The sequence below is a fragment of the Enhydra lutris genome, unplaced genomic scaffold (assembly GCF_002288905.1).
Source record: "Enhydra lutris kenyoni isolate GAN:26980312 unplaced genomic scaffold, ASM228890v2 scaffoldscaffold3, whole genome shotgun sequence".
Classification (NCBI taxonomy): Eukaryota; Metazoa; Chordata; class Mammalia; order Carnivora; family Mustelidae; genus Enhydra; species Enhydra lutris.
The window spans coordinates 22,922,760-23,060,476 of record NW_019154087.1 but is presented as its reverse complement, the minus strand read 5'-3'; the positions used below and the strand labels follow the sequence as shown (position 1 = coordinate 23,060,476).

Sequence of the window (137,717 nt, the reverse complement as noted above, 5' to 3'; positions counted from 1 at the left end):
GAACATTGCCAAAGGCAAGGGAAGCAAGGGCAAAAATGAACTATTGGGATTTCATCAAGATCCAAAGCTTTTGCACAGCAAAGGAAACAGTTAACAAAACCAAAAGACAACTTACAGAATGGGAGAAGATATTTGCAAACAACATATCAGATAAAGAGCTAGTGTCCAAAATCTATAAAGAACTTAGCAAACTCAACACCCAAAGAACAAATAATCCAATCAAGAAATGGGCAGAGGACATGAGGAGACATTTCTGCAAGGACATCCAGATGGCCAACAGACACATGAAAAAGTGCTCCACATCTCTTGGCATCAGGAAATACAAATCAAAACCACAGTGAGATACCACCTTACACCAGTCAGAATGGCTAAAGTTAACAAGTCAGGAAATGACAGATGCTGGAGAGGATTCAGAGAGAGGGGAACCCTCCTACACTGTTGGTGGGAATGCAAGCTGGTGCAACCACTCTGGAAAACAGCATGGAGGTTCCTCAAAATGTTGAAAATAGAGCTACCCTAGGACCCAGCAATTGCACTACTGGGTATTTACCCTAAAGATACAAACATAGTGATCCGAAGGGGCACGTGCACCCGAATGTTTATAGCAGCAATGTCCACAATAGCCAAACTATGGAAAGAACCTTGATGTCCATCAACAGATGAATGGATAAAGAAGTGGTATATATACACAATGGAATACTATGCAGCCATCAAAAGAAATGAAATCTTGCCATTTGCGACGACGTGGATGGAACTAGAGGGTATCATGCTTAGCGAAATAAGTCAATCGGAGAAAGACAACTATCATATGATCTCCCTGATATGAGGAAGTGGAGATGCAACATGGGGGGTTAAGGAGGTAGGAGAAGAATAAATGAAACAAGATGGGATTGGGAGGGAGACAAACCATAAGTGACTCGTAATCTCACAAAACAAACTGAGGGTTGCTAGGGGGAGGGGGTTTGGGAGAGGGGGGTGGGGTTATGGACATTGGGGAGGGTATGTGCTAAGGTGAGTGCTGTGAAGTGTGTAAACCTGGCAATTCACAGACCTGTACCCCTGGGGATAAAAATATATTAATGTTTATAAAAAATAAAAATTAAAAAAATTTAACATCAATATTAATTATTTTAGTGAACACACATGATTAAATGGAACTTGTTATGTTTTTTAACTGCAGCTGAACATTTTATGATGTTGCTATCATCTGAAAAAAAAGCTCCTTATGTAGATATTTTGATCCACAGGGTGAAACTATATAATTGCTTATAATTCTGGGTGTTTAATTTTCAATGTTTTTCTGTTAAAATACCTCTAGTAAATTTTCATCTTTCTGATATCAGTCTGTTTCTTTGTAAATGAACCAGAAACTATTGCGTTTTCTTACTATTACCAAATTGTTTCAAAACTCATTCACACTCTCCATCTGAAGGGTATTTTTAAAGAGAAAATTTAGATTCGAATTTTTTAAGTTTGAGAGAGGAAAATTTGTACATGACACATTTACATTGTTTTTGACAATAAAATCACATAACAGCAGGAACATTTCCAAACATCCAATTTAAAAATGCTTTGTTCATAGCAGGAGTTTCTTTTGAAAAGCAATTACTTTCTTTTTCGTTGTTAAAACATCGCTTTAAACTTGGAGGATAGAATAAATGTGTTTATGTTTTCAAGAAATGTCTGTTGGGTGGCATACTACTAACAACCCTTTGTCTGCACAGAAAAGGACAGCAAATTCAGAACACTTGTCTTTGTGTTTAAAAAAATGTAAAATACATCTTGAAGTTAAACAACGCTTTAGTACTTTGCCATGAAAAATGTAGTGTAATTGTTAAGGTACAAAAGGATTTCCAGGGACGCCTGGGTGGCTCAGTTGGTTAAGCAGCTGCCTTCGGCTCAGGTCATGATCCCAGCGTCCTGGGATCGAGTCCCACATCGGGCTCCTTGCTCGTCAGGGAGCCTGCTTCTCCCTCTGCCTCTGCCTGCCATTCTGTCTGCCTGTGCTCGCTCTCTCTCCCTCTCTCTCTCTGACAAATAAATAAATAAAATCTTTAAAAAAAAAAAAAAAAAGGATTTCCAGGGCTCCTGGATGGCTCAGTTGGTTAAGCAACTACCTTCATCTCTGGTCACCCTGGGATCGAGTCCCGCATCAGGCTCCCACCTCCACAGGGAGTCTGCTTCTCCCTCTGACCTTCTCCTCTCTCATGCTCTCTTTCACTTCTCTCTTTCAAATAAAGAAGTAAAATCTTAAAAAAAAAAAAGCAAACAAACAAAAACAAAACAAAACAAAAGGATTTCCACAGTCTCTTCCCATCTCATTATAAAATCCACCATTTTATTTTGTTTCAGTAAAACTAAGCATCCCAGTATTCTCTGTATCATGGGAAAGGCAATACTTTGGGACAAGATTGTAGGAAATGAAAGAGAGCGTGGGCAACGTCAAGCCCACTGCTTTGTGGGATTCCTAAAAAAATAAAGTGCAAAAAATGACCACAGAATATCTCCCCACTAGTGTTTGCAATGTGACCTCGCAATCTGACTTTGCAGCTCCTTCCATCAAGAGATAGAGACTACAGTGGACGCTAGAACAACATTGGAGGTTAGGGGTGGCCAGCCCTGCACAGCCAAAAATCCACCTACAACTTTGGACTTGCCCAGAACTGCTGTTGACTGGAAGCCTTTCTAATAACATAAATAGTTAACATATGTTGGGGGAAAGTCTGGGTGGCTCAGTTAGTTAAACAACCAACTGTTGATTTCGGCTCAGGTCATGAGCTCAGGGTCCTGAGATCGAGCCCCACCGCATCGGGCTCCGTGCTCCCAGGGAGTCTGCCTAAGGATTCTCTCTCCCTCTCCTTTGCCCCTCCCCCCACTTGCATGCTCACTCTTTCTCTCTTTCTCAAAAGAAATAAACCTTTAAAAAAACATATTTTTATGTTCTATGTATTATATAATGTATTCTTACAACAAAGTAAACTAGAGAAAAGATAACGTTATTTTTAAAAATCATAAGAAAAAAATAAAAATTAAGTTAAAAATCATAAGGAAGAGAAAATACATTGATGGTACTGTGTTGTATTTGTCAAAAACAAAACAAAACAAAAAGCCCTGCACAGTTTAAAACCATGTCGTTCAAGGATCAACTGTATTTCCCCACCCCTTGAATCTGGGCAGCCCTGTGACTTGTTTCGGCCAACAGACCATGGCAGGAGCACTAGCATGCAAGTTTTCGGTCTAGACCCCTAGACATGGAATGCTGCTGCTTTTGCTCCTGGAACTCTGCCAGCTTCTCAGAAACACCAATCTCTCCACACCTTCCTTAGAGATTCTGCTTCAGTGGGTCTAGGGATGCACACTTTTATCAAGCATCAGAAGCAACTCTGATCGGGAGGGCTTCAGAAAAACTTGGGAGTCTAGATTAAGGAATAGCCTCAACTCTAAGCATCCTATAAGAATCAGAAAACACCTATCAACAAGCGTTCTCTCATAGCCCCAAATGCGTGCCATCTTTGCAAAATTCCTGAGTTCGAATCTAGAACTGACTTTGAATTTTACTAGCTCCCTGATCTTGAATAATTTCCCTAACCTCTCTAAGCTTCAGTTTTCCTACTTACAAAATGAGAATTTTATTTAGCTCTTCAGTTTGTTTCAAGAATGAAACTAGGGGCACCTGGGTGGCTCAGTGGGTTAAAGCCTCTGCCTTCGGCTCAGGTCATGGTCTCAGGGTCCTGGGATCAAGCCCTGCATTGGGCTCCCTGCTCAGCGGGAAGCCTGCTTCCTCCTCTCTCTCTGCCTCCATCTCCGAATACTTGTAATGTCTGCCTATCAAATAAATAAATAAAATCTTTAAGAAAAAAAAAAGAATGCAACGAGATAAGCACTCAACACAGAACCTGGTGCACCATAGATGTTCAATTATTTATTATTCTTATCTCAGTCTTATATTGTTACCTTTAAGTACCTACACCTCTCAAAGGGTTTCTGGACACCTCCTAACCCCTCAATAGAAACCATGTTTCACACAAAGCTAGGCTCTGGAATCAATCACACTCCGGTTCCTGTTCCAAAGCCCACACCTATTGGCATGTGATCTTAAGACTTAACCCAAATGTCAGTTTTTGCATCTGTGAAACAGGGACAATGGTGTTAACTCAAACCACCAGGCTGTGAAGATTAGAAGAATTAATGTACACATTGTACAATGCCCATTATACAATGGGCACATTGGAACCCACAGCAAATGCCGCCTGTTAGTGTTATTTCCTCAGAGCTCATCCTCATACACCCGGAAATTCCAACCAAGAAAAGACACCTGCTGGGGCACTTGGGTGGTTCAGTTAGTTAACTGTTTGCCATCAGCTCAGGTCATGATCCTGGGATCCAGGGATCCTGGGATCAAATCCCACATTGGGCTCCCTTCTCTGTGGGGAATATGCTTCTCCATCTGCCTTTCAACGCCTGTCGTGGGCTCTTTTTCTCTCTCTTAAATAAATAAATAAAATCTTCTAAAAAGGAAGGAAGGGAGGGAGGGAGCGAGGGAAGAAGGGGGGAGGAAAGAAGGATGGAAAGAAAGGACACCTGCAGTTCTCCTAGAAACTCAATGCTAAGGCTGCAGCACAGGTGTTCATAGAATCTGGTGGGAGTATCCTAGAATGTGGCAGTGTTAGTAGACCAACTAGAGGCAGGACCCCCCAGGGAAGAAGAAAAAGAGGGACCCCCCCCAGAGGTTTTGCTGAGGCACCAACTCTAAAAGCAGACACATCTAGTATTTGGAGCCACAACAAAAGGAACAGACTTGGTCTTACTGGACTTTGATTGTTCAAAGCTCACCTGTGAGAACAATGAAGGTAAAGCATGTGTGGCCACCAAAAACAGGTCACATCTGCAAGGCCCAGGGAGTCATTTGGGTCAATGGTAAAGGCATCCTCCCTTTTCCATTACTGCTCTCTACACCTAAGCCAGGACCCCCAAGCCCACTATTGGAAAAAGCACAGCTCTTCACCAGGTCCTTCTGTCCCTAGCTCTTCGGTTCTTCCTCTCCACTCAGCACTTCATGGCCAGAGTTATTTACCAAACCCTGTTTGCTCCTTTTACACTCGTGGGTAAAAACCTATATTGGCTGCTCCTATTGGGTCCGATGTAAATGTTTCCTTCTTACTGCGGTAGGCTTTGCCCCTCCATGTGTATTAAATGTCAGCAGGGGCACGTGGGTGGCTCAGTAGGTTAAGAGTCTGCCTTCAGCTCAGGTCATGATCCCAGGGTTCTGGGATCAAGCCCCGCATCAGGCTGCATGCTCCACGGGAAGCCTACTTCTCCCTCTCCCACTCCTCCTGTTTGTGTTCCCTCTCTTGCTATGTGTCTCTCTCTGTCAAATAAGTAAATAAAGTCTTTTAAAAATTTTTAAAACCTCAGCAATTCCCCAACTGCCAGAGGCAGGCGAAGGTGATACTCTCCTGAGCATTCAGGTAGCCCAAGTTAGACAGTTTGGAGTCCAGCAAAATGTGCCCATACTCCGACACCTTATGTCTAATCTCACTGCATTCTAGCCAGAGTAAAACAAGATCTTTAGGGTGTTTTAATATGCATTAATAATAAATCTGGTGTAGCCAATCATCTTCCAATATTTGGGGTTTTTTTTTCACTAGTTTGTAACCAGCGACTTTTTGTGACAAGATTTTCTCTAACACTTTTAAATCGATTTCATTTTTTAAGTAAGTTCCCCAAACCGGAAGCCTTGGTTATCATCAAAAGTCTCTTGCTTGGGGAGAGATTCTCCATAATCATATCCCAGGTCTTACTTCAGGATTGGTGGGTGGGAATCTTCCACAAGTGATTCCTGGCAGCCAAAGAGGCAGTGAGCTGTCTCTCATGGTAAAGAGAGCCCAGACTCCATGAAGTATGACAAAGTTGCCTTGCATTTTCCCAGAGCCTGAGGAAAACTCAACACAACAGCAACGACAAGAAACCCAAAAGACAAAATGAAGCCTACCTGCCTCTGGTGTGAGCATTTTTTGAGACTTTAAGTATTCCTTCTTCTCTTATTTTATAACATTTCCATTGTAGTAGAACTGCCATGGAGAAAGAGAGCTAGAAATACTGAGAGAATGGGAGAATGACCTGGGTCTGAGGAGAAAAATGCCTGGGTTTTGTCCCTGACACCTCAGCTGAAGGGGCAACGGAAACATGACACTATGTGGGGCCACATGGCCTGTTTCCCTAGCGTTGCAGGGTCCTCTATGGCAGGACCAACTTTGGGGGCGTCTGGAGATGTCTACAGATACCTCATAATGCCTGTTAACATTTCCTTTTTAATCTCATTTAATTGATTACGAAGCTTTCAACTAAGACAGACGAGGCCACCTGGAGCGTCTTGTCAATTCCCCAGATGGAGTCTTGTACCAAGCAAACTGCAAACACCTGAAGAGGCAATGTAGGATCCAAAAGAAAAAAGGTGGGGGGGGGCTTAAAAAAACATTCTTATTGTTAGTGGTGGTCATGTTCTGTTCCTTAAAAAGATTACATGGGCCTTAGTATTTCAGGAATCCCTGAGAATTATTTATGGGAAAGCAAATATGTTTGAACCTTTTAGCAAAGGAGAGAAACGTATCAAAGCCCTGGTTCAGGAGAGGATCGTCCTTGCTCCACCTCTGCCTGTAGTGGAAAATATGGCAGTTACTTTCAACTTAAATATTTCTCAAAAATGTCTAAAGGATCAGGGCTTTATTCAGTGATGCTAAACAATAACTTCTCCATAAACCACACTTCCGGAGTTTATAATTAATTCCAAAGCTTATTAAAGTCTTTCATTGGAATGCATATCCAAATCAATTTTCAATTCAAAAAAATTCAATTCAAAAGAACTTTCCACCTCAACTTTTATGGCACCAGATATCAGACCGGAGGGTACATAAGAAGGACACAAAGCACATATTTTTAAAATGCATATCCCTGGCTTCAACCCAGAGATACCAACCCAAGTGACTTTAATACAGATGGGTCAAGGCTCCAGGCTGAAAAACATTTCTTTAGACTTTAGACAACTGAACAGAAATTGCTAAATGCCATCCATCCCTTCTTGTTATAGAGCTTCTTGAGGAAACATTCCTGTCTGCCTACTGGTCAGAAAGAAAGGAAATTTTGTGTGGTTAGCTGTGTCCTTTCTCTCTCATGAGGAAAGCAAAGCCCCTAGCCCAAAAGAACTCCTCTTAGGTCTTCTTGGCCCAAATTGGTCCTCATGGCTGGTGAATGCTGCAGGGGAAGCTGGGACACCGGACCACAAGACTGTCATGATCCGTCTAAGTGCTTCATGACCCGTCCCCTTGGGGCTTGGCCCATTGCCACCCTCAACACAATCAGGACCCCATCTGTAAAGAAGGTGGAATAAAGGCCGGACAACTCCTAGTTCCACCTCAAAACGGAAGGAAGCAAACGTATGTTGAATACCTATTATATGGAAAGTTCTGGAACAAGTACTTAAACATTTTTTGAAATTTCATTTAACATCATACCCCAAACTCCCCTATAAACAGAGCTCCTTACTTTCACCATATCACCTCTGCCATCTTTCAGAGTTATTACAGTGATAAGTCCTTATTCTAGACCCCTTTTCCAAAAGATTGCCTTTTGAAAGTTTCCATTTAATGCAATTTTAATCACTCAAAACTGAATTTACAAGTTCATCTCTAAGCTATATTATCTTTTCTTTATTGAGGTTCTTCATTCTCTTTTATTTCTGGCAGTAACAGAAAACTTTTTGTGAAAACCTTGAGCCCAGTAATTTTAATCCATTAGAGATATAAGAGGAACCAAATCCTTTCCCTATTGTTCTAAAGATTTAAAAATATAAAGAACTTAAGATTCCCAGCACAGCTATTATTCAGTATATGGTGATTGCCTTGAGAGAATGCGGCATTAAAATTTTTCTTTTGTTCTCATTTTTTAAAAGGAAACTAAATGCAAATAAAAATGTTAATACAATGTGCAGGCTACAAATTTAAACATGGAAGTCAGGAAACGCAAAGGTGAATGATCTCATAGGATACTCAGCTCAGGTACACTTGATGAGGGAGCAGGAGGCTGGCTGAAGACAAAGCAAAAGCTGGCACCTTGCACCTCCTCTCCACCCGCTCCCCTCAGTAATATGTGTCACATTCCTCAGGCACCCCTGACTGCCATAAACGAGAAACAAATAGTTAACTTGCAGAGATCACAAGACAAGACAGAGTCTCCCTTGGTTTACAAATGTCCTTGAAATTTACAACAAAGAAGTTACCTTATCAATAGCCCAATTTCCAGAGGCACTTAACTCAGTTCCTCAAGCCCTAATGTCACCCTCCCCTCCATAAAAACTGAAGGAGGCTGAATTAGAAGGAAAGGTAAATAAAGTTAACTTTCTTTTAAACCTAAATCTCACTAACAAGGACGCTTGATAGCAGGAATGTAACATTCCACCAGGAGACTCCCAATTGTCTTTATGTTAGTGCCTCATTAGAGGGAAAGCGGCCTTGGCTTGATAGTAACCAGGCCTCCGATATCCTGACAGTCTTCTTTATCCTGATAGCCCTTCTGAACACCCCTTTGTCCTCACCTACCCAACTCCTGTGTATGTAACTAGCCACTCCTCACATGCCCGGCGCAGCATCTCCGTCTGCCCACGGGTCCTGTCCCCGTGCTCTAATAAACCACATTTTTGCACCAAAGACGTCTTAAGAATTCTTTCTTAGCTGTCGGCTCCAAACCTCACCCCACCGAACCTCACCTAGGTTCAAGAACTTCATCACACTGACCCCACGCATAGTGATCGGTCAGCACGACACACTTGGTGTTTCTGCCAATAAATCTGACACTCTGGCCACCAACCTTTGTTAATCTGTAATTGCCTGGATAGTCACTCTAAGTGCAGAAGCAAACAAACTACTATTGGAATTATTGCTTTTCTAATTTGTATTTATTTTTATTCTCTGCATTTTATCTACTTTATATTTGTATTTGCAAATTTTTAGTTGCTATGACCAGAAGAAATGTCGCTGAGTCGACATGACACTAAAAAATCAGGTCTGTTCGGTGAACGGTTCAGTCCACCCAGCCCTGAATTGCGTCTGACTGAATGTCTGACAGTTAAATTATTTGGACAAGGGTTGTCGTAAACAACCCATCTCACTCCCATAATCGGAGGCAACTGAGCATACGTCACCCTGATTTCTTTGACTTTGTGGGGTTAAATCTGGGATGTGGGATGGTAGGGGGACATGGCTAAGGGAAGGGTCTGGGTCTCGGGTCTCCTTCCCTTAGCCACGTCCCCTTACCATCCCACTCCCCTCCAAGTCAGAGAAGGGAAGGGAGTGGGAGGCTGAGAGGTACAGACGAAGGATGGTGTGGACTGCTCCATTCCCAGAGCCTTTCCCCTCCTCTAGTAGCTCTGCTGTCAGAACCCCATGCTGGAGAAGTAGTGGTCAGTCCAGAGCAGGGATTGGCAAATCTTCCTTAAAGGACCAGCAAATATTTTTAGCTTTTCAAGCTGAAAGTCCCAGACTCAACTGCTCAGCTCTGCTTTGGGGCACAGACGTAGCCACAGACAATACTTAAACAAATGCCCAGAGCCGTGTTCCGACACAACTGGGTTACAAAGACAGGAGGCGAGCCAGGTCATCCTTGGCCAGTCCCTGATCCGGGGAACTCAGTTTATCTTTTTTGTATTTTATCGAGAACATCATCCATTTTGTAGCTCAGGAACTCAACACTGTTTTCTTTTTTCAATATACACTGTCCCCTAATTCTACTTTCTACCTTGTCACCACTATCTAGCTGATTCTATAATTTATCCTTCTAATCGTAAGCTTCTAGTCCCTACTTCAAATTCCTTTATTTCTCTTTAACTTCAATCACAACCCCAATTTCCCCAGCCATGTTCCATGGGGGAGTACAACTGAGTCAGCCTATATGAGCTATAATACCCATATTAATTAGTGATTGCTATATAACAAAGCACCCCAAAGCTCTGTGGCTTAAAACAACCACTTGCTATCTTTCATAAATCTTTGGGTCCGTTGATGAGTTAAGTCTCCCCTCACTTTAATTTTCTTGTTATTTTTGGTATTTATTATTCCAAGTGAACTAATAAAATTATTTCATCTAAAACTCAAAAATTCATTGAGGTTTTTAATTGCCTCGAACACTTATTAATCTTAGGAAGACTGACATTCCTGTGGTATTCAGCCTTTTCACCTAGTACCATAGCAAACTGCTTCAGTTTTTTAGATCTTGCTTTATATCTTTTCATAACATTTTACAGTTTTATTCAACTAGACCCGGTTCTTTTCTTCTTAATTTGTTGCTAAGTACTTCATAGGTGGTGTGGCTATCATCACCGGGACATTTGGGTTCAGGCACATGGGAACTTCTGGAGAACTCAGAACCCAGACCCCATAAAGGGAGGGCAAGGAGAGACGGAATAAAGAAGCAGCCTGCTCCAGAGGGGCAGCGGCAAGTCTACTGAGCCAGGGAACTTAACCTCGGAGGCTTGACTTTGCAGCCTGAAGGAGAGTAGCTCTCGCTTCAGCCCACCGAAATCTTAAAAGATTATACAGAGGCGTAAACAGGATTCACTCATATACACTGTCCAGATAGTCCCCCAAACACCGCTCTCTCAAGTCCATATCCTTGAAACAGGCTCCCACTCTGGGAAGGGCAAGCCACAAAAGGTACCTTTCAAAGCAGAGAGGAGAGGTGAGGAGCCTCCAGGTGCCCGGGGTCAGTTCCTGGGTGAGGAAGTCACAGTCTTCCTACCACCTCCTCCAACAGTTTCATTTGTACTCAATTATTATTAACACAGAGATTTTTGTTTTAGACCATTTATCCTACACCCAACCTCTTTATTAAGGTTATTTTATCATCTCTCTTCTAGCACAATGATGTTACACTCTATTTTCATTTCAATTCTCATTTTTTAAACTTTGGTTTTTCCCTTCTCCTTTCTTAATATTCCTTGCTATGCCACTTATTGTTACAAGCCCTAAACAAAATAATACATGTAAAGCACTTAGCACAGTGTCTAGCAAATAAAATAGTAAGCACTCAGGAAACATTTACTGTTAAGATTTCGATGATGTTTATTAAGATAAATTTAAATTTTATGCTATATTCTTTACTCATCATCTTACTCTTAGCTATGAGATCTGTTTTGTAAAGATTTTATTTATTTATTTGAGAGAGAGAGCACAGAGGGGAGAGTGACAGGGAGAAGCAGACTGCCCACTGAGAAGAGCAGAGCCTGGATTGGGGGCTTGATCCCAGGACCCCGACTGAGATCATGACCTAAGCTGAAGGCAGCTGCTTAACTAACTGAGCCACCCAAGCGCCCCTTGAGATCTTTTGACTATATGAACTGGAAAAGAATCCCTACATGCATAACTCTGGGAAACAGTATACAATTTTGAACTTCATATTCCTAATACATTATATCCCTAGAAGATGAAAATAATTAGCTAATCCATGATGCACCATTTGTAAGGCAATTCTATAAGTCAAATATATTTAAGACTTTGTGTTTGATCTGAGGTGTCAAACAAGCTGAACTCAGCTTTTACATGAAAAGTGTAATGATTATAAAATGCAGCTTTAATATAACGAATGAGCATATTAATTAAAGCAGACCTTCCTCATTAAACTTAATGTTGAGAATAAACTCCTTTCTAATCCCAACTTCCACTCATTACATTTTTTTTTCAAGATTTTATTTATTTATTTGTCAGAGAGAGATGGAGTACAAGCAGGGAGAGCAGCAGGCAGAGGGAGAGGGAGAAGCAGGCTCCTGACTGAGCAGGGAGCCTAATGAGGGGCTCGATTCCAGGACCCTGGGATCACGACCTAAGCTGAAGGCCCACGCTTACCCAACTGAGACACCAGGCATCTCCCACTCATTAAGACATCTTTTGATGGTTTTCCAAAGTGCTATTTTTTCAATGATTTTCTTTTGCATTGAATTAGTCGATGCTTGTTTTAGACAAATGTGTGTATTTTTCTTTTTTCTCTTTGCAAAAATGTACTTGTTTTCTTAATCTAGGAAACACAGGAGAAATTGGACACAAGGAGAAAGGGGAAAAAGTATGGCTGAACCACGTACACTGTTCTGACTGGCTTAGATTTGTCTGTGACATTAATGTGTAGTCACTTTGTTCAGTAGGCTAGAGAATGGTATTATGAAGCAAAGATTACAAGGTCTCCTCTCAGATACTGGTATCACTGTTTATTGGCCAAAAGATTACATCTTTACATATGATAATAATAATAATAAAGGAGCAGTGCTTTTCACACATTGCCTCATAGAATTCCTGACTATAACCTTCACTCCATAGGTAAGAAAATTGAGGCCTATAAAGCTGCAGGTCACAAAACCAACAAGGAATTGGTCAAACTTTATTCCCAAGCCTGAATTCTTTTTTTTTTTAAATCATCAATTTATATATATATATATTTTTTTTTACTTTAATCCCAGCAGAGTAAATATACACTATTTTTATACCTCCCACCCTTATACATTTTTTTTATTTATTTTCAGCCTAACAGTATTGTTTTTGCACCACACCCAGTGCTCCATGCAATCCGTGCCCTCTCCAATACCCACCAACTGGTTCCCCCAACCTCCCACCCCCCGCCCCTCCAAAACCCTCAGATTCTTTTTCAGAGTCCATAGTCTCTCATGGTTCACCTCCCCTTCCAATTTCCCCCAGCTGCCTTCTCCTAATTCCCCATGTCCTCTATGCTATTTGTTATGCTCCACAAATAAGTGAAACCATATGATAATTGGCTCTCTCTGCTTGACTTATTTCACTCAGCATAATCTCTTCCAGTCCCGTCCATGTTGCTACAAAAGTTGGGTATTCATTCCTTCTGATGGAGGCATAATACTCCATAGTGTATATGGACCACATCTTCCTTATCCATTCGTCTGTTGAAGGGCATCTTGGTTCTTTCCACAGTTTGGCGACCATGGCCATTGCTGCTATAAACATTGGGGTACAGATGGCCCTTCTTTTCACTACATCTCTATCTTTGGGGTAAATACCCAGTAGTACAATTGCAGGGTCATAGGGAAGTTCTATTTTTAATTTCTTGAGGAATCTCCACACTGTTCTCCAAAGAGGCTGCACCAACTTGCATTCCCACCAACAGTGTAAGAGGGTTCCCCTTTCTCCACATCCCCTCCAACACATGTTGTTTCCTGTCTTGCTAATTTTGGCCATTCTAACTGGTGTAAGGTGATATCTCAATGTGGTTTTAATTTGAATCTCCCTGATGGCTAGTGATGATGAACATTTTTTCATGTGTCTGATAGCCATTTGTATGTCTGCTTTGGAGAAGTGTCTGTTCATATCTTCTGCCCATTTTTTAATATGATTGTCTGTTTTGTGTGTGTTCAGTTTGAGGAGTTCTTTATAGATCCTGGATATCAACCTTTTGTCTGTACTGTCATTTGCAAATATCTTCTCCCATTCCGTGGGTTGCCTCTTTGTTTTGTTGACTGTTTCCTTTGCTGTGCAGAAGCTTTTGATTTTGATGAAGTCCCAAAAGTTTATTTTGGCTTTTGTTTCCTTTGGCTTTGGAGACATATCTTGAAAGAAGTTGCTGTGGCTATCGAAGAGATTACTGCCTATGTTCTCCTCTAGGATTCTGATGGATTCCTGTCTCACATTGAGGTCTTTTATCCATTTTGACTTTATCTTTGTGTATGGTGTAAGAGAATGGTCAAGTGCCAAGCCTGAATTCTTAATCACAAAGCTGTACTCTCCCTTAAGCTTGTTCTTTGGCTTCAGCCAAAACATCTAGATATCTAAGCTTTTAACTTTTTCTCTCTCAAAGTTCTTTAACGGGTGCATTTGAGAAGCCCATTGGAATTAGCTCACAACATATGAACAGTTAAATCCCTCCATTTGCGTTGATGCAGTACATAAATATCACACAAAATAGCACTAGTCAACTCTGAGGCTGAAAGTCTTTTAGGACAAGTTTTGGGAACCCAGGCCATGAAACCAGGTGTCAGACATAACTTCTTTTTCTTTCTTTTTTTTTTAATTACTGAACTCAGTTGTTTTTCCTTGGAGCTGATTGGGCAGCAAGGCCCCAGTGTGTTTACTTTTAGAGATACCTATGTTCTTTTGGGCAACTGGAGTGGTTGCGCTCTTGGAGAACACTTTTCAAAGAGGATAAGCCAGAGCTGTTGTGAGAAATGCAGAGAGGGAGCCCATGTTCTAGCTCCTTTCGGGGAGATGTCTTCCTTTTCTTGACAAAGGCAGATCATTTTAGATGCTTCACTGTTGGTGCAGGTCTGGGAGATGAAGATCCCTGGTGAAATTTTTCATGTTTCCTATTTTGCTTCCTCAAATCTAGGCCCTAAATTCCCTGGGAATCCGGGGAAGCAGGACGTCAGGACAAGGAGGGGGCTTGGATCTTCACACACCCTGCTTAATCAGCCCTCAGGTATGTATCTTTAGGGAGGCTTTTACTTCAGTCCAGAGAAGACTGACTGGGAGCTAAGTGGGCAGGATGTTCTTTGTGCAATTTAAATATAATTATATTCAAGAAAAGAATGTGTGGAACAGGGAATGGAATCCAGCCGAAACATAACCAAAGCGGTTTGTATATTTCTAAGAAATATACCACACACATAAAAGAGGCCCAGTGGCCAAATACTTCCTTACTTTGTGAGCCAACTCACCCCTGGTTACATCTGTGCTAATAAAAATAGACCATATGTGGGGAGCATGACTTCCGAATTTTTCTTGATAAAGTATCTGAATGCTGACTTCCAAGAGATAGACATAATTGCTCTCCTCTTGGATGAAAATGAAACTCAAATATGTGGTCTTGATTACCAGAGCAGAACAGAGAATTGACAGATTTAAAACATTATATTTCTGCCAAGATGATTGCACTTCCTTTTCCTCCTTTCTTTAAAAAAAGAATCTTTTTCCATTCCCTTTTCCAGCTGATAGATAGATAAAAATGGCACTGAGATTTCCAAGACCACTTGGCAAGAGAAGTTTGGTAAAAGGGTTGAATGTTTTAAAAATTGGTTTGTACTTTTTATGAAACAGGAAGAGGAAAAATTAAATGTCTGTGTGTATCAGAGTTGTAAAGACACTCGTACCAACCTGTGGACTAGCATGACTGGGTGCTATTTTCTTCCCATCTCTCTGGAACACACAAGTGTGTGGCCAATCCCAACAGCCCAGGGGCCTAGAATCACATTTTCATCATATCCCTCTTTGGTGGGCTGGAGGCCAAGGGGCACAGTGGGGACGAGATTCAGAAAGGACAATTACATGATAGGACAGAAAGTTCCTCTTTAGACCACATTTCACCCTAATGCTGTTAACTTCTCTTCATGTTTTCATCTTGATTTTATGAGTACATTTTTGTAGTTTTGAAAGGACAAGTTTCCGAAGTGCCAAATATTTTTTTTAAATGTTTTCTTCTATATTTTAACTCTTAAAATATGCTGCTGAAATTTTAACTATCAAGATTTTTACATGAAATACACATTTTCCTCACAGCTTATATTATAATCAGGGTTTTTGGTGGCAAATAATAGAAATTCCAGATAGTTTTGGTAGCAAAGGAATTTATAGGAAGGCTATTGGGTATCCTATAGAATTGATGGAAAATGCCTAAGAATGAGGCTTAGGAAATGATCAGGAATGAAAGGAGGCTGGTATGGAGGACTCATCCAAGGTCACACCACTAGAATATTTGTAGATGGGATACTACTTCTGCACAGGAGACCCCATCCCCAGGGATTCCCCATCCACTTGACACTAGCAGCCCCCAGAATCTCAGCTCTACCACTGCCACCATGAAACTGTGACTCGTATGGTGTTTATTATCTAGTCATCACTCCCTGTACATTCAACACTTTAGGTAGAGTTTCTAAATTAGCCAAGGTGCTGTTATACCTTAGCTGTTTGTGGTTGGAGAGGGAATATCTATGGGACCCTTCAACCTTTGTAGACTTACATAAAGGAGTTCTCCCTAAATAAAGAGACCTAGATAATGTGGCACCAAAAACCCATCAACTGTCACCTCTAATTGTTCCCATAAACATATCTATCCATATACTATAAATCACCCACTAGTGAATATTTTTATTCAGTATCCACTAGTGAATAAACCTAGCCACTAGAAAGTATCTACTCATAGTCTCCATTCTATTTATCAACTTTCTCACTAACTGAATCCTTCTGTAATCCATTTTTACTTTTTTTTTTTGCATTTTTCCTTCTATTTCTCTGCCCAGTGGCATTTTATTCTCATTCACCTTAATATACTATCTCCACATATACTCTGTCATCTTTTTAATTTCTTTTTAGATTTTATTTATTTGACAGCGAGAGAGAGAGCACAAGTAGGGGAAACAGTAGGCACAGGGAAAGGGAGAAACAAGCTCCCTGCTGAGCAGGGAGCCCTATGCGGGGCTCAATCCCAGGACCCCAGGATCATGACCTGAGCCGAAGGTAGCTGCCTAATGACTGAGACACCCAGGCGCCCCTGCCATTTCTTTTTTTTTTTTTTTTTTTTTAAAGATTTTATTTATTTATTTGACAGAGATCACAAGTAGGCAGAGAGGCAGGCAGAGAGAGAGGAGGAAGCAGGCTCCCTGCTGAGCAGAGAGCCCGATGCGGGGCTCAATCCCAGGACCCTGAGATCATGACCTGAGCCGAAGACAGAGGCTTAACCCACTGAGCCACCCAGGCGCCCCCTGCCATTTCTTTTTAATGCTAAATTTTTAAGACCAGATCATGATTATTTCATATAAAGTATGATTACAAATCAAAAATGCTGGCATCCCCAGGATGCCTAGGTGGTTAGTGCCTACGTGGCAAATCAGTTAAATGTCCAACTCTTGATCTCAGCCCAGGTCTTATTCTGAGGATCATGAGTTCAAGCTCTGCACTGGGCTCAAAACTACTTTAAAAAAAAAATGCTGGCATCCCAACCAAAATTGTATATTCAGCTTCTAACTAACCATCTCTACTTGAATAGTCGACTTGAGGATATTCTACAAAAGCAAACTTGATACACTGCCCCCTCCCCGAATGGACCAACTGTCATCCCCCCAACTCCTTCTATCAGGTCTCTATCACTGGTACCACCACCTCAGGTGTTTAAGAATATGAGAGGTATCTGGGGAAACTGGTGGAGTTTTTGGATAGACTGAGAATGCATTATTCTCCCACTTAAAAATTCACTATGAAACACAGTGCAGGAACTAATTATTAGACTCCAGAAATGAAAGATGCCTGCAATTTCCCTCTTCCATCAGAAATGTCTCTCAAGAAGGAAAGGTTTCATGTAAACAAAACAAAAAACATCACATAAATAAGAAGCCAAAAAGTTTAATGTTATTGAATAACGAAAGTTCATTCAGGGCTTACACAGATCATAAGAATAGATTATAACAGCTAGCTGAGAGATCAATAGCTTATTAGAAGGAAAGGAGAAAGCAGTTTATTTTTTCAATGTAGAAAAAGAAAATCTAATTGCTACAGATGTTTTGTAAAATTCCCAAAACAAAGTCTAGCCAAGTTTATTGTTTAGTGGATTTTTTCTTTTTTCAAGGGATGAAAAATGAGATTCAATGTGTATACTATTGGTTACAACTAATACAACAGCTTGAAAAAATCATAAGACAGAAGCATAAATATAATATAAAAAGACAAGATTTTAAAATTGTACTGTAGGAATATTAACTATAATAAGTGGAAGAGATACATTAAAACCAGCAGTGTATTACACTAGTTCAAAACAAAACTCATAAGGCAGACCAAAACTGATGCTAGTTAAGGAAAGTGGTCTGTTTTTAGGAAGTGTATCCAGACAGACACCACCACAAAGAAATGCCAACAGTAATTATGTGGTCCCCTCTTGTTACTCAGTGAAGTGTCAAAGGTGGAGTGACTAGGTCAACAGCCTAAGCTTTCTCCAAGGATTTGTAGTATTCCATCAGCACAGTCCAGGCTTTGGGAGCCATGAAACCTTCTGGAGGCTTCTGGCCTTCTCGAGCAAGTTTGCGCATTCGTGTGCCTGAAATAAATTCATAGTCTTCATGGCTGAAAGAAAAAAAAGAAAGAAAGAAAAGAAAATGATTTCCCACTTTTAGAATCTTAGTGACAGTGAAACTTTAAAAAGTTTTTGTTCTTCTGTTCACGGTAGGTAAGTTTAATGGGAAAAAAGTCTGGATAAAACATAGTACTTGTAAAATGAATGACTGATCCGATTTCAGATTTGCCATTGAACAAAAAACACCACGCTATTAAACATTACCCATTTTTGGAACTAGGAAACAAATTTTAATTGAAATTTTTACTAAGATCATTGTATATTCACGTGCAATCCTAAGAAATAATACAGTGAGCGCTCATGTACCCTTTACCCAGTTTCCCCAATGGCAGCATCTTGCAAAACTGTAGCCTAGTATCACAATCAGATTATCAGTATGGACGCAACCTACCAACCTGATTCAGATTTCCCTAGTTCTACCCGTGCTCTGTGTATTTAGTTCTATACAATTTTATCACCTATGTAGGTTCATGTATCCACCATAGTCAAGACACATTAACAGTTCCAAAACGATGACCATCCCTTGGCTTGCCCCTTTACAGCCATATGCACCTGTCCCCCTTACTTCCTCCTCCCCAGCCCATGCCAACTACTAATTTAGAAGTAGAAATTTACAAAAACAAGAAAGTATTAAATCCAATTTAACTACCACAGATTGAAAACTTTTTAGGAAGTCTGAATCTGAAAGGTCAAATGCATAACAGGGCATTAAGAGAAAAACTGTCATCGTTTTATAGCAAAAGCAAGTTAAGTAACAGAGTAATTGATACTATCCCACTGATAAGATACCATAAAAATGATGTTCGTTTTTTCATCGTCTTATATTCAAAAACACACAAAGGCCCTTAAACCCCTAAGTACTGAGCACCTATGGCTACAGTCTACTACGTAGTCTACTAGGAATTTCACCCTCTTCCCTCAAACAAGGAGAACCAACCTACATAGCAGACCAGGACCCATCAAGAGCTCTAGATCACTTAGGGCACCAGATCACAGGCTGTGTTTACTCCCAGTTAGGAGCTGTATGCTCCCTCGCCACTTCATTATTTGTGGCATTAACCTGGGGATCATAGATCATAAACTGCCACATGCTTCTAGAGGGTCGCCAAGTATGTATTTTTAACTAATAATCACACTGCCAGGAATCTACACTAAGGAATTAACCACATGCACACAAATGTTATGCATAAAGGTAGCTAGCTGAACATTGTTTTGGGATGGTAAAATATTGTAAATGACCTTAAGGCTGAAGGTTCTAAATAAATTATGGTACAGCACTGAGTAAAATAATCAGGACACAAAGCTGTATGTGTAATACAAATGCGATTTTGTTAAAATACAGAGCGTGTGGAAAGAAGACTATAAAGAAATATACCCAAATATTAATAATGGTTATTTCTATACAGTATTATCACAAATGCTTTTAATTTTGCTCATGTTTTCTGTGCCTTTCTACAATGATTTTTATCAATTATCAATATTAAAATCAAATAAAATATCAAATATCAATCATTTTTATAAGTAAAAGTTTATTTGAAAAAATATCTACCCAAAGTGAGTTTAAATAATTTTCAGAAATTTAACCTTAACTTGAAACCTCAATTATTTGGCATACTGCCCTGAGGAGCAAATAAATAAGATGCTGCTACAGTATTACGCTTCCTATTCTGGTCTCAAGGTAGTTATAATGGCTATTAATTCATACTTACACAGCAGCATTATTTAACAGTCAAGAGTATATCTGAGGGCACCTGGGTGGCTCAGTGAGTTAAAGCCTCTGCCTTTGGCTCAGGTCATGATCTCAGGGTCCTGGGATCGAGCCCCACATTGGGCTCTCTACTTGGCAGGGAGCCTGCTTCCTCCCCTCTCTCTCTGCCTGCCTCTCTGCCTACTTGTGATCTCTGTCAAATAAATAAATAAAATCTTCAAAAAAAAAAAAAGTATATCTGAATGGTGCTAGAGACACAGAAATATTTATGAACCAGTGATCGGGTACTTTATTAACTTTCCTATCAGGAACTCAGTAAATATTTGGTAAAATATAAAAGAATGAAAAGGTATTTGTACGGACAAATTCTACTAGTTCAATGTAGAACCACATATAGTCTTAATGAGTCACTACTCTTCATCTTCTGGCAATAAAGGGGGAATACAGGGTTTTTTATTGCTATGGTGAATTCAAGCTACTTGTACATTCCCTTTTATCTAAATCTAGATTACTCACACTAGAGATTTCTACGTGACCTTTATAATGATCTCTTCCATAATCATCTTCAGATGTCTTCTGATCTTGCTTACTTCTACTTTAGGCAGGGGAACCCACATACCACCTTCCTAACCTCGTTCATTTAATCTACTTAGGAGCCCTCAGACAGTGGCCTCCAGACCAAGAAAGACCAATTTTTGTGACTTCCTCATGATCCAAACCAGGAACCGGTTTCTGGTTTCTCTTTCTGCTTTTCTGATTTTGTCTGTGTGCTTAATGACCCCATTGCTCATGTGGCTTCTAAACCTTGCAACTGGTGGTATGACCACCAGGCTCTGTGTACCTCTTTCACCTGGTCTGGCCCTATGCCTGACCTCAACTGTTAGTTCCTAAGATCAACATGACTCTTTCCTGAATCAAGTTCTTCCTCTTCGACTAGCTGTTGGCCCCACTCCGCAGGGAGATACCCACCGTTAGTGAATGCCCCAACCCACTTTGAAACATATCTAAAAATTTTATTCTGGAATACTATACATGGAGGATAGCAATACAAAATGGTGTGACTCATTTCATCAGTCACAGGAAAATCACTTCTTACTGTTAAGCAGAAAAGTACTACTCAAATTCAGGCATGCAACATCTTCCCCTCATCACCCTGCCTGCTTCCTATTCCCTCAACTACCAAAAAGACAGGAAGATATACATACGCATTCAGCTCAACATTTCAACAGCTCTCATCTGCTTAGGTAAAACCTCTTTTAAATGTCTATAAATTCTCAGTGATGAACAATTAAAGTGAAAGGTTAACAGATATTCCTTAAAAGATGAATCCAAATAGTTTCAATCTAGGGGCTATCTCTCATCTGTTCTCTCATCTGTTCAAGGTGCAAGACAAGTCAGATCTTCTAGAACACAGGGCCCATGCAGATGGCTGATTACCACAGTTGACACAGGAAATAAGCCAACATCTTTCTCTTACACAAATGACAACCTAAAGGAAGAAAAAGAAATTGACTGTATGTGAGATGGGCCTAGAAAAGAAGCAAGACTGTGAGAGGAGATTTCAAAACATTCAGTAAGGTTGGGCTTAGAAACAATCTGTAAATTTATCAACACTAAAATGAAAACTGAGTTGGAGAAACCAGGTAAGCTCTCCAAAGAAAAGCGACTTAATAAAAGGAAAAGCATTTGTCAAAGGAGTAGAAGGAAAACCAAGACGATATGGAGGTCACAGAAGAAGAGAAATTCTAAAGTGTTAAGGCCACAGAGAGGCTAAGAAAAATGACCATGAGGAAAGAAACCCCACTGGACTAACAAATCAGAATTTTTTTCTTAACTGAGGAGTTTTAGTAGATGGTGAAGAAAAGAGACAGAGTAGTAAACTGGCAGAGAGACAGAGTGGAAAAAAGATGAGATTTTTTTAAAGGAAAAGGAAGGTCTTAGCAAGCACTAACTCCATAGGTGGAAAAAAATAAATGGCAAGACTGAGAAAAGGGAGGAGGATGAAAGAGAGGATGAAAGGCAGGAGAGAAATGAAAGATGGAGAAGGAAGTCTGGCATGAAGGACATAGGAAGGGGGGCTTGGACAAGGAGGAGCATCGGGGAAATAAGAAACAGTGACGATATGGGGTTAGAAAAAGACGAGGCAAGTTAATGCAGGATGGTCTCAACCTTTTCAATAAAGATGTGAAGCCTGTCTTCGAGAGTAAGAAGAAGCTATGTGGGAATGGATATTCGTAATAGGATCCATTAACACTGCCGATTTTGTCTCCAAGCCAGCCAGGTTACTGCTGAGGGCAGAGCCAGAGAGGAAGCCAAGAAGGTAGAGCGGTTCAGAGAGCTATCCAACTGTATCTAAACATCCTCACTCCAACCCAATGTAAAATCAGTTCATTTAGCTCCGGAGGTTCACTGATCGGCACCCTAAATAATCTTCGCTCAGGAAAATTAGGACCCTAGAGCTTTATGGCCACATTAATTTTAAAGTCTGATTTCAACAAAGGAAACCTTGTGTCCCATGCACCAAGTGCTGGTTCTTGAAGGCAAAGAGAAAGATGTGAGAGCATGGCTGTGGGATGACTCTGTCCTGACTATCTGATGAAAGGAAAAAAGCCAGACCAATTACAGCCCTTTCTCTTCCCCATGATGCCAAACTGTCTGGAATCCAGAAGTTTGCTTGCATTCCTTCTGAAACTGCATTTTAAAACCAAGGTCCCTGGGTACCTCTTTTCCTGTCGCTATTTCACACTCCATCTGCCCTGCATGCCACAAACATTTCTTCATCACATGAAAAGGGAGTTTCTGTTCCCACATGGTGGCGGTTCCACTCCACCCTGGCTAGAGAAAACACATTTATTTTCCTCTGCCTCATACTTGTACTGTCACAGAAGGATTTTACTTTTTATCAGAAGTCAGGTGCAAGGACCTGGCACAAGAGTCACATTACCTATAATCGAATTTTTCACAGTTCATCTTTAATTGGGCATCACCTTACAGAAATAATTAAAACAAGTGAAAATTCAGACATGTGGGGAATAGTCTAAAATTAGCTCTCCACTTTACCTGTGAGTAATCAGCAATCTGCCAGAAGCAGAGAAGGCTACTAAATAAATGACCCCGGGGCTTTCACTACAAAGCAATTCTAATAAGCCATCTAATTACACTAGTTAACCAATCTCCCATGGCACCTGAAAAAAGAAAACACAAATATGTTGGATTTTTTTTCCTTCTCAAAACCACTTGGTCACAGATTCTTACAATCCACAGCTCTTCAAGAAAGAAAGGGGCTCAAGTGGCAGGGAGGGGGGAAAGCACGCCATCGAGCAAGCTACAAGGGACCCTGTGGGATGCACCCGCATCTTGTCCCATGTGGGATGTACTGACTACATGTGGCCAGCATCTTGACTAACTCCAAAGTACAATGACTCTTGGCCACTTGTTGAGGATCTTAAATCTTTACAAGCATCTGCTGTCTCTTAGTCCACATCTGCGGCCATCAGAGCCACCAGCACGAGCTGCTCAAATGGACAAGAGCTGGGGTCAGCAGATGGCCCATCAGTGTATCTTTTGAAGGTTCATATTCAATTAGATCAGCTCGTTAAAAAATGCTAACTGGACAATAAGCAATCAGAGAAACAAAGGTGAATTTCTTCTCTGATAGAAAAATTATAGTAGTAACTTGTAAGTGAATCTAAGAACTATTTTGGTTCTAATTAACTCTTTGTCCAACTTGAAAGCAGCTCATATATAATACTGTGTAGATCAAAACACTAAGAATTCTTAGGCATGAAGTCAAGAGTCATCTCTTCAAAACCAGATAAAAAGTTACTTACGGCTTTCTTTCTAGGAACTAAAAAGCACCAGCTAGCATAATACATGAAAAATTTAACAATTTTTAGTTTCAAACCAAAAACCAACTGAAATACACCAAAAAAACATAATTATCTGGAACCTACTTACCAAAATCCTTAATTCATCATGTTTTCCTCCCAGCATCCCAATCTTAAAAGTAAAAGCTAGAGAACAGCTCCTGTTAGACATTTAGTCAAATAACGAATTTCCAGGACTGTCCTAAAGAGCGTATTGAAGTCAACTCAATTTTCGTCACCAAAGAGGGACATGAACCCTCTAATATACCACAGTGTAGATGAACGGAAGTCTTTAACTGAGTGCCAACGGACAGGTTTCAAAAGGACCCCAAAATACCTTAATGGACAAAATGGGGCTTCTGTGCTTTCAACCAAGAATAAGAGCATCACCATTTTCAACTGCTTCTGAAAGAAGTCTCTGATTACTCAATAGTGGATTCCAATTCTCAAAAAGCTAAACTCACACACCCTCAGATGGCCATCATCCACATCAAACTGCCTGGTGTGAGGTCCATGGCTGAACTCTGGCAGTAGGAAAACTTCCTCTCAGCACAATGCCCTCCCCTCTTCTGAACAGCACACTGATGTTCCTGGATCCTTCCAGTATACAGCCTACTCAGTTGTAGGGTATAGATAGAGAATATATTTTCAAAGGGTTTTTCAAAATTAATGACCCAAACATCTTATGCATGCATGAGTTAACCAGAAAACTAGGTAAACCCAGGACACTGCTAGGTAACAAGGACATTGCTTTGACCGTATTAAATAATTTCCTTCATATTTGTCACCGGGCTCTCTTTGTCTTGTGATTTGTTTTCTACTTTTGAGACACATGTGACTATCCCCATTTATTTAGAAGCCAGGACTTCTATTACTCTCAAAACATGCAGATCAGCTCCAAATATGAAAGTAGGAAGTCTGGAGAGATTTTTAAAAAAGGGGAAAAAAAGAGCATATTTTGGACTTGTCACTAATGATGAAATAATTAAAAAGAACATAAGTATCCAAATACGCCAATATTGTTACAAATCTGAGTCTCAACAGAGATGATTCTGCAACCTCAGCTCCCCCTCCCCAAGGTAAGCATCCTATAACGCACTGGACCCCTCACTCAACCAACAAATTATCTGGCCCCAAATGTCAATAATGCCAAGATTAAGAAAGCTTGCTAGGTGGTGTGTTGTTAAGAAAGAAACTGATTTGATATTGCTCTAATAAGGAAATCCCAGTCCTACCTCGAAAGGGGCAGAAAACATAAGAAAAGTGAGAAGATCCCAAAGTCACAGGAAAAAGAAAAGCAGATTGGGGGGAAAAAAAAAATCACAACACCAAACATAACACTGGTGGCTCCTCCTGGAGTTGTGTGCAGGTAAGTGAGCTCAGGGACGACACAGCACCACCCTACACTCTGAGGGGAGATCACAGCCAGGTCTCAACCATGCAGCATTGGAAAATCCTGCTGTAAAAACACTGTACCCCGTGTGTGCTGGACAACGGGCACAAGAGGTGGGACCAGATATGACAGGCAGATTCTACCTAAGGACACGTGTGAGCTGTGAGGAAGCCTGTGGGCCAGTCTTGCTCTGCAGCATGGAGTGGCCTCCAGGCCCCCCCACTCAGCCCTGCCCTGTGCACACAGCCACTGCAACGCGTGGCACAGTCTGGCACCAGAATGAACAAGGAGCCACCGCAATGTGTGCAGAGAGCTTCGAATTGCGTGAAAAGATGCTCATGAAAAGTAACTAAAAGCAGGATAAAAAAATTCAACTGTGTTATAAACTCAACTATGTTAAATGCATGTACAGAAAAAGAATAAAATCAAAGCACAAAAAAAAAAATCAAAGTACAAAGGCATGAGTGTTATTTTTAAATTGTTAATATTGGTTTTTTTGCCTTTTAAATGCTTTTAAAATTTTTTTTAAAACATGTGTTTGTTTTCTTAGTTGGCTGACCACTGAGGGGACGCATCCTATTCATTTGTTACCACCCAAAAATGCATCATAGGCAGAGTACCCCACTCACCCAGAAAGAAGCAACCTTCCAGGAACAAAGGTTTGAAAGAGCGAGCACACATGACCAAGGCCCATTTTCCTTCCACCAGGCTGCTTTCCTAAGCACTAAGGGAAGTATTTTCCTGAGAATTGTCCCATTTGCTCTTTCTACTTATTCTCTAGCACTTACAGTTATGTCCCTTTATCTCGTAAGAGCAGTCAAAGCTGGTCAGGGCTTTGGGGTAGAAAGAAGGAGCAGATCTTCGGCCTTTGGTTCAAGGTAACTTTGGTGTCCCTGGCATTAAAAATAATAAATCTTCCTCCCATATAGTTTATTCTAGTACAGCAGAGTTCTAATTGGGACCCTTATATTGTTGGTTACCTTTCAATGCATGGCTCCCTTCCCTTGTCCCCACTTCTTCTTTCCGACGTTACAACTGATTAAAAAGCCAGAACATGAGTACTACTGGGTTTTATAATGAAAATACCACACATTTCCTTAGGATATTCTACCTATTATTTTTAATATTAACTGTGAGAGAAAAAAGTTACTTTTATTTTACTTCTAGAAAACACAAGCTTCTCACTTCTCCAGAATGTTTTCCAAGGAGGGGTCTATGAAAGAATGAAGACAAATAATGTTACTACCACTATAAGTCAGTTGCAATGAGCTACACTAATCAAATGATCTAAAATCGTGAAATTATCTGAGTGGGTCTAACCTAATTACTAGAACCTTTTGAAAGCAAAGCTGGTAACAGAAGGGAAAGTCAGGGAGATCTGAAGTATAAGAAGGATTCACCATGAAGAAGGTTCTATTGCTGGGATGGAGGTATCCACAGGAAAGAACATAGAATGGCTTCTAGGAGCAGAGAGCAATCCTTAGCCAATAGCCAGTAAGACGATGGGGAATCTCAGCCCCACAGCTGCAAGGAACTGAATTCTGCCAACAAGGGTCATCTTGGAAGTGGATTCTTTCCAGAACTTTCAGATCAGGTAAGAGCCCAGCCCAGCTAGAAAACCCAATGTAGTCCACCCAGACTTCTGACCTAAAGAACTGTATGATAATAAGTAGTACCGTTGGAAGCCAATAACTTTGTGGTCATGTGCTATGCAGCGTTAGAAAGCTAACACAATTAGCAACTTGGAAACACCGAAGTGTAGCTTTAAGAGTCATCACATAGAAACCACTAGAGATGATGAGCTTTCCTGTGGAAAGTATAGAAAAGGGAAGGCTATATCAAAAAGCCTTGAGAGACACCTACAATTAGAGTATTTTTTTAAATGACAGCAATAATATATGAATTAAGATCTACACCAGCATTAAAACTATGAAAATACTCTATTGATAATGTGAAAATAACCAGATCACAAACACTTTCATCCACCTGTCCCTTCATTCACCCACTTCCATAAGGCCACTTTCACTCATGTAGTGCTTTTTATTGAGTCACTACTGCAATAATCTGAACCATAATTTTGCATTTTTCTACCCAAATACAGAGATCTATTGCATAAAGGAAAAAACTTTACAAATAACTGAATTCTCTGTAAAAGTTTGTTTGTAATGTCTGAAAGAATGGGGTTGAATCGTGTAGTCCTAAAACTAAATTTCCTTGAATCACTATTACAGCAAATATAAACTTACTTAACTTCCTAAGTAAAAACAGATGATTTTTATCATAATTCCTATCAATATCTTGCTTGAAATCTTCATAAAGTTTGTGTTTTTTCCTCCCTAAGCGTTGTCTTACACTAGTATTTAATTAAATCAAAACCTACAAAATCATTAATTACATAAAAACTGGCATTGAGAAACGTCCATTAATCAAACATAAGACAACCTCATATGTGCATAATTAATAACTGTGTTTTCTCACTACATCAAAGACTATCGCCTTTCCATAAAATTTTAATCACTTTCCAACATAGTCCCATCAACTTAATTATATTTGAACACAAATATAAAAAACTAGAAAACTAAGGCAGTTTTAAGGCTTCCCAAGTTACAATTTATTAAGATTTGGTAACTCAAAAAAATTCCAAGAAAATGATCCACTCATGCAACTAATTCATCACTGGAAAATCTTATGAGAACTGATGTAATTATTTAGCTTTTGAATGATTAAGAGAAAGACTTAAAGCAATACTACACAGATTTAACAAAACATGAAAGTTATCAAGGGCTTCCCACCCCATCAGTCAACTACACACAGATGGGTTCTGGATCCCTTGGGTGACAAGAGTCACCTGACCATGCACTCGAAGAAACCTCAGTAATGAGACAGCAGAACAAGAAAGGTAAAAGAACAGCTCAGCTCTAGTTAGTTTTGTTTCCTTAACTCATCAGCATGGAAACTCACCTAAGTTTTAACTACTTAGCCACTGGCAGGATGATTCTATTTCTCTCTCCTCACTCTGTAACTAATCAATACTTTCGGGAATGTTAACATCTTGTACACAAACTAATCTTCTATAAGCTGGATGAGAAGTAAAAGGTTTCCCAGCCCAGCCAACCTCTGACACTCTATGTGTTACAAATTCGTAGAAAGCGGGGCACCTGGGTGGCTCAGCTGGTGAAGCAGGTGCCTTGGGCTCAGGTCCTGATCCCAGGGTCCTGGGATTGAGCCCATATCAGGCTCCCTGCTCAGCGGAGAGCCTGCTTCTCCCTCTGCCTCGACCTGCTGTTCTGCCTACTTGTGCGCTCTCTCTCTCTCTACCCAATTAATTAATTAATTTTTTAAAAAAATCTTCAAATTTGTAGAAAGCAATGCTACCCTCCATCAAGGGTTCTCGGCTGGGGAGCTTTCTAAAGAACTGCTGGTGTGTAGTCCTCTCCTCAGAATCAGTAAATTAGAATCCCTGATGGTGGCCCTACATAATTTTAATCACAAAAGGGCAGGACTGTTTTAGAAACTTATTTTTTTTTTCACTCTCCTTAATATTTAATTTATAGTTTCAGTTTCAATCACCTATGGTGGAAATATAGTTCAAGGTTTTACTAAAATTGCTTTTATTTTTCTTAAAATTCTCTTGTTAAAGCTTCCAAAGCATCCCTTTAGAAGAAAAGGCCCATTTGCAACTCTCAGTACACCCCTCTTATAGTTGCATTGTTTTTAAGACAGTGAAATTGCACCATGTGTGTGCACTAAGTGTATATACACACACATACATACATATACACAAATGACATACCCAGACATATATGTTCTTAGAACAAAACAAAACACAACATGCCATGATTCAGAACTATTTCTACGTGTTGGCGAACGCTGGTCTTTTAAAAAAGTAAAAATGGTCTGCATTATTGCAAATTCTTCTCTTGGTGTGGTTCAGAAGTATGCTGGAATGTGGGCCACATTGCAGATCTTCAGAAAGTAAGAGCTTTTGTCTTCAAGCCCCCACCTAGGCCACAGGTACAGTTAGGAGTTGCCTGTATCAGTTATATAAGCCTCTCCTGTTCACTGACTCCTAATCTGAGCTATAGTTCATCACTGTGAAAAGCCTGCTATCACCTAGCATTGTGCATTTGTTTTTCTCCAGAATTATTTAGACCATTAAATGGGAAGCCAATAAATCCCTTAAACGCCACTGTAAATGGTAGTATTTCTTTACCCAATTTATCATATATCACAAAGAAATTCAATGACACCGAACTTTATATTGCTTTTAGAAACAAGAAAATGTTTTAATTTATGAAAGGTTTCTTTTTCTTTCTTGTCCCCATCAACAAAATGGGCCACACCAAATGAGGACACGAGGTCAGGGTCAGCATTAGCCCTGAATACAGAATTAATTGTGAAGTATCACAGAGAAAGGATGAGGGTTCTCAGATTAAAGGGCTTTAGACCACAGCCAACTTTCAGTTCGCACCTGTCAGTAGAAGTAAATGTAAGAAAACATATATAAAAAATACCCGTTCTACTTGAACATGAATTGTAATTTGTGCTAAAAAAGTATGTATACTATATAAGGAAATGTAATGTGTACTAAATAAGCATTAATCAATAAAACAAGTATCTGCTAAAGTGTAAAAATAATTAGGTGCTACAGATCATGGAAAGAAGTAAAGATTTTAGGCTAAGATGGAATCAGCTCCTCCACTGCCATCACTTTAGAGAAGAACCCAGGCCAGAGAGGCCCAGGACTCTCAAGTCACCAAGCAAGGACAGGGCTAGAACCCCCGACTTCCTATTCTAGGGCCTTCTACCACCACTCTAAATTTAGACTGATACTGTCTATAAAGATCAATACAGAAGGGCCATAAATACATGTTCAACACTACCAATAATCTGTACTAAGAGTTTGTTCATTTTTTGCCCCTCCTCTAAGATTTTTGAAGAAAGAAGTTGCACTCTTGGCGGTCAAGAGCACAGGCTTGGGAGACACGCTGCTTCAGTTCAACTGCCGGGTGCCATTTACTACTCTGTGGCCTTAGGCAAGTTATATGAACCCTGTATTCCTCAGCTTACTACTGATCTATAAAGCAGGGGTAACAATACCATAGGATATTGTGGGGAATAATTAATTTAATACTCACAGAGCAATCAGGACAGTGCCTGTCCCATAGGGATTGTACAAATATTAAATTCTCTCTCACTGAATAGATTTTCTGGGCTTACCAGACTAATCATCACTAAGTCCCTCGACTCTTTCTACATGCTCTACACCATACAGTAGATATGGCAAAGAAATGTCGATACTGCCCTTAGGAACTATAAAACAAAATTCCTGAAATCATGGACTCAAGTTTTCTTTATAAAAGAGTTTATTGATTTTTTTGACAGAGAGAGAGAGCAAGAGAGGGAACACAAGCAGGGGGAGTGGGAGAGGGAGAAGCAGGCTCCCTGTTAAGCAAGGAGCCCAAGGAGGGGCTCGATCCCAGGCCCTTGGGATCATGACCTGAGCCTAAGGCAGACACTCAATGACTGAGCCACCCAGGCGCCCCCAGATTCAATTTCTATCTCTGCTTCTAACTGCTAGTATATTGAGAAGTTAGTTTCCTAGGTTTGGGCTTTCTCTGAAATGCGTACAACGAAGTCTGCCATCAGTCAAGTTATTGTAAAGCTGAGACAACATGCCCTGGGAGCAGCTTAGAACACAGGGCGTTCCCTAGATCTGTGAATATAAAACTTACTGTTCAGAGTCATAGTAGTCCATACGCTTCTTTTTCTTGTTGTAAGCTGCGACTCGAAAGGGAACTATTTCCAAGGTGATCAGGCCAGGGGCCATTGTCAGCACTTTGGCACCATGAGTTGGCTCATACAGATCCTTCCCTGTTTCTGGATGAGGCATGCCAGCAGGGTCCCGTCCAACAATGTAAAAATTGGCTCCTGCAACCATCCGTGCTCTGCAATGCCATTGGACCTGGAATAAAAGTTTTCATATTTGGTAACTCTGCTTTTAGGCCAGTACTTAGAAGTTGTAAATGGATAATAAATCACGGATACAGATGGCCCCAAACTTATAGTCCCCAGCTTTATGATGGTGCGAAAGTAATATACACATTCGGGAGAAACCATACCTCTACCTTGGAATTCTGGAGTTAGCTAGCAATATGCAGTAGAATCCTCTCTCATGATGCTGGGCAGGGGCAGTGAGCCACAGCTCCCAATCAGCCACACGATCACAAAGGTAAACAACCCACACACTGACAACCATTCTGACCATTCTGTTTTTCATGTTCAGTATAGCAGTCAATGAATTATATGAAGTATTCGACATTTCATTATAAAACAGGCTCTTTGTTAGGTGATTTTTCCCAACTGTGCTAACATGAGTGTTCTGAGCACATTTAAGGTAGGCTAGGCTAAGCTGTGATGTGTGGTATGTTAGGTGTATTAATTGCATTTTGACTTAACAGTATTTTCAACTTATGATGGGTTTATCAGGACATAACACCATCAAACATTGAGAAGGACCTGGAGTATTTATATAATGAATATCAGTAGGAAATCTCAACAAATTTAAATATGTCATCTTGGAAAGCCAGGAACAAAATTGGCAAGCCCTTCCCACTAAAATCTAAAACCATAAATGTATATAGATGTTTATGCATATGTATTTATACATATTTCTGCCTCTTAAGAGATATGTAAATGTACATGTGTCTATATGTACGCTTGTACACAACCACAATATGTCCTTTATATATAGTTCAAAATCTAATCTCTTAGAAGTCAGGCTAGCAGTTTATCCTTTGAGGAAAGCAACTGGAAGGGGCTTCTGGGTTAATGGTAATGCTCTTTATTTCCCCCTAGCTTTACTGAGAATAACTGACAAATAAAACAGTATATATCTAAAGCATACATGATGTGATAGTCATATATATTGTTAAATATTGACCACAATCAAGTTAATTAACACATCTATCACCTCACAGTTACCTTTGTGTGTATGTGTGAGCTGAGAACAATTAAGATCTACTCTCAGCAAATTTCAAGTACATAATATAGTATTATTAACTATAATCACTAAGCAGAACCTTCAATCCTCAGAACTTACTCATCTTATAATTAAAAATTACCAACTTGGGAAATAAGAGCTTGTATCTAATCCATTTTGATGTTAGCTCTAGGAGTCCCTGGTAAGGTTCTGTCTCACGACCCAGGATCCTGGTTGCTGATAATTAGAGTACGTTCGCTATAAGAAGTCCTTGAACCATACAAAAACCTGTAAGGTATACACTCTTCTCTGTTATATTAGAACAGGTTTAAAAAAAAAAAAAAAGCTACTGGATGACAAAGATTTCAATTATATGAATCCTTACATACACACACTGGCGCTGAGAAAACCTGATAGCTAAGTGACTCATACCCCAGATACCAGGTAAGAGTAAAACCAGGTGTTGGCTGTGACTCCACAGCTACACAGCATCCAAAACGAGCTCGGAAGCAGAGACAGCCACACTCGCAAGTGTGGAAAAATAAAAAATAATTCATTTAACACCCGCAACTGTAGAACTTTAGAAGTTAAAGTGGCTGTAAGAGAGCATCATTCTCCTTAACATATGAAGAAAATGATCACCCAAAGGTTAAGTGACTTGGCCAAGAAAATGCAGAAGAAACCCGGGTCTAGAAGTCTGGCCTCGGCTCCCTCTCAGCAGTAAGCTCCGCCACTCAAGTGACTTACACAACCATTCTGGTCTAGGTGAAAATAAGATATAAAGGATGACCACCCACACAAATGTTGTCATTTGTTCTCTCTTGGTAGTTCATCTTAGACCAAGATATATTTTTATTGACGTGGTTTAGAAAGTGCAATAACATAAGGACAATCCCAAACCCAACACTCAAACTGATCACCCTGAGGAGTTTCAGCTTTTTCAGTCGTTTCTACTGATTTTTACCTGTGTTTCTTTCTTTTTTTAAGATTTTATTTTGAAGTGTCTCTACACCCAGCATGGGGCTGTGATCGAGAGTTCTGTGCTCCACTGACTGAGCCAGTCAGGCACTCCCGTGTTTCTAAATGGCATTTGTATACTGCTGATTTGACTATTTATATTTCCTACTATGATGATGCTTGACTCTTACTCCATCTTCCTCATTCCCTATCCTATTTATCCAATAAATACAGTGATATCACCACTGTTGGTGAAATCAACATTTGTCTGTAAAATTGGAAGTACAATTGTATTTATCTCATAAATTTTTTAAGAAAATTAATATATGAAACATAAAGACTTAGAATAGTACTTGGTATAAAGTACACAATAAATGTTAGCCATTACCATCTTTATTTTATTCCCCTCCTTATACAACTGTTTGTTTTTCCTAGAGTTAATAATTGTCTTGACTTTTTTTTTTCACTCACCTATTTTTCCATATACCCATATTTCTAAGGACCTTATACTACCTTTCTTACTGAGAACACAGTTTAATACAATCCCAGTATTCCTTGCAGTGTAGTCATGTGGCAGAGATTTGGCCGAAAAAAATGAGAGACCAAATGGTATGTGGCCAGTTCCAAACTTGGAACATTCAAAAACCTCCTGAGCAATATCCTAGTTCTCTTTCCCCATATGCTAGCTAAATAAAGAGGACCCCAAGGTCCTATCACTATGTGTTTTCCACTATGCAGCATTACTACTGTTTGCAACGAGCTGTAATAGTCCTATATGAACAAGATGGCAAAATACGATAATAAAAGACTTTTGTTCCTCATATATGACCCATCTTCCTCCAACCATTCTTAGATTCAGCACTTCATGAAAATTCTGGTCATTCCCCTCTGCCCCTTCACTGTAGACACACACAAGACCTTTGCTAGTTCCGACTCAGAATTTTTATCAAAGGGTCAAAATCAATCAATTAACTACTTGGCAATTTCACTTAGGTGGAAAATCATTTCAGCCTCATGCAAATTAGCCACTGCTTACAGATTAAATTAAAAAGGCAATCGAAGTTCTCTGATTTCAGGTGAACTTACTTTGTTCACTAAATATTTATATCTAGATAAGTAAATCATTCAAGTACCAAATGGTCAATGAACCAAGGATGTATGGCTTAATTTTAACATGTAAGGAAGCTCAGAACATTTAATCCAACCCTCTCTGCCCTTTTACAAGAAGAGGAAACCGAAGCCAGAAAAATTAGTACCTTACAGGATCACAAAGCAACTGGCAGTGGCCAGTTCTGATTCTGGCTTATAAAATATCCAGAAATTTAATTGCCTCTTTAATTTCTCCTAGATGTTAAATGAGTAAATTAAAGGTAAACATAACAAACACGGACAGAGTCAACATTCTCCTGCAAGTGACCAGATAATTTCAATTTGTATTTTAGGGACTGATTTCCCTGTGAGAATACTTTTAAAACTGTTAACAACCAGGAATAAACAAATCACATGTAACTTTTCCAAGAATGCCTGGTATGAATCAATTTACAACCCACTGAAAAGGTAATATGCTTTAATCGAAAGAATGCAAGTCAGCCCATAGCCATCCTGTATCTGGTTTAGGAAGACAGATCTAAAGCCTGCTTTTGCCCCTTCATGACAGAATGCCCTTAGTAAAGTTTGGACTTGAAACTGAAACCTCAGTTTCCAAAATTATAAAAATGAAAAAGATAATGTTTAACATATCAGATTGGTGGAAGGCTTGAAAACACTCAAGATACTCTTTGGCCCTCAACAAAGGACAGTCACAAACATTGCCACTGTTACTACTACTCTGTGAAATAGTCCATGACAATTTCAGTTGCATTTAATTACTTCCTAGCCAGTGTTTCCAAAGAAAATTCACTTGCTCTATGAAAAAGATGACACCCGGCCTAGAAGGTGGTCACTGAAACCCTGTGAGAGCTGCCTGTTTATCCCTCTAGCACAACTGACGTCAAGATGTATTATCTTTTTATGTGGCAAGCAGGTTTGGAATACTGAATGCACAGGAAGAAGGAATACAAGTGATGTCTATGGCTTTCCTATAAAGTCTTCTAAGAATCCATAAATGGCCAACCTAACATGTGACTTATTTTCTCCTTTACCTGCATCTGTGTGCCAAATAACAGATTGGCTTTTTTTCTGATTACAAAAGTAATTTAACTCCTACGTGGCGAACAGTGCTGGTTGCCTATACAACTGACTTTCCTTCGCCCCAATCTCTTTCTTGATGACAGAAACCTCAGTCTAGAGGGTGAAAGTGCCAGGTCCTTGTTTTTGCAGCCTTCCCTGCTGTACAGCCATACGGCCAGCCATACACTGTGGGCCTCTGAGCAAACAATAGGACCTCTGAGGAAATCTGCCAGAAGATTTCTGAAAAACTTTTCCCTAATAGAATTCTCAACTCTCATTTATCTGAAAATGTCTTTACTTCACCTTTATTTTGCTTGAATATAAATTCTAGATTAACAGGCATTTCTTTTTGTTAACGATATAACTCCATTGTTTCTTGTTCATATTGCTCCTGAGAAGTCAGCCATCGTTCCTACTATTTCCATACTGTTCCCTCTTCCTCCCTCCCTCATCGTTTGGTTTTATCTTTTTCTTTTTTTTTTTTTTTTTTTTGGAAGATTGTGTTTATTTATTTGAGAGAGAGAGAGAAAGTGTGCAAGAGGGGGTGGGAAGCAGACTCCCCAATGAGCGTGGAGCCAGACAAGGTGCTCAATCTCATGACCCTGAGATCATGACCAGAGCTGAAACCAAGAGTCGGACGCTTAACCACTTAACTCACTGAGCCACCCAGAAGCTTCCTTTTCAGGATCATTTTTATATCATGAAATCTCAGCAGACTGCTTGTGCCTAAGTGTGGTTATCTTTGGATTTATTCTAAGATTTATTAGGCTTCTTGAATTTGTAGGTTGACATTTTCCACCAATTTTAGAAAAATTTAACCATCATTTTTTCAAAAACCTTTTTTGGCACATTTCTTTTTCGCTCTCCTCCTTTCATTACTCCAATTATACATATGTTAGGTAGCTTGATACTGCCCACAGCTCACTGAGGCTCTGCTCATTTCTCCCATCTATTTTCCTTTTCTTTTCAAGTAACTTTGATTGATCTGACTTCTCTTTCACTGACCTTTTCTTCTACCAACTCCAGTCTGCATTTACATCCATCCAACAGATGTTTTCATTTCAGATCTACTTTTTTAGTCCTTGACTTTCCATTTGATTCTTTTTTAAATAGTTTCCATATTTTTGAGATTCTACATCCATAAGACCATATTTGCTTTTAAGAAGCTTTAATGCTATTAATTGCTAATTCCTACAACAGCATCATCTCGAGGCATGTGTCTAGGGACAGTTTTTATTCTGGATTATAGATCGCACCCTCCTGCTTCTTCATATTTGTAATTATTCGTTACTACATGCTGGACCTGTGCATGATTTCTTTTAAGCAGTCTGAATTGCATTATTTTCCTTTAGAGTGTCGATAGCTTCATTCTAGCTGGCAGCTAATTTACTGGCACCTCTCATTTTCTTTCATGATCTCAAGGTCAAGAGATCAAATCCCATGTTGGGGCTGCATGGAGCCTGCTTAGGATTCTCTCTTTCCCTCTGCCTCTCCCTCCTCCCCTAACCCTTTACACACTCTCTGAAAGAAAGAACTGAGGATAATAAATAGAACAATTCTAAGTCCAGCTTAGGTGACCTATTTCTTTATATATTCACTCTGAAATTTACTTTTATATAAATGTAATAAATTTTATTAAAGTCAACATTCCATACAGCAAAAATCAAATACTCAGCTGGTTTATAAAAGAATTTAGGCATAGAAACTACTTTCTTACATAAATGTGCAAATTTTCCTTCCCAAACTATCAAAAGTGTACTTATTTCAATAGTACAAAAATTCTTTACAAAGTCAATCCATGACCTATTTTTGTTGGGTTAAAAAAAAAAATCTATATCTTCATTCACCTCACAAATTCCATGTTAAAATACTCCTCTCTCTTCTTTGCACAGTATCACATCTCTCTAATATTAATCTATTTTCCTGAAATTCCTAAATCATAATGGCCTGTCTCCTGATTCCTCACAGTAGGAATCATTTTAAACCCTTCAAGTGACTGGGAAAATCTAGAGAGGCAAATGAAAAAAGAGGTTCACCCTTCCCATCATTAGATTATGGGTTCCTATGGCTTTCTATCTTAATTGTGCCAACTAGTTCTAGTACCAATTTCTATTACTCTGTACGGGTACTGAACAGTATTCAACCCTCATGAGAGTCACACAGATGACATGCATTGCAAAAATTACAAATTCTACTTAGATGTTTCATTCTCCAGCTTGCAGAAGAGAATTACAATTTGCAATTACCCTCATCACACAATCTTAGGAGTTGAAAGGGAGTTTAGACTGGAATCCAAATCCTTCATTCTGCAAATCAAGAAACTGAGATGTGATCTTCATTACAAGTTCTCCCAAAGATTCCATTTATGTGCAAGGAATCTCAACTGAGTCTTTGAAATAACACCACTCAAATGTAAGAGATGTATTTATTCACAACCATCAGCAACCAAACTGATTTTTTTTCCTCATAAATTATGTTTCCCTGGCTGAGCCCAGCTTTGCAAATTGGGAGGATTGAGGGGAAGGAGAGTAAATCCACCATGGCCCAGCCTCCCCATCTCACTCCTGCCTCTCAAGCCCAGGGGCCACAAAATTTGCTTTTGATAAAACACAGAAGTGCTTGATTTGCTCTGCCTCTCCACCGTCTCACCAACTGCTATTTTAAGGAGCCAAAGGTGGTAAGGCATTGGAAAACATTTCATGAAGTTCTTTACCAGGGTGAGAGAAGATCAACATAGGTACCAATTACTGAGCTCCTGATATGCTAGTCACTGTACAAAGTGTTCTATAAATATCATCTCATTTAATGTTTATAGCAAATTAATCAAAAGTTACTATTCCTATTTCGCAAATAGGAAAAGTGAGACTTGGCACGTTTCAGTAACGTCTAAGGTGCAAAATGACAACTGAGAGAACGAGTATTATTCCTGGGTATCTCTAACCCCCAAACTCAGGCATACCTATTCTTAATGAACCTCTTACACTGTGCCAGGCCCTACAGCCAGATAGGATGTCAGGAGGACAAATCCTGGTTAGCACTACCCTTAGGGAAGGAACAGTACAGATTACCTAACTGCAAGAAAAACAGACTAACAGACGATACTGGAATGTGATGCTGCTTCACTAAGAAACAAGAACAGATGCTGAGCAGAAAATCTAGAGGAAAATCAGGAGGAAAAAAAGGGCATTCTCCCCCGTGAAAAGCATTCTAAAACACCTGTAAAATCTAATGTCTCTGAATTAAATTAGTAATTTTGGTTATCAAGAAACCAGATATAAGCTAAAAATATATAAAATATCAGACTATACAGATCCCCAAAGTTACTTTCAATATACACCAACAGACTCTAAATGTTTCTCAGACTCTAAATCCTCACGTACCCACAACTGTTTATTGAAAAACCTGAAATCCTATTTTTCCAGCTTTCTTGAGCTATAATTGACATAACATTGTGTAAGTTTAAGGCATACAGCAGGATCTATGTACATTTTGTGAACTTACCACGATTAGGTAACACATGCACCTAAAATTCAAAAACCTCCATGTACCTAGTTTTTAAAACTAATTTCGTAGCAAAACTGATCAAAATTGACATGAAGTTAGCTGTGGGCTTTACTGATCCCATTTGGTGTGAAAAATCATTCACTGTGCGACAGAAATATTAATGTGCTTTATATCCTAGGAGAACTAGGTAATATGTGACCCCAGAGATCCTAGTAAGAGCCTGTTTTGCACAACTCTAGAAACATGAATACGATAAATAAGACAAAACTATCAAACCCTCCAAAGGAAATCAAAGTTTACAATTAAAACTGGGGAGTTAATGGCTCTTACAATCAGACTTAAATCTCCAGAAGGAAATGTCTCTTTAGATGGTTGGAACTCAGAAGTGCTTATGGGGAGGAACAGATTTCTATCCAAACACACATGCTATTTAAGCCGCAGACACTGGTATAAAGCACAGACTAATTAAATAAATACACTGTCATCCAGGAGGCAGAATATTCCTACTGTCCCAGTGTTGGGCATCTGCTTATCTGCACAGAAACAGTTTCTATTAAGAAAATAAAGCATGGATAACTTTCATGGCAAAAAGGAATCCCTACGTCCAACCCCGTGTTTCCTCCAAAGTTCAACTCGTTATCCTTACTCAAATGTCTTAACCGAAGGATATAGCTGTTAGTGGCACACAGTCACATTCCAGAATGCATCGTACTTTCAGCACACTCACGCATTATTTATCCTCTACAAAAATGGACTTATTATTTCGTGAGACGGGACCACCACAATCTCCTACAATCAATGAATACATCACAAAAACAAAAATGTACACAGAGAACACATTTTTGGCATTAGAAAAGTAATTTTCCCTATACATGCTGTCCCCCACCCACCCAATTTCTAAAATGGAATTTAGGAATCAAGCTATTAAATTTACAGACTGGAAAATCAGGGACATCCTGTTGATAACCAGACAGGCTCCACAGCTGCTCACTGCTCTGAAAAGCATTTGTGCTAGGGAAACAAATCTGGTACCAATGCCTTCTAAATGACCTACAGAAAATGATTAAAGGACAGTCACTGTTTTTATTTTATTATTATTAGTTGGCAAATAAGCATTACTGGCAGACGTTTTCCTGATGTCACTGGAAAAGCTACAAAAATGAATGTTTTTTTAATTACAAAAAAATTCTTCACTTAAGGCTGTGAATAAGCCAAATAAGTGAAACACTCAAGGGGGGCACTTGAGAAAGAGAAATGAATAGTTTTCACAAGCCACTCCATATAACCGTTTCCATCCTGCCAGGCCACAAATCAGTAAAACATTTAAGGGTTTAAAATACAGAGAGGTTTACTAGAACTTCTAGTTGGCTCTTTCGAAGTTCAGAAGTTAAAATCTGCCCTTTGCTCAGGTACCAGATCCAGAGCTTCCTGGCAAGAACCATACCTCTTCGCTCCTAACTGATACTCCAGATAGAGATCTACAAGCAGAGGCAACTTTAAGGTGCTTTCAGACCCTTCTAGAAAACCTGAGAGCTCTGTGCAGGCCCCTGACTCCTTTGCCCTCCCACCCACTGCTGACCACAGGCCCCTCAGAGACTTCCAAGTGGCAAGCAGCTCTGGAGAAATGAACAGCAGGCCATGGAATCAGACTGGCCTGAATTTCGGTCCCAGCTCTGCAGTCCTGCTAGTGAGGGCCTGACTCTCTGCTTGACCTAACTCTAGTGAGACCCCTCCAAGCCCTCCAAGCCTCCACCTTTAGTGTCCATCCATGTAGAGCCTGTGTTACCCAGTTTCAGCAAAACTCTTGCTGAGTCAAGTCAGCAGAAACTCTCTATCCCTGACATGTGATCAAATCCTTCTTCCCCACCACCCACCACGCCGGAAGTGATACTCGATCAGCTGGCATGCTTTCAGCAAGAAGAACCCTGCAAGGTCTGTTTAAGCACAATCAGCTCTTGCCTGTAACTTCTGATGTTTTTTTCTTGGTGATTTTTCAATCCCCTGAATACCGCCCCCCTAACACCCACTCTGCCCCTTGGCTATCAATCCCCACTCGTCTACATCTTATTTGGAATTGAGCCCAATTCTACATTGAGGTCTTTTTTCCCTCACTGCAATAGTTCCTGAATAAAATCCGCTTTTACTACTGTAACTACTGCCCAGTTCTGACGTTCTCTGATGGGCCACCATTGCTACTTGGCCTCTCGGAACTTCAGCAACCTCCTCTGCAAAATGGGAATAAAGCTGTCTCACCGAGCTGTTGCAGGGATGAGGTGATTCAATGAAGGCAGAACATCTCTTCAGTGTGTGACAGACACATACCCATGTATGTGTCTGTGGTTATTTTCATTGTCTTTCTATTATTTATTTTCATGCTCTTTATATATTCTCTCAAACAGGGAAGGACATCCCAAATCAAAGGACACGTGCTTGGGCAGGAAGTCTGTGCCAGAGGAGGCCACCCCAGGCTCTCCTCCAAAGCTGGAATTCTGGGACTTCACACAGAGCAACAAGAGCCCTGAGGTGTGGGCAGTTCCCCTGAAGTAGGGACAGAACCCCAGGGGTGTTGAGAACTTGAAGGAAAGTTTTTTAGTAAAAGCAGTTGATATTCATCACCTTGTGCTGTCACCAACTAGGCAACCCATTAAATGATTTATATCACCCTACTCATCCCTCGTAACAACAACAAAAACACTGGCAGATGTCAGTAAGACCATGAGGCAGGTATCCCAAGAATACAAAGAGCAGGAATACAGACGAACCGAGAATATCACAACTCACCATTCCAGGCTGTCATAAAACACACGTTTGAAAGCCACTGTACCGAGGTTCCTTCTCTAACGAATGCCAGCCAGGGCCATCCTACCTCACCGCTTTGGAACTCCTCTAGGATATTTTAAAATTTGTTTCCAGTCTGTTTTCAAAACCTATGTGGCCACTTATTTTAAAACCTATTTTAATAATACACCACAAGATACAAAAAAACATTCTGTGGAAATTACAGTACACGGTCCTGCAATCAGATTATCTGTAGATGACCTGTGATCTGCAATAAGTTTTTTGGTTTTTTTTAGATTTTATTTATTTACTTACTTATCTGACACAGAGAGAGAGAGCAAGCGAGCACACAAGCAAGGGGAGCAGCAGGCAGAGGGAGAGGGAGAAGCAGGCTCCCCGCTGAACAGGAAGCCCAATGTGGACTCGATCCTAGGACTCTGGGATCATGACCTGAGCTGAAGGCAGTTGCCTAACCAACTGAGCCACCTAGGCTCAAACAAGTTTTTTATAGCTCTACCTCAGTTTCCTTATCTGTAAGCTGAGAATAATAATCATACCTACCCCTCTTAGTGTTACTGTGAGGATTAAGTTAGCTAATACAAGTAAAACCCTTGACATATTGCCAGGCAGATATAGTAAAAGCTCATTAAAAATGAGCTATTTTTATATTCTATTTCTCACTCACTATATACAAATATGACTCATTAACTGCTCCTCCATTTCCTCTTTAGTGAAACAATTCAATGAAAACATTTTTGAGGTTGGTTAAGAAATAGTAAATTATTAGAAAATGTGTGGCTAAATAGTCAGGCTAAAGGACCAAACTGGGTAAAATCAAAAAGATCATCAAGGGATGCCTGGGTGACGCAGCTGCTTCAACGTCAAACTCTTGGTTTCGGCTCAGATTGTGATCTCAGGGTGGTGAGATATAGCCCTGGGTTGGGCTCTACGCTTGGAGTTGGCTTGTGACTCTCCCTCCTGGCCCCTCCCCCACTTACGAGCAATGCCCACTCTCTCCCTCTCTCAAATAAATAAATAAATCCCTTAAAAAAAAAAAAAAAGATAATCAAGTGTAAGTGAGGAAATACTTATTTTCTCATTTGGGAGAGTAAAATGGTACAACCACATTAGAATTCATTGCCAGTATTTACTAAGCCAAGCAACACCACCCCTCAGTATACAACAACACAAATGTCCACTGGAAGACATGCACTAACATCTTCACGCCAGCGCTATTCCTACTACCAAAGCACTGGAAACCGCCCACACACCCACCAACAGTATCGGGTGTAGTCACAAGAGGAGTACTGAGAATGACTGACTTACAACCAACTCTACACTACAAGAAGGCTGAGTTCCAGAAATACAATGTAAAGTGAAAGAAGCCAGACACAAAAAAGCATATACTGTAGGATTTCGGTTATAAAAAGGCTGGACTGGACACTGATGCAACACTCAGGTCACCCCCAGGAAGAGAGGACTATTCCCCAACATCTGGGAGAGCAGCCAGGACAGACTCCGCAGCTGTCAGCCCTCTTCAGAAACTGCCTCCGCAAAGAACAGTAGTGCCCAAGGGCATACCTCTTCCCTAGGCAGCCAAAAACTGGTCGACATGGTGGCATAAATGCCTATCCCTTGTGCAACATGGAACATCTCTGAGGGCCTTTCCAGAACTCCACACAGGGTCAACTGAGGCTTCCACTAAGACTGAATCACAGCTTCACTCTTCCCTCTGCCCAATCCCACTCCCTTCCTCTCTTTCCTCTTCCCCCAGGCGTTGATCCCAAAGGCTCTCTCTAATAAATTTCCTGAATGCTAATCTTGCTCTTAAGAATCTGCTTCCCAGAGTATCCAAGCTTTGGCACAAGCAAATTGGATCCCTGAAGTGAGAAGTGAGGATACCAGGGACCCCTGGGGGAGAACAGGGAGGGAACAGAAGGACAGGAAGGACAGCTTCTAGGATGCACAGAAGAGTGTTTTTTGAAAGTCTGGATGCCGGTTGTATGTTCAAACGGAATAAATCCACTTAACCATACATCTATGAAATGTGTACTACTTCCCGTGTATACTATACTTAAATATGAAGTGAAAAGAGTAAGACAAACTAGAGAACGCCCTGGAAAAAACGTTTCAAGAACATTTAGTCCGACCTCCTTTTGTACCAGTTAAATAACCATTTATTGTGCATTTAAACATTACCCACAGAAGCCTACAGAAGCCTAGCCTGAGATTACAAGCCAGTTGGGGGCCAACCAGAACCATGCCTGGACTCCTCGACAGCAGGCCTGGACGGTTTTCACCAGACCATGCCTGGTGGGAGGCAACAGGCATCAGCTCTGAGGCCAAGGAAGGGCCTGCGGCAGCCAGCTCACTGACTAGTCAGCTGTGCTTGCAAAAACACAGCTCTCAAGGAAGCCAAAGTGCTAGCAGCACCCCAAAGGTGCCTTTATGTGCCTTCACCTTTGAATCTTTAAGAAACACACTTGCTTCTGAAATCAGAAGACGTTAAGAATCTTTCCAATGTAGACAAAACAGCATGCTTTAATCCTTTGTGGTGTTCTCTCAGGGAAGAATAATCTGTTTTGGCATAGCTGGCTATTTTTATTATTTATCTACCCTCTCATCCTCACCTTTCTAAAAGCAATTTTTAGTTTAGCTAAAATGTCATTTCTCTTCCCCTGTTAGACAAGGAATAAGAAATGAAACACAAAGAGGACAAAATATCTCCTGAATTGGGAAGGTAAATCCCTTTACTTTCCTAGGTGGCCTATTCCTGACCCTAAACTTGCTTGAGTCACTCCCACTTTAAAAATCAATCATCCTAGGGGCGCCTGGGTGGCTCAGTTGGTTAAGCAACTGCCTTCAGCTCAGGTCATGATCCTGGAGTCCCCGGATCGAGTCCCGCATCAGGCTCCCATCTCCACGGGGAGTCTGCTTCTCCCTCTGACCTTCTCCTCGCTCATGCTCTCTCTCACTGTCTCTCTCTCTCTCAAATAAATAAATAAAATGTTTAAAAAAATTAAAAAAAAATCAATCATCCTATAATTCTAGAATTCTGGAAAATTGGATTCCTTAAAATGATGATGATGAAGACAGCACCAAAGGAAAGGATGAAAAACTACTGGAACAAAATTTGTCACTTTATTTCCAAAATAGTGTAGTTCCTCTTTGAGACAGAAGTTGTGCTGATCTCTAGGAAACTTAAAGGTTGATCCACTGCCTAATTCTCATGAACCCCTGATACCACAAAGAGGGAAAAAAGCGTATGAGGAGTTCTACCTACTGAAGTTCCAATGCATTATTTAGATTGGCTCTAAAAGAAGAGTCGAATACATTTTAATCTTTCAGGGTTTTTTTTTTAATTATTTTTTCTTGGTTTTTCATAGATAAAGAGACGTTAAGAGCATACAGACCCACAACAAAGCTCTAACAAAAATTTTTACACCTGAGCCTAAACTTCCTAAACTTCCTAAGTTTGCCTAGACTTCCTAAACTTCTTTGGAGGAAGACATCACAGAATATATATAAATTATTCAGATTCTTTTTAAGAGGGTTTGCCTCCCAAATAAATCTAAATATATCCATCTCCCTTCAAGGGCTGAAAAAGAATGTAATAATAATGTGCATTCTATTCTTCATCTTGAAAATTCAACAAAAAGTTGCCTAGGAATTTCCCACACACTGTTTTTTAGTTCATTCATTGACTTATTCATCCATTCAACAAGTATTTTTTGAAGGCCCATTCTGCCTTGAAGCAAAAATCTGATTAAGTCCTCTTCTGTATGTATGGTCATAAAAAGATCTCAAAACATTCTTTTTGACCACTAAACAGAACTCCAGAACATTCTCCGCACCCTGTATCAAGAAGTAATTTTACTTCCTGACTTTACTAAGTACCAGTCATTCACAGAAGAACTTCTGTGGCTTTTGAATGATTTTTAAAGGGCACCATGTTTACGTTCCCGCTAAAATACCTTTGGCCCTTCCAAAATTCAGAAGCAGCAAAAATCAGACCAAATCTTTCTCTGGGGAAGAATGACAGTACTTTGTTAAAGGGCTGAGATAGGTATTATCAGGGCGCTGCCTGTAATTGGAGCAACGGTTTTAAGAGGAGCCCCTGTCACATCTTCCCAAGTTCTCCCAGGCCTCTGTCTGCAGGGAACATTCTCTCCTTCACAAAACTGTGACCAAAAACCACAATAACAGCAAGAGAAGCCTCTCCATGTTTTCCCATTTCCAAGAAGACAGCTTTTGGGGGGTGACCTCTAAAGAGCATTCCCAACAGGAGCGTGAGAGTACTCTGGGCATGCTGAATGTCTGGAACAGACCGACAGATCAGAGGGAAACCAGCACTAGCTGTGTCAGTAAGTGCTTTCCACTGCACTGAAAATCTTAAAAGCAGTCTACCTCAGTTGGCCCAGCATACATCATGGGAGATGGGAAGATGGCCACCACTGTCGTTTCAGGATTCAGGATTCCTTCCTCCAGCACTGCGGCATGCTGCTTCATTCGCCACATCAAAGGAACGTCATCATCCTTTGTCCAGCCACCAAGAGGGTGAAGGAGAAGGACAGGGCGCCGATAGCCTCTCTCTAGAAGTTGCTTATGGGTATCCTGCATTAACAGAGCATGTCCATTGTGCACTGGGTTGCGTAATTGAAAGGCAAACACAGCATCTGAAAAGAGAATTTCCAGAGTCAGGAAGAGTCCATTTCTCATGGCTTATCTTCCAAAGGACAAGCAATTCTTCCCGAAGTTTGATGCCTAGGATTAAGCAAACATATAAGCCCCCGATCAGGTAAAAAAAAAAAAAAACAACATGTCCTGCTTTGACCTTTTACTCCAAGGCCAACTTGACCTATCTCCTTCCAGGTTTTTACTTTACAAATGAAATGCCTGAGGATGTGTAAGAGGGCGGTCATGGATTTGCAACAAGTGCTTTCTGCCTTCCTGGCAAGCAAGAATAACCACCACACTTTCTGGTCCCAACTTCCTGGTTTAAGTGCTTACAGTGGGTGCAATTTCCTGGCCTGTGCCTTAATTACGCACCAGGTCAATCCCTCCATTGGACCTAAGACGCTGCTTTACTAAAGGAAGGCAGAAAGGTAGAGATATTTACAGTTTAAAAAATTTACTTACTATCCAAATATGCTCATTTATACAGATTACTCTGACTGGAACCCGACTTTTTTTGTGATGCCAGGTCTAGATTGTGGGTTACAGTTTAGCAACAACACTATGCCCTACAAGAGTCACTGCTATTACCCAAACAATGAAAACTGCTAGATGAATTAAGCTGGTTGACTCTGTATCTTCTGCTTACAACCCTGACTCTACTCCTGCAAGGGGCTGCCATCAAGAGACATTCTCAGAAAGCATGGTTCTTTGGGGTCATAGAGAAATTTCACAGAACAGAATGATAGCCCAGTTAGAAGAGCTCTGTATTTTATTGCCCTGCCAACATCTGGTATAGCATCACGCCATGATCATCCCAGCCCGACTCAGGGAGAAGAATATCTTCCCCTCTCCTAACAATTTTAAACCAAAGAGTATAAACATCTTCCCCCTTAAGTTCTCAATTCTGACCCTCTTCTATCATGATGACAGAAGGCCACAGGAGGAAATCCGTGGTACCTTACTTGACCAGGGGCCTGGGTGTTTGTTGAGGGGTTGGGGGAGAGCCACATCTGTGAGAGGCCACGGTAAGGCTTGAGACGAGAACCAAACCAGGCCCTGACTTGTGCCTCCTTTAAAGGCTGAATAGCCAAACAAAAGGCTTAGGTCGATAAAGTCGAGTAGCACTGAGAAAGGGTCTGTGCTATGTGTTGTGCACTCGCCTACGTGACATCCCACATGTTCGCTAGTCAGATAGAGACGATTTGGCCGGGGTCAGAAATTCTTGGCTGGTCCTTGCTGTCCTTGCATGGGCTATAGACTACACCACTGTAAGACTGTGCTGTGCTTACACAAACTATGTCTTGAGTGGCCTTGAAGTCAGTACATCGGGCGCTAGAAGGTCTGCTATTGATGTCTAGGAAATAGATAATGGGAAAGCTTGAAGGATTTTCTGTGCATGTTGCAAGCTCTTTAGTAATCAGCTAAAAATAGATACTTTCTTATGATTGTTTCTGTTAGCTATATAATGCCTTGCTGCCTTGAATAAACTTGGCACTATTGGACATCCTCCTTGGTGCTCCTCCTGCCCCCATCTCTTTGTCTCTTAATTTCTTTTCAGCATCCTCTTACCCTCTCGACCCTGGTCGATTTGTCGCACCGGCCGCAACACACATCCTGTGATATTCCAAGATTTACAGCATTACTGTTATGCTCTGAAGTTCTCAAGTTACCTTTTATACATGAACAAGGCTAGTTTTCACCTAAGAAATAGCTGATATGAGGTACAAAGAACAAGAAAGTCCTGATACAAATATATGAGCATTTAAAATTATTCTGCTTTAGGGCACCTGGGTGCTCAGTCATTAAGCATCTGTCTTCAGCTCAGGTAATGATCCCGGGGTCCTGGGATCAAGCCCAGCATTGGGCTCCATGCTCAGCAGGAAGCCTGCTTCTCCCTCTCCCACTCCCCCTGCTTGTGTTCCCTTTCTTGCTGTCTCTCTCTCTGTCAAATAAATAAATAAAATCTTAAAAAAATGAAATAAAAAAGTAAAATTATTCTGCTTTAAGGAGATGGGAAGAGGAGTACAAACCTGAAAGTTTTTCTACCCTGAATCCACTTCAAATATTGTTTTATATATAGATATAAAAAGATCCCCAAACAGGGGGTGCCTGGGTAGCTCACCTGGTTGGGCATCACACTCTTAATCTCAGCTCAGGTCTTGATCTCAGGGTCATGAGTTCAAGCCCCATGCTGGGCTCCTACTTAAAAAAAAAAAAAAAAAATCTCCAAACATCCCTTTTGATCTTTAAGTAAAGCTCCAGAGCTCCCCTATCCCTGGGAACAAGAGGCAATTTTACTTCCTGACTCTACTACATATACTCCAGTCCCTCACGAAAGAACAAACGAAGAGGGTATAATTCACCATTTAGGAGATTACTGCCCGACCTTACTCACCCACTCTGATTCTGGCCTAAGTCATGTCACTCACTCAGCTCTCTCCTCTCTTCCCTTCACTTAATGCTGCCCATTCTTTATAAACAGCCTGTTCACAGGCACCTCGGTGGCTCAGTTGGCTAACGGCTGCCTTCAGCTTGGGTCGTGATCCCAGTGCTCTGGGATCAAGCCCCAAGTCAGGCTCCCTGCTCATCAGGGAGCCTGCTTCTCCCCCTATCTTCCCCACCACCCCCGTTTTCGCTCTCCCTCTCTCTTTCACAAAAATACATGAAATAAACAGCCTGCTCACAACAGACCCACTTACTGAGCATCAGTGCATCCTCCTCCTAGGCCAGTGTGAGTCACTGCACGGATGGTGGGTGGGGGACAGACTCCAGACTCCCACTGGGGAGAGAGGACTCTGGCCCAGCTCAAGCCTGCAAGCCCCAGGGCCCCAGCAGACCGCCTGTTTGGGAGACTCCTTACACACAGTGAGATATAGCAAACACATAAACATAGTGAGGATAAGGGGAGCCAGGGTTTTCAACTGCAGGAGATGGAAGGCATAAACACAGATAGGAGAAAGGTTAGAATAGACTATGTGCTACTGGATTAAGACTGAAAGTATCAGTGTGAGCTCAGGGGTTTCAGCCAGAGAGAGGAGACAGGAACAAATATAAACATGTGTGTGCTGGTATCTAAGTGCCTGTGTGCCTACACATAATGCACATTTCTCAGCTCACCCACTGAAAGGTCCTATAAGCAACCACTACCCAATGATGATGAGCAACACAAAAGCACCAATTTTACATTCTAAATACCGCTGGCAAAATGGCTGGTTCTAGCGCTAAGGCAAGGAACTCACAACATAAGCTGGAACATCTTGTGTGTCATAAAGAAAGGAAGTGCTTGAAAAATGACGCCCCGGGTGTGGGGCATGTCAAAAGGACAGAGCAACCAGTTTGACCCAATGACTAATCCCAACAAGGACAAGTTAAACACCAACATAAACAATAATAGTAACAAACTGTAACCTTTTGAGTAAAACAGGAATCTGAGTCCATGAAGAATAAAATAAATCAACAAACTAATGGAGAGAAGGGGAAACTCCACCTCTGAGTAGAAGGTCAACTAATTAACATCGGAAGAATGACAATTAGAAAAATCACTATTTGGCCATATTTGTAATGTGCTAAAAAAAAACTGTGGGTAAAAGTCTGATAACAACAGGATATTTATAGTTTCAAAATCTCTCACCCAAAATACTTTTTAGTTAATAAGCACAAAATAACTTGTTAACTTTATAACGGAAAATCCTGGCAAACACAATCTTAAACAAGAGACAAAAGTAAATTTTTTTAAAGAAGTTAACCTTAAAACAAAAGTTCAAGATGAATCAAAATTGTAAGCCACCAGATACAATGCACTGAGAGCTCACAACTGCTTTCGTAGTATCTCTGACAAAAACGTGTAACCCAAATCGAAACATGAGGAAGCAGCAGATAAATCCACACTAACCGACATTCAACAAAGTAAATGTACTCTTAAAAAATGTCAAGGTCATAAAAGACACAATAAAGACTAAATGACCCTTCCAAATTGAAGTAGACTATAAAGAGACATGACTGAGTCCTGAACCAGAAAAGAAAGGTGGGGAAGAAAAAAACCTGATTGCTATTGGTTTTGCTATAATGGACCTTATTAGGACAGTGGCATGATTTGAATGGAGCATAAGGGTTAGATGGTGCTACACCAATGTTATTTTCTGGATGTGGATGAGCATGCTATAGATAGGTAAGAGACCGTTATTTTTAGGAAATGCGTGCGGACTTACTAAGGGGTAATGAGGCATCCCGTCATGTCTACAACTTTTAAAGACAGTGAGAATGAAAAAGCCAATAACGTATAATGTTAGTAACTATAGATTCTGGATAAATATACAGGAGTTCTTGTTCCTATTCTGTATCCTAATTTTTCTGTAAATTTAAAATTATTTCAAAATAAAAAGTTAAAAAACAAAGTGAAAAATTTTGACATGAGACATATGAAGCAAATACAATGCAGGATCCTTATTTAGATCCTGATTCAAACAAATTATTTTAAAAAGTGACTACAGGGGTGGCTGCGTGGCTCAGTCAGTTAAACGCCTGCCTTCAACTCATGTCATGATCCCAGGGTCCTGGGATCAAGCCTCACATCTGGCTCCCTCCTCAGCAGGGAGCCTGCTTCTGAATCCTCTCCTCCCAGCTCCTGTTCTATTTCTGTCTCTCTCTCCCTCTCTCTCAAATAAATAAATAAAATATTTTAAATAAACAAGTTAAATTAAAAAGTGATTACTATGAAATTATCAGAAATTTGAACACTGAGTGGATATTTGATTACATTAAGTGATTATTATTATTATTATTAAGCTGCAAAAGTGGTATCATGGCTTGCCTTTAAGAGATAGGTACTGAAACATGAAATAAAGGGGGTATGAGCTCTGCTTCAGAATCACATGCAGGGGTGAGGTAGGAAGGAGGGCAAAGATAAAACAAGATTAGTCAAGAGCTAATTACCTACTGAAGCTGGGCAAGAAGCACACAGGGATTCAGTATACTATGATACCTACTTACAAGCGTCTAAGTTTGAAATTTTCTGTAATAACAAGATCTAAAAGAGAAGATACACGCAGGGTACCAAAAGAAGCATTACTTTAGAACAGGGTTAATTATGGATTCATATTGTAAGTACACCAGTTTCTAGCCATGGACTGTGGCCTTTAAGGACTGAATTTCACTTTGTACATTTTTGAAATAAGGATGATACTAAGGTTATTGTTATGAAGACAAAATAATATAAAGCACCCAGCACAGTGAGATGCATACTGCAGTCCCTTGTACATCTAAATTCCTCAATTCATTCAAGATGAGAGAGGAGAGAGGGGAGAGGAGACAGGAAAGGGGGGAGAAGGGGGAGGAGAAAAAACACATCTAAATATTCCTGGCAAGAAACTGAAGCCACTGTTCCACCCGTGGCTCAAGATCCACTCGGGTACAAAGTAACACTCAGCTAATGTCTCCAAGATGAGGGCATGTTAGCACTGTGCTCATTAGCTTTTGTCCTCCTTAATCAGGAACAGGCATCTGTCTCTGTAGAGGGCCCCCCTGGGTGTTACAGTTCAGGTATATGATGACTACATGCTTAGACTTCAATCAGGTAAAATCTTATGTTGTAAAATCACCATTTGGCAGTAGTATTTATATGATAGGATGTGCAAAAGGAAACATATAAAATAAATGGTCTCAAATACACATATTTCACAGGTCCTAATAATTTATCTATGTAGGCTTTCTTTCCAAAAAGAATTAATCTAGCTTCACACTGGTCACTTAACAGATAAAGTAAAGATGGATGACTTAGTGAAAGTTCACATTAGCAGCATACAAAGGATCTGACTGCCAAAATTTCTTCCAGGCAGAATTATTTCCTTCGTTATCAGTCTACTCAGAAACCCAATGATCTGTCTGTCCATTTTTTTCTTGCCAGTATTACCAGGTCTTTCCTAACCTTCTACCCAATCCCTTTTAATTATCAATGAACTGCACAAATGGCTTTAACTGTCTGTTAGATCCAGACTGCATTTTCATCCCTCCCATCTGGTTTCTCCACTAGAGAACTGACGTGGATGAAAGATGTAATAAGAGCACCTGATCCACTGGAAGCTGACATTCCCAGGGTGCTGTCCCAGTAACTCAACCCAGTATGCATCACTATTAAATTTTGTTCCATCAATTTTCCATTGAGGATGGAAAAAAAATTATGAGTCACTATGGATCTGGGGCCACTAATACTTATAGCCTCACGTCCTCATCCTCTTTTTCTAAAGGACAGTGATTTCCCCACTGTCACACCACTCTTGGTGTCAAATATTTGCCTTTCTACTTACAATAAGTCCATGGTTTCAACTGTGCTTGAAAATGGGAGATGATCTAAAGGATGACTGGAATTTACTACTGACATTTATGATTTCCATCTCTTTTTAGCCCTCTGTAACCATGTTCCTGGGGAAAGACCAGGAATTCCATAATCTTGACTTCTGGAGGGTACACTATGAAGCTGCTGACGCCATCCATAAAAGCCAACCTTTTCCATAAAGAGCCAGAGTGAATATTTTAGACTTTGCAGGCCATGGGGGTTTCTGCTACAGCTATGCGAACCCTGCAGTAGGGATCCAAAACAGCACTGGTCCTGGGCCCAGGAGCTTACAATCTGGTCAGAGAGGAGAAGCAAGCATTCACTAATTAGAGAAGAAATGTGTGATAAAAGGAACACAGGTCCTTCAACTCCAACAGGCCATGACCGTGTCTTTGTTTTCAGAAGATAAGTCTGGTGACAGTGTGAAGGATCAAGCAATAGAAGAACGGGGCTGGATCCACTCACTCAACCAATGTTCCTTTGTGAGTATGAGACCCCTGCCAAAACCAGAAGACACCATCCTGTCCTTTCCACTGCCTCTGACATCAAGCCCCACCCCCACTGTCCTCATAACCTGCTAACCATGACACCAGCCCTTTCTCTACCCTTTAACGTAAAAACCATGAAACAATGAAGACATGTGGGAAGGGGTGGGGAATCACCCACAAATGCACTATCCTAATAGAGCTGGTTTTGGTTGTTTTGCACAATCTCCTAGTTTTCTCCTTATACATATATTTTTGCACACTTGTAATCATAGATGTAGGACATTTTATACTCTGCTTGGCCATTTTCGGGTCGATCACCTGTCTCTGACATCTTGTGGTCCCTCTTGGAGCAATAGGTTCATTTGCTGGGTCCTATGAAGTTCCTCATGTTCTCATTCTGGAAACTTACCCATTCCCCTGGATTCAATTACTGATCACCTACAGATGGCTTCTGTTAGCTGCATCTCTAATTCTGACTGTCCACTTCATCAGTTAGAGTGATTTATGACTGAAAGCATTTCAGTATATACTGCCCATTACTATCCCCATTCCTTCGATCCTTCCACCTTCTCTATTACTCAAGCCAAATGCAGGTCTAACCCCCAAAACCTAGCCCTTCAGTATTTCATGTTTAAAGAAAGGGACAGTCCAGTAATGCAGGTTCTGTCCCTTTCCCTCCAGTCCAGCAGCCAACACACTAAGGAAACCAGTACTGTCTGATCTCTTTCCTTCCACAAAATGGGAGGGGAAGAAGAACAGATGGTTCTCCTGAGCATGCGCTGATTTGTGACAGAGGAAGGAAATGGCAACCATGAGTTCTTCCTGATGGTAGGGAGAGGATGAGCATGGAGTCCCCTGGATTCGTGGAGGACATGGGCTGCCTAAGCCAGCATTACCACCAGCAAACATTACTGTCCCAAGATGCTAAGAACCTGGCTGTGACCCTACTCTGCAGCTTTGTAGCCAAGTGCCCAAAGACAGCCTCAGTTCTCACAGGAGGGCTGTCCCCACATATCTCAGAACTGTGCTCCACTGCCCCGCCCACAGAGCCCTGAGAACATCCCAACCACTAACCCAGAATTACAACATCTTCCTGCTTCCCTGCTCTCAACTTCTTCTGTAAAACTGTCCTACATATAGCAGTAATTAATAAGTCTCCTCTTCCAGTTCCACCCAAGCTTTATTATCTGCCACTTTATCTACCCCAAAGCTCTAGTAACAGGCATTTCTGATTTTCCCTCAGTCAATGTGGTAGCTGAACAAGGATACTGACAACAGCTCTAGAGTTGTTAGGGAAGGTTATGTGTTTAATGTTTGTTTTTGTGGCAGTTTTTTTTGAAGAGAGCTGGAAGTAAGAAAGAGCTTGATTTCCCCTCCTTCCTCTGGACTGTCCTAAATTACTGGCTTTCTTTTACTTAAACTGCTTATGAGGGGAGGAAAAAATAAGACAGGTCACTTAAATATTTGCCTTTCTACTTACAATACTAATTAGCATTTTTCATGAACTGGAACTCCTTTTTTTTTCCCCAAGATTTTATTTATTAGAGAGAGAGAACATACACACATGCGAGGAGGGGGTAGGGCATAGGGAGAGGGAGAGAGACTCTCAAGCAGACTCCCCACTGAGCATGGAGCCCAACACAGGGCTCACTGTCACAACCCTGAGATCATGACCTGAGCCAAAATCAAGAGTCAGACACTTAACCAACTGAGCCACCCAAGCATCCCTACAAACTACACTTTAATGAATGGATGGAGACATTAGAAGGATATTTTAGGTAAAGCTGGGAATGATTCATGAGAAGTCTAAGGCAGAAGCAGATAGTCTCTGAAGGCATTAGACTCCTTTTTTTTAAGGATTTTTATTTATTTCACAGAGAGAGAAAAAATGAGAGAGGGAACACAAGCAGGGGGAGTCAGAGAGGGAGAAGCAGACTTCCCACAGAGGCGGGAGCCCGACGTGGGGCTCAATCCCAAGACCCTGGGATCATAACCCAAGCCGAAGGCAGACACTACCAACTGAGCCACCCAGGTGCCCCGCATTAGACTTTCTTGACCATAATGGCAGTGAGCTGGAGATACTGTAATCCAAAGTGTAGGGAGCCTCTATTAGTCTGATCAAGGCACATTCAGATGAGGCTCTCAACATAATTCAACAAAGCGAGTATTTGAAGAACGGTGGTCAAGGTTAAGGGAACCCGGAAGGACTGATGAGACCTCTAGAGACTAGCAGCTCTGCATCCTGTTAGCACTCCTGAGGGGCACTGGAAGGAGACAATGTTTCTAAAGCTGTGAGGAGAGGCGGTGACTGGAAGCTGGTTGTAGGGGATGGAGGCATGGCCAGATCACAGTGCTGAAGCAGGATGCTATGGGGCAGGAGCTCCCCCCAACTTTCTGTATTCTTTGATTACCTGCTAATGTTTCCCACATGATGGAAGCAGGATACAGCTCCCCTCCATTACCTCCCCTAAACCCTAACACACAGACACAAGACAGAACAGACAGGAAGGGGAAAGAATAAGCAAGGACAGAGCCCAGCTGACAAAAAGCTTTATATTCAATACTTTTTTACTACAATTTGAAAGCATTTCTAAGCTCAAGAATGTAAAACAATTTATTGCTGCGATACCTTGGGTAATAAGAGTAACAGTCTAGGGGTGCCTGGGTGGCTCAGTCAGTTAAGTGTCTGCCTTCGGCTCAGGTCATGAACCCAAGGTCTTGGGATCAAGCCCCATGTTGGCTTCCTGCCCAGCAGGAAGCCTGCTTCTCCCTCTGCCTGCCATTCCCCTTGTTTGTGCTCTGTCAAATAAATAAAATCTTTAAAAAATAAATTTAATTTAATTTAAAAATGTGTTTGTAAGATGAACAAAGCTTTCTCAGATTTCTTTAACACTATGATACCGGTACTAGCCTGAAAGAAGTTATGTCAACTTTACCTTGGTAGTCCAGCAAGAAAGCAATATTCTGTGTGTAATAAATACTAACTGGCTCTTACTTGGCTTAAGTGAAATCCATTCTTCTTTCTAAGACAGTGGTAAACCACCAGTGATTGAAAGAACCTGCTCTCTGGAACAGTGTCACCTTGCAATCACTGATGGAGCTATTAAAGACCACTCCATCCTTCCAGCTACAGAACCGGCTCAGGACAGCAAATGCCATCATACCAGTAATGAACACAAGACAACAGCCCACATCCAATCATCAAAATTCTTCTACAAAGATGAGAGGAGGAGAAAGTGGAAGAGGTAGGAAAAGAAACCCTGGGTAAAAGAGAAAATAAAGATTCTGTTTTCTCTCCTTGCACTATGTACGAGACACACGCCAAGAGAGGACTTGTTAATGGCCCTCCTAAAAGAGAGAACAAGAACTACAAAGGAAACTCCTGGGTCTGTTGCTTATTTGTCTTAGTCTAAAATGGAAAAGTAAACAAAATAATACTGCACAATCTTTGTTGTCTGATGTAAGGATAACTGGCTCTCAGCTACTTTAAACAAAGTTGCAATCACTCATTATGCAACAAATTCTCTAAAGGACTTAAAATGTTTGGCTCCCAAAGAAGAGTGAAAAACAGATGTAATATTAAAGATTCCAATTATGAATAACTCCTTGATAAGACCCCTCACCAGTGCCAACAATTAATTTACGAACATGAATTAGTTATGAATTTAAATTTTGGCAAAAAATTAAAGTAAATGAGGTGGTCTCAGCACATCTTCCATTAAACATGTTCTTGTTCACCAGAAAAAAAAGAAAAAAAGGAAAAAGCCTGTATGTACTAAACTATCAGATAATTCTGGTTGCAAATGAAATAAGATCCAACTAGAAGTGTCTTAAATAGTTCAAACATACATTAAGTATTTGAGTAAGAAATCTGGAACTAGAGGACTCTAGGACTCAGAAACTCAACCAGTTTAAGATTCTCATGGATTCTCACAGACACGAAATAGTTACCCAAGCTCCAAACGCTGTACCCTTCCCCGACAGCATCTGAAGCAGAAAGAAGAGGGTTAGGAAAAGACGACTTTTTGTCCTAAGCCACTTTCTTGTCAAAAAGAAAACCCCTGGGGCACCTGAGTGGCTCAGTGGTTAAGCATCTGCCTTCGGTGGCTCAGGTCATGATCCCAGGGTGCTGGGATCCAGCCCTGCATCCGGCTCCCGGCTCAGCGGGAAGCCATCTTCTCCCTCTGCCCCTCCCCACGACTCACGCACGTGCGCACACTCTCATCAAATCTTAAAAAGAAAAGAAGAAAACCCTTTTCTGGAAACCCTTCTCTCTTACATCTCAATGGCCAGAACAAACTTATACAAGGACCCTTAAATCATTGACAAGAGAATGAGGTACTCTTACTGACTTAAAGCAATCACGATATATTCCCCTGTGACTGGGCCCAAAACACGTTAGCAAAAAAGAAGAAAACACTATAGTGTAGGCGGGCACCAAGTGCACCATTCAGAGAAACTCCTGCATAGTAGCTTCAAATTCAGAGATAGTGAAGTTAAGGAGGCCCCAGGGCCAGGGGGTGGGGAGGTGTAGAGGAGTGGGGTAGGGGTCCTGTGCTCAGAGGACATACAGGGGCCAAGCAGAAACTGTGAATCAATGAGGCGGGCTGAGTGGGAGCTGCACAACTCTGAACAGTGTGTGGTCTCCAGTTCCTGATCTATTTTAAGCTCTTATTTCAAATACCTGCAAAGTACAATAGAGTTAAAGAATAAACAGATATTCTTTCTTTAACCTTTACAAAAATACAGGTGAGACTCCCTTTGGACTCAGAAATTATGACACATTAACCTCTTACTATGGGCCAGAGACCACAGTGCCTTACGCAACTGATCTCATTTCACTTTTTTGCCTTTTTTTGTGGGAGGAGCAGAGAGAGGAGAGAGAGAATCCTAAGCAGGCTCCGCGCTCAGCACAAAGCCCTACGTGGGGCTCAACCTCACAACCCTGAGATCGGGACCTGAGCCAAAATCAAGAGTCAGATGCTTAGCCGACTGAAGCACCCAGGCGCCCCTCATTTTGCTTTTTGAAATAAAATGTTATGAATTAAGTACTATTACTGCCCTTATTTCTACAACTGAAGGAAGTGAGACTTGGAGAAAAAATTAATTTCTCCACAAGCACATGACTTCTTGGTATTAAAGCAGGGGACAGTGTGTGCACCAGACTCTGGAGTCCACAGAAGCTAGACACAACTCCTGAAATGAGTGCTCTTGCCCAGCTTCCATAGTCACTCGGAAGGCTTCTGGTTAACCAATATGGCTGGGTTAGCTAGGCTGGGTTAGCTCCTTAAAAAGCCACCACATTAACTTTTCTCAGCCCTGCACACTCTCTTTCTACACAGAAAGTATTTTTAAAAGGCGACACCAAGGCTTAGGGCTTAACTACTTCTGTAACGGGTCTTTCAAATTCTTCAGATCCCAAGCTCTATAATGAATGCCAGTCCCTGACATGGAAGCTTGGATTTGGGTATGTGGTTGTACCAGTATAAACACGTTACTCACATACCTCTGTGTGAAGACCTGCAGATCGCAAGCTGTCAGGCATAAAAATCCCTGTCCTACAGTATAAAGAATAGCATCTACAGACTCTACTCATACTACTCCATTTCATGTTAATCCAGAAATCGGAAACCACTACTAAACCACTCTTTGACAACCTTCCCTGTTATCTGTTTACTGTCCTTGTCTTCTACACAATAGGCTCCTGTCTTATTTATTTATGGATCCCCAGCACCTGGCACTCTGGTATAAAGATGTACACCAAACATTTGTTGAATGAATAGCCAACATGATATTGTTGTTCTATTATTTTCTGCAGTGATATGTTAGACTCATAAGATATTCAGAAAAAGAGCACCTGGGTGGCTCAGGTCATGATCCCAGGGTCCTGAGATCAAGGCCTACACTGGGCTCCCTGCTCAGAAGGAAGCCTGCTTCTCCCTCTCCCACTTCCCCCTGCTTGTGTTTCCTCTTTCTCTGTCTCTGTCAAATAAATAAATAAATCTTTAAAAAAAAAAAAATATTCGGAAATATAAAGCACACTGATGTGAGTGAATTACTCAAATAATTTCTCTTCCATAGTTCTACTCAGCTTTGGCATGTGAGTTTTATAATACACAAATAAAAGGTCAATTTATATTGGCAACCATCTCCCACACAGTATACAAAGTGTTCGATCAAATTGTACCCATATAACCAAACTACCCAGGTGGGTTTAGATCAACTACCACTTCAACATACTCCATCCTGCATTTATCTTTATTCGATGTTCTTTTATACTTTAGTAAGCAATGGAAAAATTCTAGAACTTTCCCATCAAGCAGAGACTCCATATAGTCCCGTGTTAGATAATGAGATCCATGTCTTACCAGCATTCATATCTTTAAACTTCTGCTTTAGCTCAGTAGGAGTGAAACGATACTGATCAAGACCATCATTCCAGTAAATTCGGTCCAAGACTTGAAGATCTCCTCCAATCAGCCAATCTCCTTGTTCCATAACCATCTAATGGAAGAAAGGAAATTTTTAAACAGAAACCAAGATCAAAATAAGTAAGAACATTTCTCACACGAGCTACATGTAGCTGTAAGCTACCCTCATCTTAAGGCCAACAGTAAATGTCTGGCTTATCAACTGAATTGGGATTAGAGATGCTTTAAAATTAGAATGTATTTTATAACCTCTCAGAGGGTTCTAGGACACAATGAGTAATTATGACTTGTTAGGTAAAAACATTCTCTTCACTGTTGTTGTATGCTGATGAACAGAAACATTTGTAACCCTGGGGCATCCCAGCCTCTGTGTTCTCCAATCCTAAACTTTTGAGCAATTCAAGTGATGATGGAGCTGGACACAAATTCATACCTTCCCATCTCCACACCACCTCAAACTTCTCACAGCTTTACTCTTGCTCTTTCCCTGAGATGAGGGATGTAACCTCTGGACCTGTCCATTTCCACAGCACAGCTCCAGCTCACCATTCCTCCCTCACCCCTCTGCCCACCCTCGCTTCAGCGTATTAGCCAATAACGCACCTAGATTGCTATGGTCCCTTCCTACCTGGTCTTGCTTGCCAAAAAGTCCTTCCCCACCCATCAAACCATTCACTCAGTAAGTATTTATCAAGTAACTGGCCCGTGCTAGGGATTGCACTAGGCACTGGGGAATGCAGCAGTAAACAGGACAGAGAAAGGCTTCACTCTAACAAAGCTTGCATTCTAGTGGGACAGACTGAGCAGAAACCAGGCAAGTGTCGGCTAGTGAAAACTGTTAAAAACAACCAGGGCAATGGAGCAGAGCTCCTGGGGATTAGACTCAATGACATTTCAGCGAAGAGCCAGTGAAGGTCTCTCTTGAGGAGGGTGGCAACGAACCCAAGGTGACTAAAAGGAACCAGCCATGGAGTTCAAGTATTTCAGGAAGAGGGGCAGCAAGTACAAAGTCCTGAAGCAGAAACAAAGTCCTGGAGCTTTAGAGGAATGGAAAGAAGGCTAATGTGGCCGAAGGCCAGGAAAGTCAGAGCTTTCCAGGGGGAGGAGCAGAGGTAGAGTGAGAGAAACCACAAATAAGGCCAGGGCCAGGCCCCACTGGGCCTCACTGGCACTTGGGTTTTATTCTAATTGCATCAAGCAACCCCTGGAGAGTTTGAAAAGGTGAAATGACAGGCCCAGATATAGTTTAAAGGCTCACTCCAGCTGCTCCGAGGAGATCAGACTGCGATGGACATGAGGAAGCAGACTGCAGGCAGGGCACAACTCTAGGCTGGAGACCTGGAGAGTGTGGCCAGTACCAGAGCAAGGGGGATGGGCTGGGAACATCCTGCACAAGACCACCAGGTAAGCTTCTTAAAGCACCACTTTGCTTGGGCCTCACTCATGCTCCAAGGCTGCCTGTGACCTCTCCACTCCTAGCAAGGCACAAACAGAGAGCACTGTCTCTCTGGGCCACTTGAACCCAGCCTAAGACTCTCCAGAATTCTACCTGCAAGGATCACTAGAAGGACAGTGTAAATGACAAAAATGTGGTTTGAAAAGCACGAAGCATAAATACATGTAAACCACTCATGACCCAATAAGATCTTAACATCCCAGTGTAGAACGCTAAGCCCCTCTGTCTTCCCAAGGTCCTCTCTCCTGCTCAACAACCAGTCATCTCTCAAATGCATGGAGTCTGCTCCTCCTGCTTCCTAAAACTAGAATTCTGTTTTTCACAGTTCCTCCTATCACAACCCTGCTGGATCCTCAAGGTTGCATACCAAGTACTAAGTATCCCAAGAAGTTTATGGATTACTCTAAGTAAAAGTGGAAAAAACACCAATAATTGCTCTCTGCTACAGATTATGGAAGAGGGCTTTGAAGCCCAAAGTCCTGAATTCAAATCAAACCCTCATCCCACCTGTTAGCTGTATAATTCTGGTCATGATATTTATCCCCTGTAAGTCTTAATTTCTCTATATGTAGGATAGAAATGCCACCCGTCCTTATAGGTTTGCTTTGTGGTTCAAAGAATTTATGTAAGTAAGCATGTTTTGTAAACTACTATTTATTATTAATAACTGTAGAATTTTAATACCAAAGGAATGTCTGATACCATCACTAATTCAAACTCCTTATTTTCTAAAACAATATCTCCCTATCTTAAAAAGTTTATCACTTTTTATTCTTCATGAGACAAGATTTAGCACACTGACATGACCTAAACAGATGTCTTAAAAATTGTCTAGACAGGGACGCCTGGGTGGCTCAATTGGTTGAGCAGCTGCCTTCGGCTCAGGTCATGATCCTGGTGTCCTGGGGTCGAGTCCCACATCGGGCTCTTTGCTTGGCAGGGAGCCTGCTTCTCCCTCTCCCTCTGCCTCTGCCTGCCACTCTGTCTGCCTGTGCTCGCTCTAGCTCCTCTCTCTCTGACAAATAAATAAATAAAATCTTTAAAAAAAAAAATTGTCTAGACAAACCTACTAAAATTTCACTTAATTTCTTTTAAAGCTCAAAGTATACTTTAAAACAAATGACAGAAATTTTACTTCAGTGATGACATTTGATATACAACACATAAAATACATGAGGCCCTTTGGAAAGACTAACTGGATTTCACTGCTTTCACTTAAAACCCCAATCAATTAAAACCCCAATCACCCTGCCGTAGGCTCCCACAGCACCCTGCCCTCACAGCCTACCTATAGAACATGATGTCTGCTCCCCACCAGACAGTAAGCTCCAACCATACAGAGACTGTGTCCACCATTACATCAGCCCTATATTCCCGGAACCAGTACCTTACTCAGGAGCTAATGTATAGAAGATGTTTAAAAAAGATTTACTAGGGGCGCCTGGGTGGCTCAGTCAGTTAAGCATCCAACTCTTGATTTCAGCTCAGGTCATGATCTCAGGGTCGTGAGAACGAGCCCCACATTGGGCTCTGTGCTGGGCGTGGAGCCTGCTTGGGATTTTTTCCCTCTCCCTCAGTCATCCCCTTTTTACCTCATAAGAAAAAAAAAGATTTACTGAACAAATATTATCCAGACCAAAATGACAAGGTCATGTGTTCATCACACTAATCTAAGATCCAGTGTCCATTCTGCAAAATATCAACAATCCCAAAGGAATCGTAGAGATACAGGTAATGCCCACACTTTAACACACACAGTATCCGCACATGGAGATAAAATGCAAGGTGTACTAAGGACCTTGATGTAAGGGTGGTTCTTGCATGTTGTTCCCCACTGTCTGGCACAGCGTTCCTCCTTCCTGTGCTCAAAAAACTCTGGGTTGCGAAGAATGGCCACACGGCGGCCCTCGTACATCAGAGCAAATGCCGTACAGCCGTCCAGCCTCTCTTTATCTTCATGAGTAGCCGGCAGAACTATAGGCACTGACAAGTTAATGATACCCCCTGCAGGGCACAAAAGAACAGAAAGCACACAGTTTGCATTACTCAACAGGCCTCACAGCCACCTTTCACTCCAAAGGACACTCTTCAAATAATACAAGATTTATGGGTCCAGTGACAGTACCTGCCAAAGAAAATCAGGAGAGAACAACCCACCCACAGAGGTTAAAAAATAAAAAATAAAAAAATAGCAAACATTAAGAGCAGCAACACTGTGTAGCAACATACTTCTCACGATTCATGAAACTGTCTTTGGGAAGAAAAAAATGGTCATAAAACCACATTAGTAAAAGAAACTCTTTAACAAGGAAGAATCAGATGATTACACCTAATGTCACCCCAAATATACTGAATACCTCCAATATATCAAAGACAAAGAACGATGTTTCCAGGCCTTTCCAGGAACATGGAAACCTTTCCAGTAAATATATTGTGAGTGGCAAGTGTACTTGAGTATACTTGGGTTTCCTTGAGACAGGAAGACAAAAACACCCAAAAGGTATTTTTATTTCTTGGTTTTTAATCAGAATTGAACCAATGTCAGCAATTACTGGCTAAGAAACAAAGGAAGTAATCAATTTGAACCAAAATGTATGATCAGTGAGACAAAAGCACATTCTCAGTTTCTAACCTTTCAAGCTCTAAATGTTTTTTCTAATCGTTGTCCCCAGGTTAGGAAAAAAAAAAAAAAAAAAAAGCACTCTCAAATTCATATGTGGATCTTATTTACATACCTAGTAAAAGCATATTCTTTTGGAAATCACGGCATGCCTTCTTTAGACAAAAGATGTCAATGAAATTAATGATAACTGGTTGGCTGCTTTAAAGTTACCAATAGGTACAGTTTAAAGGTAGATTTGTACCAAACCCAGACTAAATGACTACTAAGAAGGCAGTCCACAAAGACTTTACCATTGGTTCTAAAGAAGAAAAACCAAAAAGCAGTATTTAACACTTTTATATGATAAAATTTAAGAAAAATGACTAGGAGTTATAATTTCTATTATCAATTTCACTCCTTAGTTAAAAGAAATCATAACAAAGAAGAACATGGTAGCAATTTAGTAGGGCTCTGTGACATTTAAAAATATTTTCTTTAATGTAATAAATTAATTTTACCAAAAGTACACAAAGGTTCAGGTAGCTGAACTGTCATTACAATATACTAAACATCAATTTCTTTGGCACCTTTTCCTTTTTCAGTGTTTTAAAAGAAGAATGATCCCTTTAACCATCTGTTTCAGGACTCCTTAACTTGGACTCCCCGATCCCTTATTAGAACACTCAAGCATGGATTTCAGTAGAGCAAAATTCAGTACAGATGTACACTTTTCAGAGACAGACTTAGCAAGGTGCTCCAGTGGATACAGCACAGGGAAACTATATTCACTTTTTAAATCCACTCTCAGCCCCAATCCCCAGGTTTTCCTTCTCTCTGCAATAAATGACATGCAGGAAAACAAAATGGGGAAAGAAAAGATTTCATGGTTTGCTCAGGGTATTCAGTACTGATGTAACTTAGTCTTAAAATGCTACCTCCATTAAAGACATCACCACTGTTTTTATCAATGGTGATGAATCTGCGTCATTTCTCTTCCAGGCTCGATGTACTAGAGAAGTAAACAGTCTTACCGTCCAGAAGACAATCAAAGTGAAGGCACTGCAAATACTCCCTCTCTCTCATAAAGCCATTCAGTGGGGTCGCCCACCCTTCTGCCAAAACCTGCACCCACTGCATATCCACCTAGCAAATGAGACAGGAAAGGAAAGTTTTTTACTTCATACACTTAGGAACAAAAGCAGCAATAACCTTTAGAAGTTTAATTTTGAAAGCAATGGAAACAAACACCTCAAGAATGATTATAGATTATACAAATCTAATAAAGATTAAGGGCACTAGGAAAATGTGCATTTCTCCTAATGAATGTAAATAACATTAGGCTTCAAATCATTTCTAATAGGAATAGCATCTCCTCCACTAGTGGTTCTCGAGCTTTAATGTGTTATAAGAAACCCCGGGAAGGCCTTTATTAAAATAAAGATTGTTCCACCTCCAGAGATTCTATTTCAATCACTTTGCTGTGGGGCCCAAGAATTTGTATTTTTAATAGGTTCCCAGAAAATCCTAACAGTGATGGTCTGGAAATTAGACTTTGATAACTACTGCCTCAAACTAAAGCAAACTTTACATAAAAATATTTATCAATGGGGTGCCTGAGTGGCTCAGTGGGTTAAGCCTCTGCCTTCAGCTCAGGTCATGATCTCAGGGTCCTGGGATCGAGTCCCACATCGGGCTCTCTGCTCAGTGGGGAGCCTGCTTCCCCTCTCTCTCTCTGCCTGACTCTCTGCCTACTTGTGATCTGTCAAATAAATAAATAAAATCTTAAAAAAATATATTTATCAGAACAAGTGCCTCACCAATGTCAGAGCACCCCTCATTTTACAAAGACTATATGACTTCTTGATCTTCAAGACTTGTAGCATCTCCCACCAGAATGTTAAGGAGTTGGTGGACTATGTATCAAGGCAAGCTAGATGTGCTCATTTTTTAACTGCGTGTGTGCACACGTACTGTGCACGTGTTTCTCAAACGAGAAAAGATAAAGCAACTGGCCAAGGGGTGTGCAGTAAAATGTAGCTTACTATTTATTCCCTAAGTATGCCGGCTGATGTGTTTCATTTCACAATCAAATAACAGGTATTCCCCCTCCTTCCTTCCAGTCACAGGAACAATCATCTGCATAGACCAAATAGTGTCACCTACTTTCAGGCTTTCCTCTCATCAATTATTCCTAACCCTCAGACATGGCCATTATCTGTCCCCACCGAAATCCAATTCTAGATGGTATTATGTTAGAAACTGAATGTCTGTGCCCCCCTCGAATTCCTATATTGAAGGCCTAATCCCCAGTGTGACTCTATTTGGAGTCCTGGCCTATGAGGACAGGACATGGTTAAATGAAGTCATTAAGGGTGGGGCCCTACTCCAACAGATCTGGTGCCCTCACAGGGAGAGGAAAGACACCACCAGAGCTCCCTCTCTCCACTTTATGACGACACAGAGAGTGAGGGCTGTCAGCGAGCCAGAAAGACAGTCTCACCAGCAACCGCATCAGCCAGCACCTTGATCTTAGACTTTCCAACCCCCAGAACAGTTAGCAGAGTCATTTTTTTTGCTTAAGCCTTCTGGTCTACGGTATTTGTTATGGCAGCCCACGCTAATACACTACTGACTTAAGATGAATTTTTTTAATTAATTAGTTTTCATCCTGCCATGCAAAGAACAAACCACAATATTAAAAAAGCTACTGTGTTTCTGGGTTGTAGAGTCTGACTGACCTGGATTCATATTCATTCATTCTCATATTCTCTCTCTAGCCCTGTGTGTGTGGGTTCATTCGATGCAAAGTATATCAGTGACAACATCTGTTCCCTTGCAACAGTCACCTTTCTGAGGGCCTCTGGTCTCCAACTCTCCCCCTCTGCTCCCCCAGCATGTCTTAACTTCTGATCAGACCCAACCACACAAAGTGCATCAAGTAATCTACTCCTAATCGGGGATTTGAATAACTACTTAAAGAGGCTTTCTCTAAGCCCAGAAGTTTGTTGCTAGGTGTTTTTTCTGTTTGTTTGTTTGTTTGTTTGTTTTCTTTTCCTCCCCTAATTTAAGACTTGGTGCTTCCCTGATTTTTACTAACTAAAAGAAAGGCTAGGAAAGTCAACTTCTGATCCAGGTTCTCAGTCCTAAATCTCCCCATTTTTTTTTTTTTTATTTGACAGATAAAGATCACAAGTAGGCAGAGAGGCAGGCAGAGAGAGGGGGGGAAGCAGGCTCCCTGCTGAGCAGAGAGCCTGATGCGGGGCTCGATCCCAGGACCCCCGGATCATGACCTGAGCCAAAGACAGAGGCTTTAACCCACTGAGCCACCCAGGCGCCCCTAATCTCCCCATTTTTAAAGTACATCCAAATGATACAGTTTAAAATGCTCTAATATTTCAAGATGATAAATTATAGTTTCCATTGTCATCATACCCAGTTTAGCTGAGTAGTTTTTTTGATGGGGGGAAGGAGTTGGGGAGGGGGACACTCAATGTTATTAGAGCTGACATATACAGAATTACTCTTAATTATTATTTATTTTAATTCAAAAATAGTAAAATAAATTATTTTAAAATTAAAAAAATAATTGAAAATAAATAAATTTAATTTAAAAAATTTAATTATTGTACTTATTCTGAAGCATTAAAAACCCATTCTTTCTGGTAAACTGAAAACTTTTATTATTAAAGATTTTATTTATTAATTTGACAGACAGAGATCACAAGTAGGCAGAGAGACAGGCAGACAGAGAGGAGGAAGCAGGCTCCCCGCCGAGCAGACAGCCCGATGCGGGGCTCGATCCCAGGACCCTGAGATCATGACCTGAGCCGAAGGCAGAGGCTTAACCCACTGAGCCACCCAGGTGCCCCTAAGCCGAAAACTTTTATATAATCTTTGGTCTGCTGTTTCAAAATAGGTAAATACTGGGGCACCTGGGTGGCTCAGTCGGATAAGCCTCCTACTCTTGATTTCGGCTCTGGTCATGATCTCAGAGTCATGAAATGGAGCCCAGCATCAGGCTATGTGCTGGACATGGAGACTGCCTAAGGATTTTTGCTCTCCCTTTCCCTCTGCCCCTCCCCCCCACTTAAAAAAAAAGTACATATTATGACTAAAACCAAATCAAAGCCATGGTATTTTGGGAATATGGCTTCACAAATTAAATACATTTCCCATCCCTGGAAATTGTGAAATAAATTACAACTATACCCCCTACCACCATGCCCTTAAACATAGTTATTAAACAAGATTTATAGATAATGACTATATGTAAGGCTAAATCACTTGACATGAAAAGCAACAAAGCACTTACTTTATTAATTTTCAATGCTGGTAATGTCTCTGCATCTGTCTTTGCCAGATGGAGTTTATTTTCTGGCACATATAATTCTTTTACTTCGTAAGAGGCATCCACAGGTACAATATCCTATACAACAAAGAAAGTACAATTAAATGTTTGATTCAACAATTTAAAGTTCTCCAAAGGGTATCTTAATGAAGAAAATTTAACGCCCCAAAAGGAGACTTCAAAAAGAAGTATAAAAGTGGGCTCTGAATCCTGTGCCTCCCCAGTCAACTTTCCTGAGGTCTGCTGGTCTACTCTCAACACATAATATGCCACGTACAAGAGGTCTTTAAGCATCACGTCCCATTACCTAGTGACGAAGAATAAATTCTGAGAATGTGCCACTGATGTCAAAATCAAGCAACTGCGAAAAACAGGTGACCTCAACTAACAAGTAACAATAAGAAGAATTTGGGAACAAACAAAATCACTCTAAATACTACCACTCTCATCTTTAACATGTCAAAAACCCTTTTATTTCAGATTTCGTATGCATCTTTATCCCTAGAGTCACCAATGCCACCTTCTCAGTCATGCCACAAGGTACTCCTGAATACATCAGCTTTACTCCCACTGTTGTGGTTTGAGAAACAGCGCTTTTTGATCCCATCTGGAATGCAGTCAAGAAGTTTCATGTGAACTCCAAGTACACATTTACACAACACTGGGACAGTGCTTGCCTCTAAGAACATAGAAGAATGTATCTGTGATCACCACAACACAGCTCCTTAGAGGATCTCTACAAGTCTTGCTCACTTGTCAGACCCCAAGGAATAATTATCAAAATGTGTTTAATTGCTTCAACTTTTTTTTAAGCCAAATCTATTAGGTCACCTTTATAACCATACAAAAGTGGCAATGATTAAGGGCTTTTATACATGTATCTCATCCAAGCAATACTTTGTTATTCAAAACAAAATAATTCTCAAGAGAACGAATAGATAAGCCACAGACCAGAAGAAAATATTTGCAAAAGGCATATCTGAAAAAGGACTGTTAGATCTAAGACACACGAAGAGCTCTTAAAACTCAGCGGTAAGAAAACAAATAGCCCCATCTTTTTAAAAAAATGGGCCAAAGACCTGAACAGAAACCTCACCAAAGAAGATATACAAATGAACAACAAGCACATAAAATGATACTCCACATCATGTCATCAGGGAAACGGCCAAAATCCAAAACACTGACACCGCCAGCTGCGGGTGAGGATGTGGAGAAACAGGAACTCTCGTTTGCTGCTGATGGGAATGCAAATGGTGTAGACATTCTGGAAGACAGTCTTGCCAGACCACTTCTTGCACAACCACACACACACTTACCACACAATCCAGAAACTGTGCTCCTTGGCAGTTACCCAAACGAACTGAAACCTATGTCCAAACAAAAACCCGCCCGGGTATTTAAAGCAGCCTTATTCTTAACTGCCAAGACTCAGAAACAACTAAGATGTCCTTCAGCAGATGAATGGATAAATTGGTACAACCAGACAATGAATGCACTAAAACGGAATGAACTCACCAAGCCATGAAAAGACATGGAAGAAACTTAAATGCATATTACGAAGTAAAAGAAGCCAATCTGAAAATGCTACTTACTGCATGATTCCAACTATATGACGTTCTGGAAAAAGAAAAACTATGGAGACGATAAACACACCAGTGTTGCCAGGAGTTATGGGTGAGGGTGGGCTGAGGGGAAATGAAGGCAAGAGGGGACTTTTTGGGCAGTGAAATGATATGATACTATAACAGTGGGTAAGTATACATCTGTCAAAACCCACAGAAGTAGAACCCTACTGTAAACTATGAACTTTGAGTGACAATGTGTCATAGTAGGTCTTTCAACTATAACAAATGTACCACTCTGGTGAGGGGTATTGATACGAAAGGTTGTGCTTGGTTGGGGGGTGGGTATACGGGAACTCACTCTACTTTCTCACTTTTGCTGTAAACCTAAAACTGCTCTAAAAAATAGCCCATTAAAAAAATGCAAAACAACACCAAAAGCAATTCAAAACAAGTATCAACAGACAAACCAGAGTTTAAAATCTGGTTGCTATTTTCCTAAGTGTGGAAAGAAACTTCCAAACTGTATTTGGACTTACGGATTTATGTTAATATCTTCAACAGAGGAGAAAAGCAGTCATATATGTGTATCAAAGGTAGGATGATCTCATGAAAGGCCTGGTGCCACTACTCAAGCAGCCCCGATGGGTTCTGAAATCTAGAAAGACAGATGCTCCTACATTTCTCCTCCAAAATGGAACAAAACAGACATAGTTCAGCATTAGCTAAATCAAGTGTCAAAATCAGTCTGCTCCCACTGGCAAATTCAAGGCTTCTGATCTTTCTTCAATTGTTTGTTTTCAATTGTTTTCAATTGATTGTTTCAGGATAAACCCAAGAATAAGGACTATAAGCATGAAGGAAAAGAGAAAAGAATACAATTTAAATACAGGAAAGAAACACTGCTTGGTACAATACCAAGTTTAGCTAATTGTTCGTGGTGTGCAAACATGGGTACTTTCTGGGGGACCCCTTTGTCCCTCAAGCATCCCACTGTTCACAGGAGGAAGAAAGTGGAAATGGGAGTATCTACAACATAAGCCGTGCACAGCACAGGACACTTCATATACCTTTCCAGGCCTTCTGCAGTAAAGCTTCCAGCAGGCACCCAGAACTGACGGCTATTCATTGTGTTTATGGGGCAAATACTACATGAGGGCATTCAAGACAATGGTGAAGGAAGAATGACACCTTCTACCAGCTTCCTATATATAAAAATACTATACAATTTTGTATTAATGAGGCAAATTCTTTCTTTCTTTTTTTCTCCCCCCCCCAAGAGCATGAGCATGGGAAGGGGTGTGGAGGGAGAGGGAGAGAAATCCTTAAGCCAACTCCCCACTGAATGCAGAGCCCGATGCAGGGCTTGCTCTCAGGACCCTGAGATCAAGAACTGAACTGAAACCAAGAGTCGCACTCTCAACCAACTAAACCACCCAGGCACCCCAAGGCATATTGTTTCTTGTAATGCCAAGCTAGAGAGGCATGTCTTAAATTTTGCCAATAGTCAAAGAAGCAGTTAAGTATACATACACGATTTATACACAATACTTGATTCCACTGTGTACCTGAAAAGGAAATCACATATAGAAAAGTCCCTTGTTCTCTTTGTATTTCAATTTTATCTCAATAAAACTGGAAATAAAAAAAATGACTCCCTATAATCTAGCAAAAGAAATAGCTTAAGGTAGTCTATTCTGTGCAATAGCAAGGAATAATTTCAGAAATCACTGTTAATACATTTATTTTAAATTACAGCAGTTAAGAGAATTTGGAATTGAGAAAAACAAACCATCCCACATATGGTTATCATTGTCATTTTTATATATTCCCTCCCCATTACAGGGCATTGGTGGTTTCAGGAGTCCGTACAAAACCTATTATTTCATCAACTAGAAAATAAAAATTCTGAATCCACTTTTCCTACAAGAACAATATGACATGCATTAGGAGAACTGCATGCACTCTTCCTGTTCAATTAGCTTCTTGGATACGTAAAGCTCTCAAAGATGTCTTGAGACATACCCACTTTTCCTGCTGCAAAATAAAGAACTGAAACCCTCCACACTTGGAATGAATGCTAAAATTAATTTACACAAAAAGCATTCATTAGGACTTTCACAAGGAAGAGTGTGATAAAGTTCCATAAAACAGACTTAAAATTAAATACATTAATCACAAAACATTAGGGACATATTTTCAAAACCAAAAAGAGGCAAGAGAAAGCAATAGGGTCTATAGGTTAGTTATTCCTGATGTTTACACCTGAGATCTGAAGTCAAACTCTACCATGCAACCTTGAGCAGGTCACCACCACATCTCTGAACCAGTCTCCTTTCCAGCTGTTTAAAACAGATATATATACACATATGTTACAGGTCTGCTGTGAAATCCAGCAAATTAAAATACCTGAACTGCAGGGAATGACATTAGCTGGACGCTCCCTGCGAAACCAACATTGTCCCAAGGGCTTCCTGGGAACATATGCATTTAATCCTCATACAATCCTACCAAGGAAGATAGAAGTATTTTCCTTGAACAGATCTGGAAATTGAGGCTCAGAAGAGGTTAATAACTGGCCCTGAATCCCTACTGTTCTGTCTTCCAACGCACTTAACACACAATAAATACTCAATCGAGCAAGCGTGCCACATTCCAGGAGCTGTTCAAAGCACCCTACACACATTAACTCAGAGAATCCTCAGTACAATTCTAGGACAGGCACCATTATTCAGGACAACTGAAGCCAGAGAAATTAGGTATTTTTTCCAAGGTCATGTAGTTAATTGACAAATGTTAGAGCTGGGATTCCAACTAAGGTCCCACTACTATTCTCCAAAATAAATAAATAAATAAAAATAACCATTACTGTTTCTCTCGTGAAACAAGCTATGACACATTTTGTCACACAAATTGTCCTTAGTCTATCTTCATGATTTTATTAAACATTCACAATTCCCAGGGTTGTTGGTATGTGATCTTCGTGTGTTGATAAAATTCTAGACAAAAAATAAAGATACTGAATACTTCAATTAGGCCTAAAGATTTTTTAAACATTTCTAAGAAGGGTAAGTGAGAGATTTTCAAACAACTTTTCCAAACTGCCTCATTGTAAATACGTTGAAAACCTCCATGTCCACCACATTGGACCGCTTAGAACTTCAAAATCCAGAATCCACAGTCTGGCAACAAATAACAGCGGGAAGGATTTCACTGACAAGAACAATTCTACATCAAGTTTTCTTTGCCACCCCTGGAGCCTCCATTATTGTAAGGATAGAAGATCTTTTTTTACGTTGTAGAGGCTGACCACTTTCCTCTTCCACTACAGTTACCGCTAATGATCGTCAACAGTTTTGGAGAGCCAAAGGAGAGCATCCAAGGGACTAATATTTTAATCTCTGTTGGATGCAACAGGGCATTTTTAGCTGGTTTCCTAAGCCGGAATCACTAGATTCAGCACACAAATACTGACCAACAGCAGCAGCAACCACGGCCCATGTGATGTCCCAGGCCTGAGGCCAAGGCTGGAGCTGTGCTGTCTCCACCCCGGAACCACCCTTCTCCAGAACCACACTGCAGGGTACGCCCGGGTATGTCAATCTACCCCCTCTGAAGGGGCGTTCAAAGTGAGAATGGAGAACTAACTAATGTTTCTATACATTATCTCTTTCTTCTGACCACATCCTAAATTAAGAAAACAAATATACAGATAATTTGTGAGCAAACCTGTGTCTCCAAGAGAACCAGTCTGATCATGAAAGAATAGTATCTACACGAGGAGCTCAAACAAACTATTTTTCTAATGTTTTGTGCATTCATATAAGCCATGAACCCATTTGGGATGAATACATTTTTAGTTAATGTGCTGCTTTATATGCATGAACATAGAGGCTATAATCACTTTCCTTTTAAGAAAGGAGGAATTTTTTTTCTTATTTTGAGTCAAAATAATTTTTTCATTCTAAGCATTTACAATCATTCCCTTTTCAAAATTCACATCAAGCAATATTTTCAAATGAATTTTAGCCTTACAACTTAAATACAAATTCTTCCGATGCCTAACAAAAGTCAAAACTAAAGTTCAAGAGGCTGCTACTGTTTTTCTCTTCTAAAAAAAAAATACATCGAGTGAATGTTTTTTGAATTAGCAAAAACATAACAGCATGAATCAAGAGGCACATGGAACATTTGCTCAAAGGAAGCTAGTTCTATATAGATTCTATGTGTAGAGAGAAGAGAACTCGCTATCAGGAATACAAAAAGAACCTTCTAAATGTACACACAGCCAGTTTATAAACATTCTACTGACAAATCTTTTCAGTTCCCAAAACTACTCTTAAACATCTAAAAGGAGCAAAAACCACCTCAAAGTGAGACAAGGTATCTGAACAACATAATGTGAAGTCCCGGCCACATGAGCGGTACATTTTATTTGGGATTCATTAAGATTTCCAGAGACACAGTTAGCTATTAGAAAACAATGTGTTCTTCTTCAACTTGTATATATAAAATCTTTTATTTCACAGAATTTCCTTTAAAATAAAAATAGACCACAAACTAGGCCTAGAGCAAGTGTTTATATACCTAAACCCCTCACAACCAATCTTGAGAGCACCACAGTCACCAGCATTTATGGGTGAAGGGAATACAGGGGGGCCCCCTGAGTCAGGAGTCAGTATACAATTCACATGCTACCATTAATCTTGTAGGTCTAGAAAGAGTTAAATATTATGAATGTGTAAATATTAATTCTAAAATGTTATGTGGGTACTCAAAACTTTTTTTTGCTTGACTGACCAAACACAATCTAAGAGCTAACATATACTGTATCTATAATCTTTGCTCAAGAGAAGAGTTGTTTGTTTTTATCTGGAAACCGGCAAACAAAACAAACACTCACTACCTGAAAATAGTAATGTCCTTGTCTTCCCTTTCGAATCTTCCTAAATAACTGTGAACATGTTAATGAACATGATGAGTCCACATTCTAAGTTTTGCCTTTAAGCATTTTCAGCACTTTTTTCCTGAGCCAAATCTGCTCACCAGATTTGAAGGCTAGCACTCATTCATATTTTATGTAACTATGAAATTTCTATTACCTAAACTACATGCATCCCAAGCATGAACACCAAAGAGCATTCTGGCAAGACTTGAGAAAACTGAGCTGTGAAGTCAGGTTTTTATGTGCAGTATAAAATCCATTTAGAGCACTAAACCACCATTTCATAAAAAAACAAACCTTTAAATAATTTATAGCACTAGTAAATCTCGAGTTCCTAGTAGATTTAAAAACAGTATTTAAAATATCACTTTAGATTAAAACCAGCAGCAAGAAGCCTACGTCCTTATGTCATAACACACCAAGTTAAAATGCGATACCAGCAGGCCATCTAGTGACCATCCAAGGGTTCAGGGAAAAACTTAAATCCAAAAATCCTCTATATTTTTCAGTGTCTTCTATCTTCTTGAATAAAAATATGAAAATATGCCAACTGAAGCATATTAAGAAACTGAAGACTCTCTGACCAAACACTGAGAAATTAAGTATTAATATAAACGAGCACATTTCCTTACCCCAATTATATTACACAGGCCAGATCGAAAGAGAAGTAAGACAATACAGAGATGACTGAGGATACTTAACATTATGCTAACCAAAACACCACCATTCCAAAATACTCACTGTATAGAAAGAAGATTAAAGAAGCAATACCTGATAGAATTCGTTTCAGGAGAGTCTCTCCAAAGCAACACAAGCATCAGAAAGAAAAATGCCTTGACTATCATGGATACTGAACTTCGTTCTCCAGAAAGCCCCAAATCAGGCTACCCTGTCTGCTCCAATAAAAAGTTTCCCATATATTACAATGGGAAGTATATATTTAGTCTCTGTCCCTGGTTCCTGGCACAGAGCTCTTGAAACCCTTGGGATCTCCTGAGTGATTAAGGGTGTGTTTGGTATGATAATGTGATGACTCCAGGCCAAGAGGCTCCTCAAGAAAGACCATGCCATATGTAGATGAGAAGGTTGGGACTTTCAACTCTATCCATGGAACTCTGGGCTGGGGTAGAAGCTGGAACTGAGTTCAGTCACCAATGGCCAAAGACTCAATCATGCCTCTGTGATAGAACCTCTGTAGAAACCCCTAAAGGACAAGTTCAGAGAGCTTTTGAGTTGGTAACAGTGCCCAAAGTGCAGAGAGGCACCACGGCTCTCTCTGCCCCAGACCTTGTCCTATAGGCCTTGTCCATTTGCCTGTTCCTGAGCTGTACCCTTTACAATAAACTGGTATTGGTAAGTAAAGTGCTTTCGTGAGTTCCGTGAGTCAAATGACTGACCCAGGCTGTGGGGGGTCCGGGTCCCCCATAAATGGGCAGTCAGCAAGCTGAAATGTAGGTATCCGGGCACCCTAGTTACAGCTGGCATCTGAAGTAGAAGCACTCTGTGGGACTGAGCCCTTAGCCTGCAATATCCAAGCTAACTGTGGACACTTGGTGTCAGCACAGAATCCAACTGCTGAACACCCAGTTAGTATCAGAGGACCAGATAATTAGTTAGAGGGGGAAAAAAAAAAACAAAAAAAACCCTCAAAAGTCTAACAAATGGAGCCCGAAGAGGAAATAAAATGTACTTAAAATAAGATTTTCTTTTATACGGCTTAGTAACACAAGCTGCTCACTTGCCATTGAGATTTAGGTTTCAGGACCTAAGTACATTAATCCATCTGGCATGATGGGCCCCAGCTTTGCAAAAGGAACTCAGGTAACCGACAATCACGTCCTACTTCACACTACAGAGAACAAACACTTCCCACGAACCGGAGACAGGCACAGGCAGTTTCCTTCTTTACATGGTCAACATTCCTTCCTCTCCAGACACTGATGCCTCTGAGTGGCTCCGAAGTCCTCGGAGAGTATTCTAATAATATTAACTCCTTCTAAGACCCAATACTCTCAAGTTCTCAATCCCAACTACACTTCGGAAAAGATGGTCAAGGAATGCGCAAGAAAGCCACAGAAAGGACTGAGGTTTCAGAAACCAACAGGAAAGGGAAGGAATCCAGGTATAAGGAAAGGCAGTGTAGAAGAGAATGGGCTACAGCATCCTTCATGCGGTGTTCAAATCCAACGCTACCCCCCATGGCGCTGTCCAGGGACAAACAACATCACCGTTCTAAGTCGCCTCCCATCTGTAAATTGAGGATAACTGAACCCACTTCTCAGAGTTTTAACACACTCAGTGTAGGAATGCTCCTGAAACAGCTACTGAAGGCCTTGCCTCCATGGGAGTTCTTAGTGGTTTCCATCTCTGCCCACAACACTGCCTTCTAGCGCACACAATGACAGTCTTACACGTGATACTGGTTAGTACAGGACCTCTCATCTTCACACCCTCGCTCCTCACTGTCACCCCTGCACCCGACATCATCAGCCCCCTCACCTCCCCGTCTAGCTTTTCAAAATCAGCTCCGCTCCGTGAGCTCCCATAACCCACCTGTGGAAAACCTCACAAATGCCTCTGTGATGACAATGAAGTTGCACGGTTTGTGCCACCCCCGGGGTCACCTAGGACAGGCTGCTTCAGAAGGTGCGTGCTGCATTAAGCTCCCTGCCATCAGGGTGCGGCAGGCAAAGACTCCTTGCACCACCAACTCCGAGTGGACTGTCAGGTATTTGCCGGCTTACCTGCATGCTGTAACGCACATCGGAGTTGCAACTCTATGAGAAAAACAGTCACAGGAGAACAAACGCCAGAACAGAAGTAGTCGTGTATGTGTGTATGTATACCTCCCTTCAACTGTGTTCTTTAATTCCGTATCATTCTATAAATATCATGCTATATTGAAAAAATTCAATGAACTGATACTGCCATTCTAGTCTATAACTATAGATAATGGTGATAAGGACCAAAAATTAAGGTCCATGAGGCAGGAATTTTTACTCTCTAATTCACTGCCACATCCCCCGTGTTTTATAATAGCACCTAGCATATAAAGCACTATCTGTTAAATTAACTAACAGAATCAACCAAATAAAACACAGGAATACATACTTTCAATGGGAAATGAAGTCATATCTTTTCCCCAAATGAGGGTGGTACCAAGAGAAGGCAAATGTGTTCTGCCCCTCCTCTGTCTAAAAGAAAAAGAAAAAAAAGAAAGAAAGAAAAGAAAAGAAAAAGGGGTGCCTAGGTAGCTCAGTCAGTTAAGCATCTGACTCTTAATTTCAGATCAGGTCATGATCTCAGGGTCATGAGATCAAGCCCCTTGTCAGGCTACACTCTGGGCATGGAGCCTGCTTGAGATTCTCTCTTCCTCTCCCTCTGCCCCTCTTCTCAGTCTCTCTCTCAAAAAAAAAAAAAAAAAAAAAAAAAGCAATTGCATTAAGAAGCCATTCGCATTTCTTCTGTCACCATCGAGATTTATGACAAAAATAACTTTTCACAAGAAAATTAAACTTACTTACTAAACTTACAAGAAAATTAAACTCCATCTTAAACTAATATAACCAGAACACCTTTCTGGTTGTGGATTTAATTACACTGCACTTTAGGTATAATGAGAAAACCACTGAAAGTAAAAGCCAGAGGCATATGGAAATGAATCCTAGGAAATCATACGTCTGGAATCCTAGGTATAGAATCCAGTATGTCCATGAGAAAGTTACTCAATATTTCTGAAATATTTCAGAGGTTTACTCTGTGAATAAAATTAGAAAACATATATAAAGTACTCAGCACAAAGACCATTTGGAAGCTGTCACAGTAATTAGAGCAAGAAGTGGTTAGAAGCTAAACTAGGAGGAATGCCACTTGCCCTCAGATTCTAACAATCAAAACAAATATGTTGGGGCACCTAGATGGCTCAGCTGGTTAAGCATCTGCCTTCAGCTCAGGTCATGATTCCACAGTCCTGGGATCAAGCTCCACATCAGGCTCCCTGCTCAGCGGGGAGTCTGCTTCTCCCTCTCCTGCTGCTGCTCCCCTAGCTTATGCTCACTCTCTCTCTCTCTCTCAAAAAAATAAAATCTTTAAAAAACAAAAGCAAAAAACAAAACAAAACCAAAAAAAAAAAAAAACCAAATACGTTAAAACACACAAAGCCCCATATATATGACCATTATAGTAAGTCCTCAGTAAATGTTGGTTTTTTATTCTACCCCTCTTTTTCAAACCTTCGAGGAAACTGTCCAATTATCCAATTGTCTAGCAGGCATAATAAAGAGTAACATCCATATAAAAAAGCAATTAGTATAATCATTACTTTGGAGCAAACATTAGAAGGCTTCATTTAAAAGTGGCAAAATAAATTAAGGACAATAATATGAAAATATGCAGCTTGGAGCTAAACTATGGAGAAGCCTGGGGGCGCCTGGGTGGCTCAGCAGGTTAAAGCCTCTGCCTTCGGCTCAGGTCATGATCTCAGGGTCCTGGGATCAAGCCCTGCATCAGGCTCTCTGTTCAGCAGGGAGCCTGCTTCCTCCTCTCTGCCTGCCTCTCTGCCTACTTATGATCTCTGTCAAAGAAGTAAATAAAAATCTTTAAAAAAATAAATGAAATAAAAATAAACTATGGAGAACCTTGAACACAAATCACCTTAATTCTATAAACCATGAGAAAAATGAATAAATTCTTTAGAGTAAAAAAAAAAAAATACAAAAACAAAACAACTAGACAAACTCGAGAAAGGGGATTCTTTGAACAATACGGGATGGAATAAAAGACATAAGGAACTGGAAACAGGGTAACCAGTTAAAGGGATATCAGGTAGTATGAGCCTAAAATCGTACAGGGACAGTCTGCCCTCAAGTTTTAAGCACTGGGGGTAGGGGGAACTACAAAGTCCCAGGCACGAGAGACACTACATGAAGTCTGTATTTTCATTCCACAGGATCATGGTGAAAACCCAATTTCTGACTAAGTACAGTCTGGGATCCTGGGTTAAATCCCAGTACAGGACAGGACCTTAGTGGAAAAACTTGTGAAAGCCACATAAATGTGCGCTTTAGCTTATAGAATCTTACCAGGATTCATTTCTTAGTTTTGAGAAATCTTCTACAGTCATAATATTAAGGAAAGAGGAACCCAGTTGAGGGATAGGCAGGAACTCTCTGTACTATTTTTAGACTTACAGACAATTGCAAAATTTTCTCAAAATACAGTTTTTTAAAATAAAAGCAGCAGAATCGTCTGTTCACTACAAAAAAAAAAAAAAAAAAAAACCATCTATGTAGGTGAAATGTCAAACCCAAAGGATGCTATTCTACACCAGGCCCCAAAGAAGTGGTTAGAAATCAGGGTGCCTGGGTGGCATAGTCAGTTAAGTGTCTGCCTTCAGCTCAGGTCATGATCCCAGGGTTCTGGGATCAAGTCCTGCATCAGGCTACCTGCTCCATGGGGAGCCCGCTTCTCCCTCTCCCTCTAATTGCTGCTCCCTGATGCTTGAACTCTCTCTCAAATTAAATAAATAAATAAAATCTTTTTAAAAAAAAAGTGGTTAGGAATGAAAGGGAAGACATAAGGGAGGGAGATAAGTGTAGCAACCACCACACATTATGTTTAATAATCCCAAAGAAGTGCCTGTGCTACCTGAAATGATCTAGCTTCAGAGATTCCTGAGCCCCTACACTATATATAAGAGTATCTGTGTACTTTCCTGAGGTTCTATAAAACACTTAAAAACCACTAATTGGATATGAAAACTAGATAACTCAAACTAACAGAAAATAAAACTCTGTATAGCTTCCTAACATTAATAAATCTCCAGTTTAAAAAAAAAAAAAGATAGGCTCAATGTACAAAATATGCAAACAAATTACAATCCAAATAAAAAGGAAAAATACTGGAAACATAGACAACCCCAGAAGGATAAAAGCAGAGCAAGAACAGACGGTTTGCTGAAAATTAAACAGAGATTCCAGAATAGAACATCACGTAACAAGAGGAAAGGCCAGCTAATATATGAAATTGTACACATTCCTGAGCCCATCACAGAGCTGAGGCCCTAACACAGTGCCTAGAACTGCCTCCAAAGAGTGACAAGTCCCAGCAAAAAAAGACAAGACCCATAAACATGCCCCTCAGGAGCACACGGGAGGAAGAGGTGGCCGCAATAACAGCAGGAAAGAAAAAAGCAGCTAACTGTTGTTAGCATTCTTCAAGGCCGAGTGAGGACTAGTGATAGGTTTGCATACCTGGGAACCACAGACACCAGGAGTTCTACACTCACAAGCAGGTCTACCAGCATGCTTGGAAGAAAGATTAGAAGGTCTCCCAACTAGAGAGCTCCCCTTGGTGGCACGCAGGCACAAAATTCTGTCCACACTCCACGGATCACTGTCTCATACCACACAAAGGCCTGCAGCTGATAGGGAAGAGAGGGAAACCCTCCCAGGGTCCACTGTTTCTGCAAGAGGAGTAGAGGTAAAAATGGCCAGCTAAAGGGATGTGGAGGAAACTCTCCTGGCCCAGGATATCCTGAATTGATACAAACCAGCAATCTGCTAATGCATGGGACTAAGACCTCCCAGGCTCAAAGCAGAGGTTGGCCACCATGCAGGAAGAGGAAACGACACTGACAAATACCCATCTAAGACCCCGGAGTATAGATCCTGCTTAAGAGTGGGGCTGGGGGGCTCCTGGGTGGCTCAGTGGGTTAAAGCCTCTGCCTTCGGCTCAGGTCATGATCTTGGGGTCCTGGGATCGAGCCCCGCATCGGGTTCTCTCTGCTCAGCGGGGAGCCTGCTTCCCCCTCTCTCTCTGCCTGCCTCTCTACTTGTGATCTCTCTCTGTCAAATAAATAAATAAAATCTTTAAAAAAAAAAAAAAAAGAGTGGGGCTGGATCAGCAGACTCGAGAACCACCACTGCTCCCCCATCATGAGCCTAGCACTGAGTTCTGAGCAATAGCGTAACTCTCTTTCCACTGAGAAAGGAGTGACAGCATGTAGGGAGACCCCTTCTGAGATGCAGGCATCCAGGGAATGTTGAAAGCTCAAAGTGGAGCAGAAACACTAAGAAAGACCCTGTAGGAGGCCAGATCCCAGACTAGGCACAAGGTAGGATAGTCTACCGCTGGAGAAATTTAAAGCTGGTAGTGCATTATGAATAACTACAGAATAAAGAAACCCAAATCCATCTAAGCTACTAACTAAATTAACTCAATATACTATACTATATACACACTATGCAGTGTGACAGAAAAAGAACATAAACGCCCAGAACACAGACACTATTTCCCTCAATCTCTACTATGCTTCCACACACAATGTCAAGCATTCAATAAAAAATTACGATATGCCAAAAAGAACAAGAAAAGCCAGCAATAAGAGATATAGCAGGATCCAGAAATGACCCAGTGGCTGGAACTACCAGGTAGGACTTTATAATTACTATATTAAAGGATCTAGTGCAAAAGTAGACAGTGTGTGAATAGAAAATTTCAATAGAGAGATGTACACTCTATTTAAAAAAACAATGCAATATTTGTAATGATTATCAGTTTACAGATTTTAAGTGCAAATCAATATATTACATATAACTGAGGAATGACTAAGCTTGAAAATGAGTAGAAATTATTAAAACTAAAAAATTAACATGAAAAGAGTGAGAGCGGCACCTGGGTGGCACAGTTAGTTGAGCATTTAACTCTTGGTTTTGGCTCAGGTCTAATCTCAGGGTCATGAGATCGAGTCCCACACCGGGCTCCAGACTCGGTGCAGTTCCTCTGTCCCTCTCCTTCTGCCCCCATCTTCCCCCTACCCCGCTCTCTTTATGTCTCGAAGGTAAACAAATCTTTAGGAGGAAAAAAAAGAGTGAAAGAACAGAGCATTTAAAAGCATGGGATAATGTTAGATTGTCTAACAAACATCTAACTGGAATCCCAGGAGGAGAAAGAATAGGGCAAAGATAATATCTGAAGAGGTAATGGCCAAGAGTTTTCAAAAACTGATAAAAGAATCAAAAGCCGGGACGCCTGGGTGGCTCAGTTGGTTAAGCAGCTGCCTTCAGCTCAGGTCATGATCCCAGCGTCCTGGGATCGAGTCCCGCATCGGGCTCCTTGTTCTGTGGGGAGCCTGCTTCTCCCTCTGCCTCTGCCTGACACTCTGTCTGACTGTGCTCGCTCGCTCTCTCTCTCTCTCTGACAAATAAATAAATAAAATCTTTAAAAAAAAAAAAAAGAACCAAAAGCCAAAGAACCCTAAACTGAAAGAAAATAAACTAAAAATACTGCAAACCCTAGACACGACGTACTAAAATCACTAAAAACTAAGGAATAAGAGAAAAATCTTGAATTGAGGCACAAATAAAAAGAAACATTACAGGGAGAGGAGCCAAGAAAAGAACTGCATCAGACTTCTCATCAGAAACATGGCAAACCAAAGGACCATGGAGCACCATCTTTAAAGAACCAAAAGAAAAAAAACCTGTCAACCCAGAATACTATGGCCAGTGAAAATATCTTTTTAAAATGACCAAGGGGTGCCTGGGTGGCTCAGTCAGTTGGGGATCCAACTCTTGACTTCAGCTCAGGTTATGATCTCAGGGTCATGGGATCAGGCCTTGCATTGGGCTCCATGTTTGGAGTCTGCTTGTGCCCCTCCCTCTGCTCCTCTCTGTGCTTGAACTCACGCTCTCTCTCTCTCAAATAAATCAAATCTTTAAAAAAACAAAAAAGAGCAAACATGGGAAAGATCGGATATAAAACCTTTCTAATTCACTCCTCTGTGCATCCCAGAGTGCTATGTACATGCTGAAACCATGTTTCCTTTTTTTAAGATTTTATTTATTTGACACAGAGAGAGAGAGAGCACAAGCAGGGGGAGCAGCAGAGGGAGAGGAAGAAGCAGGCTCCCCGCTGAGCTGAGAGCTCAATGTGGGGCTCGATCCCAGGATCATGACCTGAGCCAAAGGCAGACACTTAACTGACTGAGCCACCCAGGAGCCCTTGAAACCATGTTTCTAACACAACTTCTAGCAGCTGTATGCTCTTATTCCTATTTCCATCACCTACAATGTAAACCCTACAGAACAGAGACACACCTGGTTAATCTTTGTACTACCAGTGCCTAGGACTATGACGAACTACAGCAGACATCTGACTGCTGATGCTGAAAGAATGGATAATGAATAGAGGGAAGCCACAGGCACAGCAGCAAGATCGAGAAGCTCCAGAGCCCAGAAGCTGGGTAACAGGAAACCCAGATGGCAAAAAGACAAGCATAAAACCTCCCAGGATGGGGCCTCATGAACCTGCAGACAGCACAGCAGCACATCCAAAGGAACACATCAAAGCAGTGCTGTGACGCATCATTTCACTTATTCAGCTAAAATGTTTGGATAAGGGAGGACTCACATTAGGAAGGTGAGTCCCAGGTTAATTATCTGGCAGAATTTTACAACATGAAAAAAATTCTAAGGCTAGACATTTTAATACACTCAGACGTAGATAATTTTTTTAAGTTGTATGTCTGATATACCCAGTAAGAGATACTACACAAAAGAGGTTTATGGTAAAGGGACTATAAAAATCAAGGGGGTTCAGATGCCATAGGCCACAGAGGACAAAATGGGGCACAGTGATGCATCACTGTCTGCGTACCACTACATCAGGAGTCCCTGCACCACACTAGGCAGCAAAGGTGAGGACATCCTGACCACGGAAGGGGATCACTACGGACACACAGAAGCCAGACCCTCCCCAACTAAGTAAACTGCGTGACCCTCTGTTGGGACCAGGGAAGATAGGAACAGGAAAGAAAAGAAAGAGTTTCTAAAAACTGAAACTGGACTACTGAAACTGGACTAAACCCTGAGAGAATCATGGACGTCCTGGAGGGCCTAAGTGCTTGGGAAAACAGCCAGCATCTTTACGCTTCCATATGCCCAGGAACCAGAGAAAGATCTTTATGCTCTGGAACATTTCCCTTCCTAAAACTCAACCACCCTTATCATTGTGTTGCACCAGGAAAATCCAGGCACTCTCTAAGAGAGGAGGAGAATTGGCTACATTATGTACCTCAACTTAAATACAATAATGTCAAGGTGCAGAGCTGAATAATCACGGCTGAATGTGCAGGTATCTGTGTGGTACAGTTACTGCTAGAATAAATAAAAGAGCCTCTGGGGGGCACCTGGGTGGCTCAGTGGGTTAAAGCCTCTGCCTTCGGCCCAGGTCATGATCCCAGGGTCCTGGGATGGAGCCCCGCGTCGGGCTCTCCGCTCAGCAGGGAGCCTGCTTCCCTTCCTCTCTCTCTGCCTGCCTCTTTGCCTACTTGTGATCTCTGTCTGTCAAATAAATAAATAAAATCTTTAAAAAAAAAAAAAAAAAAAAAAAAGAGCCTCTGGTTCTCAAGCCGCCTGTGTTCCACACTGACCAGGATATTTCATGCATTGTATGCACTGGTGCCCCCACGACACCTAACACAGGGACACACACTCAGAAAACTGTCAGTACCACCAGAACCTGAAACACAAATGGTACTCCTTATCACCACCACCTGTTCTTTCGGCAGGGGAAGAGCACAAGACAAATACACTTCTTCTGAGGACTCCCTCTTTGACCTTCTCCTACCCGCTCCTGCAGAAGCTCCACCACTTGCTGGACGCAGTCGTTCACATCACAGGAGTCTGTCTTCAACACCAATTCAGGAGCCTCTGGCTTTTCATACTCAGAATCGATTCCAGTGAAACCTGCAAAAGGACCAGATGAGAGAAGCAGGTGGAAATTAAGACAGGCTTATTTCTTCAGTCCAAGTCTTTGCTGTGTCAAAGTTCGTATTTATGCTATCCTTTCGGAGTCCTAGGGTTACGGTACTAAAACTTCTTTCTTGGGAAGATTTCTGATTAAACTTCCATTTCTCCTTTAAATACACACAGTCCATTCTCATTTGCAGTTCAATAATGTTGCACAGCCACTAAATTAGTGAATCTGTAATCGCAGCTTCTAGGGGAAACATGGGGTTAGGCTCCTGCAAGCCTCAGTCATAACAAAATTTGTTGACCCTTCCTTGTGGTACAAAAGCTGAAACATGAAGGCCGAGCATCACGTTGCTCAGCCTCAGCTGGGCACCATCCTTGGGGTGGCTACAACTTTTCCCACTCTGCATGTGTCCACAAGTGACTGCCAAAGCACCGCTGAGTACTGACGTAGGGGCTAAAAAACTTCAGCGAGTAGGGGCACTGGGTGGCTCAGTGGGTTAAGCCTCTGCCTTTGGCTCAGGTCATGATCTCAGGGTCCTGGGATTGAGCCCCGCATTGGGCTCTCTGCTTCCCCCTGCCTCTCTGTCTACTTGTGATCTCTCTCTCTCTGCCAAATAAATAAATAAAATCTTTGAAAAGAAAAAAGAAAAAGAAGAAGAAAAAAAAAAAAGAACTTCAGTGAGTAGAAAAACGTGCAAATATGGACTCTCCGAATGATGAGGACGGACTAAGCTTCTTCTGTCATATTTTCTAAATAAATGCCTGAAATGCCAACGGAGAAATAGGAATGAGTACCAGGAGATCCAGAGCCTTTCAATTTCCCCAGGGAAATACAGGATATAGTACTTACCTTCTAAGCATAAGCCAAACTCAACAAGGTTTTCTTCCTCTCAATACAAAACTGACACACCAGAGTCTATCTGCCCATTATAGTCACAGGGGTTACCTACAGCCAAACTGAAGCCCTACAGGCTTCTTCTGCCACCAGGATTACCTTTTCAGGAAAGACAAATGAACTACTACCAGCTTTAGCAAAACATAAATAAGCATGGGAATCCTGATATATCACAAAATAGAACCCATAATGAAACATAATTAGTTTAGATACTAACCCCTATTTAGGTTTTCCCCTTAAATACATGTTACCAAGGAACTGTCAAGAAAGAATGCATGATGCTTGTCAGGAATGGGCCAGCTGAGCTGAACATAACGCTGTTCCTATATTACACCCTTGATATCACCTCATGCATAAGTCACTTAAGACCCGTCTGCCTTGGAGGGCTTAGGTCAACCCTGGAGCACAATGGTAAACATGAATTTAAAATCATTACTATTAAGAGAAACAGTCACCAAGAGAGTTCTAAAATATATACTCCAAGTCTATGGCCCACATTATTTTTTTTCTATTTCATATTTCTAAGTATCACACGAAGTCCTGAATCCAAGAAGGAGATTTCTGCATTACCAATATTCCTAAGAGAGTCACAGTAAAATAGTTGGGGAAAAATAATTCTGGTCAAAACAAAACACTAATTTTGTTTTTTGGGTGTTTTTTTTTTTTCTGTGTAGAAAGAGTGTTGCGGGGGGAGGGGGTTAGAGGGAGAGATAGAGTCTTAAGCAGTCTCCGCGCCCAGCATGGAGTTCAATGCAAGGCTTGATCTCACCACCCTGAGATCATGATCTGAGCCAAAATCAAGACTTGGGCACTTAATCGAATGAGCCACCCAGGCAGACCTAAAACACTAGCTCTTAAGCTCTAATTCTCAAACGCAGCTACACAATGGAATTGTCAGGTCCCATCCTCGTGACATTCTGATTTCACTTGTACAGCTTTGGCAACAGATTTTTTTTTCTTTTTTTTAAGATTTTATTGGGGTGCCTGGATAGCTCAGTGGCTTAAAGCCTCTGCCTTCGGTTCAGGTCATGATCCAGGGTCCTGGGATCGAGCCCCACATCAGGCTCTCTGCTCAGCAGGGTGCCTGCTTCCCCCTTTCTCTCTCTGCCTGCCTCTCTGCCTACTTGTGATCTCTATCAAATAAATAAATAAAATCTTTAATAATAAATAAATAAGATTTTATTTATTCAACAGTGAAAGAGAGACAAAAGCATGGGGAGTGGGAGAGGGAGAAGCAAGCCTCCCACTGAGCAGAGAGCCCGATGGGGGGCTGGATCCCAGGACCCTGGGATCATGACCTGAAGGCAGACACTTAACTACTGAGCCACCCAGGAGCCCCGGGAACGGGAACGGATTTTGAAACATTCCCCCAGGTAATGCTAATGTGCAGCAAAACCTGAAAACCACTGTGTTAGAAGACCTGGCTTAGCATTTTAAAAGTCCAGGAATTCCCTGCCTAGCTAATTTATCCTGTAAGTGATTATAGTAAATGTACACTTAAGAACAACATTTATATTTAAGTAGATAATAACTACTAGAGTAGTAATCATGAAAATAATCTAGCATTAGAATGGCTGACCCGGGGGGCGCCTGGGTGGCTCAGTGGCGCCTGCTTTCGGCTCAGGTCATGATCTCAGGGTCCTGGGATCGAGCCCCGCATCGGGCTCTCTGCTCTGTGAGAAGCCTGCTTCCCTCTCTCTCTGCCTGCCTCTCTGCCTACTTGTGATCTCTCTCTGTCAAATAAATAAATAAAATCTTAAAAAAAAAAAAAAAGAATGGCTGACCCAGGGATACATTTACAGTTTAGTAAATGTCACATAAAGACTTTTAAAAGCCTGAGGTCTGCGAACGTATGCCATCTCTCCTGTCCTCAAACACTTACTACCACAGTTCTGAAACAGCATTGACAGGGAACTTTCAAGCACTATCTGACAATGAGTAACCGATTTTTTAAAACAAACAACTCTATAATCAGAAACTCTAACACCATGGCAAACATAATGTTTGTACACAGGTGTATATATATATATATATATATATATATATATATATATATATGTATATATATATTAACCTAAAGAACATTTTATTAATGTCTACTCAGATTTTTTTTTTTTTTAAGCGTTTATTTGAGAGCGAGAACTCGTGCATGCACGCACACAAGCAGGGGTAGGGGCAGTGGGAGAGGGAAAGACTCCCCTAGCCGACTCCCACTGAGAGTAGAGCCTGCCACCTGGCTCGATCCCAGACCCTGAGATCAGGACCGGAGACAAAACCAAGATCCAGATGCTTAGCCTACCGAGCCACCCAGGCGCCCCTAGTCAGAAAAATTTAAAAACACTTAGGAAAATAAACAAGTAACACAGAGAAAACTAAGCTAATACACACACTCCCAAAAAGAGAACACGAATTATAAATGACTCAAGGTATTTTGCATGTGACCTTATTCATCTTTACATCCCAGCACCAAATATATACCACAGAAATAGAAAGCACTGATCAATGTGTGTTGAACATTCAATTTCCACTTCCTCTTCTCACGTATCCAACAAGCATTTACTAGGTGTGTGTCAGGTATTAAGCTTTGGGCCTCACACTGTGCTAAACTCTAATGACAGAAAAATATTCAAGATGTTACCCTGTTCCCAGTAGCTTATTCCAGAGCCAGAGAGACAAATCTACCCTCCTCACCAATCCACGTTTGCCAAAACAACAAAACTAAGTACAATTAAAATAGGAGTTAGCCTTCAGGATCCCAGACATACCACTTTGCTTCTCTCTGCCAAATCTCTATGGGGAAAAACTGAAGTGAAAGCTGGCCACTGACAAACAAGAGGTTGGTACCGATGATAAAAAGAGCTGAAATGGTTCCCCTCCCAATGATGTCAATTATTCAGGTTAGGCAACCCGCTGAACCAAGAAAGAGCAGGCTTAGTGGGTGAAACTGAGTCTCCACGGTGGCACAATTAGATGTCAGCCTCCTCTAAGGAACCAGATTTCACCACAACAGGTGGCACTTGCCCCAGCCGCTAACGTGTCCCCAGGTCCAAATACAGAACAGCCCAGAATAACAAGAATTGTCCTTCCTGTTCCACCTTCTCCTAGGCAATGCCAGAAGCTGAGTGACAAAATACCAAATTCACAGAACCCAAAGGAGCTCCTGTGATTGCCCCAGGCTATCATACCCCAGATTGGGAAGGCATCAAAGTTACCTGCATGAATCACTGATCCCTGCACAGTGCTGACTGAGGAATTGATGCTTGATTTTTTTTAATACTGGCATGTCTTCTGTTAACAGCAGAACATAACTAATGTCCAAGAATGTCTAGAAGATTAATATGATCGGTATCAAAGGCCAGAGCAGACAGGTTCTTAATGTCTCTTATGTACAAATGTTCGCCACAGTTGAAACTCTAGAAGCAAATCATAAAACCTAAAAAGCAAGGTATCTCTATTTTGATGGAATCAGCAGTATATTGATTCACCCTAATTCAACAATTGTACACAGGATGAATAAGGGACTATTCCAAGCACCATGATGTAAATAAGAACAAGACACTGTCTTTGCTCTCAAGATGTTTATAATTCAAGCATCCTTCCCATTAGCTATGGAATTTCCTTCATTTTCACTGGAACAAAAAGCAGAATGGACAGCAGCTAGCCACTGATATCCAGTCTAATGCTAGGCACTAATTATATCAAGCAGGTTTCTAGCAGTCCCTGAGGTCCCAACCTTCTAAAACTCTGTCTTGTGAGCAAGATTCCAATCTAATCAACAATACCCCTGAGTACACACAGTGTCAGGTAGTACTGGTAGGTCTCAGAGACACAAGAGTGGAGCAAGACCCACTTTTTCTTCTCAAAGAGCTCCAAGTTGTTTGAATACTCCCAGTCTCTTTCTCAGTAAAGATGATCAGTCGCAGATACGGTGGGATAAAATATGCAAGCAAAGGGACGCATGGCTGGCTCAGTCAGTACAGCACACACACCTTGATTTTGGGATCAAGTTCAAGACCCACATTGGGTACAGAGATTACTTAAAAAAATAAAACCTTAAAAAAAAAAAAGTAAGCAAAGAGAAACTAGAAAAAAAAATAGTACTTACCTTTAATTTCTCCAGCCCGTGCTTTTTTGTAGAGTCCTTTGACATCCCTCTGTTCACAAACGTGCAGAGGGGCATCAACAAATACTTCAAAAAAAGGTAAACTTGCACCCTCATGAATTTGCCTTGCATTGTTGCGATCCTTAGAAAGAAGACATATGGCTGAATCAGTGGAAAACAAATACTAAACAGAACAATTTATATTTTAAAGTATAAACTGAGGGGCACCTGGGGGTTCAGTCAGTTAAGCCTCCGACTTTGACTCTGGTCATGATCTCAGGGTCCTGGGATCTAGCCTCGCATCGCATTCCATGCTCAGCAGGAAGTCTGCTTAAGGATTCTCTCTCTCCCTCTGCCCCTTCCTCCACTAGGGCACACACTCTCAAATAAACAGAGAGAGGTGCTCTCTCTCAAATAAATAAATAAAATCTAAATATATATATATATGTATATATATATATGTAGGGCACCTAGGTGGCTCAGTCGGTTAAGTGTCTGCCTTCTGCTCAGGTCACGGTCCTGGGGTCAAATCAGGCTCCCTGCTCAGTGGAGTCTGTTTCTCATTCTCTCTGTTTCTGCCCTTCCCCCTCACTGTGCTCTAAGTAAATAAATAAAATCTTTATATATATATATATATATAAAAATCCAGGAAATTCTTAGGTTAATATACCCTTTCTTTATAACAATTTTAAGGGGTATACTATTCTAAAAATCCAAGATATTGGGAAGTTCAGAAGGGAAAACAATAGATGTCCCATAAAAAACTTCACCAAGTTTTATGAGGAACCAAAGCCAAAGCCCAGCTCAAATGCAGAGGTCATCAGGCATCTCTCTAGTAACACGTTCAACCTCAGCCTGAGCTGACTTGAAAGCAACTTCACTTCCCAAGAAGTCCACTCAGAACCCTGAAGGGGGTTTATCCACTTGCCAAACGTTAACTCCTGTGGCCACTTCTTGTCTTGAGCATTCCCAAAACTTTACTTTTCTACCCTACCCCTAAACCCCTAACTCTCTGGTGATCACCATCATTGTTCTGCCCTGTCCTCTGGTATAGTGACCTTTTTAAGTCAACCTCTTCCTTCTGGTCTTAGCTAAAACCAAGTACCCCCCCTCCAGAGATCCACTGATTTTCTCACCTTCATACTCTGTACACAAGCAGGGCCAATGTTTCCAAAGTCAGCCCCCACCATTCCCATCATTTGACGCCCCCCAGCTCACTTTAGCATTTAGTTCTTATGGTCCCTCTGACAAACTGTACCTACTTCCACTGTCACCACTCTTCTCTTCCTTATTTCAACAAGAAAATCCACAGGCACAAATGCTCTCTCTCTTCTCCGCCACGTAAGGTGTCTATTTGCCCAGCTACCTTTGTCTCGCTCACTCCTGCCACTCCTCCCTTCAGATTCCAGAGTCTCGTCCCTCGAGCAGATCCTGCTCAACCCATTATCCCTACTCCATTTGAAATCTTCAGCCTCTGCCCTCTCTGCCAGCTTTTTCCTGGTGGCAATAAACATGTCACTCATCCACAAAAAAACAAATGAACTGGGCACCTGTGTGAGTTGCTTAAGCGTCTGCCTTTGGCTCAGGTCATGATCCAGGTTTCCCAGGACCCAGCCCAGCATAGGGCTCCCTGCTCAGCAGGGACTCTGCTTCCCCGTCGGACCCACCCCCTTCTTGTGTGCACACACACTCAAATAAATAAAATCTTAAAAAAAAGAAAAGAAAGATAAACAAGTGAACTAACAAATTACACAAAATCCCTTAATCATGCGTACTCTTCAGCCTTTAAATGACAGGACTTTCTGCTGCATTCCACATTACTAACCCTGTGTATGGCCATGATGCTACCCCCTGATCATTCCTAATGCAGGCTCCCCGGGCTCTTCCTACTTATCCCATCTCTTCAACACAGCTGTTGCCCACAGTCCATCAGGAGCCCACTGCTCACATTAAGTCCTTGAGCACTTTTCTCAGCAGACCTCACAATGTCAACTACAACATAAACACCAACTCTTAAGTCTGAGCCCTGCCCTCTCTCCCGAAATTAAACACACAGTTCCAACCTCCTCCTAAATACACCCACCTGGACATCCCACAGCCACCTCAAACTTAGCATGTCCATAACAGAGCTCATTCTCTTTCTCCCCCAAGCTGGAATCCTGCCTATACTGCCCAAATCAAGGAAGGCAACACTATTCATCCAGAAAAAAAGAGTTGATCTGGTTCCTTCCTTTGCCCCCCACTCTCCCACCCCCTATGCATTCTGTCACAAAGTCCTTCAAATTTTGCCTCTAATTATTAGACCAACCCAGTTTGCATTTCTTCCCTACTCCCTAGCTCAACCTCATTCCTCAACTGGTCAACTGCTACACCCTTTTAAAAGCGTGCTGGCTGGGGCACCTGGGTGGCTCAGTGGGTTAAGCCTCTGCCTTCAGCTCAGGTCATGATCTCAGGGTCCTGGGATCGAGCCCTACATCGCGATCTCTGCTAAGCAGGGAGCCTGCCTCCCCCCCTCTCTCTGCCTGCCTCTCTGCCTACTTGTGATCACTCTCTCTCTCTCTGTCAAATAAATAAATAAAAACTTTAAAAAAAAAAAAAAAGCATGCTGGCTTCTAGCTTTGCTCTACTCAAAGCCATACTCTTAACACTGTCCCCAAGCATGTCACTAACTTTTCAGAGATTCCCCATGACCAAAAGGGTAAAACCCAAATTTCTTAGTGGGAGGGATCAGGCCTTTTTTTTTTTTTTTGAAGATTTTATTTATCCATTTGACAGAGAGAGAGAGAGAGCAAAAGCAGGAACACAAGCAAGGGGAGTAGAAGAGGGAGAAGCAGGCTTCCCCTGGAGCAGGGAACCCAACATAGGGCTCGATCCCAGGACCCTGGGATCACAACCTGAGCCAAAGGCAGATGCTTAACAACTGAGCCACACAGGCACCCCAGGCATCAGGCCTTCTATATGTGGCCCCACCATTCTCAGTCTTGCACTTAATGTTCTATTAATAATTAATACCTGTCTGGTCTACCAGGTTGTTTGGGCCTTATGCCTTAGCCATCTGCCCTGCCAGAAACCCTCCACTGCTCTCTTTTGCCTAAAGCAATGTGCTCCTCACAGCGCCGCTCTGTAGTGAATTCCTCCAGGAAGCTCACCCCACATGCCCAGAATGACCGAGGGCCCTTGCTTCCTCTGGCTTCTCGGAGTACCCACTATATACCCGTCATAGATCTTATTCTGATATATTGGTTAAATCTTCATTAGATTTACAACCACAGCATGTAGCAGAATGATTAAGTTGTGACCTTAACTGATTCCAACTGTCCTTTTAAATGAAGGTGTTTCCAAGTTTCTAGCCATGGCTCTCTTCTCATTCTATATAACTACACTATACTTAATTTCAACTAGGTTTCAATGAACAAAGTTAATGATTCCTAAATCTTTCTCAATTCTACACAGCTTTCCTGAGCTCCAAGACCAATTTTCCAATGGCCCACTTAGATACACCACTAGAATTTCAAACCTAACCCACCTAGAATAAAATCATCATCTCCTCCCTCCCCATCCTGTATTTTCCACCTCAATCATTCCACCTTCTATTCAGAAAGAACCAGCCTTCATGTTCACCCCAAACTCAGCAATCAGCCAGGCACCAAGTCCTTCTGATGCTATGGGCTCAAGAGCCCTCAAAATGCCCCATCTTTTCCATTCCCATTATTGCTGCTTGAATTTACTCCAAAAGCCTCCTCACTGGTCTCCTATCTCCAGGCCACGCTTATTCCAGGCTTCAAAGGGGACTTTACTAAAATGCAAGCCCAGTGACAGCATTCACTAGAACAATCTCAAACTGTTCAGTCCCCTGGGTGGCAAAATTCTGAGCAGTGAAGGTTCATCATTGGACCTCTGCAAACCACTCTAGCTTCATCTCCCCTCACATTCATCCTGCACAGCAGTCATAACAAACTACCTACAGTTCCCCAAAAGACCAAACTCCCTGACATTTCCAACCTGCACTGTCTCTTCTGCCAGAGCAGCGTTCTCCCTCCCATCTCACTGGTATGCTCTGATTCCTCCAGGATTCATTTCAAGTGGCACCTCCTCGGTGATTCTTCCACAGGACCTTCCACAGACATCGACCTCATCTCCTGCTGCAACACACTGCAACTGTTCCCATCTCTAGGCTCCCACCAGACCAGCTAGGAACCACCAGACTTATTTTTAGAACCAAGATCCTCAAGTTCAATGGTGACATGGAATAATACACATATGCTATATTATATGGTCTGAAATAAATATTACAGATTTTGACACATCCTAAGTAGAGTCCAAACCTCACTGTTAGTGCTTTTAGAGATGAGATCAACAAATTCTGCTCCATACTATGGAGACAAGAAGGCCAAAAAGCAGATCAGCATACACTTTTAGAGACCCAGCTGACAGCTCTCCAAATCCTGTGTTACCCTCTCCTCTTCCAAGAGCTGCACAAATTCCCAAAAGTACAAGAGTATCAGTTACTATATTACTCTGAAAACTGTGCATATCCAAGGAAGCAAGAACTCAAACAATTATCATTCTTTTATATACTTCATAACCTGGTATCCTTTAAAAATGATACACTGACATTGTTTCCAATGTTTCAGGAAAATGAAAAGTAGTCCTCACAGGACCTTTTAGGATTCCTGCCATGGTTCAATCAAGTGAATCTTGTAATTAACACTCCATCTGGTACTTCCCTATAACTCTAATAGCTCATATTTTAGTGTTGCTTTTTAAAAAAAAAGTCCAAGTAGCCATGCAAATTCACAATACAGCACTAGAACTGTGCTATTATTTGTTATATTTACTGAATACTTACTACGCACCACACACTGTGCTGAGAGCTCTGGATGCATGACTTCCCTAATCCTCAGAGCAACCCTATGAAGTAGGCATTATCTGAGCTTATGAAGGTCAAGTCAACTGGCCAAGGTCATAACGGTAACCGGCAGAGCTGAATTCCAGTCCACTGTTTCTGGCCCCAAAGCCTTTAGCCACATAGTAATTCACCTGTTCTTTCACATCTGAGCTATGCTGTCATTTAATAAACATTAAGTATCTACTCTGTTCCAGGAGCCGGACTTGACATCAAGATTACAAAGATAAATAAGATGTGTTTCAGACTTCAAGCAGCCAGTGGGTTTTAGAGGTAACAAGGCATGGTGGGAGAGAGCATGGATTCCAGCGACACTGTCTGGGTGCAAATCCTTGCTGTACCATGTACAATATGTGACCCTGGGTAATTTACACCTGTCTCCTCACTGCTGCCTTTTTTCTTTTTTTTAAGATTGTATTTATTTATTTGAGAGACAGGGTGAGTGAACAGGGGGAGGGGCAGATGCGGAGGGAGAAGAGACTCTCAAGCAGACTCCACACTGAGTGCAGAGCCTGACGTGGGGCTCAATCTTAGGACTGACCTCAGACAAAACCAAGAGTCACACACTTAACTGATTGAGCCACCCAAGCACCCCATATCTGCCTTCTCCATTGGCTGATGAGCACTAAATCGATTAATTCATAGTATCTAGTTGGTATTCAATAAATGTTAACTGTTATGATTTTTATTACTACAACTACTATTACAGCTGCTGCTATTAGCACCACCGACCAGTGACCTGGTATTTGTAACAGAACAATGCACTACAGCACAATAATAAGGGCACCAAAGACAGGTAAGCCCAAAGGACCAAGAGAAGGTACTCAGGAGGAAGAGACACCTAACTTGACTCTCAAAGCACAAACAGGAGTGGACTGATATGGAGAAAAGAAAGATCGGCAGAAGCAGAAGAGCATCTTCCAGGCAGGGAAACAAAACTCGCACAGTAAGAATACAATTTTTTAAGAGAAATACAAAAAATAAAAAAAAAAATTAAAAAATAGTGAATTGGTGCTAAAATAAAAGGAAGAGTATAAGGAAAGAAGAGCCTGAAAACTCTCCCTGGTATCTGACACATGCTGAGTATTTACTGTATGTTTACTGAATTGAAAAGACAAGCTTGAAATAATTTGGCCACTGGCTTGAGGTCAAGTTTGGTTACACTTGGGGGAGTGGGGGGGCTCATAGCAGGTTTTACCAAAACTGAATTTACTCAGAAGTCACAGCACAGAAATGCTGTAGGTTAATTATTTTAATCTGAATTTAGCTTCAAAGCACACGCCTATGTTTAAACAGTTTGTTCTCTGTGACAGCATATTCTCAATCAACGACATGAGAACAGCAACAGCACAAAGGCCACATACCTGAGTATAAGGTGATATAAAACTCGTGATGCATACTAAGCCAGCATCTGCAAACAGCTTAGCAACTTCTGCGATGCGTCTAACGTTCTCCTCTCTGTCTTCAGGACTGAAGCCCAGATTCTTATTGAGACCCTGACGAATGTTGTCACCATCCAAAGTGTAGCATGGGATGCCATGGCACACCAAGTACTCCTCTAAGGCCATGCTCACTGTGGTCTTTCCTGCTCCAGATAAGCCTAGAAGCCAACAGTCCAAGCACAGTTCAAATGCAGCATTAGAAGAATAACCACTTAGTTATAAGGAATTAAAATCACAGGCTTAATTACATTGATTTTTCATAGCCATCTCTCAGGAACACTTCCTGCATTTCTCCATAAGATATATATCTGAGCTAGAAAAGCATCTGTAGTTCTAATAAAATAAGCATTTATGTTTTGGGGTTTTTTTAAATTACAACAGACGTTTATTTAAATTAATAGATTTGTAGCTCAAATAGTTATCAACAGCACATTTCAGGTTTACTAACTTCTTAAAAATATCTGAGGGCAGCTGCAACCACAGATTTCCACTCCATGATTTCTCCTTGCGCATTCTTCTCTCTGTTCTGTTTCCCAAAGAACTTCTTTCGGATGGGGTTCAAGGTAGAATTTACCCTCCTCATACTGCGTCCACTGCTCATTAGGCAAAATCTGTTTCCTCCTGGTCAGATCCCGTGCCCTCTCAGAGTGAAACACTCTGTGGTGTTACAGGTTCTCAGGAAGCCTCATGGCCTCCTTCACGTCATCATTCTCACATACTGTATCATCTCACACTAACACTAGTTTCTTGAACTGCAGCACTGTGATACCATTTCTGAACACCCTCCAGCCCCCAGCTTAATGCTGCAACAGCAGGCCGTTCGCCATTTTGATCCAAGACTACAGGGTTTCCTACTCAAGTATTTACGTTTTTAATAACTCCTGTCTATGCCCAAAGGTATCCTAGAAATTACTCATTTTCAAAGGGTAGATATTCTCTTCGTTCTCATTACCACTATTCCAATGCCACGTGCCAAAGTAAAAACAGAGTGATACGCCCAAATTATTTCTGGGGAAGCAATAAAAAGGACAAAAGTAAGTAAAAATAATATTGTAAAGTTATCTTTATATCCCAGGATCAATACATCCCATAGACTACCATGATAAAAGTATCTGGGAGTCCAATTTATAATATAATTAATCTTGAGAGAATATCCTTACTTCAACTCACTTTCCTCTACCAATGTTCACTCACTAAATAACAAGGAAAAGGAAAACATATATTTATGCACTAACACTTGCCACCCTGATGAGTATGTAAGTACAGAATTCACAACTAATGAAGCAAGACATAAAAATGGAAGTCTAGGGGCACCTAGACTAGTTTAGAAGGATGACTAAAAAAAAGTGGATGATATGTTAGAAGGATCAATAGTATTACTTGCTTTATACATTAAAAACTTGTATATTGGGGTCCCTGGAGGGTGCAGCAGGTCAAGCACCTGACTCTCGGTTTCCACTCAGGTCATGATCTCATGGTCGCTCAGTGTGGAGTCTGCTTGAGATTCTCTCTCCCTCCCTCTGCCCCTCCTGCTTGTGCTCTCTCTCAAATAAATCTTAAAAAAAAAAAAAAACACTTTGTATTAAAGGTTATAGCAGACGGTATTTTCCAAAGATGGCTGCGACAGAATTTCCCACCCCAAAACCCCTTTAACAATGTGACATCGTCACTGTCACAAGACGTAGAGTCTAATTCCTTGAATTCCTTGAATCTGCGCTGGTGTTAGGATTCTCCTATCACCAAAAGGACGTAGTGAAAATGACAATGTGTGACTTCCAAAGCAGAGTCAGAAAAAGCTATTACGCAGTTCTCTTTGGACTCTGCATCCGAGAGAAGCCTGCTATTAAACAGCCTGAGGCCACCATGCTAGCAAGATCACAAGCAAGTGGTTTCATCAGCTAAGCTCCCAGCTGACAGGCAGCATCAAGTGAGTTAGTTAGTTAGTTAGGTGAGCCTTCAGACGTCAGGAAAACCACCCCACTGAACCCTCCTCAATTCCTTACCCACAACATGGTAAGCAAATTAAAATGGTTGTTTTATGCAACTAGGTTTGGGGTAATTTGTTACACAGTAACAGTAACTGAATAAAGAGATGGAGGCAGGGGGTTCTGTTTGCTATTGTTTTTAACTGGCAGTGAGCACTAAGTATGAGGGGGGAAAAAACCCCGAAACCTGAACTTTTAGACTTTTTATATGAGACAACCTAAATGATAATAAATGTACCTATTTATACATACATGTGTATATTCATCTTATGTATGTATTTGAAACACAGTAAGAAGACTGCTGAAAATTTAATTACTGACATAGAAAATTTTATTGAGATGATTACAGCGAACACAGACAAGAAGGCAAAGAACTTAGAGCAATTAGAGAAAATTAACACAAAATTACAAGAGAGATAATCCAGAACTAGATAAGGAAAAATAGTGTATCTGAAGAAAAGAAACCAAATGTACTGGACTGAATAACTAATTCCCCTCCCCCCAAATTTATATACACCTGGAACCTCAGAATGTGGCCTTATTTGGAAACAGAGTCTTTGTGGATGTAATTAGTTAAATTAAAATGAGGTCATACAGTACCAGGATAGGCACTAAATCCAGTGACTGGTGTCACTACCAGGCCATATGAGGATGAAAGCAGAGACTGGAGCACTACATCTATAAACTGAGGAGCACTCAGTATTGCCAACAACCTCCAGAAGCCAGGAAAGTGGCCTGGAGCAGAATCTCCCTCAGAGCTTATAGAAGGAACTAACCCCACCAAAACCCTCATTTCAGACTCCCAGCCTCCAGAACTGTAAGAGAATAAATCTCTGCTGTTTGAAGCCACCACGTTGTTTGAAATAACTTGTTACAGTACCCCTGGGAAACTAGGAGACCAACCAATCTAAAAATATAAAAGAAAGTTTATCTGAAATAAAAATCTGAGAAAAAACAAACTGCATTCCAGGAAAATGGCAAACCACTCAATAGCTTGACAGGTCCTGGTTAAGCTACTGAATTGCAACAAAAAGAAATCTTTACTTCCGTTTCCAACACTACTGTCAAAAAACAAAAACAAAAAAAAAAAAAAGGCTAAAGAAAATCTGACAACATAATTAACAAGCTTGATCTAATGAACATTACGAAATATTATACACATCAGGGAATAGATGTTCTTGTCAAATATATATGAAAACTGATTATCTATGAGATCATAAAACAAGCACCAAAAAAATCTGATGAACAGTATTTATAAGCATTGCTAAATGATAAGATCAATGGAAAAAGCCATGTTCAAGAAAAGGATTACCCAATTTTTCTAAAGATTGATTTTCCCCCAAACTGACCTCTAGATACAATGTAATCTCAAACTAAATCCCTACCAAATTTTGGAGGAACTAGTTAAACCAATTACAAAATTTATACAATAAAGCAAAGAGCAAAAAGAAAAAAAGTCAAGATATTACTGACGACGAATATGGTAAAAGGACTTACTTTACTGGATTTAAAGACTTATAAGTATATAGTAAAAAAGCAATGTGGTAATAATAGAGGAACAGACCAACAGGACAGATCAGAGAGCCCAGAAACAAATCCACACGTAAGTGGAAATGTGACATATGACAGTTGGCATTGCAGGAAAAAAAGGATGCCCTTATCAATATATGTTCTTGAGGCAAACAATTATCCACATGGAAAAAAAAGAAAATAGATCCCTCCCTCACTTGCACACAAATATCAACCACAGATGGATAAGGGGCCTAAGTGAGAAAGGCAAAACTAAAATATAGGAAAAGAGATAATTTTTCAGGGATCCAGATGAAAACAGGAAAGTTTCTAAAAAGCAAAAAAAAAATCAAATGAGTCTCACACTTCTTGACATCATTTAATACTGGAAGACAATGGAATAATATTTTAAGAATTGCAAGACAAAAAAAAAAAAGTTGAACCAAATATCTATTTGACCCAGTCAAATCGTCATAAAAGACAGGCATTCTCAAACATAAAAACTCAGGAAATTCAGAATCCAGTGAACACTATCTTTCAAAAACCACTTAATGATGAAATACGAACACTTAAAACTGGACCCAGAGAAAGAGCTCATGACTGGACATACCATAATCAAAGAACTGATAGTAAGTTGATGGATACAGAATCAATTTACTTACAGTACTCAAAAACAAACAATTACAAAAATTTAAGATGAAGAATTAGGAAAATGTAAGAATCTAAGTGTTATGAACCTGGACAATGGAAAATAACAATTTATCAACAATCTAGATATCAGAATAGAAGAATGTGAGGATGGTGTCTTCCTTCACATAGAAACGGACTTGTCTACAATTGAAGCATGTAATTAAACACACACACACACACACACACACACACACACACACACACACACAAAACAAGAACGTTGCTTTTCACCAATCAGAAAATATTTTAAGTATTGGTAATATCCAAGTTGATGAAGACACTAGGAAATGGAACTCCTCCCACACTGTTGGTAGGAGAGTAAACAGATATAAAATTTTGGTGGTTTATTTGGCAACATGCATCAAAATTTTAAATATGATTCTAGAAGTGCCAAAATCTAGATCAATTAACCCTCTCAGCAGGTGGGCCTAAAGGTAGACTCTGGGAGAACCAGTGCGAGAAACAATCTGAGACCAATGCGAGAATCAATCAGAGGCCAAACCAAAAGGTAAATGACAGAAACGGATGAGAAATTCTTTATCACTCATTGTTCCTCTTCATATGGTTTACATCATCAGCTTCTTGAAGGCAGAATCTAGGTCTTGTTTGCATACAAAAAGCTTATAGAATGTAATGTAGTTATCAACTAGAAAGTAATTCTGTGTGCATTAAAAAAAAGATTTATTTATTTTAGAGCAAGAGAGAGAGCACATGCATGAGCACACAAGAAAGAGGAGGTGCAGAGGGAGAGGAAGAGAGGCTGAAGCAGACTCCACACTGAGCGTGGAGCTCTATGCAGCGCTCAATCTTGTGATACTGAGATCATGACCTGAGAAGAAACCAAGAATTAGACACTTAACCAACTGCACCACCCAGGTGTCCCCTAGAATGTAATTTTAAAATGCATTCTGGTTTTCCCCTTTTTTTCAACAATTACATAAAGAACAAAGGGAATTATTAAAATGTTATAATCCAGCAACGTTGTTAGTTACATATGGTGATGTTCCAGATACAAGGACAGCTCAAAATCTAAATAAATATGCTTCATCCCAGTTCAAGGCTGTCTATAAACATCACTTTTTTTTTTAAGATTTTATTTATTTATTTGACAGAGAAAGAGAGTACAAGCAGGGAGAGCAGCAGGGTAAAGGAGAAGCAGCTCCTGCTGAGCAGGGAGCCCAATGTGGGGCTCAATCCCAGGACCCTGAGATCCTGAACTAAGCCGAAGGCAGACACTTAACTGACTGACGCCACCTGGGCGCCCCTATAAACACTGCTTTTGAAATTAGCTGGTTTATCTCTCTTGACTGTACCTGTTAGCCAAACTGTGCAACCACGAAAACCACCTCTGGTCCCCACGACCTGACCTCTCTTGTTCCTGCTGACATGATGAGCTTGATAGGTGACATTAGTTGCTCTCTGCATCCCCTGGAAAAAAGAAACAAAATTCAGATTCACCTGAGTCCTTTAAAAAGTAAACACATATTCTTTGCTGTCACTATTCTATATAACATGCCAAAAGCAAGGAGAAAGATTAAAACAGCTTTCTTTTCTTTATAGTACCTAGCATGGCCTTTGGTGCGTTACAGACACCAGTGAAATTAACCCTAGAACCACGGAGGAACACAAAAACTCTTACTACCGTGGCTTTACAAATGAAGATGTTAAACCTGAGAAAAGTTAAACGGGTTGCCCAAGTTCCCAGAACAAGGGAGTGGTGGACTCCAGAGCCCAGTCTTCCACTCAGTCATTCATTTAGCCAATATTTACTGAGGCCCTATCAGTATACCAAGTGAACTCAACAGGGTCCCTACCCTCACTGAGCTTGCATTTCACTGCAGGAGACAAAGCAGAGCAATTTATTGTAATATCAGAGTGACAAGTGCGTTCAGAAAATAAAACAGGGTAAGACTGGAAAGAGGGATCAGGGATGGGTGCCTCTTTACACAGAAGGACGAACAGACGCAGCTGAGAAGGAAGCATCTAAGGAGACTCCTGAACGAAGCGTGGAAGGTCTGTGGGTAAGATGAAATGCATGATGGAAAAAGTAGACACACTGCTTATTTGTGGTTATTCCACAAAAAAGGTGGAATGCAATTTTTCTTCCAATATTTTCTTCTTAAACAAAAATAGCATAAATTTACACAGGCCTCAAAGAATCTGAATAGCCATTTCTCCAAAGAAAAAATACAAATGACAAAACAAGCAGTTTAAAAGTTGTTCAGGGATGCTTGGGTGGCTCAGTCAGTTGAGAATATGACTCTTGATTTCAGCTCAGGTCATGATCCCAGGGCTGTGAGACTGAGCCCCATATCGGGCTCCACACTGGGCATGGAGCCTGCTTGAGATTCTCTATTCTCTGCCCCACACTCTCTTTCTCAAAAAAAAAAAAAAAAAAAAAAAAAAAAAAATCAGTATCATTAGCCATCACAAAAATGCACATCAAATCAAAACCACAAGGAGACAGACACCTCTATAACCCACTAGAATGGCTATAATCAAAAAGACAGTAACTAAAGTGCTGGTGAGACTCTACTGAGAATTTAGAATCCTCAGACATTTACTGGTGAAAATGTAAAACAGTAGAGCCACTTTGGAAAATAGCACTTTTATAGAATGTTAAAATATAGTTACTATATGACCAAATAATTAAACTCATAGATGTATACTCACAAGAAAGGAAAACATATCCATGCAAAACATATATACCTAAGTTCATAGTAGCATTATTCATAAAAGCCAGAAAGTGGAAAAACCCAATTGTCCACTGACTGAAAATTAGATAAACTATTTGAAAATTTATGTATCCATTCAATGGAATGTTACCTGGCAGTAAAAAGGAATAAAGTACTCAAACACGTAACAATTTGGGTAAACCTCAAAAACATTAAGCTAACTGAAAGGAGCCAGTCACAAAGATCACATATGGTATAATTCTATTTATCTGAAATGTCCAAAACAGGAAAATCTATAGAGACAGAAAGTAGATTAGTGATTGAGTGATTGTCTCGGGCTGGGAGATGGGGGGAGGGGGAAGCCCGGGGGAGTAACTGCTAATGGGTACAGGATCTTTTTGGGGGTGATAAAAATGCTCTAAAATCGTCTGTGATGACAGTTGCACAACTCTATAAATATACTAAAAATCATTTAACTGCACACTTTAAGCAGATGAATTGAATGATATCTCAATATTATGATATCTCAAATTATATCTCAATAAGGCTGTTTTCTACCCAAAACAAACAGAAAAAAAAAGAATTACAGAGTCTCTATTTCTCTTCCTATGGAGCAAAAACATAATTTAGGTTCTTCTTCTTCTTTTGTTATTGATTGATTGATTGATTGATTGATTGAGAGAATGTGCGCACATGCACATGGCGGGGAGGGACAAAGGGAGAGAGAATCTCAAGCAGACTCCCAACTGAGCACCAAGCCCCAGGCAGGGCTCCATCCCACAACCACGAGATTATGACCTGAGCCGAAATCAAGAGTCCAACGCCTGACTGAGACACCCAGGCGCCCCTAATTTAGGTTCTTTTTAGCAGCTTGTCTTTTATTATTATTATTATGTCTTGTCTTTTATTATTATTAACATAAATGCATTATTTGTTTCAGAGGTACAGGTCTGTGATTCGTCAGTCTTACACAAGTCACAGCACTCCCCATTGCACATACCCTCCCCAATGTCCATCACCCAGCTACCCCATCCCTCCCACCCATCTCCCCTCCAGCAACCCTCAGTTTGTTTCCTGAGATTAAGAGTCTCTTATTGTTTGTCTCCCTTCCGGTCTCATCTTGTTTCATTTTTACCCTCCCTACCCTTTTCTTTCTCTGATTGACTTATTTTGCTCCGTGTAATAGCCTCTAGTTCCAACCACATCATGGCAAATGGCAAGATTTCATTTCTTTTGATGGCTGCATAGTATTCCATTATGTGTGTGTGTGTGTGTGTGTGTGTGTGTGTGTATACATACATACACACCACATCTTTTTCATCCATTCATCTGTTGATGGACATCTAGGTTCTTTCCATAGTTTGGCTATTATGGACATTGCTGCTATAAACATTCGGGTACATGTGCCCCTTCTGATCACTACATTTGTATCTTTAGGGTAAATACCCAGTAGTTAGAAGCATGTATTTATAAAATAGATATGTGACAGCATTTTTTGATAGGGTGTTTGTATTTGATACTGCTTAAAGCTCTTACTTTTCCAGACAGTTTTATTCAACACTCATTCAACTATTTACTGAATGCATACCACATGCCTGACATTCTTCTAGGTGCTGATGAAACAATAGTAAACAGTACCAATAAAAATCACTGTCCTCATGGGACTTATCTAGTCCTCACTTATCTAGTCTCTAGTGCAGTGATTCTCAAGATGCAGCCCCTGAGGGAGCAGCTTCTCCTGTGAACTATTAGAAATGTCAGGTCCTGGGATGCCTGGGTGGCTCAGTGGATTAAAGCCTCTGCCTTTGGCTCAGGTCATGATCCCAGGGTCCTGGGATGGAGCCCAGCATCGGACTCTCTGCTCAGCAGGGGGCCTGCTTCTTCCTCTCTCTCTCTCTGCCTGCCTCTCTGCCTACTTGTGATCTCTGTCTGTCAAATAAATAAAAAAAATTTTTTTTTTTTTTTTTAAAGAAAAAAATGTCAGGTCCTGCCGCAAGGCCAAGGGAATCCGCCGAAACTTTGGGGTAGGGCCCAACAATCTGTATTTTAAAGACCTCCAATCGAGTAGGATGCAAGCTCGAGTTTGAAAGCCTTGGACTAATGGAAGGGGCCAAGGATAAATAAATAAATTATATAAGTTAGGCAGGAACAAATATTGAAAAGAAAAAAGTAAACAAAGCAAAATTGTGAAGAAATTTCAGAGAAGCGACATTCAGACAGGGTGGCCAGCCAAGGCTTCAGCAAAACGAGGACACTTAAGACTTGTGATGACTTCTGGGGTTAGCGCCTCCAGACAGAGCGCAGAGTGAGCACAAGGGACCAGGGAAGTCTAGGACGGTGGCCGTGCAGTCCAAATGACTCACGTGAAGCCAACAATCATCAATTCAAAGCAACACCAGTCACCAGGTCCAGTGTTCCGCAGCAACTTCAGGGACACAGAAGGAAGGAAAAACAACCTGGGTGGATCCAACCTGAGCTGTAGTTTGGCCGGAGGCAGGGGAGAGAGGGGGTCTTCAAAACAGGGAATAAACAGCCTTGCAACTATAGAAGCAGGAACCGTGGTTTTTTGTGGGTGGGGGCGGTAGGGAGGGGCTGTTTTAAAAGTATGAATTTGTAAAGGAATATATTTCTGTCCAGATCAACTTTTGGATGGTAGTCCTTTCTAAAAACGGTCTCTCCCTGAGGTGCCGGATCTCTTTTCCCACCTCCCCCTCCACGATCCTCCAGTGTACAAGACAAAGCATCTCTACCTTTCTCAGTCCTACTATCACTCATTGCAGAAAACCTTTTGTGGCCAAAGGGACAATCTGACAATTCTTTTAACAGGCACACCACAAAAACTGCACCCCTCCCCAACTAATCATCTCATGAACAAACGCATTTCCAATAAAATTATGCTCTACATGTACAATAATCACTTTTGAAAAATTATAATATGGATCTCCCTACCTATTTCTTTTCAATGAACTAATGAAGCAAACATTATTTTCCAGCTCGACATTTCCAAGATCTTAAACAAAAACAAGGTTCCACACACGGAAGTCTTCGTCTCTTGGGAATCAGTGACACCTCTTCCCATCAGTCACTAGGTTCAGCTCCCAGCCCAGCTGCCTGGGGAGAAGGGAGCAGAGTCTGAGGGAGGGGGTTGAGGGGGTGGTTTCAGGAGGGTACTTGGTGAGTTAGCTGCCTACACTGGCAGAACCTGTTTGACTGAGGTCATTTTGCTTTGGGGTTTATTCCAAGTTATTCTGCTTTAGGGCAAGAAGAAACATGTACCGGATGAATTTTAATTCATTCTGGCCCTGTAAAATATCTCTTGTTTTTCTTTTTAAATTGAGTAGAATGTCAAAGTTACCTGAGAAGCTATAAACAACGGAGGATGTGATCTGGAGAAAATACAAGATAAGCAGAGGCTGTCTATTTTAACCATGAGAAAAGAATGCTACCTCAGGGTTCCTTGCTCCAACCTTTAAAAAACTTCTGGCAGCAGATATGGCAGTCTAAGGAGGCTTAATGTTAATGTGTGCTTGAGATTTTTCATATTAAAAAACACTCTTAAAAAAGATTTGTCACAATCTCCCACCTCCCAGTTTCTCTGAGTAAACCAAAGTGCATTTTTTAAAAAATTACTGGAATGGCAAGGTGGTGGCATTATGCCTGAATTTTACCAAGAATCTAAAGGCCACTTCCAACAGAAAAATTCTTTTAATCCCCCTTCCCTTCTTTTCCACCCATGCTAGCCAAATCCTTCCTAGAATTCCACCAGAAGAAAAGACATCAGTAAGTCACTAAGGCCAAGTGAGTGATTCTATATTCCTACTCTCTGTCTTCAGTGGCCTAGCTTCTCTCCACAAGACGGAGAAATCAGGCTTACAAATTTCTTTAAGAGGATGCGAGGTTTGTAGAAACATTTATGTGGCTTGGTATATACACTCAGCAGTCCCTGCAATACTTACTGCCCATATGATTTGTTCTTTAGGGACTGTTTTATACTTTCAGCTGCCTTTCTATGTGTATATAGTTGGACTTTCTTGGGAGCGTAGGTCAAGCACATGAGTTAACAGTTCTATTTTCCCCAGTGCCCAACCTATTTCCGTGTGCCTAGTCAGTGCTAGTTAGATCTGAGGCATTTATTTTAAAGCATGATTTGTTTTCTCTGCATAACTTACAAATGAAATGCTGACTGACATTCAGAAATCTTTAGTCTAGCAGAAGTGGGCTAATTCATTTCAAGAGAATTTACTCACTTTCTCCACTTGGGGCTAAACAACCATTGGTCCCATTTCTAGGCTAACATCACAAGGCCTCTGATATTTGTGGAGCACATTTTCTACACATTCTACAAATGTCTGCCATGACGCACACAAGTGGCCCTGGGTACCTTTTCTGACCCACCTTAATTTCCACATGGGCGGTTTTATTATTTTATCCACTTCCCTATGGGAGAAATTAACTTCTCCTATGATGTCATTTCAAGAACTGTATGCCTTGTCAGTTTACTATGATCTGATGAAAAACTGCCTTTTTAAGTGAAATCTGTAAAAGCACAGAGCATATGCCAAATATCAAGCATAATTCTGGACTCCACATCCATCAGCCACCCCACCACCCCTCTTAAACTGACTGCTAAACAGTGTGGTCCCCAAAGAGAATCTCTGAAATGATAACAGGCATGTTTCTTTTATGTCTCAAGACGTACTATGGAGAGATGGCAGAGTATGGCGTGAATAAACTGGAGAGATGGTAGAGTACACACAAGGAGAAGCCTTTACTTCACAGAGTTACCGATCTTATCGTGCAGTTACTGACAACTGAAGTTAATCTTCTGAACATTAACAAGCCAAAGACAAACAGCAAAAGTGAAGATTATACATTACTGGAGACTGAGGAAATTTGAAAATGCTACGCTTAAAACCTTGCTATGGCAAAACAGGTCACACAGCAGACACTGGAAGGATGTTTCCGGTCAGGAAGTGAATCTCAGGCTCCACCCCAGACCTCTGGAATCAAACGAAGTTCCTGGTAGGCTTACCTGATTGCCGTCAACTATCATGCACGTGCTCTGTATATACATGACAGCTCTCCAACAGGTCTGTTTTAAAGATTAAGTAACATTTAAATATTTAACGGGGATTTTATAATGTCAATACCTTTAATGGAAGGGCCCCTGGATGACCTCCAGGTGGAAAGCCCAGCTGTAAGAGATTCCTACAAGACAGAAATGAATCCAAGATTATTTGGTGATTGATCCCTTCTAGATACTGGGCATAAAATAAAATAAATAAAATAAAATAAAATAAAAACATTTCAGAGGAGGAGACAAACTATAAACACGTAAAGAAATCATTACACCATGACAGACCCCTGCGCCTCCCACCAGGGTAACTACACATAAGAAGGAGCTCAGAAGCTGGGCAGACAAAAATACACTAACATCTCCCTCAGAAGTTGAAATTAACTACTAAAGCCATAGGAGAGTACACACAAAAACGTGTAAATGAATGTTCACAGCAACATTAGCCATAATAGCCAAAGAAGAGAAACAACTCAAATGTCCATCAAATGATGAACAGTTAAACAAAATGGTATATATCCATAAAATGGAATATTATCCAAACATCGGAAGGAATGGAGTTTGGTAACACACTACAGCATGGATGAACCTTGAAAACATTATGCTAAGTTAAAGAAGCCAGACACAGTAGGCCATAGGTTGTATGATTCCATTTATAGGAAAGTTTGGAATAGGGAAATCCAGAGACAGAAAGTAGATTACTGGTTGTCAGGAGCTACAGAGGACGAAGGGGTAGGAAGGGGAATGAATGCTCATGGGTACGGGATTTCTTCTGGAGGCAATGAAAATGTTCTAAAATTGGATATTGGTGATGGTGATACAACTCCATGAATATAGTGAAAAAACAATGAACTGTACAAACATATGAGAGACTGAGGTAAGAGATGCAAGCATCAAAGAAACTAGAGGGAAGAGACAGAATAATGGCTACATTCACCTAAAAATTAAAAACTGGACTTCTATAAATGTCTAATATTCACATTCACTGGAAGGATGTTTCCGGTCAGGAAGTGAATCTCAGGCTCCACCCTAGACCTCTGGAATCAAATGAAGTTCCTGGCATTTTTTTTCAGTTAAAACTCACTTGGTAAAGAACTAGATCTTTAAACGATATTTCACAGAAATAACTACCACTTAGGTAAATACCAAAAGGAAAAGTTATTCTCTTCACTTAAATTACTTAGGAACTTGCTTTCAAAACGATTCGGGGTTGGAGTTTGACTATTGTGTCATTAGTACGCTATAAATTATTGATCTGTCTCAGAACAAAAGATGGTCACTTCAATGCTGATGGATGAGGAAATGGTATTATCAACTAGATTTTACTTTAAATTACTAAGTTTGCATTTCAGTTGGGTAGTTTTTTCTCTTCTTCTTACTCAAAGCCAAGAATAAAATAGTGTTTCTCAATTTCAGCATTAATGACTTTTAGAACCAGGTAATTATCTGTTGTGGGCACTATTCTGTGTTCCGTGGGATGTCTAGCAGCTTCCCTGGCCTCTATCCAACAGATGCCAGAAGCCCCACAGTGTGTGCGTATGCACACACATAACAAACAAAACTGTCTCCAGACATCACCAAAAACTTCTTTAGGAGTGGCAGAATTTTACCTGGTTGAGAACCGTTGAAGTAGAGAACTACCCCTCAAAAGTCAATGTAACAGACCCAGGCAAAGCTCATTTCATAATTCACACTGAGAGCCACAGATCTGCTAAGGGAAGGCGAACACTGCAGTACCCTACCAGAAGTCAGGGCTGCAGAATCGCCCAGAAGCAGGATTCCAAAGAAGCCACTAGCTTGATATTTCCTTCCCCTAAAAGTAAAAATGAATACATAAATACTTAGAGAGTAGAAAAAAGTGTTGGCAGCCATCCCAGGTCTAGATAGGTCATTATCTAGACCTGCCCTGTCCAACCTTCTGAAACCATGAAAATGTCCTACACTGCATTGCCCAAAACACTGGTCATTAGATCCACATGGCAATGTGGCATGTGAAATGGGGCGAATGCAATGAAGGAGGAGAATTCTTTATTTCACTGAATTTTAACTAAATTTAAGTTGCCACATGTGGCTAGCAACTATCAGATCAGACAACACAGATCCAGACCTTGCTATCATTCTTGTTATTGGTGTTAATCAACATAAAGAGTCCATTTCAGTAGAGGTTGAGTTTCCCTCTTCTTTATGCAATTTTTCCAGCAGCATCTCCCTGGCTTCCAGAAGGAAGATGAATACCTATGCCTGACCACAGTCAGACCAATGTTTTGAAGAATGAATATACTGGCCTCTTCCCAGCTTTTCATCAGCTGTGTGTTCCATATCTGCAGGCTCATTTCTTTTTGTTCCACCTCGGTCTTCCCCAAAATCTAGAACGGGCTACTGCCCTTCTAGGAAAGGCATATAGCACTATAAGGAACAAATGGCTCGAAAAGGTAGAACCGGTAAAAGGAAAAATTATCTTATTCATTTGTTTACCTTTTAATTAACTCCCTGCTACAGAAAATGCAACATCCATGAGAGTGGGTAGGATTTTTTTACCACTGTGTCCCCAGCACCTAGAATGAAGGCTTGCACAAACATGATATTAAATATTTGATAAATAAATAATAACAAGAATACCTTAAATACTGCTCATGTGCCAGGTACCACCACCGTGCTTCAAATACACTGACTTATTTAAACCTTATGGCAACGCTAGAAGGGATGTACTATTATCCCCACTATAAGCTCTGTTTTATTATCCACATTTTTACCTTTGAGGAGAAGGAGGCTCAGAGGCATTAGGTAACGTGCCCATGATCACACAGGTGGTTAATGACAGAACTGTAATTTGAGCCCTACCATGTTATGGAGTTCATTCTCTAACTTAAGCTATGCAGAGATATTAATGTTGTACAGGCTTTTCATATCTGAGGCACCAAAGCTTACTCTATACAATACTCCTTATCCCCATCCTGCTGTATGAGCAAAGTGTAGACACAGCACATCTGTAATGAAATCTCACTACATAATCCATGGTAATAGCAGCATGCAACATAATACAGGGGTGCAAACAATTCAGCAACATACAAGAGTGTGTGCACACAGAAGAGCCATGACATATGGTAAAGTAGCCCACAGCTCTGAAGATTTTAGTAAGTAATAAAGACTAACAGGCATCTCAGGCAGAAGGAAAGGGCTTGTGTAAAACCATGAGGATGGAAGGTATGGAAGGGATGTTGAGGCTGGAGATAGGGAGCTATGGAAAATTTGGGAGTGGTGGGAGAGAGGGGAATGGAAAGCCAAACCACAGTGAGACTATATGTGCTTCTGAATATCAGATCACTCTGTGGGCACTAGGCTCCAACTCCACCATGAGGCAGGTTTAAGCAAGTAATTCAAGCCAACATGATTTTACCAAATGGGTAAATAAACTTGGGCCTGAACTGAGTGCCCCACATTTCCCTCAGCCCAGCTAACACACTCCTCCCAAGGGCAGATAAAAGCTGATCCCATTGGAGAAAGGCTCTATCAGATGGAGAATGATATTCATTACATCCAGTGCTTTGTTGGACTGAGCTAAGAGGAAGGTAATGGAGCAAGTTCACTCCTGATTTCTCTTTCCCATTCTTGTAGACGTATGGAGACACCTTCCTGTAATACTAATAAACATTCCCAATCCTGCAACATGACATTTTCCCATGTCTTTGCCTATCTCTCATGAATCCACTTCTTTTACCTGCTCTTTCACAGGAGATACTACGCAAAGCTTAGGACTTACTCTCTTTTTCTCTGTATTCTCTAACTCAAATTTAACCATTAAATCTTTATTTCCAACCTTAACCCAATTCAGTCCCTACCGTTGTGTTGTCCACATGTTGCTACTGAGTATCTGAAAAGAGGCTGGTCAGAACTGAGATGTGTACATGTAAAATATACATTTAAGTGAAATATCTTAGTAATTTTATATTGATAATGGTAGTATTGAAGTTACATTTATATTGAAATGACTGTTTTAGATATGTTGGGGTAAATAAAATACATTATTAACATTTATTTCAACCTGTTTCTTTTTACTTTCTGTAATGGGCCCTCTAAAATTTTAAACTATATATGTGGCTCACATTATATTTCTACTGGAAAGCATATCTACTAAAGCTGTTCCTCACACTCAGCAAGCTGAAAACTGGATCCACCACTAACAAACTCTATGACCTCTCTGTGCCTCAGTTTCTTCATCTGTAATGTAGAAATACTACTTGTAATGAAGAGGGTAACTGTAAAAAAATAAATAAATAAGAACCAGACATAATACTTACTGTATGCCAGACACTGTTCTAAGCGTTTTTCTTATATTAGCGCCTTTCAATCTTCACAACACCCCAGTAAGACTAGCATTTCCATGTAATAGAGATAAAGATACAGATACAGATACAGAGAAATTAAGAGACTAGCCAAAGATCACATGATTAGTAAATAGTGGAGCCCAGATCTGAGCCCAGACAGCTTTAAAGGACCATCTCTCATGACACCCACTTCAGAAATGCTGCAAAAACTCAGTAAGTTAATTTAGGTAAAACATTTCAGGCAGTACCAGGTACACAGTAAACTCTCCTTCAGTGTTTAACTATTATCACCATTACGCCAGCCCCCAATTTTCCTTCCCATTTCCCAGCATGTCACCACCCTTCTCCCCATTTCCCAGGACTAAAACCTCAGGATCAACTTTTAACCAGCCTCCCTCTTTCATCCCCTAATTCTAGTTAGCTCCTTCTTAACCTTCTTTGAGTGTTTTTAACGCACCTATTCCACTATTCCCACCACCACCTTAGCCTAGCTCTTTGTACCCTCACACTCGAATTCATACCAAGGAAAACTTAAAACAGTGCTCATGCACTAGGCATGCTTCAAATCTATTAAAACTTCAAATCTCATTAAAACCTAACTATAACCCTGTCTGTTCTACAGGACTTCCACATCTGGGCTCTAGCAGTATTTAATTTCCTCAGTAGCCCAGGCTTCCTAGAAATCCAATTTCATCATGTGATGGAAACTTAAAACTGTATGGATGTGTTCTTTACACTAGTGTCTATCAGCTGACTTAAGTATGTGAAAGGGAAATATGAGGGATGTTCTCTATTGGGGCAAAAAAAGACTTCTAAGGCCCATAAAATTAAAAATTCTAGCCTCCTTAAAAACTTCCCACAGAATCAAGTCTTAACTCAGCAAAGCCCCACCTTACCCATTCAAACGTCACTCCACTCTTCAATAAAAATTCTCCAGAGTTGGGACGACTGGGTGACTCAGTCAGTTAATTGTTCAGCTATTGGTTTAGGCCAAGGTCATGATCTCAGGGTCAGGAAAGGAAGCCCCAAGATGGGTGACATACTCAGGAGGAAGTCTGCTTAAAGATTCTCTCCCTCTGCCCCTCCCCCAACTCACTCTCCCTAGACCTCTGCCCCTCTCTCAAATAAATAAATATATTTTTTATTTTTTTAAAGGATTTTATTTATTTATCTGACAGAGATCACAAGTAGGCAGAGAGGCAGGCAGAGAGGGGGGGAAGCACGCTCCCCGCTGAGCAGAGAGTCTGATGCGGGGCTCAATTCCAGGACCCCGGGACCATGAGCCGAAGGCAGAGGCCTTAACCCACCACGCCATGCAGGCACCCCAAATAAAAGTATTTTTTAAAAAAATTCCCCAGAGTAAACAGGTTTCTTCATTGTTCCTGGAGTAAAAATAATATTAATTCTTATTCCTAGCCCTTATTTATTCAGTGCCCCTCTGACTCACAAATCTGAGTACATTTCACCTCCATAAACCTTCCCCAAACACCCAGGATAAACTAATCTCTGCTCTAAATTGCGATAAAACATGTCTTACTCCACTCACTGTGGTCTGATATATTCATCACCTGGCAAATGCCACTTACAAGCCCAACCAGGCCATGAGCAACTGGAAGGTAAGCATGGAGTCCCTCATATTTCATCTTCTCCATGAGCAGCACAGGACTCTACAAAGAACACACACCTATTCAGCAAAAGTTGATAAGTAATGGATGGTGTAACTGAAATTATCTGTAAATACCTTAATTTAGCCAACCTTATTTCCCTAACTAGGAAATACTTCAAGGGACAGGAGCAATACTAAATTACATGGTAGTGATTTCATCGAAACTTCAAATTTATTATTTTGTTTACTCCTCAAAACAGCCCAGTGAAATGCACACTATTACATCCTTGTTAAGTCAGCTGAGGTTCAAAGAGATAGACGGTTTTCCCTTAGAGCACTTAGCTACCAAATGACAAAGCTGGGACCAAAAACCACGCCAGTAGCCCAATGCTCATTCCAGTGTTGTAATTCACCTTTATCTCCTTTCCCTGCTTATCATGTTAAGGTTAAAAGGAGAAAGGAATCCGATGAGAATCCTTGGTAAGAAAAGATATGGTAAATTCACGACTTCAAACGAGTATTTGCCTGAAATCGCTTTTTTTTTTCTTTGACTCATCAAGGGTAATGATGATCTGCAAGGCTGCATTTAAAATTAAACCTCGTGATGGTACTGTACTGTGAAATAAAAACCCATCTAAATTGAAAACCATTTCCTTTCCTGACTCAAAAGTTGGACACTGCCTCCCCCTCCCCCACTACAATCTGCTCTATACTTACAAAATCTTAAGGCTGTTGATCATCAGAGAATTAAGGAAGGAAGCAATCTTCTGAGGGCACAGCACTAGACCATCAAATCCAACCGGCAGTTCTTGCTAAACGTTATAAACCATTAGTCTTCCCATACCTTACTGTCTCCAGAAATCGAGTCCTTAAAACTCCATCATGTTATTTGTTAGACATTCCAATTTAATACCGAGCCACAAAGAACCTCAGTTCAGAGCAGTCTCAACTCATGAATGGCCACATTGTTGGGTACTCTCCCTTCACACTGAAACTCAGAAATGGAAAGACGTGGAGATGGATCCAAACCTGGGCTAAGTGAACCGGCAGAGCCAAGAAAAACCAGAACGCACCAAACGCGCCCGCCTCCGCCTCCTCTGCAGACCTTCAGGCCACTTCAAGATGTGGGCAGCATCCCCCGTCGGGGGTTTACGCTTCAGCAGCCGACAGCTCACTCTCAAAAGATTATCTTCCAGGTCTCTTCTGAGCCGAGGTGCTGGGGAAGAGGGCATTCTTCGCCCCCAGAAGGTGGGTCGGACCGCACACCGCGCCCAGCCGGAGACCCCCGCCGCGCCAGCCCGTCTGGTACCCCCACCGCTCCGGCTGGGAGGCGCCGCGGCCTCGGGTACCATCCCCGAGTCCACAGAGGATGCAGAGGGGGCGGGAGGAAAGCAGCTGCTCCGGAACGAGCTGCAGCCACAGCCTCCCAGAGCCTCCTTCGCTCCACTGCCCCGACTCACCCAGTTCTGCGCATTATTGCTCAGCTTGACTTTCTTGCACAGGCTCCCAGGGACCTCCATATCACCGAGTGCGCGCGGGTGCCAGGATCCTCACCTCCCTGAGCGGAGCCGGAGGAGAGGCCGGAGGGGGCGGGACGGGAAGGCGGGGCCTCTTCGCGCTGGGCTCGGCGCGCGCTTACGTACGCACGCGCTCGTGCTCGTGCCTCCTGCGTGGCGCGTCGGTCGCGCCTCCGAAAGGTCTGGAGCTGAGGTATGTAGGGAGGGGCGAACCGGCGGGCGCGAACCTCAGGCCAGAGTTGGGGGCGGGGCTTTAGAGGTCTGAGCACGCGCGACGCTCTTCCCTCTCGATTCTGAGGAAGGGGCGGGGCCTGGTAAGGTAGTCGTGGAAGTTTCCTGGCTTCTCCACAGCTTCCCCCCTCGTGCTGCGCAGGCGCTGAGTCTGGAAGCGAGTGGCAGGCGCGGGCCGCGCACGGAAGGGCAAAGGAGATATCTAGCTCTCAGCTTTTAGCGCGCTGGGCTCCCTTTCAGCTGATGCTGGTTGGGAGAAGACGCTGATGCAGTCTCTTGCCCCTCTAGCTTTTCCTCCTTTAGCTTGGCTGCCGGTCTCCTGTGTGCCCTCTTTTACAAAGAGAAGAAATGATTCACCGAACAGCTCATTCGTCACACGTTCGGTCTAGTGGCTTTAAAATTCTGCTCAGCGGCGCACAATTTCAAAAAACAGTCAATACCCCATCCTTGGTCATCAATAATTAATATCTTGACTGGGATTCGTGGTTATCTGCAAGGTGCCTCCTTTCCACTTGGCGACCTCTCTTCATAGCCGGAGATTTCCGTCCAGTGATTCTCATCCGATAGGCCAACGGGCTATTATTTATTAGCTTTTCCCGAAATTCTTAAGAGGACTGAAATCCAGGCTTAGGGAAGTCTGCTGGTTACCACAGGGTAGAATGCCCACCTGTACAGGACATCTTGAAGTTCACCTAATTATTACAGGACTAGTTAATAGGAAAATGGGCTGGGATATGGGGGAGCTTCCTCCACGGGTTCTCGCCCCCATCCCATTACTCTAAGGACTTTTCCACAGCTTTCCCCGGCACGAAAAGAGTTGTTTGAAGCTCTGCTTCTCGTACTCTCCACCTCCCACCCTCCCATGCCCCTCCACACATACACGATCTTCAATCACAAAGACCTGAAGCTGTTACTTTATAAAAGCTAGGAAATAAGTTCTCTATTTCTCCCACTGTTGCTGTGTTTTATTAGGCCTTGCCGGGCGCCTGGGTGGCTCAGTGGGTTAAAGCCTCTGCCTTTGGCTCAGGTCATGATCCCAGGGTCCTGGGATCGAGGCCCGCATCGGGCTCTCTGCTTGGCGTGGAGCCTGCATCCTCCTCTCTCTCTGCCTGCCTCTCTGCCTACTTGTGATCTCTCTCTCTGTCAAATAAATAAATAAAATCTTTAAAAAAAAAAAAAAAAAGGCCTTGCCAAGATGAATCACAGCTAATACCCTTTACTAGGCATCCTCCCACCTATGCAGTCGTCACACCCGTCACACACACCGTTCTTGAATTGCTGTCAGAGTACTTCTAAAATGGAAATCTAACTTTGTTTACTTAACCATGTAAAATATCAGTGGTTCCCTATAGCTTTTGCTAGGGGATGTTCCATTTGAAGTCTACGTATAGCACTGAATTTCAATATAATTCTCAATTCTGCCAGTAACAGGAATGAACTTGGAAGTTCAAGTGAGAGCACAGCACCGCATTTGGAATCAGCCATTTTTCCAACTAGTTCTACAAAATGATATTTAGAGGGAAATGATATAAAGACAGCACAATCTGGGCTTCTAGGTGTGCTTATTGCTTCTCAGTCCATAATTCTGAGATTTTCCAATGAAAGACATTTTTAGAGTTAAATTATATTGTGTGTTTACTTTGATAGTCTCAGTTCAAATTCATGAGTCCAGGCATCAGTCGTACGAATGAGCCTGTAACACTTTGTCAAACCGGAAACAAGGAAATTATCAAAAAACACTAGAATTAAACAAACAACAAAAACCACAGGGTTATGTCAAAAGAACTCAAAAGCCAACTTCAAGAAGTTGGCTTCCTTCACATCAAAGATGGCAAAATCAGATTAGACCAATAAAGGGATAATAACTATAAGGTATTGACTCAAATAAAATATGTTTAAATGTGGATGTTGATATGATGATAATTAGAAGAAAACTCATTTGTCAGCTTTGGAGGATGCTAGAGAACCAACTCATTATTTTGAAAACTGATAAATGAAAGAAGTAAACATGTACCCTGCCTTCTCTGCATTAACTGTAAGTCAGGTAGTGAAAAAATTGATGAGAGGGGCACTTGGGTGGCACAGTTGGTTAAGCATCTAACTCTTGGTTTCAGCTTGGGTCATGATCTTAGGGTCTTGAAATTAAGCCCCATGTCAAGCTCTGTGCTGAGTATGGATTCACTTGAAAGTCTGTCTCCATCTCCCTCTGCCCATCATGCACACACTCTCTCTTTAAAATAGATAAACCTTTTTAAAACATTGATGAGAGGAAGTTCTCCTTGTAGAAATATAGCTAATAAATGAAGAAGGGAAGAGAGGATTATGATATCACCATTTTTGCCTTCTAATGAAATAATGGATAAAGACAATGATGCTCATGGCTGCTAACATCATGAAAATAAAGAACATTAGAGCTTTTTTTGCCTCCTGATGGTTTTTTGCCCCCTGTACTATCAATGCCCCTTCACAATCAAACCTGATTCTAAACAAGCTTTCAGGCCTAATTACCTAGTTTACAGTTAATGCAGAGAAGAGAGGAAGATGTAAAGTCACCATAAATGCAAGCAGTCAAATCCAAACTGTGGAAAACCCTACATTATAATGACCTGATTCTCAAATAATTCAATTAAAGGGGGATAAATGAAGAACTAAAGATTAAAAGGAAACTTAAGATAACTATTAAGCAATTAAAGTATATGGAATTTGGGGTGCCTGGGTGGCTCAGTTAAGCATCTTCCTTTGGCTCAGGTCATGAACCCAGAGTTCTGGGATTGAGCCCCCTGTTGGGCCCTGCTCAGTGGGGACTCTGCTTCTCCCTCTCCTCCTCGCTCGTGCTCTCTCTTGCTACCTCTGTCACTCTCTCTCTCTCTCGCAAATAAATAAAATCTTTAAAAAATAATTAATTAACTAATTAAATGTATGGAATATATTTGACCACCGGCTCATATAGAGAAGAATTTTTAATGTATATAGCAAGAGAGAAAATTTGAAGTCCCTGGATTCTTGATATTAAAGGTTTACATTTTTGGTGATAATAGCTTTGTTGTTATATTTTTTAAGGAGTAATTTTAAAGCTACATATTAAAGGCTTTATCAATGAAATGAAAATGCCATAAGTATTCAAAACCAAAATGGGGCCCTTGGAAATTAAACACAAGATAGCAGGAGTGGAAGAGAAGGTGAAGATACCTCGTGAATGCAGAGCAAAAATCCCCCAAAATAGAAATAGAATTTTTAAAAGAAAGAACAGTCCAGGAAACCCAACATCCAAATATTAGGAATTCCAGAAAGAGAAAAATCACAAGAAGAAATAACCAAGGAAATTATTCAATAAAATATACTAGAAGTGAAGGACTTGAGTCTTTCCCTACTGCCTGCTCAGTGGATAAAAATTGAACATACAAAGCATAGTACTGTTGTTTGGAAACCCTGTAAGCTTCCAGGGAGAAGGAAAGTTCAAAAACAGTCAAGAATAAAAATTAATTGAGGGTACCAAGAAAAACACTGAGAGCTAGAAGACAAATAGACCAATACTTTCAGAGTTCCAAAAGAAAAGAATTTCCAACCTAGAGTTTTACATCCTTTCTCAAGGAAATAATGGAAGATATGCTCTGCTTAAATGGGAAAAAAAGGAGACATGGCATTCAGAAAACAGGAGTTTCCACACAGGAGACAGCCCAAAGAGAATTCCCAGGTTAATGGTAAAGGAAGATCCAGGGATGACTGCCATGTACTGGGTCTAGAGGATACTCAGTCAGAAGGCTCTCCAAGGAGTCAGAAGGCCCTTGGAAAGCCTTGTTTAAGAAGACAAAATTAATAGAGCTTCTGATGGAAATGACCATACTGAAAATGATTCAGACAACTGAAAAGGAGTTTGGGGTTATATTAGTGATAACTATTTAGAAAAGTAAGACATCAAAAAGGACACATTTATGGCATGCTTCCTTTTTTTTTCCCTTAGATTTTATTTATTTATCTGTCAAAGAGAATAGCAGGCACAGGGAGAAGCAGGCTCCCCGCTGAGCAAGGAGCCCAATGCAATGCAGGACTTGATCCTGGGACTCTGGGATCATGACCTGAGCTGAAGGCAGACGTTCAACCAACTGAGCCACCCAGATGTCCCTCTCATATCCTTTCCATACAAGCTGTGTTTCAGGGTAATCAAATAGTTGATGAAGAACAGTTTATACTGATAAAATTTTAACTAATAAATGCAGAAGGAATGTTAGCATTTTTTTTAAGATTTTATTTATTTATTTGACAGAGATCACAAGTAGGCAGAGTGGCAGGCAGAGAGAAAGGGGGAAGCAGGCTCCCTGCTGAGCAGAGAGCCCGATACTGGACTTGATCCCAGAACCCTGAGACCATGACCTGAGCCCGAAGGCAGAGGCTTAACCCACTGAGCCACCCAGGCCCCCTGGAATGTTAACATTTTAAAATCACCATTTTTGGTGGGTAGTAAGGAGGGCACTTGTTAGGACGAGGACTGGGTGTTATGTATAAGTGATGAATCACTGAATTCTACTCCAGAAACCAATATTGGTTGCACTATGTTAACTACCTAAAATTTAAATAAAGAAAGAAAGAAAAGAGAAATAAAAATCGCCATTTGAAACACCTGATGAGGTAATTAATATAGTCAATAACCCTTAGTGTCTGTTAAAAGTATTCCATGAAAGATAGTGCGATGGTTAATTTTATGTATCAACCTTAATGGGTGACCGGGTGCCCAGATATTTGTTTAAACATTATAATGGGTGAGTTTGTGAGAGTGTTGCTGAATGAGATTAACATTTGAATCAGTAGACTAAGTAGATTGCTCTCTCTAATGTGGGTGGGCCTCATCCAGTCTGTGGAAGGCGTGATTGGAACAAAAAGGTGACTCCCCTGCACGTTAGAGGGAACTCCTCCCTCACTTCTTTGAGCTAAGATGTTGGTCTTTTCCTGCCTTCGGACTCAAACAGAAACATTGGCTCTTGGGGCTGACGCCCCCTATCTTTCAGACTGGAACTTAGGCCATCAGCTCTTCTGATTCTCAGGTTTTGGAACTTGGAGTGGAACCATACCGACTGCTCTCCTGGGTCTTCAGCTTGCTGACTACAGATCATAAGACATCTCAGCCTCCGTGATCACGTGAGCCAATTCCTTACACTAAATCTCTGTCTATCCATGCTATTGGTTCTGTTTCTCTGGAAAACTCTGGCTAATACAAGTAGGAAAGGTGATTTTATAATGGAGGGATCAGGCTGATACCACCCGCACCTACTTACCAATTTTAGCATCTTCTGAAACTGGGGCACCAGATATCAGGTACCTTAAAATATGATATAATAAGAAATACTCAGTACTGATTGTCTTAATCTGTGTTGTTCAAGAAGCAGGGCATGGAAAGAAGTATTTGAGTACAAGTCATTTATTTGAAGGTGAGCCCAGGAAACACCATTAGTAGAGTGGGAACATGATACAGGAACATGAAAGAAGTCAATAAAGCAGCCATTGTAGGTAACTGGAGCTTAACCCCATTGAGTAACTCTGAGAAACTGTTGAATACGTGCTTCCAAATAGATTACCTGAGAGGAGAGAGCTGGCATATTTATACCACTCCCTTCAGTCATTATTCAAGGACTACTCATAGGAAGTGGAGTGTTCTCTCCCTGGTAATTTTGGATGCAATCCGTGTAAGCAGAAAGAGCACTGGTCCCACAGAGAGCCTTCATGCAGAGAATGGAGGTTTATTCACCAGTGGAAGTCAGGATGGTATGTTCCACAGTAGTAAGGGCGGAGAGGATTTGCATGCAGCACCAGAAGTGTTTGCTGTAACCACTTATGAAGTATTTGGCCTTTTGGCTAAGCTCAAGTGAAGTAGTCTTTTAAAAAAAAAAAAAAAAAGCAAGGCATATGTCTCTCTCTTTTTTTACATAAGAGGTTTCTTATTTTTTTTTTAAAGACTTTATTTGACAGAGAGAGAGAGAGAGAAAGAGCGAGCAGGAGCGAGCATGGACAGGGGAGAGGGAGAACCAGGCTCCCTGCTGAGCAGGGAGCCCAATGCAGGGCTGAATTCCAGGACCATAACCTGAGCTGAAGGCAGATGCTTAACCGACTGAGCCATCCAGGTGCCTGCGAGGTTTCTTATTTTTAAGAAGAGAAAAAGCAATAAAGAACTCTACAAAGAAAACCACACACACACACACACACACACACACACACACACGCACGCACATACACACAATGAAAAAAAAGAAAGAGAAAAAAAAGAAACTGTCTTCAGAGTAAAACTATCATGGTGGAAAGGAAGGATGGTAATAGTTTTACTACATGGCTCAGCTCTAAATCACACATACTTGGTCATAGAAACGTAAACATGAATGCATGTGTACACATATGTGTATGATGGTGACAGAAGAAAGAGGGATAAATCTTCATTTTCCAAAGTGAGAAACCAGTAGAGATATTTCAAAACGTAAAGACCATGAGTAGCAATACACTGTTATTTCAAGATACAGAGATATGGACCAAGAGATTCACCTGAAAGACTTCAGAATGGTTGCTTCTAGGGAAGGAAAACTGGGGGAGGAGATGAAGATGACCAGGGATTTGTTCTTTGTCTTAAAATTCCTTATAGTCATTTGAGTCTACACTATTTAGATAATTTTGACACAGACATACAAAAAACTTTTTTAAAAGGATGAATTAGAGGTCAAATGAAGTGAGCTGTGGGAACAACCCCTAAGACGTTTGGCTTTTAAAAAAGAGCAGAGAAATGAGACACAGCTGAGAAGCAATACAGAATCAAGGTAGGATGTTTTAAAAAGAAAGGATAAACTAGAGCAAATTATATGCTGATGAGAATGACCCAACAGAGAGCAAAGGTAATTAACTCATGGATGGACATCCTTGAGGATTTGAGTCCAGGGCACAAGTGAAGGTGGGCCTTTGACACGGAGTAGGTAATTCTTGCAAAATAAAGTAAAAAGAGAAGACAGGCCTAGATGCCAGCCCATTTGTATGGGAGGTGGGAAGATGAAGGACTTTCCACTGAGGGCTTTTATTTTCTCATGTGAGTATGAGGCAAAGCTATTAGCGAGAGAGGACCATACTTTGAGAACTACCACTAAATAATGAATGGGCATTCATAGCTATCTGAGATACTTACCCTCATAACGTAATATACATTCCAACAGTCATCAAAACAGAAAAGAGAAAATTCCGTATTTTAAGCTGAACCAAGGAGCTATAAAAATTAGGAAACCCAGAGTGAAGTGTGTCTTAACCCTTTCAGGAACACAGGTATTCTCAGGAAGAGGGTAATAGTTACCTAAAAGCTTGGTGACATCATATCCTAAGCCACTCACCTGAGTAGTAGCAAAATGTCACTCTGAGAAGATGGTCTGGGATGGGCAGAATTTAAAAGTTGTTGTACAAGGTAATACACGTTGAGGATCCCATTCGCCCTCCACCCTCCGTATTGTTAGTTAAAGCTCCACCAACTGAGAAATTGGTAAGATGATTTGGAGTCAAGCAAGGATATTTTATTTCCATCTGGAAGGAATCACTGCAGATTCTGGAACATTCCCTCCCTCCTACTCACATCAAGTCTCTGGGCTTGCCAGAAGCCAGTTTGTAGGGAAAATCACCCACCTGGTCAAGGCAGTCCCATTTCTTCACATTTTGCATATGTGGAGAAAATACATGAAGACATATCTTCTCCAGCAGGGAGATTTGATTGAACAAGAGAAATAGGACTAAAAAAAAAATCCTTAAAACATCACTTATCAATTTCATGTGAAACATTTCCCTGGTGATTATTGCCATTTTTTATCTTAGAAAAAAGTTCCCAAATAGTGATTTTCATAAGACAGCTTACTAAAAATTATTCTATTTGAGAATTATGGTTTGTTGATAATTCAAAGGAGCTCTTTTTCATAGTGAGTAGAAATAACATGCTAGAATTCTAGGTTTTCTACTAATTAAAAGACTACTAATTTCTACTAATTAAAAGGGTAAATCATATAACCTCTGGGTTGTGTGGGGGGTCAGTTGGATAAATTTACTCAAGGAATTTTTCCAGTTCTAAAATTATTCTAGGTGCTTAATTTAGGTGTCACTTGTACCTGAAAACAGATCCACAAATTATCTTTAAGCACCTTACCGTGTTAAACATTGTGTTGGTAATTTCTGTATGTTAAAGTAGCTAAATAATAAGTAATAGGAGGCAACACCAAACAGCATATATTCTTTTTCCTAGATTCTTTCAGCATAATCATGGTGAAACTCATCCATGTTGTGTGTATCAGTAGTTTATTCCATTTTGCTGATGACCTGTACTCTGTTGTATGGTGTTAGGATTTTGTTAAATTAACATTTGTTAGGTTGAGCACAAGTGCTGGATGGTAAATTGTGGCTCAACAACAGAACACAAAAGAAATAAAGAAGTTCAGGGGCACCTGGGTGGCTTAGTCAGTTAAGTGTCTGCCTTCAGCTCAACTCACAATCCAATCCTGGAGTCCCAGGATCAAGCCCCACGTCTGGCTCCCTGCTCACTGGGGAGTCTGTGTCTCCCTCTGCCCCTCCCCTTTGGTCTTCCCCCCACCCACCCGCCCCACACACACTCTCTCAAATATATAAATAAAATCTTTTTTTTTTTTTTTTTTATAAAGATTTTATTTATTTATTTGACAGAGAGATCACAAGTAGACAGAGAGGCAGGCAGAGAGAGAGGGAGGGAAGCAGGCTCCCTGCTGAGCAGAGAGCCCGATGCGGGACTCGATCCCAGGACCCTGAGATCATGACCTGAGCCGAAGGCAGCAGCTTAACCCACTGAGCCACTCAGGCGCCCAATAAAATCTTTTTTTTAAAAAAGTTCATTACTCCCAGCTCCTTGAGGAAGTACACAGCACACTTGAGGGACCACACAAGGCGGGGTGCAGGGGTGCAGGCAGAGAAAGAGGCAGAAAGAGGCAGGACCTGCGGCAAATGCCTTTATTAGGATCCCATGGTGGAATGCTCTGGGGTTCCCAGACTAAGGCCAGGTTGATGAATTCAAATCAAAGAGACCAGGGTTTCTGGTAAGCTCTGCAGAAGTCTCATCTTTTTTTTTTTTTTTTTTTTTTTTTTTTGTTTTTATTTATTCATGAGGGAGAAAGAGTGCAAACAGGGAGGGGCAGAGGGAGAGGGAGAAGCAGGCTCCTTCCTAAGCAGGGAGCCCCAGGAGGGGCTCTATCCCTGGACCCTGGGATCGGGACAGGAGCCCAAGGCAGACGCTTAACTGACTGAGTCACCCAGGCGCCCCTGTGGGGTCTCATCTAAGGGGCACATAGGGGAAAGTCCTGGAAGGCTGGGGAGACTGTTGATCACAAGGGCAGTTGGGGAAGTCATATGAGGAACTTAACATTTGCATGTGACTCTGTAGGCTGTTATCTGGGGTATGTGCTTGCATGAGGGACTAGTGTCCATTTAAGGTCCCTGCAGTTCCCTTGGCCAAACAACATAGGTGCCAAGGCACCGATGCAGTGAGTGGCTTAGTTAAACTCACACCATGTGCACATGCCATGATTTGTTTATTCATCTATTGAAGGATATTGGAGTAATTTCAGTTTGGGGCTCTTACAGATAAAATTGCAGTGAACATTCATATGCACGTCTTTGTGTAAGCAAATGTTTTCTTTCCCCACCCCTCACCCAGGGAATAAACCTAGGTTTATCAATATTAGGCGAATGACTGGACCATGTGGTGGGCATTTGTTTAATTTTTTGAAAAACAGCCCAAACCATTTTCCAAAGTGGGGGTACAATTTTACATTGCTGCTGACAGTGTATGAGAATTGTAGTTGTTCCACATTCTTGCCAGCAGGTTGGTATTTTGGTCTTCTTAATTTTAGTTGTGGTAATAGTGTATTTAGCGGTGGTATTTCATTATAGTTTTAATTTGCACTTCCCTAATGACTAACGATGTTAAACATCTCTTCATGTGCTTATTTGCTATCTCTGTATCTTCTTTGGTTAAGTGTCTGATTGGATCTTCTGCTCGTTTTCTGATTGAATTGTTTGCTTTCTTATTACTGAGTTTCGAAAATTCTGTAAATACTCCATGTCAGACATTTTATTTTTCACCTCTAGAAGTTCAACATGGGTCTCTTTTTATTTCATTTTTATTTATTTATTTTTTTGAGGGGGGCTAGTGGGAGAGGCAGAAGGAGAGAAAGAATCCCAAGCAGGCCCCATGTCCAGCACAAAAGCCCCACGCAGGGCTCAGTCTCACAACCCGGAGATCATGACCTGAGCACAAATCGAGAGCCGGGCCCTTAACAAGCTGAGCCTCTCAGATGCCCCAATGTGGATCTCTTTTTTAAAATGTCTCTTCCATGCTTCCATTTCACATGAGCAGTCTTTCTCCTACTTTTTGAGTGTATATAAAATAACCATTTTAATGTCCTTACTTATGAATCATTTTCTGTGTTTTTCTCTCTTTGTATTGATTCATTTTTCTCAGTCTAGGTCATATCTTCCTCTTTCCCTGCCCCGTTCCTTCTCTTTACCAGACCCCAAATATTGTGAATTTTACCTTGTTGAATGCTGCATATTTTTGTCATCCTGTAAGTATTTTTCAGTTTTACTCTTGGTCACAGTTAAGTTACTCAGAAATGGTTTGGCCCTTTCAAGGCCTTAGCCTATGACTAATTGTGTCCCACCACTCAAAATACCATTTTGACTCCTTTGCCCAAAGGCATGGTTTTCCACTCTGGCTAGTAGGAATGTGACCTATTCTCTGCTGGTTGTGAGCTCAGGGCATTTTCCCCTTTTGGATGGTATTTTTCTCTTTCCTACATTAGTTTCCTCACTTGCCTTTGCTCCAATGCACTTTCTGCCATCTCTGGAGCTTTCTCTGTGATAACTCTGTCCTCTCAAGTACTCTATCCTCTGTCTCAGAGTCCCAGCTTCAACTTCTCAACTCAGTGGGACCACAGATTCCCTGGGTTCCCCTCCCTGCACCGTGGCCAGGAAACTGTCTCCAGATAGTAAGCTGAGGCAGTCATAAGTCTTACCTTATTTATTTGCTGATCTCTCAGGGGTCACTGGCCTGAACTGTCTGGTACCAATGTTGGGAAGCCATTGTTTCATTTATCATTTTAGTGGGCTTTGTTCATTGTTTCTGGTGGGAGATTATATCCAATCACTGATACTTTATCTTCCCAAAAGTAGAAGTTACTTTTTTTATGTGGCTACTTTTATAGTAATAACTTCTTTGCCTTTTTTTTTTAAGTTTCACCATTTAAAATATATCCCTAGACAGTATAATTTGGTCTCAACAATTTAAAAGGTGTGCTATGTCTTTAAAATGATTTTATTTTTTTAAAGATTTTATTTGAGAAAGAGTGAGCAAGAGAGAGAGCATGAATAGGGAGGGAGAGAGTAAGGAGAGGGAGAGAGACAAGCAGACTCCCTGCTGAACCAGGAACCCAATGTGGGGCTTGATCCCAGGACCCTGAGATCATGACCTGAGCCAAAGGCAGGCACTTAACCAACTGAGCCACCCCAGTGCCCCTTTAAAATGATCTTAATCTCTAAACATAATCCTCCATCCTTTTCATTTCCTTATAGTGCCTCTAAAGGGGAGTAGGGTACACCTAAGTAAATTTGGAAGTATGTGGAATCTGAACCTAAAGGCAAAAGGATAAGCACTGTGCTAGTTGATAAAGTCATTCCACATAAGGGAACAGCTTACCAATTCCAGTGCCACTATACATGTGTAATGGAATTAAACAATTATGTAAGTGGATCACAAAGTAGGAGCCCATTTTTTCACCATTGGAGTGAGAGTCAGATAAGCAAGTTCAGGGGAGGAGAGGTGGGAGGAGGTAAGCATGGAAGGTAATAGATTTTGGATTTGAATTGGACACATTAGGAACAATTCATGTTTAGTTTAATACAGATGCGGATGATTATATACGAAATATTTATAGATATGTGTATATACCTAAGTGATATATGTGTTTCTTGGCTCTGTCCGCTGAGAGACCTCACAGGAAACCACACCCCAGTAGAGTGAGTCCAGATCTTGCTTTCTAATACCATTTCCAATCAAAGGAACCATGGTTTTGGGAGAAACAGCTGATTCTAGGACTAGTGAAGAAATACACAGGATGAGCCTAGAATATCTTGGACTGACAGAGTGTTTTTGAAGTACAAAAAATAAAAAAATGAAAACAATAAAACACCGCATTCATGTAGGTCTGTCAAAGGAGCACAGCAGCCAAATGAAAGAGCTCCCAATAACCTAAGCTGGAAAAAATTTGAGGAAAAAAAATAAAGTAGTATAGGATTATCACAAGTATTAAATAAATATCTTTGAGTCCATATTGACACATAAATGACTGAATAATATATAAATGGAGAAAAGAGACAAATATCCCATGCAGAAGGATTCCAAATAATTTATGTAGATAGTCAAATCTCAAGGAGAGGGAGCATAAATTTCTACTCCTTAAATATGGACTGTGCTCACTTCCTCTACATTATGGAAATGGAAAGCAAACAGGAACTTCACAGGGAAGAAACCTGACAAATACTACCTCAGCCAGGTAAGTAAGATCAACATTAACAGTAATAAATCATGCTGATAATGTGTAGTCTTGGTCTAATGTGATGAAAATGACACTTTACTCCATGATCTTCCTTAAAAAACCCATAAGCCCAGTCGAATCATGAGGAAAATGTCAGACAAATTCCATTAGACAGACAACCTACAAAATACCTCACCAGTATTCCTTAAAACTGCCAAGGTCACCAAAAACAAAGCAAGTCTGAGAAATTGTCACAGCCAAGAGGAGCCTAAGACATGACAACTAAATGTAATATGATGTCCTGGATGGGGTCCTGGGACAGAAAAAGAAATTAGGTAGAAATTCAAAAACGGAGGAAATCCAAATAAACCATGGATTTTAGTTAACAATGTATCAGTATTGATTCATTAAGTGTAACAATGTCTCATACAAAGGTGAATGCTAACAATAGGGAAAACAATGTAGAGTTAAATGGGAACTCTCCCTACCATCTGCTTAATTTATTTGTAAATATAAAACTGTTTTTTAAAAAAATAAAGGCTATTTTTAAAAAAGGAATCCTGACACCAAATGCTAAATCCCCAAATTCACTGAGCCTGTCTGGACAACAGCAGGCAAGTTTTGTTCACTTCTGGCATCTCAACTTAATTCTCCCTCCTGAAAATTGCAGCTGTGCCTACTGTTTGACTTGGTGTTTGAATGTCAGTATTCTGTCTCTTCTCACTGACATCCTAGACATGCATTGCTGTGGACCTAACCTGAGTTTTCTGGTGCTGTTCTCCACTGCTCACCACTCTCCCCTAGTCAATACACTAGAGAGTGGTTGCATTTTGACTCCACCATAGGCTTAGACTAAAGGTCAGAAACCCTTTCTCCTGGTTTCCCACTGTTCCCTAGGAGATCTCTGCCTTAGTAAGTCATGAAATTTGCACAGTTCAGCTTCCCTGGTGTCCATGTGCCCTTTCCTTTTCACCCATACCTTCCTCCTGTAATTAATTTTCTGATATTACTTTCTGGTAGTTGGTGGGTGGGGAGGGAATAACATGTCCAGAACTAGAATTTTCATCATATATTTCTCAGATCCTTTAAAGAAACATCGTCCCCTGTAGCCAGTTTCTTCTGCAGCTGTTGATCAAAGAGTTTCCTGTGATGGTTGAAAACACTGAGCAGTTTTCATTGCCAGCTGACCTTGTCCGACCTGTTGTAGGACACACTAGGAGGATCTCCTACAGTGTCTGCATGCTGGCAAAGGGCCATGTCATAGTGCACTACTCCCCTGACTGTGCAGTTGAGTAGAGTGTTTTCTCATTCTGAGTGAGAGAACATAGGCCTCACTCCCTGACATCATGTACTAATTAGACTCTTTCAGATAGTAAGAAATAGAAACATAGACGGCCACCTTAGTTAATGGGGTTTTATTCTCAAGATAGGAGAAGAAAGGGAAAGAAGGATTTTCTGCAGCCACACGAAATGCAGTAATAAAAAAAATAGCACTAAGGGCACCTGGGTGCCTCAATCAATTAAGTGTCTGCCTTCAGCTCAGGTCATGATCTCAGGGTCCTGGGATCCAGTGCTGTGTCAGGCTCCCTGCTCAGTAGGGAGTCTGCTTCTCCCTCTCCCTCTCCCTCTCCCTCTGCCTCTCCTCACCCCACTTGTGCATACATGCTCTCTCTCAAAGAAATAAAATCTTTAAAAAAAGAAAAAGAAATAGCACCATACTATTCCATAGAATGGAAACTCCTTTACTTTCCACTTCTGCTTCTGCTAACTGACAGATTTTCTCACAAACTACCCAAGTGACAGGATCTAATTTGATCTATCACAATCCAATTTAGGCTACCCCTTGGCAAGGTGTGAGGGATGGGGCAGCTGGGTGATGGACATTGGGGAGGGTATGTGCTATGGTGAGTGGTGTGAAATGTGTAAGGCAGATGGATCACAGACATGTACCCCTGAAACAAATAATACATTATATGTTAATAAAAAAATAAAATAAAAAATAAAACAATTCAGGCTACCCCTTTTAGTAAAAGCTCTCATGCCAGCATATCTTTTAACTTGCTGGCTAGCCTACAAATCAGTGCCTCCAGGTCAAGTGTCCATCTGGAGTATAAGCACCTGTAACCAGTAGATAGAGTTCTGTAGTCTAAGGTACAGCAATTCATTTATTAGAAAGCACCTAGATGGGGGTTGTCAGTCTGGAAGAAACTCAGAATCTTATACTGTCCTCTCACAAAACTATTTTCCCAAAGTTCCTTCTGTTGGAAATACCAATTCTTTGTAATGTCAGTGTGTGTTTTGTGGAAAAGGGTCCTGTGAAAAATCTGACTCAACAAATATTTATAAATGATTACTAAGTGCCAGGCACAGTTCTATGTGCTTAAATGTGTGGGAAATATGGGTTAAGCAAAAAAAACAAAAAACAAAAAAAAAAAACGAAAAAAGAAAAACAATGATGGGGGTGCCTGGATGGCTCAGTAGGTTAAGCAACTGCCTCCAGCTCAGGTCAGGATCTCAGGGTCCTGGGATAGAGCTCCAAATTGGGCTCCCTGCTAGGTGGGAAGTCTGCTTCTCCCTCTCCCTCTGTTTGTGCTCTCTCTCAAATAACTAGATAAAATCCTTTTTTTTTTAAATGACATGTGTAGGAAATATCTTCAAAACAAAATCAAAATCTGTGCACTTAAATGTGTGGGAAATATGGGTTAAACAAAATAAAACAAAACAATGACATGTCGTTAGCATGTCATTATAATATCAAGAAAAGGGCTATAGTTTACACCATCTCCCAAATCTTTTAGACCAGTTTCTCTTTTTCTGAGAAGCATTTCTTAAGCCTCAGATTACATGAAAGATACATCTTGAGAAACTCTTGATTTAATGTAGCAGAAGTGACTGTGTCAGTTCCAGGCTTAAACCTGACAATTTAAGAAATCTGGCTACCTCGCCCGAAGTCCTACCTGAAGAGGCCACACGGAGAAAGAGAGGCTCTGATACAACATGGAAAAGACCAAGGAATCCAACCAACAGGGAGAACCAAAGCCCCAGATATCTGACTCCAGCACAACTATACCAACCAAACCTCATCGTTCAATCCATCCTAACTAAAATGGCAGACATGGGCATGAAGAAGTCATCCTGGACATTCTGGTCCTAGTAGTGAAATACGCAAGTCTTGGCCAAACCCCAGTCCACAGAATTGTGAGGCATAGTAAATGGTGGCTGTTTTGTGCCACTGTTTTTAAGTAGTTTGTTAGACAGCAATGGGCAAACAAAAATATATATAAATAATTTGAAAACTCATTGCATAAACTTAATATATTGTACCTGAGTTATATTCATAATTACATGTGTCTGTTCCAGAAATGACCCATTTTAGAGGAAATATAGGTATTTATTTGTATAGAGACCTATCTGTGTAGGTATTTATCACTTACCTTCTTTTATTTTTTGGAAATAACCACTTTAACAGTAAAAATTAAAAATCAAATAAAGGAAGTTTTGAAATATTTAATCACAGAAAAGCCAATTTAACTGTGCATACTTTTTGCAGTAAACAAAATTAAAATACTTTCATATAATAAGGAACTAAGAAAAAATTGAGATGAACTTGAGACATCCATTTGTTTATAATTGGCTAACCTAATTTGAAAGCACATCTGCTCTGTTTAGCCTGCAAATATCAATAGCAATTAGGAAATTAAAAATTCCCAACATTGAAACAAGATCCTAATTTCAGTCAGGGAACATAATCCTTTATTTACAAACTAGGGGATACTAATTACTTACTAATTATTTACAAAGGATAACACGTCCTCTCTCCTCCTCCTCCTTTCCCCTTGCCTTCTGCTCTGCCTTCCCCTCATCCTAATTCTTTTCTCCCTATATCCAGGATACTGAGTAGGTCACATTGGCCTGAGTGTTTGTGAGGTAAGATTCTGAGAAACCCAGGCATTCATTTCAAACAAGCTACTCAGAAGGCCAGACCTTGTGTTACCATGTTGTAGTAAGAAATCATCCCCCACTTTAGGATTTTTCCCTTTCTGGGTTGAGCAGTGTAGCAGCATAAAGTGCATAGGATCCTAAATCAGAACTCTTCACTCCTTACATAAAGGTTGTGTTCTCAGCCAGCTTTATTGGACACAACTCCCAGATATTCACATGGAACTTATTCCATATAGATAATGTGAGTATATGAAATTCGTGAAAGCAGGGTTGTAGAATAAGAATTTAAATATTTAGGAGTTAAGTTTTTATTTTGGAATTATAGGAACACATTTCAAAATCATATGAAAAAACACACTAAGTATGACAGTATGTTCAATAAAATGCAAAGTTAATGTTGTTAAAGTAAAACCTGGAAGAAAGGAAGACATTGTGGAGCATCAGAGACAGATATCTTCAAACTAATATGTCATAGTTTTCTATGTGTGCATCCTTCCAAAATTCATATATTGAATCCTAATCTCGAAGGTGATGGTGTTAAGAGGTGGGGCCCTTGGAGCTGAGGTTATGAGGATAGAGCCCCCATGAATGGGATTTTTGCCTTATAAAAAAGACCCCCCCCCAGAGATCCCCAGCCCCTTCCAACACATAAGTGCACAGCAAGAAAGCAGCAGCTATGAGCCAGGCAAATGGCCCTCACCAGAAGGCGACCATGCTGGAGACTTGATCTTAGACTTGTAGCTTCCAGAACTGTGAGAAATAAATGTCTGTTGTTTATAGGTCACCCAGTATGTGGTATTTTGTCATAGCAGCCCAAACCAACTGAGACAGTGCTGATTTCTATTGTTTCTCCAGGGCACATTTATGTCTCAGTTTGTAAGTTATGCAGAAACACAACTCAAGAACCAGAGTCCATAAATATTCTGGTATAGTTCCTTTAATGAAATATTTCCTCCAAAGATATAAATGGTGATAGTGATCTGTTTCCTTTAATACAACAGTTTCTCTTAAGATTAGTGTAGTAGGGAACAGACATTTCTGCAAAGAAGACATCCAGATGGCCAACAGACACATGAAAAAGTGCTCCATATCACTCGGCATCAGGGAAATACAAATCAAAACCACAATGAGATATCACCTCACACCAGTCAGAATGGCTAAAATTAACAAGTCAGGAAATGACAGATGCTGGCGAGGATGCGGAGAAAGGGGAACCCTCCTACACTGTTGGTGGGAATGCAAGCTGGTGCAACCACTCTGGAAAACAGCATGGAGGTTCCTCAAAATGTTGAAAATAGAACTACCCTATGACCCAGCAATTGCACTGCTGGGTATTTACCCTAAAGATACGAACGTAGTGATCCGAAGGGGCACGTGCACCCGAATGTTTATAGCAGCAATGTCTACAATAGCCAAACTATGGAAAGAACCTAGATGTCCATCAACAGACGAATGGATAAAGAAGATGTGGTATATATACACAATGGAATACTATGCAGCCATCAAAAGAAATGAAATCTTGCCATTTGCGACGACGTGGATGGAACTAGAGGGTATCATGCTTAGCGAAATAAGTCAATCGGAGAAAGACAACTATCATATGATCTCCCTGATATGAGGGAGAGGAGATGCAACATGGGGGGTTAAGGGGGTAGGAGAAGAGTAAATGAAACAAGATGGGATTGGGAGGGAGACAAACCATAAGTGACTCTTAATCTCACAAAACAAACTGAGGGTTAATGGGGGGAGGGGGGTTGGGGGGGTGGGATTATGGACATTGGGGAGGGTATGTGCTATGGTGAGTGCTGTGAAGTGTGTAAACCTGGCGATTCACAGACCTGTACCCCTGGGGATAAAAAGATATTATATGTTTATAAAAAATAAAATTAATAAAAAAAAAAAAAAGATTAGTGTAGTAGGATCTGATTCATGATTAGAAGACAAGGACAATGGAGTGCCTGGGTGGCTCACTCAGTTACACATCCGACTCTTGATCTCAGCTCAGATTTCCATCTCATGGTCATGAGTTCAAACCCCACGTTGGGCTCCGTGCTGGGTGTGGAGCCTACTAAGAAGAAAGAAAGAAAAAAGAGAAAAGAAGAAAAGTAAAAGAAAAAAAGGGAGACGAAGGAAGGGAGGGAGGGAGGGAGGGAGGGAAGAAGGGAGAGAGGAAGGAAGACAGAGGACAGTTAAAACCAGGTACTGCAAGCTAAAAGATGAAGCAAATTAAAGTAGGGTACAATCGTGACTTGACAGAACTGATGAATTCTTACAGGAGATAGAGAGATGAAGTCTGCCGAAAATTGTAATATTCCTCTATGAAATATGTATTTATACCCCAGCATTTACCTTGGAATAGTAAAATCTAGGAAAGAGACTGAAAGGTCAAACCTGAAGAGAATGAAGCCACATATGTTAAAAAGAAACAAAATATGTGCAGTTAACACTATACTGACATCCAAACACTGGCTACAGGAAAGGGAAAAAAAATTCTGCATTACATTCAAGAGTAAACCTGGATAAAGCCAAAAATACAGAGAAATATATGCAAGTATGTTTTATCTCACATCAAATCCTAAAAAGGTCATTTTATCTGAAGAGAAGGAAACCAAGATGAATAAAACCTTTGATATATTTACATTTTCCCTTACTCTGTGGGGGGGGGCGGTGTGCAGCCAGGGGGGGTGTGGAGGTGGAAGAAGGGGCTGATATATACATACCGTATAAAAACAAGGCCAAGTTTTTTCATTTGGACATCAAGTTGGAGGTACTATGAATGTTTGTTAAAGCAGAATGTTTCGGGAAAAATCTGTGCTTACCAATTAACTACTTTCTTTAACCAACCAAACTGGTCAAGTCTTTTGGCTGAAAGCGACTGCAATCATTTAAATGGATTTAAACTGAAAATGACTGTTGGTGCAGGTGGTTCTAGGTGCTCAAGGATATTTGGACTGTTTCTCTCTATCCCTTGTCTCTACTTACCTGTGTGCCAGCTTTACACTCAGGAGAGTTTCTATCAAGAAATACCAGTTTGGTCAGCGGCAGCTCAAGATTTCTGTCCTAGCTGAGCAACCACGGATGAAAGAGAAGAGCTAGAGAGATGCCAGAGACCCAGAGAAGTGTCCTGGGACGGACTGGCATTTGCTTGTCCTGGACAATGTGCCTACCTATTCTAAATTAATCACAGGGCTGGGGAGGAGGGATGCTCTATGGTACATTCTGTGGCCAAACTCAGTCATATGTCTTCTGGAACTTGGGCAGGAGTGGCAGAGCAGGGATATTATCCCCACAAAAACCACAGGGAAAGACAGGGGGAAGGAGTGACTCTCTGAGGGAAGTTGTGGGTCCCTTTACCAACCTAAGGAGGAATGAATGAACACTTGGCAACCAACATCTTCATATTAACCTGCCTGATTTTTTTTTCTTACAAAGGTACACAACAGGTGGAGGGTGAGGGGCCCAGCTATTTGTGGTTAATAGTAATTTGAATTCTAGATCAGGGAGCGTTTTATCCAGTGAAAATAAAAATCAATTCAAGAAAAGGTTAAGGACTGTGGAAATGACAACTAGTTCTCAGAGAAATTTACCACCTGGGCAACTGGTCAAAGAATCATACCACCGAGGTTTTGAAGTTGATTCCCTTTGCGTGCCTTTTCTGGCATACCACCACCCTTTGAGAACCCTTTCTCTGTGTGGGCAATTTCCTGTCTTTTGATCCACTTCCCCAAGGCAGAAACCAGAATACTCTCCCACACTCAACTCACAGGGAGGTTGCAGTCATGGAACCTAGGCTCCTCCAATCACACACACCCATGTGGGACATCAAACCAGAAATGAGCTGTGTGACAAGGCAAGCACTGCAGAAAATCCTTTTGTTTGTTTGTTTTTGTCAAGGCGACAGCTTAGATGTCATCTTTCATTGAAAGAGGAATGCAGGGGCACCTGGGTGACTCAGTCAGTTAAGGGTCTGCCTTTGACTCAGGTCATGATCCCAGGGTTCTGGGCTCGAGCCCTGCGTCAGGCTCCTTGCTCAGCAGAGAGCCTGCTTTTCCCTTTGCCTCTGCCTGCAGCTACTCCTGCTTGTGCGCTCACTCGCTCTCTCTCATGTCAAATTAATTAATTAATTAAAATCTTTTTTTTGAGATTTTATTTGTTTATTTGACGGAGAGAGAGCCCAAGTAGGAGGAACAGGAGACAGAGGAAGAGGGAGAAGAAAGTTCCTCACTGAGCAGGGAGCCCGATGCAGGACTTGATCCCAGGACCCTGGGATCATGACCTGAACTGAAAGCAGACACTTAACCTGACTGAGCCACCTAGGTGCCCCTATTAAAAAATTGTAAAACATTAAAAAAAAGAAGAAGAAGAAAGAAAGAGGACCTTAACTACCTTTAACTCCTTTCGTTTTGACCTCAGGCTATCCTTTTTAACCGAGTAAATTCTTTCCAGCTTATGTTTTAACTCAGTCTAAAGACCTCATGGGCAAAGCATCCGCTGATGGGAACCCAAACTACCCCAAACTAGCTGTCCAGCAATAATGACTGGCCTGTAAGACTCTGCATAATGCCCCCAAGACAATGATCTACTTGAACTTCACAGCCACCTGCAGGTACCCTCCAACATTTGACCCACATTTTCCTTATATAAACTTAAAGTATTTGAAGATGGGCTTTGAGACATTAGCCCCCTGTCTTCCTGGTGCTGGCCTCCTGGAAATAATCCCTTTCTTGCTTTACCACCACTGGGTCTCTATGCCTTTGTATTCTGTCCGCTGCAACTGGTCTCACCTGGTCTGTTTGGGACACCTGGAGCCAGGTGCTCTTGCACACTTGGGCCCTGGTTCCATCATGATCAGAAGACAGGTGTTCTGCCATCTCATGTCTAGAATGAGAGGCATGCATAAGAGCGTCTGGTTTCATTGGAGTGGTTACTGGCACAATCTCAGAATGTGATTTAGGCATTATTTTTCAGAAGTGCCTAGCCTCCAAACCTGGCTCTCTAGTCCTCTAAAGATTCTCATGAGCTATCTCCTTTTCCTTGAAAAATGTCTCTTTTCTTTTTAAACTGGCAAGGGTGTTTCTATTTTTTTTTTAACTAAGACCCTGATTAATACAGTGACTGTATTAGTTGGCAAGGGTTGCCGTAATAAATCTCCAAAGATCCACAGATTGGGTAGTTTTAAACAACAGA

General features: G+C 41.0%; 1 protein-coding gene across 10 annotated transcripts; it reads right to left on the bottom strand.

Moving 5' to 3' along the window:
* Positions 1-17,377: 17,377 nt before the first annotated feature.
* On the bottom strand, positions 17,378-116,018 carry LOC111153873 (3'-phosphoadenosine 5'-phosphosulfate synthase 1). 10 transcript variants are annotated; one of them, XM_022513197.1, is made up of 15 exons: positions 110,825-112,390; positions 110,092-110,162; positions 108,426-108,483; positions 106,225-106,386; positions 101,914-102,028; positions 96,339-96,574; positions 90,072-90,210; positions 84,944-85,062; positions 67,772-67,885; positions 64,491-64,602; positions 62,656-62,861; positions 59,339-59,474; positions 45,882-46,150; positions 30,820-31,049; positions 17,378-18,107 (listed from the first exon to the last, which is right to left on the bottom strand). In XM_022513197.1, the coding sequence occupies exons 5-15, from the start codon at positions 102,023-102,025 to the stop codon at positions 17,969-17,971; spliced, it is 1,812 nt and encodes a 603-aa protein (XP_022368905.1). In that variant the 5' UTR covers positions 102,026-102,028; positions 106,225-106,386; positions 108,426-108,483; positions 110,092-110,162; positions 110,825-112,390; the 3' UTR covers positions 17,378-17,968. The 10 variants fall into 10 exon arrangements, with proteins under 10 accessions (XP_022368905.1, XP_022368887.1, XP_022368869.1 ...); XM_022513179.1 differs by lacking the exon at positions 106,225-106,386; XM_022513161.1 differs by lacking the exons at positions 106,225-106,386; positions 110,092-110,162; positions 110,825-112,390 and adding an exon at positions 115,741-115,851 and having other exon boundaries at positions 108,426-108,536.
* Between the last annotated feature and the right edge of the window lie 21,699 nt (positions 116,019-137,717).

Excerpts from the sequence above, each read along its gene's own strand:
- LOC111153873 (XM_022513152.1), bottom strand. The coding sequence starts at position 115,632 with ATGGTACCCGAGGCCGCGGCGCCTCCCAGCCGGAGCGGTGGGGGTACC. Across the intron at positions 62,862-64,490 it reads CTTTGATTGTCTTCTGGACG|GGGGTATCATTAACTTGTCA; the intron begins GTAAGACTGTTT and ends TGTGCCCTGCAG. Across the intron at positions 46,151-59,338 it reads GTTTAAAGATATGAATGCTG|ATGCTGTGTTTGCCTTTCAA; the intron begins GTAAGACATGGA and ends TTCTCTTTTCAG.